Source organism: Leuresthes tenuis, unplaced genomic scaffold, assembly GCF_036924035.1.
Source record: "Leuresthes tenuis unplaced genomic scaffold, fLeuTen1.0.hap1 SCAF_14, whole genome shotgun sequence".
Lineage (NCBI taxonomy): Eukaryota > Metazoa > Chordata > Actinopteri > Atheriniformes > Atherinopsidae > Leuresthes > Leuresthes tenuis.
This window is the reverse complement of record NW_027325368.1, coordinates 5,817,501-5,935,506: the sequence shown is the minus strand read 5'-3', so window position 1 is coordinate 5,935,506 and position 118,006 is coordinate 5,817,501. Positions and strand designations below refer to the sequence as shown.

The following is a 118,006-nucleotide window of genomic DNA, read 5'->3' as shown; positions in this document are numbered from 1 at the left end:
AATAAAAAAAAGTTCAGGAAAATGACATGCATGCTATTCACACTCCTAAACAGAAGGTGGCGAGGGTACCCTGTAATGCTAATCGACTCCCACTATTTCACAGATAGAAGAAAAGCTACGGTTTGTTTTCATATGAGAGTGACCATGGCTAAATGCAGGTACGACATTGACTACATAAAATATGGATTTTCTTATATTGAGGACAAAAGGGGGGAACGACCTCGGTGCACTTTTTGATTTTGATTAAAATGCAGCCACTTGAGTGTTAAAGGGAATTTTTCCTCTCTACCGTCACACTCTTTTGTTTGCTTTTGTTTATCGTTAAAGTTGAATTTTGTGTCTGTTGACACACTGTGATATTTTATTTTATGTCAGGTTCAAACTGCAACATGTTTCCATTAAAGAAATTTGAGATGTTAAACATTTTTCTGGGTCGCAGCTCGTCTATAACAAATGATGGTGGGTCCTGAAACCAGACCAGTTGGGAAACACTGCTTTAAAGACACTGAATCTCAAGATGCTCCCACTGGCAAGCGAACACCTTGTATGGCACATCTGTGGCTACTGGTGTGTGAATGGGTAAAGCTTTCAAGATCTGGTTTATTTCTTTAAATCATAATTAATTTCCACTGACCATTTTTGTTATAGATGTGGCTTGCTTGGAGGTGTATTTTCAGCATCAAAGATCCTTTGGAAGATCACAAAAATATTAAAAGAAAATCAAAAGGATTAGTGTGTTCCAACTAACCTTATTTGTTTGAAACTACATACTGCTGCCTGTCCCTCTGATATTACTGTGTAGAGTTTATAGGTAATGATGATTATTTTTTAGTATACAGTTGAAAACATGCCATTGATCTAAATTATGATGAAGGATGAGAAAAAGAAAGACGAGACTGACCAAGAAAAGACGGTGCAATCCCACATGTGTGCCCTACGTCAGTAACACCAACAGCATCGCATGTTTCTCAGTGATATTCCAGAGCCATGGTCTGGACTAGACTAACTTCTCCAGCACAAAAAGGATCAATGAGTGATGCAGACTTCTGAATACAAACACCTGCAGCTGTCACACCTTTCTGTCCCTGCACTTTCTGGTATTTGGGGAACACAGAAGCGAAATGGCAGGTTAAAAAAGAGGATCATATTGCCTGATGATTATAAGTCAATGTTAGCAGTTTCTTATTTACACATTGAGTGGTTACGTAGCAAGCGTATCGATGTTATCATTTATAAGTTGCGTGTTGACCTGACAAATGTGACTCCCGAACCCCTGCAACCCCTCTTTGCTTTAGAGAAATATCCGCCTCTTTAGCTGCCTCCAACATTGTCAATCATTTGATCTTAAGTAAGCAGCTTTGATGCTGCTTTTTCTTTTTCTTTAAAAAGTTCATTTCAATTCAATTTTATTTATATAGCGCCAGATTACAACAATTGTCATCTCAAGGCACTTAAATAATATAGTCCAATTCAAGCCAATTGGAATTCAATTAATTGTAATCATAATCCAATTAATTCATATAGAGCCAATTCAAAAAATAATATCCTAGCTAAGGAAACCAACAGATTGCACCGAAACTTGTCTTCAGTCCAATCTCCCGTCCTGAGCCTGAGGTGACTGTGGAAAGGAATGACTCCCTTCCTTGAATTCACTTCAAGTTCATCATACTTTCATACATTCTTAATGTAAAAATACACAAGATTAGTTGACGTTTTCTGCTAATTGGCAATCAAAATAAAAACACTCTCATTACTTAAGAGTTTCTTTAACTCTTGTCAGGAATCTTCACAGATTCAAACAGCTAACACTGTGAGCCACAAATTGCAGTACTTGAAGATAAACACTGCTGAACATGTTCAGCGTGCCGTCACCCTGAATGTCCAGAATTACTGTGACCGCGAAGAGAGCAAGAAACAGAAAAACTGAGAAGGTTTATGAGCTGCGATTAATTATCCTCAATTACGATGTTAATGGGCTCATTTTATTGTAGCTTGCCTACAGCTGGAGTGGCAGCTTTGATCCAATCAGCCTTTACTCAGCCTCAACCAGGTCAACTGTTAATAGCCACTCTAAGCTGTATTATAGAGAGCGTTTTGTCAGTCCTTTGAAACGACTCATTGACTTTTCAAGCTGGGAAGTTTCAAAGCAGCGCTTTGTGAGGCCTGAATTACACACATTATATTTTTGTGGAGTTATTCCTGCATAAAATGAAGTTAAAGGTCCACAGCGCAGGCAGTGCAGAAAACAACACACTTAAAATTGCTCATATAGTGCCAATGCAACAACAGAAAAGGCATAATACAGAGCAGCAAACAATTACCTACTCTTGTTTTTCAACAGAACACTGATCATTTAACGTAGCGCTCTTTCACTGCCTGAGGTGACATTTTGGTTGCCTGGCTGTGCCTCATTTTAGATTTTAAATCCCTTTCATTTGTATTTTAAAATGCCCTATGTTCCATTTCCTTTCTAGAGTCACATTATGTTAATCATATTAAGCTGCTTTAGGGCATTAAATATATGATGCACTACACTTTATTCTTTTCTTCACTGTCTTTCAGTGAGCTGCATCACCTTTAAATACAGTGAGGTAAATCCTCTAAGATCATATTTCTGAAGATTTTACTTCTTCGTGTCATTATCCCCCTCAATTCCTCCATAACTCTACTTTTGCTCCTGTGAGGTAATTATAGATATTCACTCTGAAAGGCTTGAAGCTACCAAGTCATCACGCCGCTCCATCCCCTGTACAACGCCTCAGTTACTTTATTTATAGAGGAGGATTTCCCTTTAAAACCACTGATTAATGCATGTTGGATTAAAAATGACTGCCAGTTTAAAGAGCTGAAGAGGAGATTGAGAGGATGTCTTGGTTCAGTGTTCACAGCAAATTAAATGCTGATTAATTAACATTTTAATGATCAATTATTTTCAGTTTGTTTGCAGTTGATGAACTCATTAAGATTCAAGTAAACAGATAAAGACAGCGGCTGTATAATTTGTGCTTAAATCAAGGAAGAGTGAGATCCTGAAATCTCTCCACCTTAAATAGTCTTAGATGCCGTTTCATTGTGCTGTTTTGGCTTTTTTAAGTGTGCTACGTTTTCATGTCTTTAAGACTGATTGGAAGTGTGCCGTGAGTTCATCTTTAGTATTCTGCTGAAAATGCGGTGGATACGAGAGCAGCCGGAGCGAACCAACAGTGAACCTGCAGAGTCTAAAATCAGCGATCTTAAAGATGCCAAAACAGTCTGTGGAGCTGAGGCAAACTGAAAAGTCAGGCGATTATAATATGCAGTCATTACACAAGGCTCACAAAGATATCAGAGATCAACAGATTTCAAAACTCTTTGCCTCCCCTGATCCTCTCAGCTTAAATGCAGGGAAAACTATTGGGAAAGTTTGTGATGTGGCCACAAACAGCAGAGAAACAGAAGTCCTGTGAAGCTCAGCGAGCAAAAGGAGCAGCTCCACTGTCAGTGGTTTCGTTTCCACCGGGACCATCTAAACTCGCAGCCTTTTCACTCTCAGCACTGCGAGCTCCTGCAGATAAGAACGTCAAGCATGCTGCGTGTACGTATGAGGACAACTGGAGTGTTGATATCTGCCTCTGTCGTCTCTTCACATGCTGAGTCCTCTTGTTGCTTCAGAGACAAAGACGACCAACTGCTGCTGCTAAAGAAAAACAACTCCTGGCTGCCTGGTTGAGCCAACGCTGTCAATCTGACGGCGTCCTGATAGAATCCAGAGGAGACCGGACTCTTCCAAATGTTTATCAGCAGCAAGCAGCAGCAGCACAATTACACCACAAACTACAATAGAAACCATTACTGGAAACAGCTTATGGAAATTTACATAACTCAGAGTGAAAGCCTGTCCTTTTAGGTCCTGCAGCATCCCAGCATTACTCTCAGCTCTTCTGGGAAACCTGTGAACTTAAATTACACGAATTAAAAGGATTTCCTCAGTCATTCGTGCTGTTGTGATTTCCAGAAGTGTTGCTCTCTGGCAGGTTTCAGTTAAACAGAGATTAGTGATGGAAACATGGAGAAAACACTGGCTTTAACTTCCAGATCAGCTCAACACACACACACCTCCTCCATCTTCACAGGCAGTATGACCAGCTTTATCTCATCTGTCTTCTGCTACCTTCATTGTTCCTGGACATGTACAGGAGAGGGAAAATCCCGCCCTGTGCTTTTGTGAAACATTCATTGCATGTTTTAGGTTGAACTTACAGAGAAAAGAGAAAAAGAAGGCAGCGTTTATGCAAATGAGTCCAGAAATCAAAGCGTGAGATGGTTTTCTGTTGGAACTTGTCGACGCCAAACAGCTAAAGAGGTGGAACTTGTTGGAGGTAATCATGCAAGACAACAGAGCTCAAAGCCGACACGGTGGACACATTTAACAGAGCATGTGAAATCACAACGTTTGTCCGACAGTCTCCCAGTGGAGCGGGAAGCTCACTGATCCAGCCCGAGCGAGCTGTGTTAGCAGATGCTGCGCCATGCGCAGGAATAAAATTTAAATGGAGGTTCAGCTGCTGCCAACGAGTTGAAAAACAAAAAGCTAAACAACTATTCAGCTTTGAACTGAGATTAGGAAGACCTGTTTCATCTTGTATTACTACATGCCGTCAATAATGTACCAAGTTAGAGAGTAGGAGCATGGAGACAAATCCCTGAGCTGATTCTTGACACTTTATGCTAATCTGCTCTAATATTTGCTGCCATTTGCCCTTGATGGGGACAGCTGCACCCTCAGGCATGTTGGAGAAATGTTAGCACTGATCAGATATTGTGCCTTCCAGTGCAGATCTGTATCACCACTGCATTCAGCAGACATTTATGAGCTCTGTATTTAAAAACAATAGAAGTACACAGTGCTGCAGGTGCTCTCACTGCTGGGCCAGCAGCGTTTAAGCTGAAAAACATTTTTCTGTGTTCTAAGTTGTACAGAAAAGGTGTCGAGTGTAGCTGAGTGTGAGCGATCCAGATGTTTTACTCAAAAGATCTTCTGGTGTAATGTTAGCAGAAAATATGACAAGTTTTTGAAGCCTATTTATTAAATAATTTGTTTCCCAGACAACAGTTACATATTATCCTCTTTTGATATTAGCGTGATGTTCGTGGCCGGCTGGCGAATGTGAAATATTCTCTTTAGTCTGAAACAAGTCACTCAGAAACAGCACAACAAAGCACTGAGAATGAACCCAACCCAACACAGCAAAGCAAAGCAAAACCCAAACTTGCAATAGAATAATAACCAGTTTGCTAGTTCACTCATGCACCAGACAGCAGGATATTCACAGCATGAGAAGTCTTCTCACGACTTGAAATATTCCAGATGGGCGTCTGAGCCTCAGCAGGCAGAACATCCCAAAAAAAGTTTGCAGTGCATGTAAAGGTACTTTTACAGCTCATGGATGATGGCAGATGATGCTCCCCACTTATCCATGTCAGCAATCGGCTCGGTAATGATTATTTACTGCATGTTAAGGTCTGCAGTATTGTTGAACAAGTGAAAAGAAGCAACACACACACGCTGTGAATTTATATGCGATATGTGTCATATCCAGGCTAAACAAGCTATAAACGAGCAGTTTTTTTAATTTTTACAAGCAAGCTTTTGAGTTTGATAAAAAGTAGAAATTATATTTATGACTTTTAAACTTTTGCTGGTTATTTAGAGAATTGTTTTGTGGAACTAAATTCTTCATAGCTTCACCAGACATGGAGAACTAAAAGTTCAGTGAGATTTAAAAACACTCATCAGTCCGACTTTACCAGCAACCAAACCGTGCTGGAAACCATCTTGCAGTGATATTACACCAGCCTCAGCTCCCGTCACCTTTTGACATTCTGACACGTCAGTGACGAGCCTTTATTTTGATCTCCACTCAGAAAATCTGCAATCATCCTCAAAGGCAGATACATAAGCACCTGACAGCAACACCAGGCACATAATACCACCTTTATGGCGTTCCTGAAAAAGCAGGCGTCTCCCGGATGACATTTTGCTGTCGCACACAAACGCATACAGTACATATTCACCAGAGGAAAACAACACAAGCCATGCAAGTAATAAATCACAGTCTCAAGTGAAAGGACAGCTCTTCTGTGTCCGTGCATCCATCCTCCTCCTCTGTCATTCTCAGACTGTCTCTTGTTGTCATTTAGTCATATGATGGCCAACAGAAAAGGGGATCTGAGAAGAGTCTTTTCTTATTTAAGCGGGTCTTTGAGCATTATTTTGGGTGTGATTAGCTTAGAACAAAATGGACGAAAACCTTTTTTTAATTAAACTGTCAAAACTATGTAATAGCAATAACTACATATCAGCAAGTAAAAGAGTTTAATTGAAAATGATCTGAGACAGTTTTTTAAAAATGGCTTCTCTCGCTAACACAAGCCAATCAAAGCCTTTCCCATTGGTGGGCTGAAGCTTACTGGATCAGTACACCTTTGTGTCCAACAGAAGACGGGCTAGGACAGCGTGAAAAGGTAACAGACGAGAAAGAAAAGACGAGAACTCTGCCAAGTGTTGCTGTCAGTTTCAGATTCTCTACGTGAGACGTTATGATCGATAAATGTGTTTCTGTTAAAAAAAAAAAAAGAGTGAGTTGAGCCCATTTTTTGCCCTTACCGCGTGATCCTCAATGAAAAGGATGGTGTATTCCCATTGATGCTGATTAATACCTATATCTACAAGTCCAGCTGAGTCATGTGACGTGGGCCTGAATGCCACTTGTTAGCCAGATGTTAGCAAGTGTTTTATGAAACCTTAGAAATGTGCATTTATATGGCAGCGTTATGTGCTTCTGCAGCTTTATTTGAGCAACAACACTGAGCACCCTTTCCTGCTCAGACGCACTTTAAAGGTATTTGAAGATTTTAATTTGATATATGTGAGGATTCATAGCTGAAGATGAATAAATGACACAGCAGAGAAAATATTCTATCTCACTTTAAAAGGCATTCCAGAGAAGCATTCAAGGTTAAGAAGTTCACTATTCTCCTCTATCTCTCTGCGAGAACTGCTCAAAGCCCATCATTTCTGGAGGCAGAGCTGGAAAATGTTACAACCGAGAGCAGCAAGGAGGTCACTGGATTTCACGGTAAAGCAAGTTCAGCCATGAAAGATGGGAGAGAGGCGCTACGCTGAGCATTAAATTTCCATTCATTAAAGAGTGAATTGAGACCAGGCATGTCAAAGACTCTGGGCCAGTTTAGTCAGGCTCAATTTAGCTTTTATTAATCCTTTCACAAAATGAATATGCACTCTGGCATGCCACATTCAAGTAATATGCATGTAATATCGAGTGCTTTTGGAAAGCAATCGAAGCACCGCAGACATGCCAAACCAGCAGAAGATGCAGAATATTAGATTTTACAGCGTTGTGTATAACAGCAGCTACATGCTGCAGGATTTAAACCGCGATGCCGGCGCAGATGAATTCATTGGGTTGACCCTCTCTCCGGGTTGTTTCAGTTTGCCCAAATTCTGCTCATGTAGGTGTTTTCAGTTACTTTCAGTAAGGTCGTGATGAGTTTAACATTTGGTGAGAAAGGATCATCCCCTCAGTGCTGCCACTCTAGTCTGTTACAGTAAGCAACGGATGCCTTCTTGCACCTTGTAATTGGACATATGACATGTAGGGCACCTCAAAGCTTAAGCCAAAAACAAACTGACAGCTGTGGCATGTCATGAACTATGACTCAGAGCACCAGTGGGAAGCATTGCATTCAAATCACAGTAGGCTGCCATATGCAAGGGCAAGAACCAACAAAAGAAACCCAAACCAGAGAGGCCTACACATATTGTAAGCGATGCCCCTTTTTCCAGGCTCAAGCTATAAGATTCTGCATTTTATATCTTACTACAGTGTTCCTGAGCTGTGGTGTTCATGGGCCCACTATCCTGCAGATGTTTTCCTGCTCCTGCACAGCGTATTCTGGTGAAATGGTTCCCCTCAACAGCTTCTTCTTAAGGTCTACGTTAAAACCTCGTTAATCCGGGCCGAGCCGACATGGCTAATTTTTCATCAAATCTGGCAAGATCTGTATTGATTCACTTGTGTTTATTTGAGCTAACAATAATAAAAAAAAAACCTCCACTGATATCTCAAGAAGTCAAAGAGCCAAACAAGCCCTGTCATCTCGTTCAACCTTCCCTTGTCTGCTCTTTGGCGGGTGTGCTGGCTCAGTTTTGTGCTCTGCCGTGACAGATCGCTAAGACGGGAAACCTCTCTACCTCTTTTCCCTCCACCCTAAGTGATGCTTGAATATTGAAGCAGCAACTGTGTGCAAAGGTCATAGCTTCAGCTAGATTATTTTGGACTAGCCCTCAGCCTGCTTCTTGTTTAGAGAGGGTCACTGGAATGAGCCTTAAGCTAAGTCACAAACACCCAAACCTTGGATCTGTGCAAACTCGCACCAAGCCCTGGAATTTAGGAGCATCACTTACCTGCTCGTTGTTTGCACAGTAAATGAATTCCCCAAAACCGTCCTCCGGTGTCTGAGTCTGCCTTTGGCTGCAAAGACCCTGAACACATGTGGTCTGTGTTTACCATCAAGGGGGCAGGACTTAATCCAGCAAACCAGGAAAAAGATATTCTGAGGTGTAAGATAATGTCTGGTTTACCATGAGACGTGATGTTTTCTTAACGTTAACCGTGATGTATTAAAGTCTTACTTTAACCAAGTAATTCTGAATGTTTGATCTTAACCAAGAAGTTTTAAATGCATAAATTGAAGCATAAACAACAACTGAAGCCCAAAGAATGACATTTGTCACTCTAAAATAGTTTTTTTCCTATTTTGTGGCCATTAAATGTAATTTGCTGGTCTTTTCGTGTGCATTTGAAGAAATCTACTCATTTTGTTGTGAGACTGGGTTGATATCACACAGTAAAAGAGTCCAGGTGGGTGCTAAACTGGTCTGCCTGCAATCTAAACCTCGAGAAAACATTTGTTGCATTATGAAACAAAGCATACAACGAAGGAGTTATTTGACAGCAAGAACATGTACAATGAGAACGATGTGAATCTCTACATCATTAGCTCTCATCTCACAGATGTAAACGCCACATAAGAGCTCGTTACAGAGAGAGCAGAACACAGATGGGTGGTTAATGTGCAGCCTCCCACAGTGCAGCATGAGGTAACCACACCGAGCCGTATGCAGGCTGATCTGAGGATCAAAATCTCCCCCTGGCTTTTGATGAGCCTCTGGATGAGTGAGCTTCATGCAGGCTCGCAGAGGATTGACATGCGGCTCACTGTTAGGAGAATAATCATCATGCAGATGTAGTAGCGGGAGTAAGCACAGAAGCCTGTTGGGCTCTAAGTGTGTGTTTCTAATGATTAAGGGGAGTATGATTACCATGCAGACCTGGTAGCAAGAGTCAGAGCGAGGTCTTCTGGCTATGTGTGGGAGCTCCTGTGTGGTCGGGGACACACATACAGCCCGAGGAAGTGTGTGTTTTTCCTGCCCACTATACAGATTATATGTGCTCTCACCTTTCTAAGGATGTTCTTAATAAAATCTAAACAAATTTGGAAACGTTACATTACAGACAAGCAGCAAACGGCCACCTTTCTGAGAAAAACTGTTAGCATTCCTGTGGAAATGATGTTGATAATAACCCTGTGAGACTCACTGGAGCTGGAGAGTAAAACGACACGGTTGGACGAACGAGAGGTCACGACATGAAGGAAGCAACTGTCAGATCTACGAGTGATGAGGGGTTTTTTAAATAAATTATTGAGGCCAATCAATCATTTCTCACAAATATGAAAACATCTAATCAGTCTGTTCCAGTGATTCCAGACGTATGGAAATTATCAATATTATTTCTCTTTAAAGTCAAGACCACATAAATAATTCCCTGTTCAATAAATAAACCTGTTTTTCAAGGTGGATTCAGAAAATAAGAAGACTTTTACCTGACATGACCAAATGCTTTATCCATTTTTTGTGTTGATTTGACTTTGAGAATGTTGGCAAATATACTTAAGGTACCTCTGTTTTATGGTATCAGAGGATTTAACGATGACTCCCTGCAGTAAGTTTAGTTTTACCAAAATATTATTATTTTTAGAATCCATTGCATTGATCATTCTTCTTGTTAAATGACTGTTTCATGCTCGCAGGTTATTTTGAATAAGATAATCTGCTAAATGACTAAACATAAACGTAGATTACACAGTCCAAAAGCCATTTAAAGTGAATACAACATTATTTCCTCACCAAGGCTGGAGTTGAGGACAAGAATTGTTGTCTTTGCCCTTTCCTTATTTGTCTGTTTGGCAGTATTATTATGCAGAAATTTAAAAAGCTGAATGTTGTGGAACGCAGAGAAGGAACAGCATGTTCAATTTTAGATTCACTTTTCCTGAAAATAGCAAAAATACTGACTGGGCTTTGACTTGGTGTTTGTGTTTAACTTCTGTTAAGCATCTAATGCGGTTGCAGTCTGATTTGATACAGAAAATGCTCATTAAAACTCGTTAAAAAGGACTTATTTTGAAAAAAAAAAAAGAATCAAAGTTATAACACATCTTTGTGTCCTTATTTAGGGCCACCTATAGGTCTGAAACTGCCTCAGTCAGTGAGCTGTGATGTCAGACTGTGATGTCTCTGTGGGAGCTCAAAAAGAGCTCTCAATTCAGATGGCGACATGGGCAGTCAGCCATCCTCGGGGCAAACACTGATACCTGCTAACCCTGATGTGATGCCCCACGTTGTGACTGAAAAAATTGGCTTATACAGCTAGTGAATTTTTTACAATCAGCTGCAGGTGATGCATGAGATTAAAATGGAACAAAGGTAGCACAGAGCAGGGGATATTGCTTAAATTAGTACCATCCTTGGCTGAATAAATTACACTATAAGAGTATTATAATTGTTTTCTCCATACATGGATCAATTACATGGTTAAAACCACCAGCCTAATGTTGTCAGTCCCCCTCAAGCTGCTGAAACAGCCCTGAGCACTCAGGGAATAATTATGGGGCCTCTGTGGACGGTGTGGTGTGTGGTACGAGTAATCTGGCTTGTTTCAAGGCATCCTGCTCACAATGATGTGATGAGATGGCTCTGATACGGTTTGGGTTCAACTGTCCTCTTAAAAGAAAGCGCCACTGCAAACCAGCACAAAGTTTTTCTAAGCGATCACAGCTTATGTTGAAGCATTTTTCTTCTTTTGGGAGCAGAACTGCAAAGATATCAGATTTTCACTGTGCAATTATTGTGAAACTTGTAACTGCAAAGTCTACCTGCTGCCCATATGCAGCCTCGTGCTTTGTTTTAAGCACCTGGCCAGGATTTGTGCAGTACATGCACCATCCTGTGTTTTAGAATAACAATAGCCCCGTGGCTAGATTCCAGTTTCTATTGTCCTGATGGAGCGGGCAGCAGCTCAGCCTGTGTTTATCATTTCCAATGCAGTCGGTGACTGAGCAGATATTAGCTCGGCCTTATCAGCGGGCGCCACAAAGAGCTGAGGGTGAAGCGGAGCGGATGCTGAGAAGCGAACCGATCCTCAGGGAGGCAGCTAATGATCATCCCCGTTGACTGAGCCTGACACTGGGCCCGAGGCGCAGCCACGGCAGCCCCTCTGTGGTGGACCAACACCACCAGCGACCATGTAATTTCTATAAAAATCATTATATGAAGCCCGCGTACACAGAGTCAGAGACTTCAAATTGTTTCATTATAATTCAGGGTGGAAGAAGCGAAGTGGCTGGAAAATGAGACAGATGACTGCAAGGTCATTGGCTCAAACTAGCAGAAAGACATGAGACTTTCAGATGTAAATTATTCCTGCTGTCGGCCACCGATTACTCCTCCAGCACATTAGTTACTGGAATCACTGAAGTAACTCTTTCTTAACTCTAGCTTGCAATATATTTATACTCCTTCTTTTAAACCTGTTCTTCTACTTTTAAAGTCTGGTTCTGGGTGAGAAACTTGCACATAGATGTTTTTAATCACCCACAGACTAACGACACAGAGTAATGTAGCGCTGGAGCTTTCTGACCAAAGTTGAGTCACGAAAAGGCCACAAATATCTGTTTAAATTACATTTATTAAGAAGAAATCCAATCCATTATAGGACACTCAGTCCCAATCTGAATAGATCCAAACATGATTAAACCTGATTCAGCGTATCATCGATCCAAATACCGACACCTGCAGCAGGATGTCAAATCCACAAATCACACACTCATTTTTCCTCAATAAAAACTAATTAGTCTCCTCAATTATTGTGACAGAATCAGATAAGATAAGGTACCAAAGGGAATGGATCTGAGATTCAGACTTTTACCATAAAATAAAAGTTAGACACCCAGAAACCTTCATACTTGCTCCAAGTGAAGACTTGAACCATTTCTAGAAGTTAATAAGTTCAGCTGAGGCATTTTGTTATCTGCATTTTCCCAATGAAGGCTCCAAAGTTGGACGATTACCGCATTTTTATTCGTCCATTCCCAGCACAGATACTTCTTCTGACATGTGGCTTTATCTCTGATTCATCGCCGCGTTGCTGTCCTGCATCTTCATACCAGCTCCAACATGATGTCCTCCACCTGCAATGTGTGGCACTAACTCACAGACCTTTTTAGATCCATTTTTTAGATATTTTTGTGATTTTAGATATTCAATCGACGCATTTAGACGTGCTCGCAGTCTCTTTAAAAACCTAATAGCGCATTGGCCTTGAAGATGACACTGTAAGCACATTTAATGCTCATTTCTCATTATTTTAACGTAAAGTGACCTGATTTCTGAAATGAAAATTGGGGAAATTTTCATTGCAGTGGTGAAAAATCTTCAAATATCATCATTATGAAATAAAAAACAGGGACAAGTACTTTTTCATGTATCTTAACCAGCTTTTATTACACAAAAGATGGCAATCAAAAATTGGTGACATCACAGTTATCTCCTCATTCATCCACCTCAGGAGCCTGAGTAGAATAAGAGCAGAACATGAGAAAAACATGTCATCACCTGGTAATTTCATGCTAATGTTAACGTCACAGCTTCACTAATAACAGCTATGAAAACAGTGTCATAATGTTACATCACTTCACACACACACACACACACACACACACACACACACACACATTCACAGCCAAGTCACACAAAATAAACAAGTTAAAACACAACATACCACTTAGTACATATTCACCAGACGCTGGTCTCTTTTTCTTTCCTTTTTGCCGCCTCTAGATTGTTGTTGTTGACACTGCTGCGTCTCTACGTCAGACAACGTCTTCTCTGGCGATGCGTTAAATGACTACCGTAATAACTGTTGTTACTTTGAGTCTGTGCGCATTTTCCCCCATTCAGTCTCAAAATCGGGGGCATTTTCGGGGACAGCTTTGACCGGGGACAGGTCACCCAGAACGGGGACTGTGTAATACAGAGATGCTTCAGAACCATGTTTGAATCAAATATATGGTTTGGGTTAGAATTAATCTTTGTGGTTACATTAGTTATCACAAGTATTTTGCTAAACAACTTACATGGTTGTGGTATTTATAGTCATATGTCAACAGCCCAAGGATAAGTTGTCATCTCACAATTCCTCATCATTACTTTCGAACAAACCGGGCAAGAACTAACATATATCCAATTTGCTAACGCTAATAAGCTAAAGAAATGGAGCAAAGATAGTCACGTGTTTCAACTGGCTGGTGCCATCACTGCTGCTAGAGAAGCTGAACTTTTCTCCACTTTTATACCTCAACAATTCTGATAAAGCAGAGCAGCAGATCTTCGGTTCAGTTCGGTAACAGAGAACTTAACCGAAAGTGAAGTAAAAGCATGGATGTTAAACCCAGAAACAAGTACAAGCTGTCAGAAAGCACTGAACCAAGTGAGTGGAGGTTCGCTGATGTGTAGTCGCATATCAGAGAGCTGGAGCTCATTCATAGACGGTAACATAAATACAGTGTTGAATAAAACTAGCTGTTAGTTTTCACACAGTTCATTTTCAAAGCTATGTTTAGTGAGTTATCATTTCAATTTTATCATGTCATTTTAAACAGTCTTTCTTTAGGAATGAGGTAAGAAAGTGTAAAAAGCACAAAACTCCAGTTTACAGAGCAGCTGCAGGTAAATATATACATTTTATTTATATATATATATACAAATGTACACAAACAAACTGTCGCTGTATGAATGTTGAGCTGTAGAGGTTTGAAATGTGACAATCTGGACCTCTCCCTTTTTTTTCATCTGATTGCCCTCAGATGGAGTGTTGAGTCTTTGTCATTTTGACCTTTTTGATGTTAGAAAGAGTCCATTAGTGCTTATAACCTTAGAAAAACCCCAATTTTGTAGATCTCTTCTGTGCTTTTCCCTCGCAGCATATCACAGTTGCTTTTTTGGGTTTATTTGGGGAGTTTTCAGCCACAGCAGGATGCCTTACTGAATCCAGACTTACTGTAAGTATAGCTGAAGTCAGTGGTTTAGCTTCTCAGAGGCTCAGAGGTGTGTTCATGTAACTCAGCACCACCGAAAACTACCCCATCAGGTGCAAGTCGAAAAAATAATGAGCAAAAAATAAATACACTTTACTCTTGGTAGAGCTGGAAAACAGGATATCAATCGATACCAAAGGAAGCATACATCTGCTTATCTGAGGTCCAGTAGCTGAGGCAACAGGTTCAGGAGAGAAATCCAGACATTTCTCTCGCCAGTGACACTCTCCAGCGCCTCCCGGGGGATCCCGAAGGGTCCCAAGGCCAGATGGGGCATATAATCCCACCAGCGAGTTCTGGGTCTACGCCCGGGGCCTCCTCCCTGTGGGACATGCCTGGAAAACTGCTCCTCCTGAATCTGAGGTTCGACAATCAGTCGGAGCCTCCTCTCAGACACCCTGGAGTGAACTTTCCTGGGGAGGCTGAGCAGTGTGATCCTCCTGTAGTTGAAACATACTCTCCGGTCCCGGCCAAAGGAAGCACATTATGAGAATTCATCATGACAGGCGTAAAATCTGATTCTATTGAATCTAACAAGACAAAAAGCAGCAAACTAAAACATCAGATCTGTGTGGAATGACGAGTTCTTCCTCACATTAATCCATGTACAAGCTTGTACTTGTTTCTACATCATTTACCTCCATTTGAATTGGAGCTGCTCTCTCAAATATGTCGTATTATTTGACTGGATTTTTTTGTCAAACTACCAATGTTGATTTCTTTTTAAGCCACTCAAAATTTGTCTAAACTTCAATGGACACCCAATTATTGTGACCTAGACAAAACTACCAGCATGTTGAGATAACAAAAGAAAAGTCAGAGAGAAAATATTCTTTGTTTTTTTTGCATGAAGCTCCCTTTGAAGTGGACGTCTGATGTCCACAGTGAGTCACCCATAAGAGGCATCTTCACAGGCTCCAGTTGATCTTATTATTATGAAGCTCCAAAGCAGCCTGCTGAGAGAATATATAAAACATGTTTTGGTGATAAGTTTCTTCACTCCCACTGTTACAGTATCTCCCCACCTGCAGTGTAGGCGATTCAGATCTAACGTCACGTCTAATGACAGCAACGCTCTCAACTGGTGTTTGTGAGGGAAACTTATTATCAAATGTTCATCTGTTCTCTGAAGTGCATCATCGTGGGGTTCCTGACATGAAAAAGAGTCAGAGCTTTTGAACCAAACACCCGCAGGAGGTTGCAGAGAGTATTGTTTGTTTGCTGCGTTTCTGCATGGATCTATCTGATCTCTACATCTCATTTCACACGTGTCTGCTTCCCCGGGTGCTTCAAGGGGAGATACGACTGCTGTCAAACATTTTAGGAAGCTGGATTTAAGCAGATAGCTTCACCTCTGAGCTATGTGCATTTGACATTTTAAATCAGAAAACCAATCAAGATTCTGTGTTGAGGTTATCCCAAAGTCTGTTGGTGAGGAAATGAATCTGAAATGAGATGGCTTGAAGGATATCTAACACATTCATGATGCATTTATCTGAGAATAGACATCTTCTGCACATCTGCAGCATCAGAGCCGTCAAAATGTGTCATCAGTGGGCATGAATACAGGATCCAAAAACGTCCAAAAGAGTCGGTATGTTTACAGCTAAATCAAAAATGCCTTGTTCCTGTGCCAGATGCTTTGTATTGGCCCTCTTAGACCAGAATTTGCACCAACATAAGACTCGATTACCATGGCTTAACCCAGACCAGACATCAAAGATCTCATCACATTCATTTCTGTTGCAGCCTTTTAAATTTTCCACATAACAAAAACTGACTTTGTGTTTTGACTAATATCATCTTGACATTATCGTGTGGATACACCGGATATGGTGAATAAGCTCTTTGAACACACATGCAATTGCAACATTTTAGACCAGTAACATAGGCACAAATTCAAACTCACTGTAATATGCAGAGGAGCATGCATTGCACATTTGTTTTGTTGCACTCTGCATGACTCAATCAGTCATGCGTTTCAATTTGGGAGGTTCTTTGATGTTTTCTTTTGTGGGGCGAGACTTCCATCCATCCATCCAGTTTCTATACCTGCTTAATCCAACTGTAGGGTCGCTGGCGCGTATCCCAGCCGTCACTGGGCGAGAGGCGGGGTACACCCTGGACAGGCTGCCATCCATCACAGAGACGAATGACAACACTCAATTTAGAGACACCAATTAACCCAACATGCAACATGCAGGAAGCCGGAGTACCAGGAGAGAACCCACGTATACACGGGGTCTTCCCCACAGAAAGACCCCAGCTGGGAATTGAACCTCTTGCTGTGAGGCCATGGTGCTAACCACCACACCACCGTGCAGCCGGGGCATGACTTGTCACCATATATTCCAGAAAAAGCGGATTTTAAACATGCACAGGACATCTATTCTTAGGCAAACCATGTTTTTGTTCTAAACATTATTATCATTATTCTTTTAAAGCAATACTGGGTCAGACATTTGTCACTAATAAGGACGTTTTGGCCTGTGAAACACTAAATGAGAGACTGTACTTCCATTTCAAATAAATCAAGTGTACGGAATAAAAAGAGAAAGTCGTGTACAAGAGCTCAAATCAATAGATTGTGTTTCGTGAAAGGTCCTCGAACTACCATGAGACTATGTTGATCTGTGTATGATCAATACATCGTGTTGTCAGCTTTGAAGAACCCTGCTAATATAACTGTCAGCAAGATTACATACTGATATGGCTCATTTCTTCGGTGTGTCTCTTAGGCTGCAAAACAATTAACAAACTAGAGGGTATGGACTAAATAAAGAGAAAAAACAGGAATCCACCCAGCACATTTCATTATTGATTTCATGTCATTATTTTACAACATCAACATGTTGTAAAAACATGAAATGGTAAATCTTTTCCATAATTTTCTCAAGCTTTGTATGAATATGAGACAATACTGACAAGTGCTAATATAGTTCTTCAAATGCGGTCTCAAAAACATGCAATTTTACTATTTTCACAGGAAATGTCATAGATGCATGGGAAGAGAAAGCTTGGGACAGAGAGATTCTAATAGGCAAGTAGTACTGGGACGTAGTTTGAGACTATTGTTACTGGGACTTCAAAAAGATCATCACAAAACACATTTCATATATTTCACACTAACAATTAGACAACAAATGAGACCTGTGGCTTAATGTCGACTCTTTTTTAGAGGTTTTATGGGAATTACAAGGAATATCTGATCATCCGTGACAATAAAAATGATGTGATAAACACAGAAATATATGATGTGCGTACAGCCAGCAGCAGACATTCAGGACGTCGTAATGAGGGAAAAAAGGAAACAAGTACTTTACATGAAGCCTCGAGCACTCTGAAAGCAGAGTCCTCAGAACAGCAACATGGGGTTTGCATTGAAATAGTTCACTTTTCACCTGTGGGCATAGCCAGTTATCAAACTTCTTTAGATTAAAAACTGCTCACTGGGTGTTGAAAGTGAACTCCAGCAAAGTGGCATGAAACTATGCCCTGTAGAGGCAGATTTATGGCGGAATAATCACGTCTGTGCGTAGCTCTAATCTAACGCAGAGTGAAGGATTGGAGGAATTCAACCAACAAAAATGATATGGAGATCTGCAGAGGCCTCCAAAAGACTTGGCAAAGACACCGTGGTGTCGCCCTTTGACTGAAAGTTGAGAGAAGACGATCACAGAGAGTTCACAAGGAAACATTACTGAACTAGCTTGATCAGTGTCACTTCCCCACAGCGCTCTTCTTCGTTCCTTAAGACTTCTGTCTTTGCTGCACAGAACAAAGCCAAGCAGGAAAAAGTCCAGACCAGAATTCAAGTTTTTTCTTCCCATGTTAGACTCTGTTCTCACATGGTAGCAGAAAACTACAACAGGCAGATGTGTCTGCAGATGTGTGTGAAGCAGAATACAGAGCAGAGGCAAAATGAACAATACTGAAGCAGAAATGCTCTGTTTCTCAGGTCAGACCACAATAACTGTTGCATTTACTGACTAACGCGTAAAAACTGATCTTCTTTGTCAAAATTATACTGAATTATACTGAAAAACATTCATCCAATCACTGCTGTTCTCATCTGTCTCGTTGTGTCCTTTAATTTCTTTCCTTGAGTAGATGCCTGTATGCAGAAATGGAAAGTGACTTCTGAATAAAACAACTGGTATGTTATAGAAAGTATTCGTTAGACATTGCAATGCAAAATTTAAATACCCTGAAGGGGAAATCTCCTTCATTCTGGCTGTGGTCGCAGCACAGTCTGAGTATATCCCTGTTTGACATCTGCAGGCACATCTTTACGTTCCTGCATAGCAACACGTTAATTACAGCCCGGTTGTTGTGAGCTTCCCAACGAGATTGCATCCGTAATTTAAAACTTTAGGCTGAGTTTCTTATCGAGGCTGACAAGTCCAATATTGTGTGTTTGTTTTGAGTATGAAATAAAACCTATTATAAACTCCCCAGATCAACACACATGCACGGGCTGTCACAGTGGTGATGTAATCAGGGAATTAGCTGTGCAAAACACCTCTGCTCAATGAACAGTGGAGATAAGCCAAATATAGTCTTTCAGGTTCAGCGGCAGAAGCGATGAGGCAGCACCTCTTCCACATTCAGGGTTGGATTACAGAAGTTTGCTTTGCACCCATTAGTTCACACTGGAGGGGCATTTGAGCCCACCAGAGGGGGTATCGGGGCACTCCAGTGTCACATATGCATTGATCCCAGTTCACTCAATTTGTTTACAGCACAGGCAACATCCACAGACGTCTTCTTCAAAGCTCCAACAAGTCGTATCTTCAGCTCCCAAATTATCACAATGTGTCAATGTTTTTGCATGTTCTGTTCTGATGTCTGCACATGGTTTTAAACTCCAAGCTAATAAATGTGCAAATGCAAAACTGAGAAGAAAAGGTCTCATTGGGTCTCACATTATTCTGACAGCTGGGTAATTTGACTTGGCATGAAGGTTCCTGTGCACTGATTTACAAGCAAACAGTATCTCTCTGAAGAAAAACACTTCACAGGAGCTCAGTATGACGTTCACTCTGCACTTCAGCTGCAGATCCACCTCTGATCTTGTATTTCTCTCACTGAGTTCAGTGTCCGTACATCCAGACACAGAGTGCCCATATGTGGTGACAACTCTGGAGCTGAAAAGGCAAAGAAAAAGAGCTCAGTGACTTACAGTCAGAGGGAGATACTGGTTATTCATTTTTGTGTATTTTGTGGGGAAGTATCTCACACAGAGTCATATGTTTGAATGGGTTAAACATGCGCCACCTGCAACAGTAATGACGAGACATCAAACTTTTTAAGATTGGATAAATGAATGAATGAATGTATGGAAGTAAATCTGTTTCTGATTTCTCGCACTGAATATTTATGCATCGAAATTATGTATCTGAATGTTTTTCAACGGTAAAATATTCAACCGCATCATCCGGGATCCCAAGGGAGAGCAATCGATTCTAGATTCAAGATCGGGAGCAAAAGGAGCGAGCACGAGTCACCCCAGTACAACTTCGGCTTATCGGTTACCATGGTGACCGATTTTAGCCATGTCCAATAATAATGGGGCTTCGGTGAGTGTTTTAATTCTTCTTTATGCCATCAGCGTGGTTTGTGTCTGTAAGATTCAGTAATAAACAGCTGATGTTTGTACATTAACAGACTGTATTGGACACAAACTAAGCGGAAGTTTAGTTAATTTCATCTCGTTTAACTTCCACTTAGTTCATGTCCAGTACAGTCTTTTTTGCGGTTGAATATCTTAACGTTGAAAAACATTCAGATACATAATTTCTTCCATATGAATAAAGAAATACTCATCAAGTGCAAATAGCCTTGCAAATGTGACAAAGTTGAGCTTGTGAGAGGATCACGATCTAAAGCTACTCTGATCCGTGTCGTCAGGTTCAGACCATTATCTCTGTACCTCATCGTCATTAGATGAATATTTTACCTGCCCCCCGCTGCGCATCGCTGTCCTTCTGTTTGATATTTCTTTCAGAAGCCGTCACAAAGGTCACAGTGAGCGAAAGCCTAAGGTCTGCTTCGCTCTGACTGCGGCGTCACATCGACAGAGCACAGAAACAGCGAGTTCATCACAGAATGAGCAGCTGCATGTCATATTAACACCAGCTGAGGAGACAAACATCAGTCTGATTGATGCTGTTTGTTACTATAGTAACCATACTGCTCCTTATTCAGTGAGCATCGATAATGTTTGTCTTGTTAGAGGTTAAGTTGGTTTCAGGTCTGACAGAATGACGTGTGACACTTAGCTTGCTTACAGGCTCCACGGGAGACTCGTCTTTGTGTTCAAACCAGTCACCAGAGTGAAGTGTTGACATTTCGCTTTTCAACAAGCCGTGTAGATGCGTGACCCCGAGTCGACATTTTGAATTCTCCACTGGTGCTCGCAGGTTATGTCACTGAATCTTCGGCCAGGGCCTCAGAACGATAGAAGTGTCACTAAAAAGAATGAATAAGGAAACAACTACTTTATTTTATCCAGGACGAGTGTTTAATCCCTGTTCATATGAATTATTTTCATTCCTTTGTCAAGGTTTCGTTAGCATGGCCGTAACAATCCGAAGGTTAAAAACACAGGACCTGGAAAGTGCGCTTAGACAGAATTTTCATAAATAAACCAATATCAATTCATTGAATAAATGCCATATAATGAATAATAAAACATGTTTGTGCCATTATTTGTTCTTTATTTATTTCCCTTCCGCTTTCTTTCTTATTTCTCTCATGAATTCCTCTTTATAGTTCCTCATTCGCTGTCTTATTCTTATTCTTTCACAGATCTACTTCAGTGTTCTCTTGTCACAAAAGTTATGGAAAGATCTATAATCAAATACAACCTTTTAAAACTATAATCATTCATGATGAATCGCTCTGTAATTAGGTGGGAGTCACAGGCGAGTCAGAAACATTCAGATTATTCATAATCATGGCCTCTAGAAACATAAAATTGGAACATTTTACTCTGGCATTTGTGCTCTTGTGTTAAAGCTGCATGCTTAATCCAATGTACGGGGATTTATTTAGCTTGAGTGTCAGGTTTGGTCATTGTGAAACTTTCATTGTTTTGGGTTGTTTTTGCAGGGTTTAAAAATATAAATGAACAGAAATTAAAAAGCTATGCTTTTTATGTTAACAATGGTGCTGCTTCTTCTCCCTTTATTACTTTTTAACCTAACTTCGTAGACCTAAAAACTAGGTCCACTTTGACTGCTGCAGAGGTAAATTAGCTTGTGGTGTCACAGAAAAACTCATCTTAAGAACTTGTTGTTTCCTTAGACTTGGGAAAGGACATCCTACGGCCGTTAACACAAACTAATGATACTGGGTTGGATATAATTGTGCTTTAATGAATGGATGAAGCACAGCATTCAGCTGCTGTCCCATATAAGTGAAAAACTAAATCTTTGCAACTCAACTGAACCAAATCAAACGGAACACATTGTGCAGGACTCATTACGACCCAAACAGTGTCCTAAAGTGCAGAAGATATATTCAAATGTTGCTTTATTCAGCTTTATTTCGAAACAACAATCTCAAAAAAAATAGGTGCAATGGGCTCTGTGGCGCAATGGACAGCGCATTGGACTTCTAGCAAGATGAGGTGTAATTCAAAGGTTGTGGGTTCGAGTCCCACCAGAGTCATAGTTTATGTTTGAGGGTTGAATCTTGATTAACCGCATTAGCTTATGTTGGGATATTGGTAACTCAGGTGGTCCTGATCAAGTACATTCACCAAAAAGGAAACAGACTTTGTTCTATTTCCATCCACTTCAGGCAAAACTGAAGGACTGTTAGCCATATCTAAATCTCCAGAGACGAGAGTTCAAGTTTCCATAGATTTGTTTGGAGAGTAACTTTGTAACGTTGTCAGAATATGCCAGAAAAGCTCCCTTAAGAAACAGATTGGTGGTCACTCAGTGAGTTCCTAAAAGTGCACACCTGGTCAGCAGAACACAACAGGTGAGCTGAACAGAAAGTAAGACACAAGAATGGCATGAAAAATGTGGTCAGTTATCAAAAAGAAACACCACTCACACTCTACATGTACGGCAGATACTCAGGACTGCATCACATCGTTACAAACATTAAAGACTTTGAGTTCTTACACTTAAACAATGGCACTCAGCCTCGTAATACCTTCTGGGGTGCACTAACTAGTAAGAAATTTATCTGCATCTTCCCTCTATAACAGGGATCTCCAACTCCAGTCCTCGAGGGCCGCTGTCCTGCAGGTTTTAGATGTTTCCCTGCTTAAACACACCTGAGTCAGATGAAATTGATCTCTTCAAAAGATTGTGAAGTTCTGCACAAGTCTGCTAATGAGGCATCGATCTGAATCAGGTGTGTTGGAGCAGGGAAACATCTAAAACCTCCAGGACAGCGGTCCTCGAGGACCGGAGTTGGAGGTCGCTGCTCTATAATGAAGCATCGCATCAAACTGATCTCCACAGATATATCTGACATGATCATAAAGGAGCAACTTTGGTGGGAGTTGAACCCAAAACCTTTGAATCCCTTCTCTCCTGGGTAACTAGAAGTCCAACACGCTGTCCATTGCGCCACAGAGCCTGTGACCTCCTGCCACTGTGCTGCTTTTTTGTTTGATGACGCCCCTTTTGAAAAAAATAGCATTTTCTTCAAATTCAATTTGCAAATCCCAGAGTCAAAAGGTTATTCCAGGTAATACATCTGCGGTAGTAAGCCGCATTTATTTTGGCTCATGTTCTGCAAGTTTGTAATATCGTACTCTTACCTTTTAAGAATTCATATCATCTGCGTTTGAGCCTTTCACCCTTTTCTCCTTTTTTCATGGAAACTGGGTGGAGAAATCAGCTTCTGAGCGATCAGCTCAGAGGGAGGACATGACAGCCTTTTTTAGAATTCTGCTTTCATGTAACAGGGGTTGTATTATTGCAGAAATGGCATGCAAGCCCCCCAGGTGGAAGTCATGAACTTCACCACAGAGCCTTCAAAGGGCTGTTGTTATCATTCCACTGTGAGATGATGGAGGTTTAAAAGGTAAGTTTCATGCATTCAATCTCAGTCATATAACGGTTCTCTGACATTTGAAAGCAACACACATTTTTTACCATCCTACATGTTGGTTTTATGGGCACATCGTTGGATTAAATCAAGCACACAAGTATCTCATCAACGTGTCTTAACTCCAGTGAAAAAGATTAATCCTGGATCATTAAGATTCCAAAGGTTTGTCAACTTTTTGGTGCTGCTGATCTCCTGCTGATCCTTCAGAGATCTGTCTCTGCGAATTGTAACTCAGCCAATTTTCTCCGTGCCTGTTGGATTTCTCCTTTTATAGTAAATAATAAGCAGCGCTTGTTATCCAACAGCCATTCTATAATCTTTTATTCACATGGTTGAAATCATAGAGAGTATTTTCTCTCAACTTGTGATGAAGTGTACAGTAAAAGTGATTGTGACATTGCCTTCAAAGAAGTGGAAAGACACAGAAAACTCCATCACCATGAGTTTCTTTTGTTAGTTTTAGCAACTTTTGGAGGTTAGATGTGGTCAAGCTTATATTTGAACATTTTTAGATTAGATTTACTTCCTTACTTGCAGGTACAGGACATTGCAGGTACATTTTAAATGTTTGTATTGGTATCTGAGATTCAGCTTAGTAAACATACTCACTGTATTTAAAGAAAACATTAATATGCATGTCAAGTTAACTGATTATTAATAAAATGATTGCACACAGTAGAGGAATAATCAAAAATGTGTCAGAGATAGACTTATAGAAAAGGAGTTTGTGGGATGTGAGAGTTTTTGTTCAATATCCACAAATGTTGTATTTCCCTTGTATTCATATCTGTAATGTATTAATTTAGATGTCAAGACATGTAATGCACTGAAGTACTAAAGTAATTTTGTATTAAAATATCCGAATCACTCTGTCATTATGTACTAGGAGCTCCGTATGACCGACTGCGCTCTCCCTATAAAGATGTGAAGAAAAGTAATAAAAAGAGAGTGTTTGATTCAACTCATGTAGAGCACTGGATTGGTTGGTTAGTATAAAACAGTTTTTTATTTTGAATTAATAACTTTCCATCTCTGGTTTCAGGCATGTTTTTAAAAGGGTGTCAGTCGTAGCTCGTATTAGCCTGTAGAGGGCAGCATGCCGCTTGTTATTCACCGGAAAACAGGCAAGCACGTGACACTAAACCGGAAGTAAATAAACTGCCTTCCCGCGCAGTTGAATTTGTTCAATAAGACGTTTACGTTGGAAGAAAACTGTAGAAAATGGACGAGCTTTACTTGGATAATATTGACGAATTTGTTAACGACCACAACAAGATAGTAAGCGCGCTTTTGATTCACTCTGTGTCCTCTCGCGCTTACGTTTTCCTGTTAATAGCAGTTTAAAACGTTGGAACGCAGGCTAGCTTCGGCATGATTAGTCGTTGAATTGCGTTAAAAAAACGTCTGTTTAATGTATCTTTGCTTTCCCTAAGATGTTAAAATATAGACATGTTTGCATATTGATTTCTAATTTTTTGGGGGGGTCTTTTGGGTAATTCGGCACATGAATTATGTTGTAGATATAACTAAATGCTGGACTATTGCCGCTTTTCCACAGTTGAGTAGTTTTATTTACTGTATGTTACAATTAAGGTAGGTCAATATTGTAAGATTCAGAGTAGCACTGGTACAGTAACCAGAGTTGAAGGTTCCTCTGTGTAGTGGCAAAGATTTACGTTGCTTGATGGAAATCAAAAGTGACAAATAAGCGCACATCTACTTAACAAACGTAGAGTTCACCGTCTTTATTCGAGCATCCAAATCCTCGCATATGTAAACACAAACATTGTCTTTTTACCAGGTTACCTATAAATGGCTGAGTCTCACTCTCGGAGTCCATGTTAATACAGCAAAACAGTAAGTGTCCAACTTTACTTTTGTGCATGACGTGACCTGGCAGCCATGCTGTGACCCAGGATTTAAAATTCAACTTGAAATGTGTTGCATTTTCTCTGAGTATAAAATCAGAATTAGCTCTCACCCTTCTGACAGGATATAGACCATATCCAAGTCTATTCTCGGTTAAATGCGTGTTCGATGTTTTCTCAGAATGCTTTACCATTACCTGGACCACAAGAGGAAGGAGAGCTCACCTCAGCTCCACGCCACTTATCTTGTGTCGGGGAAGTTTGTGGGTAATGGTCAAACAGTGAGTAACAAAAACTGCTCTGGCTCTGAGTGCATTCTTCTAATCACACCAGGCTTCATTTTGATTTGACTTTGTTTGATGTTGTGTTTGCTTTTCAGTGTCACAAGGTGTCAGTTGTCAGAGAAGAGCAGTTAGAAGGTGTGTAAATGTTATTCCCTCAGCACAGCGTGGTAGTTACTGTTCAGCACTGCCTGCTGGTCTTTCACTTCCTCTGTTGCGCAGTTTATAGTAAAGATGTTTTATTTGTATTGTTGCTTTAGACAGCAGGTAACCTCTGCTGTTTCTTCTGCAGATTTCAAAGCAAAGATGAGCTTGATAGTCAGTGTTCACGTCTACAGTGTCCAGAAAGCTTTACTGAAAGACAGCGGCCCCCTTTACAGTGTCGACTACGATGCTGTGAAAGACAACCTGAAGAACTGCAGCAGGTATGAAGGGACTTACTGCAGGAGAGGATTTGTCTGGAGAATAGTTTTTTAAAAAGGTTTTGCTCATCCTGCAGGTACAGTGCGATCCAGTGTGCCAGTGCTGTGCCCATGTCTTCTGTGGAGCAGCAGCAGGTGCGGGATATGCAACGGGCTCCTCCCTCTGAGCCTGAAACCAAAAAGCCTGGAATGAATGGACACGCCAGTGTTGCTTCCAAGCCATCCGCAAAGCCACAAAAAGGCATCATGGGAATGTTTTCAAATAAATCTACTCCTAAGAATCAGGATGACAGAAAAGAAATCAAGTCTGAAGTGAAAGAAAGTGCACCTGCGGTATGTCTTTGTGTCTTCTCGTTGTAGTTAACTGAGAAACGGAGGGTTTGCTGTAGCTTCTTATTATTACGGTTTGTGTTTTAGGAGGACGTCCCCAAAAATAAACCTGCTGCGAAAGTCAATCCAATGATGAACTTCTTTGGGACTCAAACAACAAGTGAGTCACACGATCAGTGATTTCCATGGAGAGGTTGTTAAAGACAGACTCTGGCTGGTTATCAGAAGTTTGTTCAGGAGTTTCATACTTTTTATAAGCCTGTCAGTCCAGATCCGGTCTATTAAACCCCATTACGGTACTTCCAAGGTGCTGTCGCACAAAAAGAACGTGACTTCTTTACGAGTCGCATTGAGGTGTGAAACAAGAAAATGACTCACAGTTTGGATATATGTTCAACATTGTTTGTTATTTTTCCAAATGCTTCTTCTTCTTCACTTCCACAGAAAAACCTGCGAGGGAGGAGGCAGCAGCGCAGTCATCCTCCACAGCCGAGCAACAGCGCCACAGTTCACAACCCGAGGAAGAGCGTGAAGCTGCGGCTGGGCCGCCGCAAAAGGGCGCCGAGAAAGACTCCAGGAGGTGTGTGTTTGTGTTAACGAAGGAGGGGGAATGTTTCTGTCACGTGATCAAACAAAATTTAGGATCATCAACATGGTCGTTTTCTTTTCTTTCTTTTTTAAGCAAAACTAAGCGAAAAGAAGATTCCGACAGCGAGGAGGAGAAGATGGAGAAGAAAAAGAGGCGAAGGATCAAGAGACCAGAGCCAGACAGCAGTGATGAAGACGGTTAGCTTTGTGTTTTTACTTTGCTTTGAAAGTATTCTTAGAACTTTACTGAAGAGTTTAAGTTGAAAAAAGCAGCCTGAAAATGATGAAACCTGGAGAAAATGTGTTTTAGTTTTTGCCTTTCAGCCTGGATGCAACATGTTTGTTTGCTCCTCGAACCCAATGCAACACAGTACGTTTAGACCTGTTTAATTCAGTTTATTTATATATTGACAGATTCATCTTAAGGTACTTTAATGAGAGTTAACAAACTTCATGCAGTCCAATTACAATGCAAAGCTTCTGTTTTTAATGCTGGTTTATTGGTTGTATTCAGAAAATAGTTGAAGAGTGATGGAAACCAACAGTTGGCATCAAATCTGCACTTTCCCCATAAGGATGTCCAGATTTAGATTTTTTTGTCCCTGATATGATCTGAATTATCTTAAGATTGTGTGTCAATACTGAGTCTCAATCCAGTTTCGCCTACAAATTACACATCATAAATATGTTAAAGTTTTTAAAGCCATGTGTTAACTTTGGTAGCTTTATCCATAAAAAAAATCTTCATTCTGCTTAAACTGAAATTTAGTTTCATATAGTTTTAACACTGCAGAAGTGGAACTAGGATATCCAAAACAGAAAACCCTGAAGTAAGCATGTGGCACCAAATGCTAATTGTTCCGGGTTGGCATTGAACGCAACGTTTTGTTCCCCATTGGTGTTGAACTCAGCCTGTAGAACACGCTTCTATATGTGACCGTCTCCCACTAATTCAGTGATTAAAACTGTTTTATTCATAAATAAATGCTGTGTTCATGTTCTGTATGACATGTTCCAGCTTTAGTAATGCACTTCTGTTCTGGTGTACTAATTAGTTATGTGCTAATTACCTTATATTAAATGTTGCTTCATGTCAGCCGTACCGGCAGCAGAGGCTGATACCAATCAAACGACTCAATTGGACCAATCTGATCCCCTGGTTTTGTAGGATAAATATGGATGAATATGAAAACAAAGTTAATTTGTAGTGGAAGCCAAATGTTTAACCTTTTTTCCTGTTTATAGTATCATCCGAGGTTGAGAAATGAAGGTTTTATTGACAATATTCAGGAAACTGTCGATGGTCTGAGTGGGTTCGTTAAAGAGGGTAAATTCCCAAACCCAAGAGAGTAATTATACATCTCTTGTGTTTTTCTTTTCCAGTTATTCCAGATTCCCCAAAGCAGATGGAAACAAGAGAACCGAGTCCTAAAAAGGAGGTTCAGACCATTCAACTATCAGATGTAAGTTGAAATCTAAACTTTCTGCTGCAGCTATAGAACGCATCTAATTCCTGGTTATTACATTTTTATGATTCACAGAGAAGTTCTGAAGCTAAGATAAGGAAGAGGAGGCGAGTCCTGAAGTCCCGCACCTTTGTGGACGAAGACGGATGCATGGGTATGAGAAACAAATGAGTGCAAAGGCTCAAACTTTGATGCACATGATAATCAGTCTGTTCGAGTATGTTTAAACATTTACTCCCTTTAAGAAACCCTCTTAGTATTGAGTTTAGGGCTGAAACCTTAGCCTGCTGCTGCCTGTTGATTTCAGCTCTGTTACCCTGCAAAGCAAGTGTTTCTCAGTAATTGTTTCCAAATCAGCTGCTTGTGTCCACAAAGGCAACAAAACAAAGAATCTGTTAACACTCGGTTACCTGAAACAGTGATTAAACCGAGTAATCGTGACACATTCCTGTCTTTGTTTTGCTGTACTTTCTTTCTTACACATTTTTTAACCCTTTAATGTCCGACCTGAGAAAAAAAGCAGAGGAAAAACGTTTGTTTCCTTTGAGCAAAACTCTCTCTTCACTCTGGTCCACAGTTGGTTATTAGTTAGGTTCCCAGTTGACAATCTGCATTAATTGTATCTCCGTTTTTCTGTCTTTTCCACAGTTACAGAAAAAGGCTACGAGAGCGAGTCTTACTCTGAGACGGAAGATGATTTTCAGCCCACCAAGCAACCTCCAAGAGACCCCATTAAAGCGAAGCCGTCAGCAAGTAGCAAAGAGGACAGTAAGAAAAGTCAGAAGAAGGGTTCTGTGAGCTCAAATAAAGGAACTAAACAAGCTTCCATTATGGGATTTTTCCAGAAGAAGTAACAGAAGACGACGTCAGACATTTCTATTGGCTCTGATGAACAAGCCTCCAACATCTTAGAACGACCTTTAGATTGAGCTGCCTCAGCTCTAACACGCCACACGTGGACGGTTGAATGAAAGCAGTACACCTCTCAGAAAGACTTTCAACATGGACGTGTCCAGTTCAGGATTATTAACATTTTACTTTAGATTTTTTTTACCATCATCAGCTCTGAATACATGTGTTCAATAAAGATTAAAAACTAAATCTGAGCATGTGTTTTTCCTGTGAAAATAAAGCACCTTTAAACAGCATTTCCATATTCAGTCTTCATTTGTTGTACTGTAACAGGTAAGAAGTGGACTCCAACACAAGTGCACCTAATTTCAGATTGCAGTCCTGAATTTTACATATTTGGTTTCATTTCTTATCTGAAGTGCAGTTCAATGGATTTTTGTGCAGATCTAAAAAAGTCTGTCGCCTCAGTTCCTTCAGGAAGTAAAAACACTCCTTCTAATACTTACAAACTGCTCTCAATAGTCAGTGAAAACACATTCTTAGAAATGTAAATGTGTTCAAATTTAGGTGAGTTTCTTCCACAGGTTTTCAAAGTGTCAGACAGCAGGGCTCCCATCACACAAAGCCTGGAAACAGACCCACCCCACCCACTCTCCCTGAGTTTACTTCAGTTCCTGGATGGCCGTGGTGTGATTATTTGATTTCATAGAATCCCAGCAACTGAGTAGAGACAGACAAATATAGCTGTTAGACATGAAACCACCGAATCCAAAGTAAAGTTCCAGATCTTTGTGGTCTGAGAAGTGAGGAAACTGGTAAAAGTCTTTAACATTAGTGTCGCTCAAAACAGTTTGTCTGTGGGTTTGAAATCTGGGCTTTATGGACGAGCTGTTCACGACTGTAAGCGCCACCAGGGCTGAGTGGAAAAATAACCATCTGGGTTGTCATCAAAAGTTAATCACTTCTAAGTTGGGCTGAACTCCACATCTGGTAAAACTTTAATGCAAATTTGTTCCCTAACTGTTTATAGTAAGCGAACGGGGTCCAAATATTTAGTGAAATGTGCACTATAAAGTTTTGGGTACACACAAACAATTTTACTTATTTAAAAGCTCAGCAGTATTCTCTGAAGTTTGCTGATTAGAAGAAGGAATAAAAATTTTTTTTATCCATCTATACATTTTACATGTAAACTCAGGACACATTGGAGAGACTATGTCTCTCGGCTGGCCTGGGAACACCTCGGGGTCGCCCCAGAAGAGCTGGAGGAAGTGGCCGGGGACATCTGGGCTTCTCTGCTCAAGCTGCTGCCCCCGCGACCCGATCCCCGGAGAAGCGGTAGATGATGGATGGATATACATTTTACATTTTCTGTGATCCAATTCAGTGGATGCTATTAGGCTAAAGGAGAGCTATACCCTGGGGGATAATCTATTTCTTTAATTTATTCTTTAATTGATTCACCACTTGCTTTTTTGAATGTAAATGCATCAATCGATACAGCTAACAAGTGTGTGAAATAGAACGTTATATCTTGAGAGAGAAAAATTTCATGGTTAACCTTTTTTCTTCAGTAGTTGAGTAAAAAAAAAATCTCTATGGAGGACCTACCTCACAACTTAAAGTATTTAAAAGATCTGCTGCTGATGGGTTGATGTCAGATACCACAGCATTCCTTTCAGGTTTAGTGGAAGCCTTGCCTTAACAGGTCAGGGCCGGATCGGTGGAAAAGGGGTATATATATTAAGCAAGCATGTGGACATAATGTTTTGGCTGGACAGGGTATGTCTGTTTGCAGCTGTGCTTTTGGTGACAAATCACTGTCCATTAAAACCTGTGAATAATTTATTTGCAGGAACTTAATGTGCTCAACGACAAGCAGCCACTGTTTGGCAAAGGTGGATACCTGACAGTGAACTCAGTTTATGATCCTATTTCTTTTGCAAATAGCTGCTGGGAGGGGCTAACTGAGCACTATGTGCACTAACCCAACACTCAAATAATAAAAAACTTGTGTTATTTATTTGAATGAATATGTATATATGTATATCAGATTCTCTTTTAGGTAGCTGTGAGGGTTTTTTTGTAAACTGGGATCTATGCCAGGAGAAAAGTGACTTTTCATGAGCTCATTTTACAAATCAAAAATCAGCAGCATCAGCAGTTCTTAACACTGACAGATTAACTCTGTGTATAATCTGGTCCTCAGATGTGAGCAGATGTAGTTAAACTAAGAAAAGACATGTCGTAAAAGGAGCAAAGGTTCGCTTTTAGAACTTGGATTTAACAGAGGATCATCATAGATTAAGTTTTGAAACGGAACAAGAAAGAAGAAAAAGGAAACTCACATGATGGTTGAACGAGAGCGGGCCAGTAAAACAGAGCACGCTCTGGTCTGGGCAATGTGCAGAGAGTTCAAGTGCATATTTTCAACTTTGAGATCCAAAGAAAACTCTCAAAGTTGAACTATGACTTGGCCAAGTATATCACCCGATTTTTGACCATCTAAGTATCTCTGTGTTTTTTTTAACCCTTTTCTTAACCCTTCCAGCTAATACCAGCTTGGAAATGTCCCTTAAAAAGATCTTAAAGGTCCAAATCCCACCCTTGAGCTTTTTCCTTCACATCCCTTCTCACAGTGCCAAACAAAATCTTAAGAAAAACATTTGAATTTGAGCAATGAAAGATGTTCTACCTTCTGTTGTGCTGCTTTCTTACTGTGAGACCAATATTTTAAACATAATAAATAAGTATTACTTCACAAAGAGCAAACGCCCCGACTGTCAAAGTGAGTAATAATGCAAGGATTGAGGTCGAAGCAATTTGAAATCTTTTGACATTTGAATAACATCAAACAGGCCTGTTCTAATCTCTGTTATATATTGTATTTTGGATTAACTCAGTTAATGTGTTTGTGGTGAGAAAAGAAAATGTCACCGGGAGCTTTCGTGTGGCTGAATGTGGGTCTTAAATAGAAACAATAGAACTCTGTGGCACATGGAAATAAAATGCTTGGCTCATGTTAAACAAAGCTCTTAAAAGAGATGTTTTCATTGCTGGTTTATGTAATTTCTTGGACTTTTCTAATAATTAGTGTACATAGACTCCCTTATATTCATTAACTTTTGATCTATTTTGTGCCAACTGAAAAACACGACCAACATTTTCAGAAATTCCTTACATGTGAACAGCGTTAGTGATCAAATTTATTTATGGTAGTTATTTTAGTCCCGCTGAACCAGGTAAATCTTAAAGGAGCTCAGGTGCTTCCCACTTCTTTAGTTTCCTTTAAACTGTGCTGGAAGTATATCCTTCCTCTGCTGTCACCACAGAATCAGACAGGTTTTACAGTTTATATTCATAACTTTTACATAAATTCATTTACTTTGGTAGATACTGAGTTTAACTTAAGAGATCTGGAGCCTTCAGACAGGTCAGAGTTCAGGGGAAACTTTTCAGTTTTAAACATCAAAGAGGTGAGGGATGTGCTGGGAATACTGGTGAAACTTGATTATTTATATGGATCGTAGCATTTGTCCACTCTTTCTCATCCTGCTGGAGATCCATCCTGACAGAGGACAGAGAAAAGGGAACCAGGCTGGAAATGAAGACATCTGCAGTAGCAACTTAACCTGCAAAAGCCAATTAACCAGAGATTTTAGCCATAATGGATGATTGAATTATTTTCCTCCAAACTCTTAATGATTAATGTGAGTCGTGTGATTGATGGAGTCCCATTTGGCTCTGGGAGCCTGTGCTATGGCTGGAGTCTCTCAATATCGTTTGACATTTTATAAATGGTCAGTGAAGCAAATGAATTAAACAAGAGTCCTCGACAATGAAAATAATGGCTGCGTGTCTGCCTTTAACACGGTGAGGCAACCCTTTAGTTTTCCCTCCACATTTTAATATGTGGGTTATTCACATCAAAACACTGTTTAACTTGCAACCTTTCAGGTTTTCGAGAACTATTTTCCAAAGCAGTGAAGTCAGTGAAATAATTGGTCCAAAATCCCTCATTTTATGGTACTTTGAGGCCGTATTTGTGCTTAAATTGAGAAATTATTATTCTACTTTCTCAAAAAATCCTGCTCTACTGCTATTTTATTACTCATAAGTCATTTTCCTGTTTGATGTCAAATTTAATTTATTTTCACAAAACTTTCTGTGTATTACTTGGCTGTAACAGAGCATTTCTAAACTTTTTAGATAAACCATTACTTAAGTAAAACATCTACGAGCTCCTCATCATCCACTGACTCTAGTTTTCAGCTTTAACCCTCCTACAGGATTTTCCATATGAATGAAATCTTCTTTTTAGACTATAATGCAATGATAGCACATGAAGAATCTGTTGTTATTCCCCCCATTTGTACCGTACCACTTTATTTATAAAGCACAGGGTTGGCCGAGGTGCTATAAATAAAACCAGGACGAACATATAACTAAAGAACTCTAAAGAAGACATTTGTCTGCAGACATGCTTTCACAGTGAGAGTAAATCTACAAGTATGCTGTTGACTGTAATGAATGAGACACAGCTGTCACCTAATAGGCTTTGCAGGATGCTGAGTCCTTTGATACAGAGTTGAGACGGTGGGGGTGAGGTGGAGGGGGCTCAAATTAATATGTTACTCAGTTTTATGAATTAACACTTTAAATTTCTTTCAAAATGAAAGCCTTATCATTCTACCACATCATTCCCAGAGACGAGGACCAGCACACAGCGGGGTCTCTGGGGACTTGTTGCTAAGTGATATCCAGACTACGCTGTTAGCTCAGGCAGCAGCACCACACCCTTTTCTCTCTGTGAAAGCACAAGTGGGCAGTAGAACTGGTATTTGGATTAGCTGAGCACTCTAACATGAAAAGGATATCCTTCAGTATTTCAGGGAGTGGCCTGGAAATGTGTTCAGCCACTCGTGGTTTGCCATGGCTTTTGCTCCATTGTGGCAACTGTTGAATGAGGTCAGACATGATGCATTTTTATATAGGAGGAGGTGCCACAGCTGCAGCTTCCACAGCATACAGTCCTGAGGACAGCTGAGTCACAGGCTACAGTTACTGTATGACCTCCATTGGGTGTAACAATAACACCACTGTTCCTAATATTTCCCTTAAAACAAATTAGAACCACATTTCCGAATATTTCCCTTGAAACAAATTAGATAATGCCTCCCACAACGTGTGAAACATTCATGGAGCCCTTTCACTTACTGTATATCCAGCAAAACATTCAGATCAAGAAACAGTTTCTGTGACTGATTCATTTCTATGTAACATATATAACATATTACAGGTATCCTCAAATACCCTGTACACTATGTGTCTAAGTATGTGTAAGTTCATTTAGGCTTGTGTAAGAAATTAAAAGGAAGCCAGTGAGAAAGCAACAGAGTTTTAACATCCTTTTTGCAGAATACAATGCAATGTGTTGTCAAATCTTTCATTTGCTGGTATGTATTTGTATCTAACGTTTATTTAGAAATATAAAAACAAAGAAAACCCACAAAAACAAAAATATTAACAAAGAAAAAGATTCCATTATGGGATATAAGAAGCTTTTTGGTGTTTTTTTGGTATGTTGGGAGCTGGTTGTAAAGTCTGACAGTTGCTGGAGGGAAGGACCTGCGATGACGCTCCAAATTTTCTGGGGGCAGCAGCCTGTAACTGATGTAGTGCCGTCATGAGTCACGAATGGTGTGAACGACATTATCCAGGAATGATAGCTTGCTTAGAGTCCTTCTGCGTGCCACAACCCGCACTGGATCGAGGACGCACCCCAGGACTTTATCAGTTTATGGGGTGTCTTCCTGCACCAGCAGACCTCTCCACAAAAATGCCTAAATGCCACAAAAGAGTCGACAAAAGTCTTCAGTAAAGTCTTCTGCGCTCTAAAAGGTCTGACTCTGGTCTACTCTGTTTTGCACAAGATACACCTGCAATTTAACCAAAATATCACAACATAAATTACATACAGGCTACCTGGGATGGAGAGGTTTTCTATCTGCCACATTACTACAGGTGTCTATATCTATGAAGTGTTTATATTTCAGAGGGAAATAATGCATTATACATCACATTTCACAATTTCCACAAAGAAGTGTTACGATTACTGGTCCTGTAGAAGTTTTAAAGACTGTATTAGTTCAGGATTAAGTTCGCTAAGAGTTTAAATTTGCCTGTGAAGAAGTGAGAAAGCACTAGCTGTTATTCTCAGCTTGAAAGGACTCGGAAGATTGAAATATAATGACTAATATACCAACAACAGGACAATACACCCAGTGATGGATTGTTTCTTGTAGTATGACTGAAAGCTATGTTGATTTTATACCCACTGAATTTAATCAGCTGTTACAATTTTAACCTGTGGCAAGACATAGAAATGTCCCTTGATTATTGATTAAACTCTCCAGCTGTATAATAATTTGTTAGAATTGCCCTCACTAAATAGATTTTTCATGCTGCTCTTTTGTTTCAAACTATTACAGATGCATCAGTCTCTGAACATGTCATGTTGTTAGTTATTCTTATCGATGTGCAGCAGTAAATCAACCCCGAATAGGTCCTCCCAGGTTTTGCATTTAAAACCTTCAACTTGGAGGAGGAGAGCAGATAAATGTGATGGGATTCTATAGTGCAAATGCATGTGCCCTAAATATGAACCTGTCCCAGTTTTACTCGAGATACTGCTTTGTGTTTTTGTTGGTGAATATTGAGGGAGCGCCCGACGGGGTGACGTCATTGTGATCCACATCCACAGCAGCAGGCGGGGTGAGGCGGACAGTCGCTGATCCACCGGTATCATGGCTTCCTAATCGGAGAGTGAAGTGAATGAGAGGAAAACAAGGGTTTTTGTTTGAATGCCCGACTGATTATTGCCCTCTCCAGAATCTGAGATTGGGACAGAGGGGCTCGGCCTCCCTTTTCGCCCCCAACGGCCGCCCCTGGGATCCAGGACACACTTTAATTTTTATCGGTGAATTTCCATTCGTAAACCGTGGAAGATGGCCGACCCGGCGGAGTGCACCATCAAAGTGATGTGCCGTTTCAGGCCCCTGAACAGCTCTGAGGTCACCAGAGGCGACAGATACATTCCCAAGTTTCAAGGGGAAGAAACCGTTGTCATTGCGGTGAGTTATTTTGAGTTGAGGAGTTGCGGTTACCTATTTGACATAGCCCTCTGGCACAGTCAGCTGTACGCCATTTTTGATTGTCTTGTAGCTACGGCAGTTAGCTCCTCGGCTAACGTTAGCAGGGCTGACCTGTTCACCGCTGCGTTGTTGCGATGGCCCTCAGCTGCTGCCAACTTCTGGCCTAACCAAACACCCCATCCCATCTAACGTGAAACAATTTCGGTTTTAAAGTTGTTAAAAGTTGTCGTGGGAGTAAATGTAACATTTCTGAAGGCCATTCCACATGCCGTCGCCGTAAAATGTCACTATTCGCAGTTGCCCTGTCATGGCTAGCGAGCTGTCATTCAACAAAGCCACAGTCAGACTGCCACAGGTTAAAATGTCGCCAGTGTCAGCATGCCAATACTGCACGTTACTCACTCGCATTATTATCATGGCATCAGTTATTAAGTAGCTGTACATCTGTAACTGTAAACCTATCAATTATGAACGGTTTGCGTCAGCATAAAGCGTAAGCCAGCTTTGATTTGTGGCTAACTCACTGATGGCTAGGCCAGCTGGTACATGACAGATTAGCCGGCCTTGGCTAGCTGGCTAGATTTAATACTTTAGCTTAATTGAAGCTAACATGAGCTATCTGACCGCCTGAATATGTAACCAACCTTCCTGTGGATAATGATGATAGTCAGGTGTGGTTATTGTATGTAAAGGAAAGAAAGTTTTCATCAAAGAGCTGAGGTAGCATTAAAGATTTCATAACTGGGAGTTAAATTAAAGGGGGCACTTTTACTCCGTAAATAGACACTTTGCAGTTTACCAAAACGTGTACTGGTTTAAGGGGTGGGGTGATTTATTTGCACGACTGTGCTCCTTTTAGGAACATTCAGAAGTTTGTCATCAGTGTAATTAGCTCTCCAATAACACTGACCCCCTTTGATAAGGGTGAAAAGCATGGGCACCATTTCAGCTTTGACAAAAGGAGGAAATGCTTATCAGTGTTTTGTTCATGACACTTTAGTTGAAGAAAAAAACCCTTAGACATGTTTGCAAATTAGGTGCACTTGATGCTTTGCCATCAAAGGCCTTTGCATAATGTTTTTAAAAGGCCCCTTTTACACAAATCCCTCTACACTATATTTGTGTTGAATAACTTAAAATCACACATTACAGGCAGTGGTTTTAGTTATGTTCAAAAGCCAGAGGCATGTAGAAGAACTTGGTTAAACATTAGTTTGCCACAGAAACAAATAGTGTATGTTGTTGTGGACTTTGCCATCGAAGTAATATGCTCACTCATGGAAAGACAGCTTCAAAGAATTTACAAGGCAATAAGATGCTTTATTATTTCCCCGATTTTGCTGAATGGATGTTAATCCTGTTCATCTTTGAGTTCAACTTTTACTTTAGGTGGTGAATGTGTAGAGGACAACGGGGCTATTCATTTGTGTCACGCAGAACAGAGAAGACCGTTGTAGTTGTGGTTATTTCTTCAATAGCTTTGCTGACACTGTCTTCAGTCCTTAAGCCAATAGCAAACGCACTGTCTGTGCCCCGAAGGCGTGGTGTGGCCCTGCCCAGTCCAGAGTGCCAGTCATGGTGCCAAAATACCAGTGAACACTGTGAGAGACACCAAGTGTTGCAAGCCAGCAGCGTGTCCGCTCTGTTGTTGCATCTGCTTTGAGAAGTATAGCAATAAGCAGCAGCAGCATGGGCCTCCTGAGTAATCCCCTTGTTGTCTCTCCTGGTTACCAGCGGTTCCACCAATCGGAGCAGGCTGTTGGCAGGGCACTGGGCTATCTCTTCGGGTGGGGAGGGCACTTATTTTGATGAAGCACTTTGTTTTGCTGATGCTCTTAGCAAGGAAGGCCAACTCACTTACCTTGTATATTTTTATCCATTTTTGGAGAATCTGGGGTGTGGTCTTTATACTGGGACTGAAGCCTCAGCACCAGTGCTTCAACCATCACACAAGCAGTCGCTGGAGTCCAGACCAAAGCGATGATGCTTTGTTTACATGAGGGTGCTCCACATAGATACTGTTTGTCTCTGAGAGAGTTTGTGCAGTAAACCTTTACTCAGCTGTGGTTCACTTTAAGATCCTTCAAGTCTTTTGCCACAAAAGGAGAGCGATGAAGTTTCCAGATGAATTGGTTTGGGTGTAACAAGGTCAATTTACCAGGCTAGCTTTGCCAGTGAAGTGTGAGTGTGCAGCAGGTGCATTATTTATGCAGTTGTACACAAAAGGATCAGATCATTTCCCCTTGTTTTCTTAGGGTTAGGCTCATGTTTTCCATTTTCATGCAGTAGCCAGGGATGCCCGACAAGAACAGCAATGAGCTACTTTTAGAATAAATATTTGTGGAAGAGCCTAAGATATACAAAGAAAGGAAAAGATTCAAGCATTATGGCATTTAAACAAAGTAGTCAACACCTGCTTTCTTTTATCTTGCCACACGAGTGCCAAAAAGCAATGGTTAGAAAAACAAATGGATGAATAATGAGACCTGTCGCAGCATTAATCCTTATTCAAAGGATTGTGTGAAGGTTTGAAATAACCTTGGAGTGAGACTCTCCTGAATACCCTATCCTGGCAGTATTATAGCAGAGCCATCAGGAGGGGGGGAGTATAACACAGCACTTACGAGCACACCAACAATACATTTCACTGTAATTGCAATTTCAGCCTTTAATCTCATTAGACAGAAGTGTAAGTAAGGAAGACAGCAGCAGCAGTAACGATGAGGACTTTAAAGTATTGTTTGCCGATGGCATCTGACAGCTGTGATAGCAGGTTGGCCCTCGTGTTCTGGACAGGGTTCGTCACCTGGATTTGGCTATCTGGAGTGAATTACAAATGTCTTAAGATGCTGCTGGTTGTTCTTGCACAGAGCAGCTCTTCATCTGACCGTCTGTGGGGAGGGATTGTGAGCAGGTGTGCCGTTTGAGGACATGTCATTTCTGCTACTCTGAAATATTCCAGCACTGGTAAACATGCTGGAAGTTTTTTACGTCAGATTGTGACAAATGTGTGGTTTCACCTTGAGTTAGGAATGTGTTGACATGTATTACTGACCCCGAAGCAGTAATCCCAAATCAGTGAGGCCTTCAAGGTTATGACAGCTGCTTTCAACATTGTGAGCTCAGTCTTGCCTGTGCAGGTGTTTAACACTGAATCGTAATGTAAAATATGCCATTTATGAACCTTGGGTATGATAAATGGCATTGTGTTGGTGTTACTGGGGTTCATTTCATCTGGAGCTCCATCCATAAGGCTGGAGATGAGATGGCTGGAGTCAACTGAGATGCCAAAACCCTCAAAGGCAGCTTACGATCTCAGCTGAACCTCAAAGCTGAACCTCAAAAATGCATGTAGCATCAGTGTTTCTGTCCCTGCATTTTCCATCTTAAATCCAGCTGTCGTTTTCTGTCTCGCTGGAATTGTGCTCTGAAGTTTTGACGCACCCATAGGATATCACAGTCAGCTATATTGAAGTAAAATTGCTCCTAAAATGGTTAGAAAAGGGGTAGTTAAGTTAATTTTAGGCGCTGAGCAGAAGTTGATTTCATCCAAAACGTAAGCATAATAAGGTGTGATGTGACTGTGGCGAGACTGATTATTTAATGCTACACCCGTGAGTCTCAGTCTGGCAGCGGTGCCTCTTGTGTGTAATCCCTCATATACACCCTCATTTCCTCTTTTCTTTACCGTCTGTCATCAAATAAGAAAAAAAAGCTGTAAAAATCCATCAGTGTAAGGGAGCGTTAGAACGACACAGGCAGAAGCAGACACACTAATGTACGTGATCCTGTAATCCATGACGGCTGTCAGCGTTCATCGTATTGTGATTTTCTAAATGACAACTGCTGGAAATGCTGAATGCATAACTTAGTCTGCGTTGACAGGTCTGCGTTGAACTCGCTTATTTCTGGAGTTGTTTGATGAATAAAAAGATGCCACATGTGACTGGAAATGACTGATCTTGTTTTTATTCCAGGGCAAACCGTACATGTTTGACAGAGTGTTTCAGTCAAATACAACACAAGAACAAGTGTACAACGCCTGTGCCCAAAAGATCGTAAAAGGTGAGTTTTTTTTGTTTCATATGAGCTTGAACTGGGTTTTAATCTTGAAACGTACACAAAGTCATTTGAATCACGTCGTCACAAAGTTCTTTTTAATGTCTCCTAGATGTTCTTGAGGGATACAATGGAACAATTTTTGCTTATGGGCAGACATCATCTGGTAAAACACACACCATGGAGGTAAGGATGGCTTCTAAGGCCTGTTTTAAACTGTAGAGTGTCTCCTTCGGTGTGATTCTGCTCTTTTACCTCATGCATGTATTTGCTCTGTGATTTCAGGGTAATCTTCATGACACAGATGCAATGGGAATCATCCCCAGGATAGTGCAAGACATCTTCAACTACATCTATTCCATGGACGAAAACCTGGAGTTTCATATCAAAGTAAGCAGAAGGGTCGTGGTGTTCGGCTGCCACACCACTGCTCCTGCTGCAGTGGTCTGAGAGGCACTAAACACTTAAAATAAGTTCAATATTTCATACCTAAGAGTCAAATGATGTGCGTTTGGTATGCAGTTTTCATTATAGATGAAACAAGCTTCTTACTTCCTTCTTTTAAGTGAGGGAGGAGGCTGATATTTGACTTGTTGCCTCATACTTCTGCGTCTTGTTTCCTGTGTGGCTCATGTTGCTGCTAACAGCAGTAAATAAAAACAAAGAGTAGAAACCACACAAAAATCGTCCTGTCTCGTTAAGTTGATAGTTTTTATAGTGGTGATGTATCCATCTGCTGCTGCTGTTCGCTGAAGGATCACATACTGATGTGCTTTCTCTGTCCATAGGTTTCATATTTTGAAATCTACTTAGACAAGATCCGGGATCTGTTGGATGGTAAGTGGCCATGATGGTGCAGTCAGCACTGAATCCCTTTTCCTTCCCCACGTGCACCAGCCTGTGCACACAGATGTGATGGAATGATCTGCCGGGTGAACTGGGAAATGTAGATAAAATGAACCAGCACTCGTGTCTTCAGCGTGATGATGCAATTAATGCGCTCACAATAGTTGGTCATTTCATAGGTACAACAACGCATAAAAAGGATGATAAAACCCTGAAAATTAAAGGTTTTTAAACCTAAAATACAATGGACAGCTCATTTTATAGCAGTCGTTCTGTCCACTAAGACCACAAAATGAAAAAACTTTATTTATACAGTAAAATGGAAACAAAGAATAAGGATTGAATGCACAAAGATGACAAATTAGAACTTGTTTTTGCTTTGCTTTGGGTGTTAAATATTACGTTTCTCTTGTGCGGTTTTCCCTCTTTAATTCCAGTGTCAAAGACCAATTTATCGGTGCACGAAGACAAAAACAGAGTACCTTATGTCAAGGTGAGATCTGCCCTCCTGTCACTTGTGGAAAATCTTGTAAAACCTGCTGTGAGATTAACAAACTTGTCTCGTGTTCCACTTTTGTGTTGTTTTAAAGGGCTGCACTGAAAGATTTGTCTGCAGCCCCGAGGAAGTCATGGATACAATTGATGAAGGCAAATCCAACAGACATGTAGCAGTCACAAGTGAGTTCCAGTCCTGCCGCTTTGCAGGAGGCTGCAGCATTAATGTCATGAGACTTTTGCATCTCTGAGGCAGATGGCGCCTGACCAAGTGTCTGTTTTCCCTCAGACATGAATGAGCACAGCTCCAGGAGTCACAGTATCTTCCTGATAAATGTCAAACAGGAGAACACTCAGACAGAGCAGAAGCTCAGCGGAAAACTATATTTGGTGGATCTGGCTGGTAGTGAAAAGGTACACGGAAACATCTCATACATGCACTGAGGAGTTGTTGTGCCAAACCTGTCGTCTCCACTTTACCCGACTTGTCAGGTTAAAGTTCATCCTCTGTTCTAACCATTGAGGGTCGATAATGAGCTTTGGTTGTCCTTGGTTGTGATCTGCAGGTCAGTAAAACGGGTGCGGAGGGATCTGTGCTGGATGAGGCCAAGAACATCAACAAGTCCCTGTCATCTCTGGGAAACGTCATCTCTGCGTTGGCTGAGGGGACGGTCAGTCGCTCAACTTCCCCTTGCTTCATTATTCTGTCCACTTGAGTCATTTGTGATTTATTTTACAGTCAGAGGGATGTCTAATGAGCTCCATGTGTTTTCATACTAATTGAGGTTGCTGTGGGGAAAGTTGACAAGCGTTTGTTAAGCTTTACCACTGAAATGCAAGATCATGAACTTAAATCTCTTCTTTGCCATAATTATCTTGCTTAAATCTTTCACAGCCCTGGGCAGTGACTTAATTTTTCTAGACGTAGCATCTTGAAATGACAAACGGAGCTGTTGATTCAGCGGGCAGAAGGGGAGCCCAGCTGCACAGCCCCGAGCTTCGTTAGCATGATGAAAACCAGCATTTTCGTTCAGGGAAAGTTCCCTCTTAAGACATCCACGAGTCCTTTGTGCTGCAGAAACAACTTTGGCAGATAAAAACTTTCCTCCAAGCAATGTTTTGCTTCAGCTTATCACACTAATTTCAGCCTTTTCACCTTCATCAAGTATTGGTTTGTTTTACGGTTTGTTCACGACCTGCGGCGGGCAGCTGCTCATATGTTTGAGATGTCCTGAAACAAATGAGCTCTTGTGTAGCGGTGACTCACTGAGCATAATGGCTTGTGAAGGATAATGTTTAGCCTGCCTCAGCTTAGCTGTCTGTATCCATACTACCCATATATCAAGTTATCATTTAGCTTGTGAGAAGTGCAACATGAGCCGTTACTTCCTGTTGGTCAGTCCCAATGAAACCAAACCATTTCAGAGTGAAAGACTCACCTTAGGAAACACCAGACTGGTTTTGGTTCTTTTTCCTCTTTTTAACTGTGGTGTCTGTCATGTGTAATTTAGCAAAAGGTCAACTGTTCAGGAGACGATATGATGCAGCTCATCTCATAGTAGCAACAAGTAACTTAGATGTTAACCTGATCAGTGCATTTACCATGTTTACCTGTGCGGGTACTGTTTGTGAACATCTGTATTTAATCATCTTCCAGGCCTACATCCCTTACAGAGACAGCAAGATGACCCGTATCCTTCAGGACTCACTGGGTGGTAACTGCCGAACCACCATTGTCATCTGCTGCTCGCCTTCCTCCTTCAACGAGGCCGAGACTAAGTCCACTCTAATGTTCGGACAGAGGTTAGCGAGAGCTTTGATGTTTTTATGGATTTGAAAAGTTTCTTAGACATTAAAAGTTTTAGAAATACATTTTTGAAATTGTATTTACTTTCATAAAGACAGAGTTGGTTTAGTCACTGTATCTACCCTCTTATTTATGAGTTAAATTCCATTAGATTTGATGAAATAGTTTTTTATTTGTCTGCTTTTCCTGCATCCAGAGCAAAGACCATCAAGAACACTGTAACAGTGAATATCGAGCTGACAGCAGAGCAGTGGAAGCAGAAGTACGAAAGAGAGAAGGAGAAGAATAAGACGCTCAGGAACACCGTCACATGGTTGGAGAATGAGCTCAACCGCTGGAGGAATGGTAAGGCGGTGCAGTGGAGAAACATCTGTCTGGAAACGGCCTGAGCTGCATCCTCAATGAGTCCCTTCTGCCGTCCCACTTTAGGGGAGAGTGTGCCAGTCGAGGAGCAGTTTGACAAGGAGAAGGCCAACGCTGAGGTGCTGGCCCTGGACAACATACTCAACGAGAAGCCGGCCTCCACCCCCAACGTGCCCGGCGTTCGCCTCACAGACGTGGAGAAGGACAAGTGCGAGGCTGAGCTTGTGAAGCTCTACAAACAGATGGATGATAAGGTGAGGAGCAGAAGTTAGCAGCAAGGATGCATGGATGTGGGTTTGTGCTTTTACATAAAACTCTGAACCAAGAGGAAAGTTTTGTGTATTTAACGCCTTGCTAACTTAAAAAGTCAGACTCTCTTCCTCCTCCTCAGGCTTCCCAGTGACTGATTAGAGGTTCCCCTTACTGTAGACTTTAAAATGAGAATAGAGAGAAACTGATATCTGATCCACTTTCCTGCTGGTTGTTACATCTTAAGCCACCAGATGTAGAGATTATCTTCTTCATATCTGTCAGTAAATCCTTGGACATTGCTCACTGTTCCAGATGGAAGCTCTGCTAAGCACTGCTGCAGCACGAATGATGGGAACAACTGGAGAAAATCCACTCTGTTGTTCATGGGTGTCTTTGGGAAATCTATCACATCTCGTCTCAGCTCTTAAAATGGAATCAGGACAAAACCGTATAAATACTATGACAAAGGTCCTGCAATGTGAGGGTTTATCAGTCATCTTTAAATGTAATTCTGCTTTTTTTTGACAATTTCAGCCAGCAAATAAGACTCGGGTGAATTTTTCTGGTGCTTTTGTGATCGCGTGCTGTGAGCTTGTGGCTACGGGCTGCAGTGATGCCTCTGATGCATTGTGTGAATATTTATGTTGCTGGGTTTCTTTTTGTTTTACAGGATGAGGAAATCAACCAACAGAGCCAGCTGGCAGAGAAGCTGAAGCAGCAGATGCTGGATCAGGAGGAGGTAAGTACCGGAGGTCTAACAAGTGGATGAGAGGCACAGGTGCAGAGTGAAGTCATGATCTTTGTGGCTTCACAGGTGTGAAGAAACACACGAAGCCATAAAAGCTCTTAAGTCCTGCTGTTATTCTACTTGCTTTGGTGTAATTGTATCAAACGACTCTAAAATCTGTAATTATCATGACCTCAAACTATTTTCCATGATCATTCCGTCTAAAAGTCAAGTTTGCACAATGGAACAAACCACTTTATGTCTCTCTCCCCTCGTGCAGCTCCTTGCTTCTTCCCGACGTGACCACGAGAACCTCCAGGCCGAGCTGAACCGCCTGCAGACTGAGAACGACGCCTCCAAGGAGGAGGTGAAGGAGGTGCTGCAGGCTCTGGAGGAGCTGGCTGTCAACTACGATCAGAAGAGCCAGGAGGTGGAGGATAAAACCAAGGAATTTGAGGCCATCAGCGAGGAGCTAAACCAAAAATCAGTGAGTCAGGAACAGATATGAGCATGCCGGACACTTTAATGTTGGTAGGGTGTCTTTTTTTTGCCCTTTGTTCTGATCATATTAAAATGCAGCACACAGACACAACTATATTATATTCAGACCATATTAAAAGCAATAAGAAGAACCTCTACCGCTGCATATCCTTTATTTTTCTCACTATTAAAAAAAACCAAGGGGAAAAAGACTTTAACTAAACTCCATCATTTATGGGCCTGAAGTTTTATCCCTGAAGCAGTAATTTTAAAGGACATTACACCCTTAAATTCAGCCTGTGTCTGTCCACGGGGGAATAAGAGTGATGCAGCAGAGGAGAGAGGGAACTTCACGAGTCATAGCTTTAGATCATGATGGTTGTGCTATTTTATTACGATTCGGTTCTTAATTGCGAAGTCACTCAACATCTACTTCCAATTAAAACTATATCTGTATAAGATGTGTGATAATTCTCATGCTTAGTTCCTCCTGGCAGTGCTGACAGCCTGTTTAAATTTCAAATTGACCAGATTTTTTATGCTCTTGCGTCGTCTGACTTCCTGTCTGGCTCATCTGCTCTGTGCAGCCTAATCCAGCTTCAGTACATGAACGCGCACATCTTTGGGAAGCTCTCTGCTTTAGAACTGTCAGAAAATGCCACTACACACCCTATATTTAAAGGCCCAAACCAGAAAGTTTTTGAATGTTGGTTCTTCTCATGTCAGACGTAGGCAGGGAGCAGGCAAACCTCTGAATGAATGAAGGCATCGTGTTCATCTGTTCTAAAACCTCCTCTTTCTTTGCAGTCCATTTTGTCCTCTGTGGACTCTGAGCTCCAGAAGCTCAAAGAGACGTCCAACCACCAGAAGAAGAGAGTGACCGAGATGATGTCATCCTTGCTCAAAGACCTCGCTGAGATTGGCATCGCTGTAGGCAGCAATGACATTAAGGTACCTGGAAGGTTTTTACATTTTCTCATTGATTTCCCTCTGCTTTGTCTGAACTTTCCTCCTTTGTCTTTTCAGCAACACGAGGGTGGCAGCGGTCTGATAGACGAGGAGTTCACAGTGGCCCGTCTGTACATCAGCAAGATGAAGTCAGAGGTTAAGACGATGGTGAAGCGCTGCAAGCAGCTGGAGAGCGTCCAGTCGGAGAGCAACAAGAAGATGGATGAGAACGAGAAGGAGTTGGCTGCCTGCCAGCTCCGCATCTCACAGGTATGGAAATAGCGCCCTGAATCCTGTCTGTACATCTTATTTTTCCCCTGAATCCTGTCTGTACATCTTATTTATCTTTTTTTTTTCCCTGAATCCTGTCTGTACATCTTATTTATCTTTTTTTTTCCCTGAATCCTGTCTGTACATCTTATTTTTCCTTTTTTTCCCCTGAAATCCTGTCTGTACATCTTATTTTTCCTTTTTTTTTTCCCTGAATCCTGTCTGTACATCTTATTTTTCCCCTGAATCCTGTCTGTACATCTTATTTTTCTGAAGATTTTGTGAACATATTTTCCTTTGTCTACAGCATGAGGCAAAAATCAAGTCCTTGACAGAGTACCTGCAGAATGTGGAGCATAAGAAGAGGCAGCTGGAGGAAAACGTGGACTCTCTCAATGAGGAGCTTGTGAAGCTCAGTGCTCAGGGTATGTTCCGGGTATCTTTCATGTTCATTCCTGCTGTGAGCGCAGCACCGGGGCTCTGACCGGTCCTGGACGTTGCCTTTTAATGGGCCCACCTTGAATGTTTGGAGCCCGAGCTGCACATAGTTGATTCATCCCATCAGAGAGAGAGGATGCACCCTGAACTGAACATCAGAGCTGATGTTTTAATAGAACATGGCAGAACATGGTGTGGAGCATTGGAGTGAGAGAAAAGTGTTGAACATTATGTGCTCACAGCCAGTAGATGTATTACAGGGAGAAAAGGTGCTGTTTGTTGCTCTTTTCCTTCAAGAACTGCAGTGAACTTCAGTTTAGATCAGCAGGGTGACTCAGTCAGTTCCAGACATTAACCACATTAATGAACAGGGCTTCATCCCTTTCCTACCTGTTCAACACACTGAAACATGTAGAAACGGGATATTTCCAGGTCATCCCATCTATAAATGATGTTTTACATAAACGCAGCTTTCTTGTTAGACTATTATGAACCTTAATGTCAACAAGATGCATTCTAGAGAGAAAACTCTGTGTTTATGTCTGAATGAAGCAGAGCGTTAATGTCGACTTAACTAACATCATAATGAAAGCATGAATGTAACATTTGTGTTTGAAAAGCATTCAGGAACCTCACAACATGATGAAAGTCAGTGGAATTCTATGTAAAATAGATGTTTTTAGTGTAAATATCTCTCCTAAAGCTACTTGCAGCAGTTTCTAACTGCGTTTTGGTAACTTGGTGTAAACACTGATGGAACTGGTTCAATAAGATTGTTTTTACTTTACAGAGAAAGTTCATGCTATGGAGAAAGAAAACGAGATCCAGACTGCTAATGAAGTCAAGGTACGTTTGTTTGTTCCTGGTTTAAACAAGTGCAAATAACAGCCCTGCAGCTTGTTTCCATCCCAAAGAAATCTAGTCGAATATAATCATTAAATACAAGCTCAGCTGTGATTGCTGTGATTGATCCTGTATTGTTTTATCTCTATCTATCTTCTCTCTCTATCTCTGTCTATATGTCTTAACTGATTTGATTCAGTGGTATGTTGGCTGCCCTCGCCTATATTTTAATGTAGTCTTTTGTCACAAATGACCATTTAAAATGGTTAATATTCTGTTTTATTTGTGTTCAGGAAGCAGTGGAGAAGCAGATTCACTCCCATCGGGAAGCTCACCAGAAGCAGATCAGCAGCCTGAGAGACGAGCTGGACAACAAGAAGAAACTCATCACCGAGCTGCAGGAGTAAGTGTGCCACTGCTGGTGCTGCTTCACTAAAGAGACCGTGGGAACACGAGTAAATGTAGAAGTGGGCTCATAATTACTCTGCCTGGAACTAAATGTTCGGGCACAACACGACAGTGAAGAGCTGTGACAGCTTAGCTAAAATAAAACCGGCCAAAACACAGCTGAGCCTTAAAATGAGTGCAGGATTTAGTTGACTCGAGAGATAAATTGTTAAAGATTGTGTTTTGTGTTTTTCAGTTTGAACCAGAAGATCATGCTGGAGCAGGAGAGGCTCAAAGTGGAGCATGAGAAACTCAAATCCACCGACCAGGAGAAGAGCCGCAAGCTGCACGAGCTTACGTACGGTCCACTGATGCACCGCTTTCTGCTGGCCGCTGCGTTTACCTTCACATGCTGACTGCTTCTGATGATATTCATTGTTTTCTTCAGGGTGATGCAGGACAGAAGGGAGCAGGCCAGACAGGACCTGAAGGGTCTTGAGGAGACAGTGGTGAGTTGAAGTCACTCGTGCATCGCTCATAACGGTGGGGTAACAGTGCTTTGCTGCCAGATTTGTTTGTCTGCGGGTATTAAAAGTCAGTTTTTGCCCTCCAGGCCAAGGAGCTGCAGACTCTTCACAACCTGAGGAAACTGTTTGTTCAGGATCTGGCAACCAGAGTAAAAAAGGTGAGTTGTGTTGTCCTTCGTCAGGTTACACTGTTCGTAAAGCAGGACTACTGGGGGGGGGGTTTATAGCTGAAACCCTGCATTTGAATGGGGCGGGGGGGGTTTGTACGTTCTGAGGCGCTCCTATGTCATGCTTGTGTGTTCACGTGTGTGTGCAGAGCGCTGAGATGGACTCTGACGACACCGGGGGCAGCGCCGCACAGAAACAGAAAATTTCCTTTCTTGAGAACAATCTTGAGCAACTCACCAAGGTTCACAAACAGGTGGGAGTCAAACAGGTTTCCATAGTAACTACTCCTTGCTGCCCTCTATTTTGGGCCCTGTTTTTGTGTGATTTCGTGTTGTTGGTTTGCTTTTGCTCCATCCGTCCTCCCCGCTGATAATCAGAACGAATAATTCAGACCCGCGCACACTGTTCCACAGCTGGTTCGTGATAATGCAGACCTTCGCTGCGAGCTGCCTAAACTGGAAAAGCGTCTTCGAGCTACGGCTGAGCGGGTCAAGGCCCTGGAATCTGCACTGAAGGAAGCCAAGGAGAACGCTGCCCGCGACCGCAAGCGCTACCAGCAGGAGGTGGACCGGATCAAGGAGGCCGTCCGGGCCAAGAACATGGCCAGGAGGGGACATTCTGCTCAGATCGGTGAGTAGAGCCCGAGGAGCCGGTAGTGCCTCTGTACGTTTCATTCAACATCTTAACGTAAACTTACGTGTTTAGTCTACCACACCTGAATACATTTCAGATAAATGTGTTTTTTGTTCATTAAGATGCCCTGCGGCACCTCCCTTTAAAACCATGAACTTAGTTTGTTTTTATTGGAACTGGGTTCAACAGGTGGGGAGTGAACCACTCCTCTCTTCCATTGAGGGGTTTTAACTGAGCTTTGGCCGCAGATTAGTCCGTTATCTTTGAAGGACATTATTATTATAAATGGAGCATACATTAAATGGCCTGAGAGCTCCAATATTTCCTTCATCCTCAGTGGGGCCGTGGACTTGGTACTGATCCCTCTGAGGCGCCGTCTTGTCAGTGTTTATGTTGTTATGTTGCCCTCATTTACGAAAACTCCTCTCATCATCAGCCAAACCCATCCGGCCCGGGCAGCAACCGGTGGCGTCTCCCACCCACCCCAACATCAACCGCAGCGGAGGTAGCTTCTACCAGAACAGCCAGACGGTGTCTATCAGGGGAGGAGGCAGCACCAAGCCCGACAAGAAGTGAGTGGGAAGAAAGCTTCTGCTTCCAAGGAAATTAAGAGCGATGCAGCTGTGGTGCAGGTTGAAGGAGGAGGCGGTCTTTGAGTTTTCTCAGCACATGGCTTCACTTCTTTCAGAAGAAGTCACAGTTTACGCTGCAGTATTTCCTCCTCCTCATGCAGGGAGGCAGCGGCTTGTAACCTGCTGGATTCACAGTCCTGGTCGCTTTGAATGTGACGTTTCCTTCTCTTGTTTAAATCTGCAGCTGAAGAGGAGCGGGACTGAAGAATGACACCACAGAAGAAGCCAATATCACCTACCCGCCTACCCAGACAACCTGTCATTCCATTACAGCAAATGGGCTCCTCGTCGCAACTTTGGGGCCTCAAAGGAGTTTATAAATATATATATATAAATATTCCCGGCCTGTACAGCTCCAGCCCCCGAACCCCCACGCCCTCAACCCACCCCTCCCCCAGTTCTCATTATAAATTATCTCATTTTTTTCTCTCGCGGGATATTATAAGAAAAAAAAAAGCAAATTTTAATTTACAAATGGCAGAATAATATTCTTATTCACTGAACCAAACGCAGTCTTGAGCGCAGCCTTGGCGAGCGAAACCGCGCGCGATTCGAATGTGTAGCTTCGGTTTCGTGTTTGTTTTGCACAGTCTGTCGTCATCCGTCGTCTTCGTGCGAGTAGTTCTGCACTGTGCCAAGCTGAATGTAACGGTAGCAAGATCCGAAAAAGTCTAAAAATGCAGAAAAAGACCAAAAAAAAGGCTAAATAAAGAAGATGAGACCCTACCTGGAGAAATAGCTCGACCCCGTAGGCTAACCTCTGTACATTTCATTATTATTGGTTGTTAACCACACTTTTCTCTGGATAGATTTTACATGCTTCGTAAAGAAAAAAAACTACAAAAAAAAAAGGATTTGAATTGACTAGATGGCGTCGAGCACTACTGTTCTGTCCGGTGTCGTTGTACAGACCTAAAGGTGGCACCGCTGCACGCGTTTCCCAGGAGAGGAAACGGCGAAAAGAAGGATTACACGAGAAGCCAAGACGTGCAACGGTGTCCTGTAGATGTATTTAACTTAATACCTGTGGAGGCCAATTGTTTTTATCACTAAGTTAAGATAAAACCTATACTCGTTATCGGTGGCTTCGAGAGAAGGATGTGAAGAATGTAGAAGGATGGAAGGAAAGAGGAGAATGATCCGGTTAACACGGCAAACTTCCACCTTTTAGACTATGCGAAGTAGCTAAATGTACTGTTTTTACTTCTCTCAGCGGAAACTAAAGCCGTGTTAATGAATACTATTTATATCTCTGCACATCGGAGCACATAGACTGCAGGTGTTTAGACTGAGATAGCACACACAATCCTTGTCCTGTCCTAGCTGGGTCCCCGTCACTCACTCGTCTCGCCTCACTCGCACTTCCAGGACCTTTTTTGAAGTTGTAAACCCGACCTGTCGGGTACGGTTTAGTCGTGATTTCTTTTCATGGGTGCCTCGCTTCTTCTTCTTCTGTCCCCTGCCCTCACCCGTTTGCTTGTCTCTTGTAGGTTTAAGACCTTGGGTTTTATGCTGGGTTTTAATGTACTGTATCTCTTGTTGTTCCATAGGTGATGTAGATTTTTGACGGGTGGGGGGTGTCAGTCAATGGATCAGACCCTTGCTGCTGATCAGCCAGTCAGGGAGCGCAGGGTCTAAAATTGCACATTAATCTTCTGTCATCATGTGGAGGAAGGGTTTATTTAACTAAATCTATCCAGGAATCTTTTTTTGTGTTTTGTTGTATTTGTTATATATTTTTTCCATTTTAATTCACACCAAATCCTTTTTTCTTACCCTGTGAAGCCCCGGTGCATTGACAAAACGCTCATTGTGATTGTAACCCCAGCATGAGAACACTAACATCTTGTGCAAGTGCAATATACTGTAAACTACACTGTACATGAGTCGATTGGCCGGAGTGATCGGGGTGAGTCTGCAGCGGTCGTCCTGCCGCACCTCCTCTCCGTTAGCGTTTGCTACACTGGCTTCTGTTTCTGTGTACTTTCTCACGGGAGGTTTCTCAGCTGAAACATCTCCACGTAAATCTTCTTCAGTGGACGGGATGAGGTTTTTAGGGGGAAAACGGACTTGAGAATCCTCTGTTGACGAGATGCACAACCAGTGGAGCAAATCTAGCTTAAAAAGATGGATGGGATTTCTCCAAAAGGTGTCATATTAAAACCTGTGCGCTCAGAACAGGAAAAACAGGGTTTAATAGCACTTCCTTACAGTATCTGCACTCTGAAAAACAACAAAAAAACACTCCATATGTGGCTGTTTTTGACAGGTGGTTAAATTAAGTTGCTTCCGAAGCCCTGTGATAGAAGTGGTTGTCAAGGGCAACTCACTACAAGCTGCAAGGAGCAGCAGCTCCCCCTGCATCTATGACAGGACAGCGTTTGGTGTCTATCTAGAGTGTCTTACCTGTGTAACCTTCCAGGTTAGATGAGACTTTGCAGCATGGACCTCAAAATGTTTATCCTTTGATCTTTCACCAAAACTGGATATCAAATGCGGGGAAAATAGTAAACAAATACAGCAAAGAATACTCGTGTTTACCTAAATTTAATCGTGCATTCATTCTAAATTAAAACAAACAAAAGTGTAGCCACTTTTTTATTACTGTGTAATAGTTGGTCAATTTTTAAAGGACAGTTTTGGGGATCCATCGGTGGACACGGTACTGGATCATTCCTGGAGAACTGGGGCACAAGTAGCAGGGCTCTGAAATGGACGGAGACGGGAAGCTAACGAGATCACAGTTTTGGATTGACTGCATGATGTAAATGTATGTGTGATTAAATAATTATGAGAAACTCATCTCTTTCCGCCTGGTCATTTGAGTCTTTTAATGGTGTTTTTTTTTCAGAGATGTTTCAGACAGGAAATAGGAACCATTTAATCATAAAAACAGAGTTTGTGCAGTTCTAAGCAGCTTTAAGGTGAATATCTGGTCTGAGCTCCTTTATTCTCCAACTCAGCCTGAACCCTCTGAGACCAGCTTTCTGTCATTTCTTTAAGGAGTCTTCAGGAATAGTTCTCCAGGCTTCTTGAAGGACATCCCAAAGCTCTTCTTTGGATGTGGGCTGCCTTTTGTTCCGTTCTCTGTCAGATGATCCCACACTGCTTCAATAATGTTGAGGTCCGGGCTCTGGGGAGGATTCATCCCTCCATAAGACCTGTTGCCACTGATTTTCAGTCCACTTCTTGTGTCATTTGGCATAGCTCAGCCTTTTCTCCCTGTTTCCCTTCCTTAAGAATGGCTTCTTGACAGCCACCCTTCCATGGAGACCATTTCTGATGAGGCTTGGGCCAACAGTAGATGGATCAGCTGAAGGTCCAGATGCATCTCTCAGGTCCTGTCAGGTCACAGCTGGATTTTTTCCTCTTTCTTAAGGACATCACTTTCAGATCCTGTTCATCTGCTGTAGATAGTTTTATAGGCCTGACACTTCTTCTTTTGTCCTCCACTTGTCCAGTTTTCTCAGATGTTTTAAGGACACACTGCACACCATGCTGAGATATGCCAAGTTTTCAGCTAATAGCTCTTTGGGAATCAGCTTGTTGCTGCAGAAATCCTATTTTATTCCTTTATATAACTTATTGTCATTAATGCGAATGCTACTAAAGAAATTACAACAATAGATGTTTCTACGACAGGCTGCCAGTAAAAAATCCTTTCTGTTTTGTGTCGACACAACACTGGTTCATCCCTTGAGTTTGGAGCCTTTTTTTATATGTGAATGAGTCTCAGTTGAGTTTGAAGCGGCTTAATGAACAAAAAACACATTTATCTGAAAATGAAGTGCTGTTCTGCACAGGAACTGGGCCACATAGGGAAAAAGCAAAGAAGAAATCCTGGAGAACGACTGATCAAGATTACAAGAAAGTTTGACTGCTTGGAAGATAAATATATTATTTCACAGTCTTGTACAAATGGATTCTCTGGTGTTTGATGCTGATTATCATGTCAAATGTGTCTAATTCGTACTGTATATGACCTTTTATTTCAACTCAGTGTACTTCCAAGCAAAGAAAAGTATCTTCCAGCTCCTCAAGTCCATCCAACTGTTGTGGGGGGACTGAAGTTTTTATACTGACCCTGGTCTTATATTCACTCTTGGCAGCAAATATTCAGATTGAAGAACGTGGCAGAGCCAGTCCAGCATAATATGATGTTATCAGATTCTCGTCCAATTGATTTGATTCTGTGAAACCAGATTAGTAGCTGTTCCAGGCGATTAAATAAAGGGAAAATAATTAGAAGTGAAACTGTGATCAGCGTGAGGTTGATGTGTTAAATTATCCCAGCATTCCCCGAGGCGTTGGATGAATTTGTTCTGCAATGATTTCCACAAAGTTCTGAGTCGTTATCGGTGACATTCGTAGATTCCCATTGACACACTCCCATCCCGTTCAGTGTGAGTAAATTCACCAGAACAGATCCCAAAGTAACCATTTGACCACAGCTGTGACCTTCCACTTCCTGTTTTCACCAATTCACTGCCCTAAAACTTGCATTAATGAGGTTGAACAGGCTATAAAGTCGGTCTTATTTTGGAGTCAGGTGGACTTTTTGAGTGCTTCTCAAAGCCAGCAATGCTTCCTTGGCAGGAAAGTAATCTAAGAAACAGTCCTCAGTTGCATTTTGAAGACATCTGCCAAAGGAAGGGGGGCATCTATCACTAATGCTGCTAATTTATTGATGGTTTGATATATTTTTCACCATTTCTCTGCTCTGTTTGCACCATCTCAAAGGATTATGAGTGCTTTAAGAATCCTGAAAATGTCCCCAAACAAAGGGATAAATCCATCAAAGGAGCCTTGACATCTGCACAGTTCTTGTGAGATAATATGACGTGGAAACAGGGCCATAAAGAGTCTTTTTTTTTTTACTTTGAGAAGCGCCTTAAATCATCAGGAGGTCACACTGGAAGTTTAAGCCTTTTTTTCAGAAGTAGCATCAAAGATCGGGCGGTTCCACTCACGTCTGTCTCACGTTTCTTCGACTGTGACTCAGGCCCCTGTTCAGACTTTTTGGAGCTAACAAGCTTCCTGATCGCGAGGATTTGGCTAAATATAGAGGTGTAAACACACTCAGGACAGATTCAGAGGAGAGCTGGGACACTTGTGGCCACATTTGGGGCCATGCTGAAGAGCCAACCTCTCGCCTGAGGTGAATCCGCACCAGAAGCAGAAGTTTCCTCTGGGATGCTTCCTCACACAGCCGGTCTTCTGAAAATTTGAATTTTTTTTCATTTCTGGCAGCAGCAGGCTGTTTATATTGTCACAATCTAACAGATGTTTGCTGGTTGACAAAAGAGCTGAAACTTCCCTGAATAAAACTAGTGTCAACATTGTTCTGTCTCTGCTGGTTTGTTGCCTAGCAACTTGTCCTGGCCAAGACTGGTTCAATCCTACTTTATCATCATGATATGATACTAGAAAAATAAACTGTGCTTTTGGGTATTATTACAGTAATGGGGAAAGCCGGGGTGTGTCTTTGATATGAAAGTATGGACACTGTAACAGGTTTGGGTAGGTTTTGTGCCTTTACTTGTTTTTTCGCAGTTAAAGGCAACACATATTTATCATAAAAGAGCGAAAGATTGAATTTATTTAAAAAAATATCAGAGTTTTGAACTCGTGTCTCTGAATTCGGGTTAAATACTTTGCAGATCGTGTTCAAATGATGTAATATCGATAAAATAATGTTATCCTGGGAAACGGTTGGTGAATTACAGTGGGCTTGTAGTTTCTGATTGCCACCGCTAGGTTGCGCTAATTCCCCGTTTGCATCCCGAACACCTGAGGGCCTGGACTGTAGTGCACAAATTGTGAACAGGAGTTCTTACTCTATCGGTATTTCCGATATGAATAATTAAATAAGTCCTTGGATACGGAATTTCCTGTCATTTAGATGGCACTCCCTCCTTACATGAAGAATCTTATTCATTCATTACATATCAGCTTTAAAAGTGTGCGCGCACCCGAGTGGTCGTGACTCACGAGAGCCGAAAGCGAGTAATCTTAGTTTCTGAAAAAGCTTATTAGTGATACATCGTCTGCGTAAGCGATCTTTGGCTGGAGGTAGTTGGCGGAGTTGTCAGGGCAGGCGAGAGTCCACGGGAACGGGAACTGCTGTGGATTACACCGGCTAGGGTAGGACAGTAGAGACGGGGACGCCGATATCTTATAAGACAAGTAGACAGCAGTTTTACTCGGTGGTCGGCCGGGAAGAAAGTTTTCAGGATCTGAAGTTCGCCGAAGGAGAACCGGGGCGAGTTTTCTAGTCTCCGAGGACCAGAAGCGAAGGTACGTTTAAGGTGCGGATCTTTGATTGTTTGGGACACTCAGGAATGTTGTAGCCAGAAAGCTAATTAGCTGGCTAACGTTAGCGAAAGATTAAAGCAGAGCAACAGGATCTGCCAGCTTAAAGTCCGTGTTTTTTATTTAAAACACGATTTAAAGTAAAAGTTTAGACCGTAACACCCTTAACGGCAGTGCACAAAAGTCTCCCACAAAGTTAATTAAGTTAGAGGAAAACAGTTAAAACGGTAGGAAGGGTTGTTTCGGGAATACTTTCTGAATATGTGGCGTGAAATGACGCAAAATCAGTTGATTTCGTTCACAGATTTATTTTCTGTACCTGCAGAAAGTTTGAGTCCTTTAAAATGTAACAAATGGGGGTCATTTTAGGGATAATTAGGGATAACTGTCTGTAGTCAAATGAACCTGTCGTGGTGCAGAAATCCTGCTAAATCAGATTTAAGTGACGACACGAGACGTTTTGAAGGTCTTTTAAGCAAGAAAATATGTCTGTGGGTCGTAAATTTCTGCAGAGATCACAATAAACCAAATTTATGTGCTCTTAATGCTAACCACTGCGCTCATTTGTCTTTATTCAAGACACAACAGGTCCCACTATGACATATTCCTCTCATATGCTTTATTGAAAGCTGTCTCAGAAATGTTACCTTCTCAGACATTTTATCATATAAACTGGAGGTCAGCGTTTATTTCCAAAGATGAAGCTCATGCTTGCCTTATAACAGCCATGATACACCTATTAGATATAAATGATGCCAGTTAATCAGCCATTTGAGCAGCCAGATGTCAGAAGACACTAGATTTGTTGCTATAAATGGTGGATTTGCTGAAGTATTTTGAGCCATCCAGGCCACAGGACTCTGATGCAGTGTAATATATAACCCGATATGTGAAATACATCAGCGTAATGTGTCCCCTTTATGCTGTGTTCTGATTTAAGTGAGCTGCAGCTGGCTGTGGTTCGCTGAAGTGTGACAGATTGTGGTTAAAGCAGTCGCAGGGAACCTGGGGGAGTTGGGTCTCGAGGAAAGTCGTGGTGAGACGCGCCTAACTGGGGCAGCCTGTGCTGAATCCAAGCTGTTTGGGGCAACGTGGGCCTATATTTGGCGGGGCTGCATGTGAAGGTCACAGTGTACCGCTCGACTCATTCCCGATGCCACACATTATTCATCAGGTTTCCACACGAAGAGGCTCTTTTTTTCTCACTTATCGCTTCAGTTGTGAACAACGCTGACGTTGTTTGGCAGCTCTAATTCGGTGGGTGTTGGAAACTAAATTTCTTTGCTCACAGGGGAACAATGAAAACGTCTAGCGTCTGTCCGTGTGGTGATTGAGGCTCTTTGTTCACCTGCTAACGACACTGAAGCCGGCACTAAAGCTGACACACAAACACTAATTGACTGCTAATTAGCCACCAGGAGCTGGAAGCTGTGTTGATTAAGCATACTTGAAACACATTTAGACGTCTTCTCGCCCTGTTTTTGGTCTCAACAAACTCGTGAGGCAGATGTTTGGTTCTAAAGCCACTTGTTACTCCGCTACGAGACATTTGCCAGCTGGCTGCTTGTGAGCTTTGAGCTCTCTTCAGTCCTGAACTGACACTAGGAGGCCGAGGCCCAGTTTCATTTGAATAAGGTGATCTGGATGCACACCCATGAAAAAATGTCTTCTTTTGCCCATGTTCACCCTCTATGCCTCGTTTGGCCGAGCAGCGTTTGCATGATGTTGCCAACAGACGAGCAGGGAAACGCGCTCGCCTTCGGTGGAGGAGCTGCTGCAGCTTTAAAGTCCTCCAAAGCAACCATTTTATTGTAGATCCATCACTGCAAGTGACCCTTTGACGCTGTCACATTGGCTGGTTTTCCAACGAAGCGAGCATCTCAGACCTGAATAAACCACACTGCTTAGTTGCTCGTGGCTGCAGGTAACAGAGAAGTCGTCGCCAACTGGAGGCAAAACGTGGAGGAAGACGGCACAAACAAAACCCCAGTCGTCTTGGCTGTATAGGGGTGAAACATATTTATTCAGTCATGTGAGTGGCTGAATGTTTGGTGTCAGAACTGACGAACATTGGGTGTGTTCATCTCCCCAAATGGACAACAACTCCTGGTTGTTTCTGTTCGCTTCAGACATGGACATCAGAAAGCTTTTAAGGACACGCAGTCACTGTTTTCACTGTTTTGGCATCATCGTTTGATGAAGATGCAAAAAACCCCGAACAAGACGAAGCAGGTATAGAGATGGATGGACGGATGGACGGTTGAATGTCCATTTTAAAGCAGCTTTCCACAAGCCGCTGCTTCTCATAACCCACAGTTGTTAGAGGGGTTGAAGAAGGCAGATGATAGAAATGTAGCTGAGCAGAAACTAAACAAAAACACACAACGGATCTTTGTTTGCTCACATTCCCGCAGTAATCACGGCTGCTCAGGCTAATAATCATTTCTCTGGTGTGTGATTCGCTGTCTCGGGCGAAGATAACTGAATCAAAGCCGTCTGATTTCAGCTAAGAGGAATCATGTGAGTGAGCAGCTTCAGAAGGAGAAACCTCTGCTCTGCTGAGGCTGTGTTTTCCCTTCCTGTGCTGCCGGGTGATCTTTTTCAACACATCTCACTTTAAACATTCCCATCACTCGCGGCGGTTCGTTTCAGGCCCCTGCTTTCGTTTCTTGCACCTCGAGCCCCCTCCCCCCTTATGTCCCACTGTAAATCTTATTACCATCACTCTAAATTACAGTGCTTCCTCTGATTTTGCTGATTGGACTGTGAGAAGATTTGTGTTGCCTGCTAAATAGCAGCCGCTGAAGCTGGAGCTTAGTCTGGGCAGGGATAAGTGAAAGAGACAGTGACCCCGGCATACTTCACCATAAAGAATGAGGGCAAAACTTCTTTAATAATGAGCGTTTTAATGCCACACAGCATACTTTTCATTAGGTTGTAATAGTTGCTTTAATTGTTTTCTTTTGGGAAACAAGATTGCTTGATTAAATATTAATTTTACCATCTTTTTATCTGCTTATTATTTCCTGAACTTCAGTATTTATTTATAGATATTCATTTTATCACCTTTAACAGCCCAATTAAAGCAGACCGCCTCATATTTTAGATGTTTGATCCAGATTATGTGAAAATGAAAATGACTTACTTATGTTTAAGATACATTTTCTGCCATTTGGCTGCCATTTGATTTAATTAGGGATAAAAAAAGAAAGATATATTTATATCTCCTTACAGAGAGGCTTTCAAATCTAAATGTTTTCATAGGTTTGAATAGAAGTGTCACTATCTTTTATGATCCTGCTGCTTTTGGAGGATGTTTTAATCTGAGTGTTTATTTCTAACGTCAGTCGTCACTCTGGTTTGGTGTTTTTACCTTTAAACTGTGGCACAGTGTCAGAGCTGAGGAGAAGAATGACAAGAAAACAACCGTGGGAAACGAGGAGAGCAGGAAATCTGGTGACTGGAAGCCCAAAATGTCCCGTCTGCTTTAGCCCGTTGTCTATAAGACTGCGAGCTCCTGATCGCAGTCCATTTATCTCTGTGTTTATGGCGCATTTCCACGAATAAATCATCACCATATATATCTGTTATATATAACAGATTAAATCTTCAGGAACTGGATCCTGAATCCTGCTGGAGGCCTGAGTGGTGACATGAGAACCAGAGCCATGAGAGATTGATCTGATCGTGGTGAGAAGTCGGAACCAAAGCCGACATCGTGGCGTTCATGTGTGCGATTTATTTTTAATTTTTTTTTTCCAAACGTCGTGTTTTGAACATCCGGGATTGTCTTTAGTAAATATTACTCGCTGCAGTCGACATGTTTCCAGCTCCAGGATTAGATAAAAATAGAGGAAGCGCGGTGAGTTCATCCGTCTGAATTAGGAGGTCACGGGTTAACGAGGAAAGCTGCGTCGTCTCGTCCTGATGTCCCCGGTTAACGCCTCACCGCCCGCCGCACTCTGTTGTTTCCGTGAGTTGTGAATTGGCACAGTGTGTTTTTTCATTTGGCTAATGGACTTTCTGTTCAGCGATTTCCTTTCAGTGCCTGAACCAGCGACTTAATCTGTGATATTATCCGTGCTGTCAGTGCATCAGGAGTAATCCTGGGGCTGTGGGCCTAATCGCACCTAATCACAGATCTTTATTAGGCTAATGCACAACTGAGGGGAGACGCTCCAGAAATGATGGGTAATAACATCCGAACTGTTCATCTGCAGCTTTTATGGTGACATCACTTCACAGAAAGACTTTATGACTGATCAGGTGGTTGCAGGAGGACGTGGCTGATGTTCTGGGATGTTTCTCTGGAGACGCATCACAGTTTTTTATGGTCTGAAGCAGGATAATAATACTTAATACTTAAGAAGATAATACTGTGACTTTGAAAAAGTGAATCATCCTGGGATGTGTGCCTGCGTGTGCCAGGCATATAGATTCTGAAATATGGATGGAGTATCCATCAGAGGCATCTAAGCCTTTGTTTCAGATGGCGGGGGACATTAGAGTACTCATAGAAAGAATAAAGTATGCCCTTTAAGGCCTGTGCCATGTCTCGTTTCTTTATAGATCTGGTAGTATTGTTGAGGTCACCCTTCTTGCTGAATATCCCTCCCCTCAAATTATTGAGTTTTTGTCTATAAAAAGTCTAACTGCTAAGTGTTCCCGAATGACATTGAACGCAGCATATCTGGTGCCTGCCTCCCATTATCCCCCAATGGCAGCAGGAGTGGAGGTGTATCCACTGACCCAGATACTGATCAATTGAAAATATGCTCCAGATCAGATCAGGACGTCCGTACTTCATGTGCCTCTTAAAAAAAAAACTGCAAAAATATCCATAAAAATCAGTCTATCAAGATGAGAATTTCACTTATTCGTTGCTTTTCATGCTTCTTCTGGTCACTGTCAGTCGGGTGGTGGATATATTTGAAGTTGCCATGACAAAGACTTGCATGAATGCCCTGGTTGGTCAAGGCGTGCTGCAATCTGCCCCGTGTTGTAAGCGCGGGGCAGTGTGTGTTTACTCATGTGACCTCAGCAGGAAACTATGCGAGTGATTCGACTGATTTCACCGCTGAGCAGCGGCTGTCATCAACAGGGAGAATAAAACAGAAAGTATGGGGTAGGTGGAAGAAGCTGGTGGGACCGTCTGCCCCCCCTTCAGGCTAATCTCTGAGCCGGGCTGAGCATTCAGCCTCTGAAGGGGATTAAATCTCCTCGGTTTGTCTCTCAGTCGTTTGTTTTGAATGGGTCAGCGCAGAATTAGGCTTTAAAAGGCGCCGTTGTTTTTGTTTTAGTGTGTGTTGCGTAAGAGATGCGAAAAACAAGGAGGAATAATCAAGATTTCATGTCTTCTCCTGCTGCATGTCATGTTGTTGTCCTCTGATCAGTTCGACGGCCCTTTGGTTAATGTGGATGTCTGGGAAACAGACTTTCTTCAGGTCAGAGGCCCTTTGTCACCAACCGCTTCGGCTTGTTATTTCACACGCTGGACTTTTCCAAGTATTCGTTTTCCTCGAAGAACTCTGTTGTTTTTAGATGGAAAGTAGCTGTTTTATTAGATAACAACAAAGCCAGCACAGCAGCGATTTAAAGTCTAATAAATGTACTGTATTTCCTCAAGAGGCGTATTACTCGCAAATAACTGTTAGACCAGCAACAAATAAGGGGTAAAACTATCCCTTCTGTGTCTTTAATGAGCACAGTGAGTATTCTTTCACAGTCCAGGCTGGGAAAAAGTGCACGAATCTCATAAAATAGAATCAAACTTGGAAGTGGTGCCCCCCCACGTTGGATGAGGATAACACGAACTGTGGTTACTCACAAAGGCTGCTCTTATCAGGTAAATTTGACCGGTCCTGAGGTGGAAAAAGGCTACAAAACGGTTTGTAAAGACATGTTTCACACGTGGAGTTTGTGACTGATGCTGCTTTTTATGCAGGAAGGGAGAAAGAAAAGAAATCTGTGGATGTTTGTCCACTTTAGGGGAAAAAAGCCGACCGTTCAACCTGCAGAAGGACGTTTAATGTTGTTCCTTTTAAAGAAAGTTTAGCAGGAAGTTAAAGGATACTTGAGCTTTTTTTCCATCTTAATTGTTCCATAAAACCATGAAAAGTTCCTGTGTTTACGTGTTGTCCGTGAATGTGACTTAGATGAAGATCTTGAGTGATTATCAGCGTAGAAATGATTAAATGAACTCCTGTACATACATTTAATTTGAAATGTCAGATTTACTGAGAGATCTTTTTGTCCCCCCCAGTTCTGCTGATGAAGCCGTGGTAATGAGTGTTTCCTTCCTGTGCTGAGCTGCCTTGTGGACAGTCGGAGGCATCATGGCGGAGTTGCCTATTGCCCCAGGCCAGATCTACATCGAGGTGGAGTACGACTATGAGTACAAGTCCAAGGACCGCCTCATTAGCATCCGACAGGGAGAATGCTACATGTTGGTCAAGAAAACCAATGACGACTGGTGGCAGGTGAGGAAAGAGGAGGGGATGAAAGCCTTTTATGTACCCGCTCAGTATGTCCGAGAAGTCCGCAAAGCCCTGATGCCACCGTCTAAATCGGCCCCGCATCCTCCGGCCGCCACAGGAGATCCGCCTCCACAGGGTGGGGCTTCTCTCTGGGTGAGACCAGCCAACCTGGATTTGGGGTCGACCCACGATCGACCCGCTGAAAGCCTTCACAGAAATGAATCCAGAAACAGGCGCTCTCCTTCGGCTCAAACCGCCTCCTCTGGCCACTTCAGCCCCCCCAACACCCCCACTGACCATGACCGAGCTCTGGCGGGAATCCTCGTCAGTGGCGTCGGGCCCCAGGCCTCTCAAAAGGGCCGGTCCAGCACTCTGCCCCGCTCTCGAGCCCGATCCCCAGAGCTGTTCCGGGCGCCGCTGGACGTGGACAGCAGCCAACACTGCGATTCTGCCGGAGAAGAGAGGCGCACCAACGACTCCGAGTCTGGAGATGAGCTGAGCAGCTCTTCCACTGAGCACCTGCAGGTACAGCTGGCTTCAGACCTCTGTGGGACGCCACCCTCACAGTTGTCTTGTTTGTCGGTCCCATTCTTTTCTCCTTCTTCTTCTTCTGTATTTGATAACTGATCTCACCCCTTGACCCGCTTAGAAATAGCCAAATCTAAAAGTATTCTTGGAGAAGAAGCTTTTAATTAGTCATTATTCACAGAGTTGGGTTGTCAGGGTGCTCCAGAAGTGATTCGCTCTGCCTGCTGCGGAACAAAAGGGGTCAGAAAGACGAAACCAGGTCTGAGCGCAGCTGCTGCTGGCTGTGGATCCTGCAGCTTTAAGCCGCATCTCCTGTTAAAACTGCAGAATCCTGCTGCTTTTCACAGTTGTGGAACTGTTCCCTGAACTTATCTGAGAGAGTCTTTTCTCTGCTGTGGCATTAAGATGATGCAGCACGGGTCCACCTGCGTCCTACCTGTCTGAGAGGGTTAAAAAGCCACGTCCATGTTCATGACCCTCTGAGAACTAACCACATGTGAGGTCACTTTGTGAGAATACTCCCTTAATGTAGCTTTTCTTGTCGCTGATCTATTTAAAAACACTTATTTCTGACATTTCCTGTTTTCTGGCGCGGTCTGACGGCCTCTCGGTGAAACTGTCGACATCACTTTATCATCATGCATCACACACCGACGTAACCACCGTGTTTTGTGTGAAAGGTTATCAGAAAATGAACATATACGATTTCAAAGTCCATGAAGCAGCCCCGTAAACAATGGAGCTCCTTCCTTTCTCAGCCTTTCTTTTGTTCCATTTAAATGTCAGACAAAGGTCAAAGCAGTCGAGCTTGTTTTCCTTATGCATATAACCCCGTCTGGCCTTCTGTGTCAGCAGCTTTTCCTTAATTTTCTGCGGGTGCTACATTTATTCCTCTAGTTCTTTGCCTCGGTTTGACCTCTTTGAGTCGGATTCTTGGGTTACTTTAAACAGTTTCCTGTAGGTTTTGAATGCAGCTGTCCACACAGACACCAGGTGCTCTTTTTCACCTGATGCACATCTGACAGAACGGACACCACCACGACTCCTCCGGTGGAGGACGAGCTGTGTTTTTGTTCAGTCCTGCAGCACTCATTGTGTATCTGACTCTAAACGGAGGTTGATCTCACCGGGTAGTTATGCTGCTGCGTAACTTTCTGTGAAAACTAACTTGTTAGAGTACTTTTGCACTTCCTTGTGCACTTATAAAGTCAAACATACACTATCCGCTGCTTTGAAGGCTAATAACAGGATTCACGGGTGCATTTTTCCCCTTTTAGAAAAGAAAATAAACATAAAATATAGGTTAAGTTGTAAGGATTTGATCAATGCTCTCACATAAAGATGAGGGACTCTACAGTTCTTTTATTTCACCACATAACCAGCAACTTGTTCACTGATTTCCATCAGAGCTGCAGCGTTATCCAAGCTGAAAGCTGGCCATTGTTGCTGTGGGGGCTGAAGCACGGACAGAGTCGCTGGTGTTCGCCCACAGAGGCTTCTTCAACAGGATATATTTCACCGTGTCTGCTCTTGTCCTTTTCACTCACAGAATCTAAATAATGTGAGAACTGACGACGTAAAAACGCCGTCCCGCCAGCTCCAGATGTGCACTGATGTGTGCAGGATTGACACCGAGTTTTCATTTTCCCCAAGAATCTGATGACAAAGTAACGGATTACTTGAGTTTTCATCAGAAAAACCTCAGACAGGAGGTTACTGATGTCACTTTAATCGCATAACGACCCAGAACAAAATGGTTTAAAGTTTGAAAAGTGCCGACAGATCAAAGCTGGTGACATTTCTGACATTTATTTTCCTGTTACCACTGTGTGCTTCTGCATATCCAGATGTGAAGCCAGCATCTCTGTTCACACACTGATTTGAAGGGTGTGGGTTTCAGATTAGAGTAGGATGAGGTCCTTATGAAGCGGTACGTTCGGTCGAAGCGTTTTCTGTAGCCGTAAGTGACGCATTCAGGAAACGCAGAACACAAGCTGACCTTTGGTATCCTGCCATCTTTGATCTGGAGTCTGAATTCATCTTGTTTGGATGATCGGTGCCTGTGCTTTACAGTCCTCTGTAATACTGCCATCAACAAGCTTTCTAAAGGGTAAACATTCTGCTGTTCCTTCAGTTGGACCGACAGTCCTGCTAAGTTCATGTAAGCCAGAAGCAGGGTCTTTCCCACACTGGTGGAACTGCTTGTGTTTCAGCTTGTTTGTTTCTCCAATACTTCTCCACAGCCTGCTGCTGGTGATACCAGCTCAGGTGTTGGTCTGGACTTCCTAAAATAAGCAGAGCACATCTCTCCCCGTATTATTTCCCCCTTTCATGTGATACATCGCCCTCTTTGCTTTCCTGCGGTGTTTGTTTTTCAAGGATAAGAAAATAAATGCTGACAGGGAGAGCAGGAGAAGAATGAATGAATGTTGAACCAGAGCAGCAGTGTAAATGCCAGGAAGCAGAGCCGTGTTTGTGTATCCAGCTGCCAGGCTTCTTCCTTTTTTTTGCCAACTCACCCACCTCCCTCTAACAAGTGGGATGTGATGAGTGGCTAATCTCTTATCTGCTACGCTGGACCACAAGCCTACTTTGTAGCCACCCACTTTTGTGACTTATCCTCTTGTAAACAGCTACCTCTGTTGCTTTTCCAGAATATTTCTACATTAGAAAATGAGCAGCCGTTTGTGGTCCCTCAGACTCAACCCAATGACCTCATTTCAGTTATTGTTTTTAAGCTAAAGGCTCTGAATTCTGTGTGAAGAAGGGCTCTCCGGTGTAATATAATTAAAGGTGTTAAGTAGTGTTTATCATGCACAAACTTAAATCGGCATTTTATCTGCTTTTCAGATTAATTTGGCCTATCATGTTGGTACAGAAATAAATCACGCTGTAGAGGATAATTACATCGCTCAGCCATTAAAAGTGATGAGCAGATGAACATTACTGTGCTGCTTCTCTGTTATTACCAGGCCCAAAATCTAACTGAGGCCACTTGCCTTTTGTCTGTTTAATTTAACCTTTTGAAAGGCACCACAATGTTAAATCCTGTAGATAAGTATGCAGATTAAATCGCTTTATGTCCAGAATAAGCCCCATCAGCTTCTGACCTGTAGTGGGAAAATGTTGGCGTTACCAGCTGAGAAACCGCCCGTACTTCCACTCGTACTGTACACCGAAAAGCCTCTGGCCACATTGGATTGGACACTATATTAACCGAAGCAGATGCTTCCCTGGAGCCAGTGAATATAATGGCTGCCAAGGTCTCAGTGTGTTTTAATTTGCTGCTTGACTGCACTGTCTCGTCCGCTGCTTTTCATCATCTCTCTGCCCTGTGGATTATAACAATCCGTCATCGTTTACTGTACACTGTTTGTTGGAGAAATTAACACTGCGTATCGGTTAAAAGAGGCATTGTTTAACCTGCCTGGCTGTTGGACTTTGACCTCTTCTGCTGCCATGTGACAGCTCGAGTTATTTGTTATCCTCAGATGATAATACACAATTTACTTGGCAGTACCTTTTAGTTTGTATGACCCCATAAATTAAGATACTGATGTTAATGGACGGTGTCTTGATAGCCTAAATAAGCATTACAAATGGAGCGTTTTATGTCTGGGAATCACTTGTTATAACGTGGCACTTTGTGAGTTTTACTATCTCACTTCTTTACTTTCTCCCTTGATTGTCACAGTTAAAAACACGACTCAGCCTTGAAGTCTCCCATCATTCTGTATGACGGCTGTAATCAACTAAAAACCTACCCTCAGAGGGTTTGATTGATTGCAGGAACCACTTCCTCATCTCTTTGATTACCCAGTGCGGCAGGAACATGAGTTGGCATCTGTGTGCCGCACCTTGTTATGCACTAAGTGGCTGAAGTCACTCTTCAGCTGATGAAATAAGTGATATCTACATTTTAGTTATCGTCCACACACACAAAAGGTTTACTTGATCTCGTTAGCACATGGACACATGTTTCTGTTCAGTTGTATGAAGGTTATTTGCATATTTGTCAATCCGTGCTTGCACACACAGTGAGGGATCTGTTAATGGGAGCCAGGCCATCTGCACTGCTGTCAATTCTCTTACTCTGCTTAGTAAACAGCCTTATTATCTCTCACATGGTGACGGGAGGATCTGAACTCCTTGGAGGAGTCACAAATGTTCTTTTGCTGCAGACCCACGGATGGAAACGCAGAAAACAGCAGGCCACCGAATTGTAAAGAATTTAAATAAAGCATGAGTCCATTCCTGTGGAGCTCTTTTCCATTAACGGGGTTTCTGCATGTTATCCCTGCTGTTCCATCCTTTGCTCAAAGGCACAGTCAGAGTAGAGCCCTTTTCTTATGTGCCTTTCAAGCAGGGACTGATGCACCTTTAGTTGGGCATCTGGGTCATGTGTGGAAGTACAGAGGCAGCTTTGGAGGGGGGGGGCTGGCTTTGTGTAACCAACAGTGCTGTCGTTTTCCTCAGCTGATTCTGCGATGCTGGATAGACGAGTGTAAACACACACTGATGCAGAACTGATGTGTGTGTGTAACAGCAGCAGGTTAGAAGAGGCTGATAAGAAGGAACCAACATGTGATGAGGCCTTAACTGTTAACCAAAGAGGAGTGTGGGATTTCCCCAGACTTTGAACGTCCCGTTCGCTGCATTGGGATCTTTCTGATCAGTTTTATGCTTCGTGCTTTTTCTCCTGATGGTTTCCTCACAAACCTGCTTCTCTAATGTCTGCGTCCTGGCCCTAAACCGTGTTGATTTGGGCTGTGAGAAATCAGCATTTTCACATTTCCTGGAGTCCAGGCTGCTTACTTTCAGATTTAAAACGCATCGGCACCGTTCACTGAGGGTAACAGCCGTAGATGTTCTTGTGTTTAAGGATTTGTGCCCCAGTGACATCCTCTTTCATGGAAATCGAACAGCGAGCAAACAGCAGTTTGCTGAAGGAGGAAGAAGTTCTGCAGGCAGTGGTGATGTCAGTTTTGTGCCCTGAGAGATTAATAGTTCTGTAATGCTCTCCACCTGGGATGCAGATAAACACTGACGGCTTCAGGCAGTCCGGCAGCTGATCCGTGTCTCGCTGTGCGTTGGGCTCTTGTGTAACAGAGCAGCAGTCAGGCCGGGTCGGCACCCTCACTTCGTCTTTTATGTGTGTTCGTTCCCTTTTCTTCTGCCTCTCTTTGGATTTCACATCTTCCTCCTCTAACTCAAAGTCAACGGTTCCATCCATCGTCTTTAAGTTGATGCTCTGCAGATTTATCCACCACAAAAGACCAATGAAAATGATGTCTTTACCCATCTAGCAGTGGGGTGACCGATCTTTCTCTGATCCACCGACCTCAGTTCTTACATACTCATTTAAACTGGCTTTTCACTGAAGCTGTGGCCCACCTTTTTGTTGTTGTCTTGTGTTTATATGTAATCTATTTTTAAATCTATTTCTGGAAATGTGAAGCACTTTGGTTAATCTCTGGCTGTTGTAAGGTGCTATATGAATAAATGTTGATTGAGTGACTGATTGATCTTGCAAATTCTAAGCTTTGGTCACCTTTTTCTTCCATTTTCATGCCAAAATTTAAAAAAAAAAAGCTGTATATAAATAAGACAAATATTTTACTAAGAGCTCAGCAGAGGATGCATTGGGTCCAGCTGATGAACATTAATGCATCTCTATCTGTGCAGCCTGTGGTCTGAAGCACACAGAAGTGATTACTGAGGATCATGAAAGTTTCACTGTGTTTGATGGAAGTCACATAAAAGTGTAACATTGATACTGATTATGAGGGATAATCCAGCATGAAGCCCTACTCTGGAGAACCGGTGCGTGTGTTGGCACAGGGGGGGCACCGTGTTCCTCACTTTGTGGAGATTTTCTTAATCCTTCAGTCGGACATTGCGTGTGTGTGAGTGTGCACGTGCCGGTTATTAAGTCAGCCGCAGCGTTGTGCAGGGGCAGCGTTATGAAAGGACAGGTCAAGCAGTGTTGGCTGCGGCTGCTCGGCCAGACCGAGCATCATTGAGCTCCATCTCTCTCCCTCTCTGTTTATGTAAGAATGAGTGAATTAGAGTCGGTGTATTGGAGGGTGTGTAGGGTCCCGGAGTGGCATCATCCGGCTTGCCACGGTGACACGTCAGTCAGAGAGCGTGCATGTGCATAGGCGAGGGCTGCTGTGTTTCTCTGCATCATCGTTGTCCTCCTCAGCGCCGCCGGCTACAAGACTTATTATTCCTGTGCAGCGGTAACTCGGCGACAGGACAGCATGTACCCAGATGAGAATGAGACGGTAAGGCAGCGTCTTTATCTCTGCGTGTACCGACAGCTGGAAAATGGTCGCGCCGCAAGTTTATCTGTTTTTGTGCAGCTGCACGTTTTGCCAAGTCAGCACAACCTTCAGCCTGTTGAGCCGTATCGTGTCAAAGCAACCTAACGGTAACTGTTACTTAGAGATGTTCCAGACACAATGCAACTTAGAGAGCATCGAGCTTTTTGGGTCGCAGGGAGAATACAGGCGGGAGCTGGCACACAGATGCACTTCTGTCTGCTTTGTCGTCCCATTCATGCAGGCGATCCTGAAAGTTATCAATAGAAGCTTTCAGTCATGCACACCCTCAGAGCTTATGGCACGACTCTGCCTCTGCCCTGTGCTTCTGTCTGCTGCCCAAAGCAGCTGCTCCTGCAGCTTTATTCACAGGCTTTAGGCACACTTGCATTCATTATCCATCCGCTCAGCACGAGCTTTCACAGCGATCCATAACATTGATTGTCAAAAAGTCAGCCCCCCTCCTTTCCTTTTTAAACAATCTTATCAAATCTGAAGCCAGAGGGAGCAGACGGGAGATTCTTCAGACGTATCTTGAGATGTTTGAGCTGATGATCCTGTGAGCCGGGGTAACCAAGAGGACGGGCTCGCCTGGCTTCATTACATAAGCACCAGCTACGTAACGTTTGTTTGGACAGCTGCCTGCTGAGAATGATGGCACAGCAGGGAAGGAGGAGCTGCATCTATTGGGATTTTAAATCAACTCTGCTGTTTTGATCCATTTTCCTGAACCGTGCTTCATCAGAACCGGGAGCTAACTTCCCTCGGTTTTATTTTACTGGTGCAGTTTCCATGTTATTGATCCTGTTCTTGTCAGAATTATTGGTACCCACTGAATGACCCAGTTTTCTACTATGAAATAGTACAAACAAAGTAAATAAAGAGATGCAACTGGCATAATAGTGAAAAAATATATAACTAATATTTGTTTTTTCGGCCTGTGTTGCACTTTCCAGCCGGTAGTTTCTGCCACTCCACTGCTTAAAGTTGAGAACAGTGGTTTCATCTCCCCCAGAGATGTCCAATCCACTGCTTTCTTTTCAGCCGTCCTGGTTGCATCGTCGTCCAACTTACAAACCACGACCTTTCACCTCAGACCCAGTTTTCTGGCATTATGTGACACTTTCACTCTGAAATGTCTTGGTAATCTTCTGGTTTAAAGATACAATCAGCGTCTGCAGGATCAGAGGCAGCTGAGCAGACCCACAGCACGAGGGAACCTCCACCATCTGAGGTGTCAGAGTTTCATTATAAACACTCTGCGGAGAGGCTGTGGCAGATCTGTGAAGGCTTTTAAGATATTAGCCCACCTCTCTGTGCCCTTCTTTAAATAATGGTGCCCACGTTGTTCTTTGCCCTGACTGACCTTTATTAAGCAGTTCCAGCTGTCACACTGACAAATCTCTCTTGTTGTTAATGTTAAACTACGACATAAGTAACACTCTGTGAGTGAATTACCGTTTAACCACATTCTGCTGAACTTCCTGGGCAGCAGGCTGCAACTAACGACTAAGTACTCGACTAGTCATCGATTATTGAACGATTAATCGACTAATCGGTTAATCACCAATTAAAACAATTCATTAATAATTAAAACAAACTAGTTAAAACCGAAAAAGGATTCATTCAAGCCATATTTTATCTTGACTTTTAACATTAACATTAGCTGAAAATGCTAATAAGAGTGCGGCTGTAATGCACCAACAGTCAAATAAATACCAAAAAGTGAAAAAGAACAGCCTGGTTGTAACTGTGGACTGTGAAGCTTGATGATACACTTTTAATGTTGCACTTTAATGTTAAAATCCAAGACAACTCCGCTTATTTATAGCTAGCAGGCTACGCTAACAAGCTAAATATGTTACTAAACCTGCTTAATTTTCACATGTTCATGACAGACGTGCTCCTGTGATACGTGAGGTCGGCTTTACAAAACTTGCAGGTAATCTATTTTTTCTGGGTTTTGAGGGTGAAATGCTCCCAGACCCTGGACACTTTTGGACGAGAGGACTATAATTCAGCCGCAGCCATTTCACCGTTTCTACAGGTCATCTCCCGCTATTATTTACCTTTAACGGCATGCATCTCGAAGCAGAGATAGGTAGGAAGTGAGATGACTCACTCCGTACCAAAAATGATGTTCAGCTCGACAGCGTGAAAAAGACGTGCGATGACGTAACCGACAATTATCGACAATTAAATACGTCGGCGACTAATTATGTTATCGATTTTTGTCGATAACGTCGACTAATCGTTGCACCCTTACTGGCAGACCATAGTATCTTCAACATGCTTGTAATGGGTTTTGTCCTTCATTGGGTTCCACCCTGTCCCAGAACATCATTTTAACGTGAAAGAACAACATGACTCCTCATGTTGGGCCATTTCTTTCAAACTCTAAACTCGTTGTATACAATGTGAAAACTGGGCTTAAAATCTTGTTGAAAACAGATTTATAATTCTGAAGCTTCTGATAACATTATGATGTTAAAAGAGGGATTTTAAGCCTTTTGAGTTTTAAGTTTTGTTAATAATACCAGTCAAAGACTGAAAATGGAGCTTAGGAGTCTTATTTTTTTTGTTATTTTCATTCAACAACTCTGGACGCTTTATCAAGTTATATCTAAATGGATATATTTTTGGATATTTGATGAGGATATTCTTTATTCTGTGCTTACGATTCAGTGGTGCCAACAATTCTGATCAGAGCTGCCATTGAAGTCCATGCGTGAGATCATCATGCTAACGTGCACAGTGCAGCACTTTAAAGACTGCTTTTCCTTAAGTGATGAGATGAATTCCCTCCAAACCATCGTGTATATGAGTGCAGCCACTAAATGATGATTAACCGTTGCACTATATAATCTTGGAGTCAAAAGTAAATAAAGGTTTGCTTTCCGCCCCGCCCCTCTGCACTCAAGTTTGTGAAGCTTGTGCACTTTGCTCTCTGTTCAAAATGGCAGATGATTATCTTGAGTTTTCTTCTGATTCCTCTTTAAGAAGGTATAGTTGTTTTCTGCTGTGTTGTATTCTTCCTGGAGAAGTTGAGGGAAGTTAAGTGACCGTTTACAGACTTTATTACACTTAAACACAAACTGATCCGAGTGGTACAGGCATGAATGTTCAAATCCTCTTGGGAGGAAATAGGCCACTCGATTTGCCTCCTTTCATTGAATTATTCAGTCTGTCACTGTGCTCTAACTTCTCTGTAGGAGAGGAGAGATTTTCCTATTTTTGCCCAACTTAGTTGTTGCCATTGTCATTTTCAGAAGCTGTGTGAACATTTCGGTGGGAAAAAAAGCAACTATAGTTGGAATATGTCGATTTAAGAATTATTAGTACTTACAAAGAACTGTTTTTGTTGCTCTTTATTGCCTTGGTTGTTCGTTTTGTGGCTCAGGCATCTTTGTCAGCTCTGTTGGTTTTTGAAGGGAGACGTTCATACGTCTGGCATGAGTCATTAGTCATCATCAGCCTCGCATTGAACAACAATCTTCCTCTAAAGAGAGTCTCTGTTCATTTTTAGATATTTTTGCTTGTCTATAAAGCGCTGTAAGCACACCTCACCAATTTATTTATTTGGAAGGTTAACTTTTGCTCATAGAGCAGCCATACGTGACCCCGTCCCAGAGCGTATGGTGGGGGTAAAGCTCCACATGTGTTGTGTGGTTCAGCAGCTAAAGCTTAAATCAGGACAATTCAATCAGCCTGGTTTGAATTTAAATTACAAAGCTTACAGTGAAGTTGTGACAGGGCTGGAGCAGAGGTCATAGGGCACAGAAACAGTGGATCAGTGACGGCATAAGCTTTGCTCCAGCAAGCCGTAAGGCTGATGCAAGCTTGTGGGACTTTTTCTCAATTTGGTATGATAAATAAACCTGTGATTACGTCCAAAAACGACACAAGCTCGGACACAGACCTGCTCACTGGGTTTGTCAATGCAGGGTTACTGAAGTAAAGCTTTGCCACGCCTTGCACAGGCTGCACCGAGCTGCTTCAGGTGGAGTTTCTCTCTACACCAAAGATGAACACGTGCCTGCATGTGAGTGCGGTGCTTGATGATTGCCACATGATGCCACAAGATGTGAGGAGCTCGAGATGAAACAGGTTCTAACATTTCCTCATAGCTCAAGGCCTCTTTATTTGAGGCTGAATCATAAATTACCTTCGACATGCTAAGACAAGCATTCCTCAGCTTAATCACAGCAGCTTGCAGTCGGGTGTAATAGTTGGCTGCTTCATTATGTCGCCACAAACCTGAACCCAGAATGCTGCTTTTCAAGTGTAGCTTGGTTCATTCTGGCTGTTCTCATGAACTAATATCAGTTTGTGAACATATTGCGATAAATTAAAGAGGTGGAACCAATGTTCAACATTCATGTGACTGAAACACTGGTGTGTTGGGAACTCTCCCAGCATGCACTGGGGCAACAGATTCACGGACACTCTTCCAGCATAGTTTTGCTCTAGCAGCCTTTTCTGAGGGCCCAACAAACTTGAGGGTCCCACCTCGGCGCGGTTTTGATCTCGCTGTTCGTTGTAATCTTCTGGTTCAATTTAAAGAAAGGTTTTGTGCCAAATGGTACGGGGAGCTTTATTATCACAGTCCATTGTAGATCAAGGTGAGCTGACAACAAGGAGAACATAATATTTCAATCCTGATAACACGTAAAACTGGAATACAGTTGGGCATGTAAACACATTCTATAATACTGCTCTAAAAATCTTAAAAATCAGCTTTAATCTCCATTTTTACATTTAATTTCATGTTTTCTGGCTGCATTCATCATCTAATAATCTGAATATACAGTATACTGTATTTTGATAATCATACCAATAATGATTCTTTAACAAACTGTGTGTTTTCATGTGAAATGGTAATTATATCAACACTCTTTCTTTAGAGAAAAAGACATTTATGGCTGCATGGATGGGATGTATAAAGTCTTACTCCTGAACCAGCTGTCAGAAAGTGCAGCAAACCTACTTTGAAGAACCAAAAAGACTGAGATTCGTGTCGTATAGTCCATACTCTGAGCTGGAATATCTCAGTTATTCATGTGCACAGTCCCTGCTTTGCAGCTTTTATTTGTCAAACTGACACCAGCTGTGCAACCTTGAACGTTCCTGCTCCCGTCTTCATCTGAGTTTGCACATTTCAAAGCGATTTGTAAAGAAACTCTCTCCCAGTGGGCGGTGAAGATTGAATTGCGTGGGTGAAACATGTATAATGGACATTACAGAATGAATAAGCAGAGCTGCAGAGTCATTATGCAGAATTAACTGCTGCATAGAAGGTCCTTAACTTCCTGTTTATGTTTTGCCATCACTGCATTTCAGATTAGATTAGTAGATTATTCCAGGAGACCTGCCTCCCTCTTCCTTTACTCTTGCCTGTAATAATAAATGCTGATTGAATACGTGTGTATTGAAGTTGTAAATACCCAGTGACCCCCCCGCTCCCCGCGTCTTGTTTAACTGGTTTGACATTTGTCGGTTTTTGTACCTGAGAAGTCAGATACATGATGCACAGTTCTGCCAATTTGCAAGACTTGAAATACAAGTTCAGGCTTGGTGAATAGCTGATATCCTAAAAAGGAACAAGCAAAGCTTTTTTCCACGGACAGTTGGAGTCTAATACAAAACGTCAAACCACACAACGTTTGCCGTTATCTGCCACCTGCTCTGTGCTGAGTCGTCTGATCACCGTATTCAGGCGATTAATTATAATCCAGGCTCAGCCTGATGCGTGGAGTTGCCGCTACGCTTCGTACTGTAACAGAGTAACTTTATAGAGGACGCAGTGACGGAGAAGCTGAATCTGAGCAGCACGCACACATCAGCGTGTTCAGCTATCAGTTTGGTTGGAGATAAAAGCAAAACAACGTCTGCACATAGAGAACAAAAACACCCAATGTGGTGGCTGAGAGGCAAGTCACAACCAAGATGTTTTATATTTTACATCTTCCTGACCAATATGGCTGCTTCATCCTGATGGTGGTTTGTATCATGCAAAATTGTCTCAATAAAGGGTGAAGTGGTCCCAGTAGAGTGCCTGTGTAGAACTCCCTCCGTTAGCTCTCCTATAGCCGCAAGTAGCCACATAACAGCAGCTATAAGCTAACAGAGCTATAGTACGTGTTCGTTCATCCTTCTTAAAATATTGGTGAAATAAAGACAGATAATGCCTTATTTAGAGGCTGCATTGTTCCATATATGGATATACGCCGATTGCGAGTTCTAAATAGCTTCTGATGGACACCGACTTTCACCAAACTGTTCTCGGTGAGTAAATAAACGTATTTCATGCCAGAAATAAGGTCCAGGTTTAAAAATACCGGCGTTCCCCTTTAAATCACAGATGGATCTTTCTATAAATGCCCTTTTCTCTGGATGTTTGAAGCTTTTTTTTTCATTGGTTTGGTCCTGCAGGCCTTTGGCTCCTCCCCGTTATAGCTAATCAATATTGACTTAGTAACCGAAGTATCCATAGAATAATCAGCGTTAGGGATACACTGATTGATCAGACAGTGATTGGAAGTCTATTGATCAGGATTTTCTTCCACCTGCCTTCAGATAGTTGGTGACACAACCATAGACACGGGCTAAAGTAGAAGCAAAGGGGAAAATATAAAGATTAGCTTGGTTGTAGCCTGAGATGCTTTTGCTTGGCTACAGATATTTAAATCAGTGCATCTCTAATCATCTTTGATTTGAAATGAACTGGAAATCAAATCGAGTTGGGACCATTTGAATCAAAGCTGAATTGATTTGGGGAATCTGTCGGTTAAAAGTTAAACGCCATTATATGCGGCCTTTTTCGGATCACAGAAGCTAGCCTTCAGTGTTAAACCTGCTGGTTAAATGAAGCTTTTTAGCGTAAACCCGACCATGACGACAGTGGGAGAAACAGAAGCTGAGATGTGTTAAAGTGGTGAGGGCAGCAGTCAGGACCCTCCATGCCAAAAACACCTCGTTCATATGTGAGAAACTCTTTGATAAAACTTAAGGCTCAGGCTCGGGACCGCGACCGATTTCATGAATCCATTCAGCTCTTATTTAAAAGTTTGTAAAGCAATTCGACTCCCGACTCGGTTCAATACCATCTGAAGTATTTCAGTTTCAGTACATTACCTCACAGATGGTCCACATTCTTCCAGAGAGCAGTCATTTGAAACCGGTCGTGCAAGAACAAAACTGCAGTAATTCACAGGCTGTAAATGAGGTTTATCAGGGATTATCAGGGAAGATGCCCATTCTATCAACTAGAGTTGGCTAATAATACATGAAAGAAGAGTTTCTGTTTTTTCACAAAACTTTGGTTTTAGATGGATAGATGGATACTTTATTGATCCCGAAGGAAATTGTGGACTCAGCAGCATTTGGATCAACAAAGCAAACATCGACCAAGAGCAAACGTAGTGTCAGGTGACTTGAATTAAAGAAGGTGGTCCTTCACATTGTCCACATCACTAGTATTGACTTGTGGGGATGTAGCGAATGGTTCTTAAAGTAGGTTCTGAACCACACTGTTGGCTGCTGTGTGGTTTTCCTGATGTGTTACAGGGTTCCCAGAGTTTAGCAGTCGACCTCATATTTGTGCAGCCAGTGGTGAACACTATGAACGAGACCTGGTTACCTTGGTTACCTTGGTTACCTTGGCCTTTCTTCCAGGTGAAACGACAGACATAAAGTCTTCTACTGTTGTGTTTTGTGGTAGTTTTGACTTACTTTTAGTGAAGTCACTAAACCACACAACTCATTGCTACTTCTCTTTTCGGTTTACAACATGTTCCTTTCACCGTCTCCTTCCTTTTACCCCTCTTCCTCCGGTTAGGATGACCTTGCAGGCCTTGCATGGTCACTGAAGCTATTCTATCTCGCGCTACTCTTCTCGCCACATTGCTTCACCCTCTGATTGGAGGCCCTGGGATGGAAAACTGCCTGGAGTCATTTTGAAGATGAGCTACACCTGTGTGGTGCACTTTTTCTTTCTATTTCTCCATTTTTTCGACCAGCATTCCTTTCATACCTGCATGTTTATTTGGCAGTGCAGCTCTCTCTGAAGCCAGATGTTCTTTTATCTGTACCATGGTGTGCATCTGGTGGATTTGGCTACTGGGTCTTAATGCCATGCTACACCTTTTTGGTAGCCTGTTTGAAGCAGTTATATGCTGCATCATTTTTCACATTGATCATTCCTTCACTGACACGAGACTCGTGCATTAAGTCCGAATAATACCTTAATTCTTTACCTACAGTCTGAATTTCCTTTAATTGTTTGTCTTAACTTAATCCCTCAAAGTCACTTCTAAAAGGGAGTAAAGGCACGCTACAGGCTGATGTAAGCTCACCCTGAGCCAGAGGCGTCTTTCTTCTTCACACCTCCCCTTTAACTCTCCTCCTCCTCCATAAAAAGGTGCGCTGTTGAGGCTTGTGGCTGTGACGAAGCAGAACTTGTAGCCTCTTCCCAGTAGCTGGAGGAGAGGCTACTTCTTCACCACATTCTACGAGGTGTGCAGAAACAGGTCGGAACACGATTGGGCTGTGAGTAAGAAGTGAGTGTGCATAATCAGCAGTGAGATGCAGAAAAACGGGAGAATAAGTGAAGGGCAGGACTGACGACATTACCCAGCAGCAGCTTCTCTGAATTATTACTGAAACACATGAAAGGAAGTGGAAATCTTAAGTTTTAGCCTTCTTTCTGGGGCCAGCTCTGAGTATTTAGTGGTTAAATTGGAATACGCGATGATGATGATTTTCATGATAAATGAGCAACTGGTGGAAAGCACAGCAGGCTGACCACATGGTGGGAGAGTGATTTATTTCAGGAGTCTTCAGGAATAGTTCTCCAGGCTTCTTGAAGGACATCCCAAAGCTCTTCTTTGGATGTCGGCTGCCTTTTGTTCCGTTCTCTGTCAGATGATCCCACACTGCTTCAATAATGTTGAGGTCCGGGCTCTGGGGAGGATTCATCCCTCCATAAGACCTGTTGCCACTGATTTTCAGTCCACTTCTTGTGTCATTTGGCATAGCTCAGCCTTTTCTCCCTGTTTCCCTTCCTTAAGAATGGCTTCTTGACAGCCAGCCTTCCATGGAGACCATTTCTGATGAGGCTTGGGCCAACAGTAGATGGATCAGCTGAAGGTCCAGATGCATCTCTCAGGTCCTGTCAGGTCTTTGCTGGATTTTTTCCTCTTTCTTAAGGACATCACTTTCAGATCCTGTTCATCTGCTGTAGATAGTTTTTTAGGCCTGACACTTCTTCTTTTGTCCTCCACTTGTCCAGTTTCCTCAAATGTTTTAAGGACACACTGCACACCATGCTGAGATATGCCAAGTTTTCAGCTAATAGCTCTTTGGGAATCACCTTGTTGCTGCAGAAATCCTATTTTCTGTCTGTCAAACTGTGTTTTCTTCATAGATGCAACTAAAGAAATGGGAACAAGCTTTAAGTTTTCTGTTATGTGTAGACGCAGCACTGGTCCATCCCTTGAGATAGTTGCCTTTTTAATGCTTGGGTCATTCATAGGTCACGATTGTTTGTCTTGTTTGTCTCTTTGTGGTCCTGTGATGGACGAGCAACCCGTCCAGGGTGTGCTCTGCCTTTTGTGCAGTGGCAGCTGGGCTGGGCTCCAGCCCCCCTACGGCCCTGAATTGGAAAAAGACGGTGTAGAAATTGAATGGATGGATGATTTGGGTCAGAGTTAAGTGTCTTTACAAATGAACAAACCAAAGAAACGTTTTGAAAAGGGTCCGATACGAGAACCAGGTTGAAAATAAGTGAAACCCAGCCAGTGTTAAAGAGAAAAACTTTAAAATAAACATCAGAAAGTCTGAAGAACTATTGCTCAAGACCACTTTAAAAGATTACAAGAAGGTCTGGCAGCTTGGAAGCAACATGTATAAATAAATTTTGCAGAGTGTTTTACCTCAGCAGAAAACAAAAAGGCATGCAGCGTTTAAGTATCTGTCCCTGAGTCCTCAGAAAAGTTAAATTCCATTAACTGTGTCTGTTCATCAGATCCTGAAAGGTGCTGCAGCTCTGCAGTTTCTCTCTTTCTCTCCACCAGCCTTTCTGCACAGTTGTTGACTTTTGAGGCAATGTTTTGGTGCCGAGTTCAGCCTAATTACCCTTTAAGCTCTCCTAATTGCTCTGTACTTTCGTGTCTGCATGCTTCTTCTGCTCAGCGTTGCCGCCTCATAATTACCGGCCTCTTCACTTGCTGTTTTGCACTGTTTAACTGGCTGTTTTGCACTGTTTAACTGGCTTTCTGCTCCATCCCATCTACTCTGGTTGTTTTCATTTGACACCCAAGGAGTCAAAATATTTTTCATTGCTGTATTGTTTGTCTTTGATTGGGATGTTTTCCCTCCTTTTGGCTTATTGACCGTGTGAAACACGAGCATTTCCTTTTTATTATGATATCCTGTAAAGCCATTCCAGTGGCGTATTCAGACTTTTAATTATACTTGAGCCTTTAATACCACCTCAGAGTGCTGAAAGCCAAACTGTGTCCACATGAAAAGTACATCAAGAGTCTGCGCTGTCTCTTTTTGTGCAGTTCAAGTACAAGAGAAACGTTTCTCTGACTGTTGGCTCCCTAAATACAGCTGAACTGGGTCCATCTGTAAGAATGTCCCACATACAGTCCAGTAGCCCAGTTAACCCAATCAGGCCAGCACGGCACCAGCTTTTTCTTATCACTTCCCCCTGAAGATCGATCTATTTTTTTAGTTTCCCCTTGTACTGTTCGGCCATCTGTCTACAGATTTAACAGCTGAGTCCAGTCTGCTCACCAACATTTGTGCTGTTCTTTGAGGTTTTTGAGCAACCCAGCGGCCCCCAGTGTTGGTGGTGCCGTTTCCCTCCTCTCCCGCACACTCTTCTCACTTCCAGTAATTTGTGTTGTGACATTTTTCTTTCTTTCTTTCTTACTTCAGCGGCTGTGACTCATCTTTTCCCAGTGCCCACTCATTTCTGTGCTCCACTGTTGTGTCTGAGCCTTGAACTCCCGACACTCGGGGTTTCCGTTGCTTCCACAGATTGTTTCTCGTCGTCGTTTCTCTTTTCTTTTTTTCCTTCATCTCATCTTCCTTGTCGTAACTTTCACTCTTTATCCTCAGATTTTTGTCTTGACTTGTGGTGAGACGTGTTCTTCTTCTTCTATGTTCGTCTTTTTGTCATTTTAACCCGGTATGGAGGCGGTCTGATGCACCTCAGGCCCCCTCCTTCATGAGCTCTGCTGGCATTCGACTTCTCACCCACATGTTTGACCCCACAGCTCTTATGGAGGCATCAGGGAAGAAGGAGGCTTTTTATGTGTCTGAAGTAGAAAGAAATCGTTATTAACGACCTACGTATATGAGGCTGCTGTTGGGATGTGTTTGTGGTTATTACTGACAGCGCTGACACCCAAAGGTTCTGTGATATTTTCCAAAGGTCTGTAGGATGATCAGCTTTTCACTTAGCAAGAGTGACTTCTCTGATTATAGCTTTGCTGTCTCCTTTCATCTCATCATTGTCTATAACACTTCAACATTAAGTCTTAGTGGGTCTAAGGTGGCTGTTTTCATCATAGACTACTTAGCTTGTTATTGTTGTGATTTCTCACCTATTATTTAGTTTATAAATGGTCAGAAATGAGTGAGCGGGTGGTCAAAAATCAGGAGATAATTAGTTAATTGACATCCTCTAACTTGATTAACTGTCAGATCAGTTGCAGATCGATTTCTTTTCAGTTGATTAATGGACACAAGTGTCCTAAAATGTTATAAAGTTATAACATTTGATTGAAATATGTGTTGAAGGCTGTTAACAGAGACGCTGAGGATGCTCTGAAGTCACGTTTGGATCTTTTTCTGTGTATGATAAGTGCTGCTTGTCCATTAATTTGCAGCTGGAGCTCCTGAGCGATGTTTGGGGAACCTGTTTTTATGGTAACTGGGGTGATTCACGCAGACATTATGTCATTTTGTTGGAGGCCTGGCTCAGAGAGCAGCACTGAAACAAGCATTTCTGTTTCAGCTTCACTCAAGACAAACATTTAGCTCTGAATGAATTAAGTCTGCTTGGATGATTCCCTCTGAGCCTCTTTTATCTTGCCATTTATACTGCGCTGATCTCACTGCATCATGACTGTGTTGTGTGCCTGTTCTCCGGTTAATGGACGCAGAGCCTCATTCATGTCCATGAATGGTCATGCAGCACATTTGGACCGATGACCCCAACGGACCTACGTCTGCATTTGAAGAAATAATGACCAGTCCTGTTCCTGCCTGCTGGATTTGGAACATCTGGGTCCGGCTGTGTCTGTCTTTATGTGATCTGACAAGCTGAGCAGGGCGGGAAATGAACATGTTTGGCGCCTTAAACACTGTTTCATGATTTATTAAATCCACCAACCACCTTTCTGTCAGTAAAATAACTGCTGGTCGTAGATTGATTTAACATCGTCATGGTTACTAACCTGGCGTGCGCAGCGACCGATTCGCCTAAATGATTTTGTATTGAAAGAAGCTGCTAAGACTAAATTAACTTGTGTTTGCAGACTGAAAACTCACCTGACAAGTTGTATTTTCTTTAAAAATAGAGGCTACGTTTCTACCTGCGTTTTGCTTCATGTGGATCTGACCCAGAGACACGAGTTTCTGTTCAATCTGTGCAAAGTTTCGACTCATTTCCAGAAATTCAACGACAGAAAAGGAATATTTTTCCATCAGCCGTGAATATTGTGAGCAAGTGCAGTTCTTCAGAGAGGAGGAACCCTTCTTAAGAATAAAGAAAGTTCTTTTAGAAGGTGTAAAAAGAAAGAAATCGATCTGGAAAGTGTGACACATCCGGTTTTTAATCTCAGTCAAACACAAACATGTTTTATATGACTTCAGGCTCGGTTTCATTAGGTGTCAAAACCTCAAATGTGTGCATATAAAAAGCCCATTGAGCTAAACAGATTGGATCATTACAACAAGATCTCACCAAATTCTTTCGTTAGAATGTTTTAAAAGAAGCTGGAAGAGTCACAAGCTATTTATTGATTTAATTCATCCAAACGCAAAGGACCTGGGCTGGACCCTCATTCACAGTGACGTCAAGCAACATAATTAAATCACAATCCAAAATATCAAAACATTCCACAGGAATTCGACATGGTCCATCAGAAAAGATAAGAAGCAGTGATACAAAACGGTACATAAATACATCCTGCAAATGGACGAGATGTCACACAAGCAGAAAAGATTCACATTAAACGGGTAAAAAAAAGTTTAAACTGATCAATGATTACTAAGTAACTGATTATTCACCATCCCTTGAAAGGGCTGAAAACTCAGGGATCTGACAGATTTGGAATAGAAGCTCAACCAAAGCCCACAGAAAGCTGTGTGCTGTACATAGTGTCTCCTTTTACTTTATATTAGTGGTAAACCTGAAATTTGACTGTTTTGGAACTTGTTCAGTGGAAGCCGGGCTGCGTCTCACTTGTTTTTAATATGTTGCATCATAGAAAACGCACAATGCAGCCATCTGCTTCTTTCAAATCAAATCAAATCAAGGGTCCGGTGTCTTAAGTTGGGCACGTAAAGGCTAAACGATACTTTTAAATACTTTTATCTGTCCGTACGGCAGATATTTAGATGTTAAACCTGACGGGGAAATTGTGTTTGAGAGGTCCGTGGCGTAGCTGTTCTGCTCCCACTCTGGGATTGGCTCAGAGTAACAATTCAAAACAGCTTTGGAAGTTTTTGGCACTGCAAGTCACCGGATCCAACAGCTATTCCAGCACCAATGTTGGTGTTTGTTTTACCACAGAAGAAGAAAAATGCCTCGGCAGGTGCATGAAGCTGCAGGTGTTCTCCATCACCATTTACTCAGCCTTTCTTTTTTCACTTCCAGTTCTCTGAGAATGTTTGGCATGCTGCACGAGCTGCTTTGTTTGCATCCCTGTGTGCCTCTTAAACCACCTGCGCCTGTTTCGGCCTTTTGAACTTGTTGCCTAAAGTGCTCGGCGTGGCTCACTGAAACCTCCTCGTCACCGGTTGGAAACACATAAGAAGGGAGTTTTTTTCACTTTATATTCCAGTCCTGCTGGAGTCTAGTCTGATATTTCCCATAAAAGGTTGAATTTAACTGATAATAGCTTTCTTTTGCACCAACAGGAGATTTCCTCTTTGTGTCTGCTTGCATAGATTCTTTTAGTTTTCTAGGTCAGCTCGCTGGCTCAAACTCAGATTCTGGAGAGCAGCTGTACGTTCCTGAGCTTCTGATTCGAAGGACTGGGGTTCAGATCAGTCAACTAGCTGGAGTTGAAGATGAATCAAACAGCTCTCCCTCCTTGTTTTTGCTCTAAAATCAACCCATGAGCAAGACATTCGATGCCCAGCTGTGATAATAAACTGCAAAGCGTAAGAAAATGCAGCTCCCTCATTCCTGAGGCCCTGTTCAGACCTGTTTCGAACACATGTCCCGGCTGATTGGATCGTTTAGTGGACAGGGGATAAATGCAGGTGTGAAAACACTCTGGAGGCATTCGGATCCAATCAGCCGGGCCACATTCATTGCTGGTCTGGGACAGTAGTAGCCACATTATGACCTCACATGACCCCTCAACAACAATGCGGTTTTCCTCTCGGGTCTTTCGTTTGGTCGTCTGTTTTCCGGTTAAAAAAATAATTTATTCTGTAAAAAAGGAGCATCCAAATCACAGGAAGTGTTATTTCCATTCATACTGAGATGGTGACCATCTCTGGGCTTTGTTCACCATCCTTAACGGGCTTTACCCCACATGTTTGGAGCTGATTTCGGTGTATTTCTGCTCCTTCAAACTAACAGCTGTGCTGGTTTTCCTTTAACCTTGCTGATCACATATGCTAAACATACCACCTGCCCTGGAGCGGTTTATGGAGCGCCTTGGCTTCACAGAGGCCTTTTCTTATGATATCCCAGACGACAAAGTCAGGTTTAAACATTTAGATGATGTCAGGTAGAGCAGTTGAATCTGTAACTTTCCCTCAGCTTGTTGTTGTGTTGTCAGACATAAAACCAGGCGTCAGCTTAAAGATTAGTCTGATCGGTGGGATCAGATATTGGCTGGTGTTCATTTCTACAGCGACAGCAAACGACCTGTTGATCCTGACTGCCTTTGAATGGATTCAGCCTGAATATATTGAGCAAAACTGGGCTTATTTCTGCTCTTCAGAACCGGACTTCTAATGTGACCAAGCACATCTGAACGTGAAGCATTAAGAAATAAAAACAGAAGGCAAAGCAGACACAGCCACGGATGCATCAAAGTTTCTGCTCAGAAAATCTGCTCCAGATTCATTATGGGTTTAAAACGGTGTAAACGGGTTTGGTGATAAAGGCTCGTAAGCCAGCAGCTAGCTTTAACTGCTTATCTGAACGGCGCAGATGGGGAGAAACTCCATATCTCTGCTTCGTATCTTTATCCTCATCTGCTGTGTTTGCCTGGGATGAGATAACAGGCATCAGGATGCAGGCATCCCTCTGTGATGATTCAGATCGTCTGTGGTCGACCGTTTATTACTGTAAGACACAGGAAAACCAGCAGATAGACTAAGCCCCTCCGTTGTGACAATTAAAGCTTTATCTGTCTAGTTTGGATGATTTTGTTAAAGATTTCAATCCTTTAGTTAAAACTGGTTAAAAACTCATTTCCTTATCTCATAAAACACTTTATTCCTTAAAAATGATCATGTCCTTTTGCGCTTTGGTGTCTGTGTGTTAGATAACTCCATTAAATCCTCCACAGAGCCAGAACCTGGAGTGAAAGTCACATCCCATTTCATTATGTGTCCCAAACAGTGACCTCACCTGCCCCCCCTCCCTGCCAGCCTCTTACATAACTACCTGCACACACTTCCACTTACACACACTTGACTTTCATACATTCGCTGTAAACTTTGATACATGTCAGCTGTCCTCAGTGGACGCCGCCAACCTGCAGCCATTTACAGCCACAGCAGAATTAGCGCCATTAGTTGTGTCCGGTCAGGTAGATGGAATTAGAGGATTAATCATCCAGTCAAGGCTGCCGGCTGCCTCGCTGCTCTGTGATACTTACAGTTGGCCGACCGTGGCCTTGAAAAATGACGCTACTGCAGCACAAACTTGGATTTAACGCAGAGTCAGTCCTGAGAACGCAGTGGTTTCTACCTCCTGCCACTAAACTCCTGTGATCCCAAGCATCTCCAAGCGTTATTTTCAGAGCGTTGCAGAGATGTTGACGGTGTTCAGGCAACACGTCCCAGCCGGCGGGGAACTCGTTTTTATGCCCCGTGGACAGCAAAGAGCAGCGTCCATGTCCACGTACACATCTGGAGACTTTTCCTTGCACACACACATCTGGAGACTTTTCCTTGCACACACACATCTGGAGACTTTTCCTTGCACTCACACATCTGGAGACTTTTCCTTGCACTCACACATGTGGTGCCAGCTCTTCATGGTTTTTGCTTCCTCTGTGGTGCGTTCATCATGCTGTCAGCTGCCTGGATGCAGGCTACAGGTTCTGGTTTGCATAAATGTCAGATATTCTGTGTCCTCAGCTCTCACGATGGTCCGAAAACACAAATTATCATGGGAATATTTCCTCAGTTTTTCTAAATCGGACGATAAGTTGCTCCATAAGGACATGAATCCAATAAAAAGCCACTTTGGGATCATCCTGGAGGATGTTCGTTGTACTTCTAAATGAGTAGCTTCATCATTTCTAAGATACAGATATAAATGGAGCTGCAAATCTTTAAGCATGAAATATTGTTTTTTTAATTGTTGGTGCCCACATTCCCTTGTAGTTTAATACAAATAATCACAACTGCAGATGGAAGAGTTAGAATACATTTCCAGTAAATCAGGCTCATCTTAATGTACGTCTGCTTATTCTGGAAAGGTTAGAAATCTAGGAACTCCTCCTGCTTTGCTTTCCGTGCTTCTCTCACTCCCTCCCTGCCGTTTTCTCCTCATTTGACCCATTTCTGCAGCCCCACAGACACTCCAATCACTCAGAATTAGATTCAGAACAAGATCAGGACTCCTGTGTGGATCTGCTTCTCTAGAAGACTTTGGCAGATGATCTGTGAGAGAGAACTACGACCCTTTTCTTCCCCAAAATAAACCACACACAGATCTTACTGCCAGTGTGGGTCACCCTGTCACAGATGAGCACTGAGCTTAGATCATGCTTTATTGGAGAACATGTGAACATCTGTGCTGTTTGTCGGGGTAAAAATGTTCACTGGAATAAATATGAATACTTATATCTAGTCTTTGTTCATTTTGATAGTAAATTAAGTGTTTTATTCTTTAAATTCCAGGACGAGTGTTTGGATCTAAACCTTTTGTTATGCATCACGTTTTCATGCCAAACACTGAGTGAAAATCAAAGTCGTTACGATGCGCACGCACTGGTTATTAGTTGTCAGAAAGGAAAAGTGGCCGCGTGGCGCACTGTTGAAGAACCAGACCTAAATGGGAAATTGATCTGTGGAGGGATTTTGCCGTTATTTTCACTGTTATCACATGTTAGCTGATCTAAATGTGGCCACATGTGGCTTCCTGGCTTCAGCTTCGTGAGGTCACTCAGAGCTCCAACTCCCCGCAGGCTCCTCACACGGCATTTTCTGCTCTTTCCTCCCGTTAAATGTCCTTTCTGCAGCTGTATGTAAGCAGCCCAGATGGTGTCAGTGTCAGGGCCTCTTCTTTCCAGTCCACATATACAGCCGTACCCGTTTTATCTTGTTCTTTTTCCCTTTTACACCTGCTCTATCGCACTGTTTTAACACATATTTATGTACAGCCAGGACTATAAAGGCGGGTGTTTGTGCTTGGTTCACTTTGCACGTGTAACTGAGAGGCAATCTTATCAGAAAAAAGACATTTTCATACCTCTGATACTAATCTCTGATACGACTTCCTGTTTCGATCAGGTGCTGTGACACTTCCACGCTGGTTTCGCTGGTCATTTGTCAGCTCCAAAGCACCGTTTCACTCTGTGAATCTTACACATTTAAGGATGAAACTCGTGTCCCACACGTGACGGAAAAAGTCTGGATCTTTGCTTCCATCTGTGAAATATTAAGAAACATTCCCTCCACGTGTTACGCAACAGGGAACCGACCGCATTCATGGCAGACGCGTAAAGAGCTCCAGTGACGAAACTAAAAACCGAATGAACAGGAAGTAGAGCAGAGGTGTTCTGTTACCTGTGCCAACCTGCATTTGAAGCACACACACACACACCTGGGCGGCAGCATTAAAGCGCTGTGTGCGTGTTTACTTGTGTGTCTCTGTGTGTTTGTGTTTGCTCGGCCCAGCTCCCTGTGGTATGCAGCAGAGCAGGTTCATCTGTGTCGAACAGAAAACAGGAGTTGGATGAGGAGAAGAGCCCCGCCTCCTCCTCATCTGAATCACATTCCCTTTAAGACTGAGATGAACTTTGTTGTCAGGCTGCCACCTAAAGGACGCTGCAGCGTTTATCATGCTCGGTTATACTGGTATTCATTCATTGTTTTAAATATTCCATTCGTTTAGCGGTATGTAGCTTATTCCTGGAGCGTTGGCATCACCTGTCATCCGTATTGATCTCTTTCAGAGCCATTACTTTCCAAAGCAGTTAACTAGTTAAATGTACATTGAACAAAATGCTTCCAAACACTTCCCGCGCCCCCAAATCAAATTTTCATTCATACCACACAGATTCCATTTAGATCACAGACTATAACAGGAGTATAGCATTGTGTTTAACCTCTGCTAAACAGAATAAGCAACCTGGCGACAAACATAGAAACCAGATGAACAAACACGACTAAAAGAACCACCGAAACCACAGCTGAAACGAGTACTGAAAGGAACCGGCTGCTTTCAAAAGATGGGTGACCTCACTGAGTGAGTCGGGACAGCAGCTTTGTGTAAAACGAACACGGTGTTCTCTCGTCAGACCAGCCAAAATATAACCTTTGTGATCTCAAAGACTCTGCAGCCGTTGCTGTCTAATATTAGCACCGATGCATTCGGTGCCTGAAGCAGTCTGCTCCCGTTTCTCTCTCTCTCCTTTTCCCCTCTTAGTTCTGATGATCTTTATCTCCAGCTGAAGAACACTGGACCGGCTGATTATTATACAGAGCTGCAGGCAGCACTGATAAGACTATTGTCCTCATTTTAGAGCTGGCAGAGTTTCCATCTGCTCCTTTCTCTTCCCATTAAGCGCTCCCGTGGAATGAAATGGTAAATTGGGAGTCAGAACTGTTGATTGGCTGTTGCTGTATAATGAGCCCTCCGGCTCGGTGCAGTTTCTTCATGTGGTCAGTGGGTCATTTGTGGGTCAGACTCTGACCCATCTGAGTTCTTTAACTTCTCACCAACTTGTTAACCCACCACCGGAAAGCAGTGATGATTACTAAAGAACAGGAGCATCTTTTTTGTGCTCTTTGCTTTCTAACAATCAGTTGGATCAGTTGGAAAATGTGTTAACTGCTGAGTAACCAGCAGGACTTAACCTTTCGCAGATCCATGCACTCAATCACTCGCTGAAGCAGCATTTTACTGGAAGAACACAGAACAGCGGCGCCAATAATGATCAGAATGAAACGAAACCACATGAGGTTGAGAAAGTTGTCCCTGGACAGGATTAAGGATGAGTAACCAGCTTCTATGTGCAATTAAAGCAATTTGAAACCATCAAAAATGAGTATTTTGGTACAAATGACTTTGGTGAGACAACAAGCCAGTGTCCACTCAAATGACAAAGTTCCTTTTGTGAGATTAACAGTGACCACAGAGAAGCCATTCCCCATTAAAAGGCACGTGACGGCCCACTTGGAATTTGCTGGAAGCAACTAAAAACCTCTGGTGTGATAACAAAAAGACTGAACTAGTGTGTGGAGTAAACCGGACCCTGAGTAGCATCATTCTCTGGGAATGTTCTGCAAAAGAAAGACAGATGCAGGAAACAGATCTCAGTCTGGAGTGAGGGATGAAGTCAAATCTCTATGAAGCCCAGCCATAGCCTGGGCCTGAACCCACCATCACTGCCTCCAGAGCAGCGCTCAGATGGTGAGAGGTCGATCTTTTAATGTCCATCTGCAGCACAGAGCTTTGTATTGATCAGGAGGTCAGTCTGTTCACAGCAGATGTCGTGCACCTGCTGCTCTAATGGAGGTAATGGAGTGTCACTTTATGTTGCTGCTGCTCTAATAAACCAGAGATGAGTGAGATTCTTTTACTCAAACACTGATGCTAATGTTTTCCACGTCAGTTCGTGCACGTGTTGTTCTTATTAAGTGCCATTTGTTGTGCCTAAAACCCTCCTTAAATTGCTCTTCTGCAGCCTCTGCAGACAGCAATACTGACAGGTCAGTTTATGTAGTTTAGTAGCCACTGAGAAGTTTGCTGAATAAGGAAAAAAAAGAGCAACTTATTGATGCACTTATTGCAGACGTTTATGTTCCTGCTACCACTCAGCTGAAGTTGAATTTCTGCACAGTATCGGGTGGAAAATCAGTTTTTTGTGGCCGTGGTTTCCCACTTCTGTGGCTTTGCAACAGTTGAACACCCACCAGGACTTCCTCTTTGACGGGTCCATGCACTAAATCACATGTTCGAGCAGCATTTTAAGGGAAGACAACAGAGCGTTGCTCGCAGTGGAGCAATGGCACTGATACGATTAAGAAGTTTTTTGCGATCTATCTCGGTACAGGAAGAGGACGATGTGTTTATTAGCTGCTCCCCACCGGAGGTAATATCTTGAACATTTTTAATTAATGGCTCTCTGTGACTGCTAGAATGGAGAAGCTTTAATGATATAATGTCTGTAGAGTGTGCATATCGTGAGGCTTTGATACTGTGTTGAACAGGACACCTCTCAGGCATCCTCTGGTCCAGCGACTATCCGATTCTCCTGGGTGCCTCCAGCTGTTTGTTTGGCTCCTGCATATTTCATCCCCATTGATCCCCATGCAATAAAAGCTTTGCAGGGGCAGTGTTGGAAGGCCTCGGGGCTCCGGCATTATTTATGACTCTCCACCCAGTGGCTCTGCAGCCAGGCAGCCTCCATGTAATGTCAACATGAAATAATCATGAGGAGTAGCTCATTGACTGGATTGGTTGATGATCGGGGGTTTTGAGTGACGCTGGCTGCATTTGTTTGTTTGCGAGTCGGTGGCGGCTGACAGATGAGGGTTTTTCATGGTCAGTTAGCTGATGTATTTGTTATTAATTTGTTCTGAAGCTAAACGAACATATGAAAGACTAACTTAGCCTGCGTTTTTCTTAATTTACATCAAGAAATGTGCAAAATAATTAAAGATTCATATGTAATCGACAATGTTGACGCGTTAATGTTGTGAGACGATTCCCAGCCTGTCAGTATCTGAATTCTGCAGCTTCTCAGCTTTTATTAAGCTGTAATTTAGATTTAATATCACTGGCTTATTAAAAACACATTTGATTTGTATCTGCTCCAGTCCCTTGGTTGTTTAACAGGAACATTTCTTGGGTATATTAGAAACTTCTCAGAGGTTTCCTCAAATTAATTTGTGTTGTGTCTTCCTGGCTGTAAAAGGATGTCAGCGAGCTCTCACTTTGGAGAACTACTCAAACCTAACTGCTATATTGTTGGTATTTATGCTGTCAAACCTTGCTGTGCAACACATTGTACATGGACAGAGACAGAGTTTAGACATCCACAGCATAGCATTCGCTCAAACTGCTCAGAAAGTTTAAGGTTTGAGTGGTCTTCGATGATGACATGATGAGCTTTCAGCTTAGCTCGACTGTCAGTCTCTGTATCTCCAAACTGAGAGCTCTGTTACCGCTGGCAACCGCAGGTAGTAGTGAGTACTTCACTCACCCCAAATTAAAACCAGACCTGAAACATGAATCATACCTTTTTTCTTTATCCTGAGAGGGCGGACAGTTTGGTCTTTGACTTGTCTGCAGAAATATTCTGACAAAAGTACAAGATATGATATATATATATATATATATATATTCTGTGAGGAAAGTTTTAATGGCTTTCTCCTTGTGCAGCTGCAGGGTTTAGACTGATCTAACTGTCATCTGAATGTTCTGCATGTTGGTTTTACTTCCCCATTTCTTCTTGACATGGGGACAAGCTACTCTTTGTGATATAACAGCAACTTCCTTCCCCTCTCCTCCTCCTCCCGTGAGTTCATTCAGTAATCTTCTCCTGTGTGGCCAACAGTTGCTTTGTCAGCTTGAAATGCAGCTAATTATTTCCCCCCTGAAGTGTCGCTCCTTTACTTTTGGCCCCCGACCTGCTGATTGTGTAGAATAAGCCGCTACACATCATAAAGATGCAGTTATTGGCTCCGTGTGCAGCTCAGCAGGAACATCCACAGTGTGGGGCTGAGATTTTGATGGATCCATAAGTTTGCATCTGCAGCTGGTGATTTGCATCATGAGCTAAAGATTTCTTCCATCCAGGAACGCTGCTGTAACGACTTAAATCCACTCACAGCCGGCTCTCTTTTCCTCACAGACGGTATCTTCATCAGGCCATGGCCGCCCTGACTCGCCAGTCTACACCAACCTCCAGGAACTGAAAATCACCCAGACGAACCTGCCCCCTCTGCCCTCGGGCTCCCCCCTACACATCCTGGGAGACTGGGAGACCTACAAGGACCAGAACGGCAGGCATTACTACTACAACCGCTCCACCCAGGAAAGGACCTGGAAGCCACCTCGATTCAGAGACACCAGCATCGGGAACTCCAGAGGAGAGACCCACAGCGCTGGAGAGAGCTCAGAGGTAAGTCTTTGCATCTGTCTCACTGAGGAAAGCTTCGAAATGTTGGGCTAATGTTGTGTTTCAACATTAAATGTGGCAGTTTCACATTCTGGTGTGAGGTTGCGTCATCAAAGTCACTTTTTTTTCCCAACTTCACCCCATCACACTGCTTTAAGCCACTTGGAAAACAGTTAGCAGTCTTTACAAGCGTGGTTTGCTAAATTACGGTTCCCATGGTGGGGCAGGACTGTGTGGGACACAGCAGGGAGTGCTTCCCATCTGAAAACACCCTAAATATGGGCATGAAGATGCCAATCAAGGCTGGCAGTTCTGAGGGAAACAAAAAGATTGTTGTAGAATTGAAATAAATGCACAGATCACCAAATCTTATCCGTTTCAAATCTGCAGTGTGATTCAGTTTTCTTTTTTTATCTCTGAACCACAACATGGATAATTCGCTCATGAGTACAGACAAGCAAACCCAAAGCTGTTTTTCAATTATAAATGTGTCATCAACACATGAATAGAACCGCAGCAACTCACCGATGTCATTGAGTGGCCCTGAGCTGATCCCACAGAGGGAAACTTGAGTCATTGTCTCCCCTTTGCACCCTCAATCCTCACCGTTCCAGTGAGGAAATGTGTGACTGCAGACAATGCTGCGTTCAATGTCATGAGGAATAATTGAATTTCGGAGTTCTGGTTGTTTTTCTTTATAAGACCCTTGATTTAAAAAGGCCACAGAAATGGAAAGTATGACTCTAAAAACAGACGTTTGACAGGAACCAAATAAATATATGACTTTGCAATAATGTCATCACACAGTGAAAGTGGTGCTCATGAGCACTGAATTACAAGAACACGGATAAATGGATAAGTGTGTGAGTGCAGATGAAGGAGATTTCATCACATATTGCGACTGCCTTCAGCTCCCAGTCCTGTGCACAGGCAGAATCAGGCAGCTGCAGAAGTGCTCCCGTCAGCCCTGACAGATTGTTATGGGAGATTTGAATTATCAGAGAAACATCTCAGAGAGAATGAAGGTTTTGTTTTCTTTCCGACACCCACACCAGGATAATTTGTTGTTAAAAAAAACAAGCGACACGCACCTTTTGCCAGCTTGGAAATTTGACTAGTTTTTGGCTCGATTCTGATGAGAAGACGACAGCATCTCAGGGAATTACTGTGATTGGGATCAGTTCTTGTACAAACACACGCTCGGCTGTCATAGCACATTGGGCTGCATCTTTGGGGGTCATCTCTGATTCAGTCAGCCTCTGTTTCATTAAATGGCTGCACCACACTGCCACCTACAGACCAAGAGCTGTCACTCCAGCTGTTCTGTGTCACTGTGCAGGAGTCTGCCTCAGGTTTACGGCCCTCTGTCCAAAATCAGTCAGGGACATGAATGTTTTCAGCTCTGTGGTGGCTCCTCTGGGTCTGTGCTGGTGATGGGGAGTTTCTGATGATTTATTGGTTTTGGGTGCATGACTGTCTCCTCTCCTCTGTGTCTCCATGGTGAAATATGCCCTCTGTTTTCTCTCCCTTTACACTAATGTCAGACCACTCCTCTTTCGCTCTCGCCGTCTTTCCTTCCCTTCCTGTCGCTCTCCATCGGTCGACTGCAGCCTCTGTCTTCGGAGGACACCTGCTTCAGTACCTACTCTAGCCAGTCAGACAGTCAGTATGGCTCGCCGCCACGTGGCTGGTCAGAGGAGATGGATGAGTTCGGCCACACGCTGTACGTCAGCGACTATACTAACGAGAAGGTACCAGCTGCACAGAGCTGATCTGCTGTGTCTTCTTTACTGTGGTGGTTTCTGGGGCTGCATGGGGGGGCAGGTTTTTGGTTGATTTATGGGTCATTTCTCTCTCACCAGCTTTCTTTTCACTGGGTTGGCAGTACTGTGCCTCCCCTGGATGAGAGTTATTACTTTTCTCACTTTCTGTAATGAATCTTAATCGCTTCTCTGTGTTTAAACAAAACAAATGTTTTACATGTATTTGAATAGAAGTGAAAGAACTGTGTTACTGTTGAAGCCACTGACAGACGTGGGCATGATTTCACCCTGTCTCAAGCACAAATAGATGGAAACAAATGATTATCAGGACTCGCACCTCTGATGACTCTCTGGTGCGCCTGTCTTTGTACCGTTAGTGGTTAAAACATGTCGACGACCAGGGAAGACCTTATTACTACAGTGCTGACGGCTCCAGGTCAGAATGGGAGCTGCCAAAGGTAAGAAACTGACTCAATCCTCACATTTCATCCAGAAAAAGAAGTAAAAAGTAATCCTGCTCGCAGTGTGTGGTTAAAAATCTGTTTAGTGAGAATAATTTAAGATAAAAACTGCAGTTTTTCTTCTTTTAAACTAAATATTCAAACTCTTCTTCTCCTCCAACATGAGCCGGAGAAGCTGCTTGGGTCACACACCAACAGTGAATCAAATAACAATACCTCATTTACCACCCCCCCACATCACAGGGCAGTAAACACACCCACACATTCCTGCAGCTCTGAGCAGCTTCTCCTGTAGAAAGCACACCAACACACTGGGTCTGTACAGTACTTTCCAAAAGTCTTGAGACGCCCCTCGTTTCTTTACATTTTCCCTCCAAGCAGCCACACATTCTTAAAGTCTTGAATAGTTCTCCAGGACTGCTTTTTCACTCATTTTTAGTCTATTTCTTGTTTTTTTTGTAAAGCAGAACTGACTGACGAATCATTCAAGAAAAAAGCCACAAAACTCAAGGGATGAACCGGTGTTGTAGCTTTAGACACTTTGTTACCAGCAGCCTGTCACAAAGACATTTGTTCCCATTTATTTAGTTGCATCTATGAAAAACAGCAAAGATAACATAGTTTGACAGAAAATAGGATTTCTGCAGCAACAAGCTGATTCCCAAAGAGCTATTAGCTAAAAACTTGGCATATCTCAGCATGGTGTGCAGTGTGTCCTTAAAACATTTGAGGAAACTGGACCAGAGGAGGACAAAAGAAGAAGTGTCAGGCCTAAAAAACTATCTACAGCAGATGAACAGGATCTGAAAGTGATGTCCTTAAGAAAGAGGAAAAAATCCAGCTGTGACCTGACAGGACCTGAGAGATGCATCTGGACCTTCAGCTGATCCATCTACTGTTGGCCCAAGCCTCATCAGAAATGGTCTCCATGGAAGGGTGGCTGTCAAGAAGCCGTTCTTAAGGAAGGGAAACAGGGAGAAAAGGCTGAGCTGTGCCAAATGACACAAGAAGTGGACTGAAAATCAGTGGCAGCAGGTCTTATGGAGGGATGAATCCTCCCCAGAGCCCGGACCTCAACATTATTGAAGCAGTGTGGGATCATCTGACAGAGAACGGAACAAAAGGCAGCCCACATCCAAAGAAGAGCTTTGGGATGTCCTTCAAGAAGCCTGGAGAACTGTTCCTGAAGACTCCTTAAAGAAATGACAGAAAGCTCGTCTCAGAGGGTTCAGGCTGAGTTGGAGAATAAAGGAGCTCAGACCAGATATTCACCTTAAAGCTGCTTAAAACTCTGTTTTTGCCTCAGATTCTGTGTCACCACATGATCAGCAAATCACTGCAGCTATTTCCCATCTTCTTTGTAATATGTAAAGAAATGAGAGTTGGCTCAAGACTTTTGACTCTTTCTGTCAGTAATCTCCTTCCTTTAAAGGGATTCTGTTGTGTTTTGTCAGTGTGTCTGATCGGTTCTGGCATCACTTCTTCCCATAGAAGCTCACAGCTCACCCATCTCACGATGTGATGATAGTCATGTTGTAGCAGCATTAAACGTTTTGTACCTGGCTGTATTTGTCATATTTAAGGGGAAAGACATTTGATTCTTTCTGCCCTTCCTGCAGTACAACCTCTCCCCGCCTCAGCTGTCCGGAGACGCTCCGAAAAGTCGCAGTCTGGACCGGAAAAATGTGGAGTCCATCGTCTTGACAAAGTGGAGACACAGCACCTACACACAGGAGCCCAGCGAGAAGGTCTGACACCCCTGATCTGAACTCATGTCTTTATCTGGAAAAAGAGTTTTAAATGATCTTTTTGTTGTGCAGCTGCCTTTTACACTTCACTTAAAGAAGAATAAAGTGCAGCTGCTACCTGTAGCGTTAAGCAGTACGATGTGTGACGAGTCACCATTCTCAGTTGTAGACTGATTGTTTTGCAGCGGCTGTTAAAAACCAGACGTTTCCGCTCAGGCTCCGCCCGCCCTCACCCGTACAAACACCAAGTCAGTAGTCCGTCAAACGGAAGAGTCAAACGTACAATCACTTTGCATGAAGATGATAAGACGAGGAAGGATTTTCAGCTGATTCAACTTGATTTGGAGAAAAGCAAAACATCCAATCAGAAACAACAATCTTCATCCACACAGACTCACTCATGTTAACAGATGATAATCACTCCAAACACAGCAGAATTTGTAGCTGCATGGATGTTCCACAGCTTGATTGTGCTTTCTGGACGGCACCTGACACACTTTGCAGCATCGTAATCTCTCTGCTAATTACCCTCACACTCTGTCAGCTGTCTCTGTCTCCTTAACCTTGCATCATCTTCTCGTTAACCTTCTCTTTGTTGGCCTGTGTGACCATATGTGTTTTTTTTCCCACCCCCATCCCTGTCTCCTTACTAGGAAGCCACTCAGAGCCCAAACCCCCACTCTCCCGACTCCGACTCCTGCTCCTCGTCTCCCAAGCCCCCCGCCTCTGTTAGTACTCACCACTAACTCACGTGCTGCAGGGCTTTAACGCGGTCCAGGGTTGTAAGGCGATGACACAAGTTATAGCTTACTGCAGGCTTCCTACACAGGTCTGAGAATCCCAGAACACGAAAAGAACATTTCCAAAGCTAAACTGCAGAATTACTTGATCCTGTGTAGGAAACCTGCGAATGGGAAGTGTAGCGAGGAATAAAAAGGCTTGCTTGTTTGCTTTTTTGTCTTTTTTGATGAAGCACATTGGTAAAATCTTTGTTTCTTGGTGCTGATCATCCTGAAATGTCCTTGTGTATCTGAATCAGCTTTTAAATACAGCACAAACATTACTTTTACCTTGATCTCATTCGTTAGAATCTCTGTCTGCTTCCAAGAGTTTGATAACCTTTCTGGAGTGGGATCAATGGTTCAGGGGTGGTTGTTTTCCTCTTAGCAGCGGTGGCGGGATGTGTGTTGGTGCTGCTTCATAGGGACAGACTTACCTTGTTTATAAAGGTTTGAAATCATCTTTCTGTGACGTGATCCAGCTGCTGTTGCTGTGCCAAATGTGACTTTTTCTTGCTCGAACACGTGTAATCCTGCTTGTTTCCCTCTGCAGCCGACGGAAAAGTGCGGCGTCCTGAATGTGACGAAGATCACTGAGAATGGCAGGAGAGTCCGGTGAGTAGAGCGGACTCTGAAGGCAGATCTTTGTTTGGTTTAAAGCTGTGACTCTGTATCAGAATGAGAGATTCATCCGTATCAGTGGGAGTTTCTTCAGTGGTTGTTGTACTTATGTGAGAGACATTTCCTGTCACTTTTTTTTCTTTTGATATTAAAAAAAGCAAGAAAATACGTCGAGATTTCAGCATGTTATATGCTTATAATTCTGCATATTTCGCAGGAAGAACTGGACCTCCTCCTGGACGGTCCTCCAAGGCTCAACGCTGCTGTTTGCCAAAGGACAAGGAGGCGGAACCAGCTGGGTGAGAAACAAGCTCCTAAAATGTTTATTTGAACAAAAGAAGCCCTTTTGCCCTGGTGGTTACAGCTGGTTCAGCTTTAAAACCTTCTAATAACCTGTTTGGGTTTTTCACAGCCAGAGAGACGCCATTTTGTCCTTCTGTGTTCTGAATTTCTGTTGAGGACCGCAGCGTAGGGCGCCAGCTGATGTATACAGACCCTGTAGAGTCATCCTAGTTCACGCTGTTTTAAACAACAGTCGGTCTAATTGGCCTCCATAACCCCGGGCTCGGAGCCCCCGTTGAGCTGATGCTGCTGTAGCACCAGTTCTGTGGCTGGATCCAGTCAAAACAGAAAGATCAGACTCTACCTTCGGCTCCGTCTCCAAACCAGCTCTCCAACAGAGGCAGAGTAACGTCTATATTGTCCTCATTCAAGTCTCCAAAAAGGCTTTGACAGACTGACTCTCATCCTGAGACATACAGCGGTACATTATTCGGTCTACGTAGCTTGTTTTTCACACCCACTGTGATGATAAAGTTCATAACTTCATATTCTGTTTGTCAGGCCCCTGAAAAGCCCGACTCAGTCACCAGTTTGAGGTGAAGATCTCAGACAATATCCCAGTGTCGTAATTGGCTTAATTGTTGTAACATTGTGACTCGACTTGTTGCTCAACAGTCAGTGACACACAGGCTTTAATTAGACAGTTCATTGATTGGAGGTCTGTAGGAGTGAAATGCTTTCAGACACTCAATTTAACAGAAATCCAATTCAGTTGCATGCATGAAGGCTGTGTGCTGTTTATCAGCTTTATAACCAAAAAACAGATGGTATTAAAGTGAGATTTTTGCATGCAAAGACAAAGGTTTGCCTTCACTTTCTGCATTTTCCCAAATATGACAGCAAAAGACATCACAGTTGTGGTCAGTTAGAGCTTCAAACCAACGTCCAGCTGTCATAAATTACCAACAAAGAGTGATGGCATTTACTGTCTTACCATAATTGGTTTATTGGTGAAGGTGCTTCTGTTAGGATTGTCGGTATGTAACACCGTAGCACCTCCTGCTTTTGTTTTCCTGTTAGAATCTAAAAGGATTTACCCCCAGCCAGTCGTCTCACAGGAAACGAGCAGTATATATATGTTTATATGAACCTATCAGCTGGATAACAGGTCAAACCGCAATGCTCGCAATAAAGAAAGAAAAGAAGACTCGTGGGAGCAAGTCGGCCGCACACCAAGTGTTGTTGTTGGTATTATCGACAATGTGATGATGGCAAAGCTGAAACAAACGATTAATTTACGGGTTAATCGTCTTCCTAAATGTTGCTCTGCAGCTGCCAACGCTCTGAAATGAGTCCTTCATGTTATGCCTTGTTTCACCTAAAATAGACCCTGGAACAGTTCTATTTGAGGAAGTGCTCTGCTGGTGCTTTACGATCTGGCACATGTCCTGAATCTGAATGTCATATGCACCATTATCACATCATCCTTTCCCCAGCTGCCGCGTTGTAACTTGAGTGTTTATATGCGATTCTTTTCTCATCCACGTCCAGTTTGGAGGTGGTCAGTCCAAACCCGAGTTCACTGTGGATATAAGGGGCGGGTCGGTGGAGTGGGCCTCCAAAGACAAGTCCAGCAAAAAGCACGTTTTGGAGGTAAGAATGAGCTCAAATTTGTTTGTTTTTCCTTTTTGAGTCATTACGTATGAAATCCTCTGGAAGTTCTGGTCGTATTGACCCAGATGCTAAACCTGTACTCTGTACCTTAAAGGCTCGAGCCTTAAAACATACCAGCCATCAGTTTGCTCGCTTTTGCACTGAAAATGAGACGGTGGGTCTGTGTAAAACCCCAAATCAAAGCAGGTTAAACCAGAAGTTACAGCTGAAGTTGTGAATTCTGCACTCGCATGTACTGCTGCAGCGGAGTAGCTCAGGGGGGGCGTGGCCAGATGTTCTGGGAAGGTCTCACAGGCAGCTGCTTGTAGTGAAAAAGTAACAGACACACAGAAAATCGGACCACTGTAAGCATGAAAAGTGACCCGAGCCAGAGGAGCCGGTGTCTGCATGGTACCGCGGTGTTTCCAGCAAGCTGAGCGTTCACTTCTTCTGTGGGGGGGGGGGACTTAGACCCAGAGATTCTTGGACTCATTGGTGACAGTGTCATAACCACATAATGATGTCATCTGCAGCTGAAGACCCGGCAGGGCATGGAGCTGCTGATCCAGTCCGAAAATGAAACCGTCATCAACGAGTGGTTGAGAGCGCTGCAGGACACCATCAGCACGCACGTAAGGACCGCCGCCGCCGCCGCCACTCTGTGGCGGTCGACCCCGAGCCGAGACTGGAGTAAAAACTTTGTTGTTTTTAAGAGGGACTGTTAACCTCTCTGCTGTGAAGTAAACCCCACCCCAGAGGTTAATGTCTTTAAATGAATCATTTCTCCATGAAAACTAAGACGAATAATGTTAATGTGTGAAAAAGCTCAAAGTGCCGACAGGAAACTGGACCAACTTAAAGAAAGCACTTAAAATGAAGGTGTCATTTGCTTTAAGAGGGACAGATTTGGTTTTATTGTTGCCCCTCCTGCGAGGACAAAGGGCGAGGCTTTTACAGCCACTTGTATCTTATTTGTGTTTGTTTTTGTACGTCAGCCCTGGGACTCTGATGAGGCCATAGAGGAGGACATGCCCGAGTCGCCTGGTGTGGAGAAGCACGACAAGGAGAAGGAACACAGAGACTCCAAGAAAAACAGAGGTCTGTGTGGTGCTAAACGGTGTTAAACACAGCCAGCCGTACACCCACACCAAGCTGGAAGCAAAATACTTCATAAAAGATCGAGAGAAAAGGATATTCAGGAGATTCTTGATGAGTGAAAAAAGCAAATATCTGAGCATTATTCCTTTAACACGGACTGGACTGCAAGCACAGTTTAAATGAGCCTGAAAATGAAAGGACAAAGTCCAAAAAGAGCTCACGTGTCACACTGGCTCTATATAAACATCTGTTTATCAGTTCCAGTCCTTCAGAGCATTGAGCTGCCATCCATTTCATTTCTCCTCCGCAGCCATGAAGCCGGCAGCCAGCCTGGACACCTCTGACAACAAGAAGACCCGACACAAGCTGAAGAAGTTCCTCACCCGCCGTCCGACCCTGCAGGCCGTCCGAGACAAAGGATACATCAAAGGTTTCACACGTCATGCTCTCTGTAGACGACAAATGCTGTAATATTTTAATTATTTTAGCTCTTTTAAGGCATTCTGCTGATCAGATGTCCCTGTTTGGGTACATTTGTGATGCTTTTTAGGTTGTTTAAACCCTGATGTTGAGTAAAAAGACTGACTGCTATCATTCTCTTGTGTGCTACATTTAATTTTTATTGTACACGTCATATTTATAGCTTCTGTTTAGCACACATCCCTTTTCACTTAAAGAAGAAGAAAGTTTGGGTCTTATAGAAGCTGAAGTAAGACTAAAAGGTGCTGAGACGTATTCTAACAAAGTGAGGCGTTGTGTTTCTGTCTTCAGATCAGGTGTTTGGCTGCAGTTTGTCCAGTTTGTGTCACAGAGAAAACAGCGCCGTGCCGGACTTTGTCAAGATGTGCATTGACCACGTGGAGAACAGCGGTGGGTGAAGTACTGATAACACGGCGGTTTATTGTCTCTTTATGACACAGGAAGTGGCTGAACAGATGTGTTTTTATGTGCTGTTGATCCCCTGCAGGTCTGTGTGTGGACGGGCTGTACAGAGTCAGCGGGAACCTGGCCGTCATACAGAAACTACGCTTTGCTGTCAATCACGGTGAGCCGCTGCCCTCTGAAAGCGTTTCTCTTCATCACCTCAGAGGAAAGCAACAAAGGCGATGCGCTGACGAAACATTTGTGTGTGTCCAGATGAGAGGGTGAACCTGTCGGACGGGAAGTGGGAGGACATCCATGTGACCACCGGGGCTTTGAAAATGTTCTTCAGAGAGCTGCCGGAGCCCCTCTTCACCTACGCTCTGTTCCACGACTTTGTCGGCGCCATCAGTACGTGCGGCACAGAGCCGAGCCGCTGTTTATTCATGCGCTCACTCTCACTGCGAGGGGCTCGTCGCACTCACCAGCAACATAAAGCATCATTTCTGTTTCCTGTTATGTGGGCAGATGGTCAGACACGTCTAACGCTTACTCACACGTTGGGTAACCAGGCGGAGAGGCTCAGGACAGATGTTAAAGTTTCTCCTGGGTTCTGCAAACTGCAGCTTGTAAACATGTCCGTCTCACAGCTGATGCTGCTGGGAGCTGATTTACTCCTTCATGTGCTGCTCAACTGGACTGAAACCGCTTCTTTTTATAGGAATACAACAGAATTCCCAACGTAGCCGCTCTCATTCACATGTTTTTCTTTTTCTTTCTTTCTTTGACTTAAATCAGCCCATTAAGCTCATGATCGTGTAAAAGGTTTCCAGACTGTGGCTCTGCTCTCTAATAAAACCATGAAGCACCATTCAAGTAACGTAAAGACGGCGTTTGTGCAGTGAATTCAGCTGCACTAACATGACGTTCGGAGGACTTCTGTCAGTGGACCGATCCCCTCCCGTTTATATGAGCCGGTACAAAGGAGACTTTGTACTGTTTGGAGTCGAGATCCGCTCCACACTTAGAACAACATTCAGTATTTCTACATGTGTCCCTGTGCAGCATCATCTGTCTTCTGCTCCTGGATTCTGTTTTATCCTGAATGTTTGCAGTGTGCAGCTTCAGCGGGCCTCAAACGCATCGAATGTACAGTTGTTTCTGACTTTTTTGTGCACATTATTCACAGACTTCTGACGCCGGTTGCATCAGTGTAAGATGCCGGGTGTGCTGGAGCCAGATTTAAGCGGTTGAAACTCTGATGGATGAAGACTTTGATACGTTTGGTTTTCTCCTTCTTCTGCAGAAATACCCGACTACAAGCAGCGAGTGCAGTCGATCAAAGAGCTGGTCAGACAGCTGCCCAAGCCCAACCACGACACCATGCAGGCTCTGTTCAAACACCTCAGAAAGTGAGAAAAACTGTTTCATCAGCAGCATTTTCTTTTCTCTCCCTTTCAACTAAAGTTCAGCTTCAGTAATGTTCACATTTAAGCGTGGACGTGTGTCTTCTGCCTCTGAGGAACTCGTGGCTGATAAAGACCTGCAGTGAGACACGGCTGATTACTTTAGATTGGCCCCAAGTCATGAGATGTGTTCAGTTTACCAAACAACAAACTTCCGATTCTAAATCAATGGCTGTGATTTCTCACCCAATGCATGAGGGGTTTAGTCTGTTGTCAGTGGTTTCCTTTATTGATCAGTCTGGATCTGTGACCACTTTACAAATGCTCTCTCTTCACCCCTTCAGACTCCATTTTGACTGTTTTTGTTTGTCTTTGCTGTTCTTCCTGATTCCTCCAGAGTGATCGACCACGGCGAGGAAAACCGTATGACCACCCAGAGCGTGGCCATCGTGTTCGGGCCCACGCTGCTCCGGCCGGAAACGGAGACCTGGAACATGGCGGTCCACATGGTCTATCAGAACCAGATAGTGGAGCTTATATTGCTGGAGTATGAGAACATTTTTGGCAGGTAGACGCCAGAGTATGTCTTTATTCCACTCCCAATGCAGAGCTCTTCCTGACCCAGCTCGGCCTGGCGCGGCTCAGCTTCTCTTCATCTCAAACCAACCTGGCTTCACAAAGCCGATGCAAACATGTCTCATGAGCCAAAACATAGCTGTTCCTCTAACTAGCGACCAAAACTTAGTCTCTTTGCACTTTTCAGTATCTTATTTCCTCCTGCAGCTGCATTTGTGCCACTTTACTGCAAAGGTGACGCGCTCCTGTCCTGACACTGGATTCCTATGAATATGTGGGCCAAGCAACTACTGCACAGACCGAGACCAAAGGAGCGTGAGAGGAACCAGCCTCAGCGGGCTGCCGGACAGGCGAGGCGTCAGTGTTTGATGCTGCCCGTGCCGTACTGTAAATTCACCGCTTATAGCCGCTGCAGTATAAACCAGAATAAAACTGCTGAACTTTTCATGGCACCCAGCTTCGCTTTAGATATTTATACACTTAGATGAGATAAAGCTACAACAAGGCAGAGAGGGGAGACGTTTTTTGGCTCTTTTTACTTTATTTTTACTTTTTCTCATCTCGGTTTTGTTCCTGAAAAAATCGGGACCAAGGTCCTCTGAACACATGACAGGTTATTAACACTCTGTATTATATCTGCACGCCACCTTCTCAGTTTGACGTATAGAACAAATCATCTCACAGCATCAACTTGAAAAATAAGAGCAAACAACGGTACTAAGCTGCTTCTGTAGGACTAACGGATGGTAAAATATCGAGGCGAGCGGCCTTTGAGCTCATCTCCTGTACAGTGTTTCTGTGTGTGCATGTGAACGGGGGCGGGTGGATGGAGCTGTGTATGAATGAATTTAATGATGTAGTGTACAAATAGTAAATATAAGTTTGTATGCCTGGAGTGTTCAAAAATGTGACACGAGGGAGAAATCACTATTTTGTAATCATTGTGTAACCAACAGATATGAGGAATAAAATTGTGAACTGGGGATGTGGAGGTTTACCTGTGAGTCGGGTACTGTTGGCTTTATCAAACTGGAATAAATACCTCTAATAAGAAAGTCCAGTCTGTGTTTTATATACTTTTCTTGTATATTTTAGATGTGTAGATAGATGGACATGGACATAGATTTAACTCACCCATCCAAATGATTAACTCCAGGTGTGTTCCGATCCCCTCGGTAAATCCAAGCACCTCGGCACGCAGCCTGCTTCTGCAAACATCTGTGAAAGAGCAGGTCGCTCTCAGGAGCTCAGTGGTGTTATAACAAAGTGGAAGCGAGTGGGAACGACAGCAACTCGGCCACGAAGTGGTCGACCACGAAAAATGGCAGAGTCAGCGGATGCTGAGGCGCAGAGGTCACCAACTTTTTGCAGAGTCGACCGCTGCAGAGCTCCAAACTTCACGTGGCCTTCAGATTAGCTCAAGAACAGTGCGTAGAGAGCTTCATGGCATGGGTTTCCATGGTAACTGCATCCAAACCACACGTCACCAAGTGCAATGCAAAGGGTCGGATGCAGCGGTTTAAAGCGCCGCCACTGGACTCTAGAGCAGTGGAGGCGCGTTCTCTGGAGGGAAGAATCACGCTTCTCCATCTGGCAATCTGATGGAGGAGTCTGGGTTTGGCGGTTGCCAGGGGAACGGTGCTTGTCTGACTACATTGTGCCGAGTGTAAAGTTTGGTGGAGGGGGGATGATGGTGTGGGGTTGTTCTTCAGGAGCTGGGCTTGGCCCCTTAGTTCCAGTGAAAGGAGCTCTGAATGCTTCAGATTTTGGACAATTTCGTGCTCCCAACTTAGTGGAAACAGTTTGGGGACGGCCCCTTCATGTTCCAACAGGACTGTGCACCAGAGCACAAAGTGAGGTCCATACAGACATGGATGAGCAAAATGTTGAACAACCAATCTGCCGTCACTGACATTTTGATTTACAAAACACGATATTATCAGCACAGGATCAATATTTAATTCAGTAAATATCATGATCATAGTCAGTGTTGGTATATCACGGCATCCCATCCAGCCTTTATGTGCAGCTTGTTATAGTACAGAGCTGCAGAGACCTTAAGGGTGAAAGCAGTGAGCTTCTTCCAGTGGAAAGGCTGAATAATTATACCTGTAAATGTGAAACTTGCTCCATTCTAGTCTTTACCCCTGAGCTGCCCTTCACCCAGCAGAATGTGGCTGTAGTGGGAAGACTCCAGCTGTGATTGAGTTGACATTTTCTCCATCTCTTAGCTGCAGTCTCATTGCAGACGACTCAGGAGCTGGGTCTGAAAGCAGTGCTGTCCCAAAGAGAAGCTTCCGGATATGAAGTGGGATTGTACAAATAAAAACTCACCAGCTGCTCTTTTCTGGAGAAACTGTCGTGTTGGTTTTGCTTTGACAGATGTTATGAATGACTGTTGGCTGGAGATCTGACACAGATCAGTGCAGAAAGTCCGAGTGAGAGCAACATTTAGGGGTTTGTTTTGTGTGCATTAGGCATTAATCCAGAACCTTTCTCCAAAATGCCTGAGGGCGTCTTCATGAAGGACAAATGGAGGAAAATGGTGACAGATTAGCATAAAGTGTCAGGAATCGGCACAGAGATTTGTCCCCGTTCAGTTCTCCACTCTGTGTGCATAAAGAAACACAAAACAGATCAAGTTCTACTGCTTTTTGTTTCTGAACACCTCGGGCTGCAGCTGAAACCTGCAGCGTAAAGCTCCGAATCATCCTGCGCATGGCGCAGCATCTGCTAACACAGCTCGCTCGGGCTGGATCAGTGAGCTTCCCGCTCCACTGGGAGACTGTCGGACAAACGTTGTGATTTCACATGCTCTGTTAAGTTTGTCCACCGTGTCGGCTTTGAGCTCTGTTGTCTTGCATGATTACCTCCAACAAGTTCCACCTCTTTAGCTGTTTGGCGTCGACAAGTTCCAACAGAAAACCATCTCACGCTTTGATTTCTGGACTCATTTGCATAAACGCTGCCTTCTTTTTCTCTTTTTCTCTGTAAGTTCAACCTAAAACATGCGATGAATGTTTCACAAAAGCACAGGGTGGGATTTTCCCTCTCCTGTACATGTCCAGGAACAATGAAGGTAGCAGAAGACAGATGAGATAAAGCTGGTCATACTGCCTGTGAAGATGGAGGAGGTGTGTGTGTGTTGAGCTGATCTGGAAGTTAAAGCCAGTGTTTTCTCCATGTTTCCATCACTAATCTCTGTTTAACTGAAACCTGCCAGAGAGCAACACTTCTGGAAATCACAACAGCACGAATGACTGAGGAAATCCTTTTAATTCGTGTAATTTAAGTTCACAGGTTTCCCAGAAGAGCTGAGAGTAATGCTGGGATGCTGCAGGACCTAAAAGGACAGGCTTTCACTCTGAGTTATGTAAATTTCCATAAGCTGTTTCCAGTTTCTATTGTAGTTTGTGGTGTAATTGTGCTGCTGCTGCTTGCTGCTGATAAACATTTGGAAGAGTCCGGTCTCCTCTGGATTCTATCAGGACGCCGTCAGATTGACAGCGTTGGCTCAGCCAGGCAGCCAGGAGTTGTTTTTCTTTAGCAGCAGCAGTTGGGCGTCTTTGTCTCTGAAGCAACAAGACGACTCAGCATGTGAAGAGACGACAGAGGCAGATATCAACACTCCAGTTGTCCTCATACGTACACGCAGCATGCCTTCTTATCTGCAGGAGCTCGCAGTGCTGAGAGTGAAAAGGCTGCGAGTTCAGATGGTCCCGGTGGAAATGAAACCACTGACAGTGGAGCTGCTCCTTCACTCGCTGAGCCTCACAGGACTTCTGTTTCTCTGCTGTTTGTGGCCACATCACAAAGCTTTCCAACACTTTGCCCTGCGACCACCCAAAGTTTTTGGACAGGGTTCACTATCAGTTGGACTATTCTTCATACTTGTGGAGTGGCTCTCACTTCTTGTGAGGTTCAGACTGCAGCTCCCCCTCTTGAAAAGGCAGCTTGCTCATAAGATTAACTGGAAGATTAATTCACTCAATGACCAAGATTTGGACTTCTTTCTTTTCTTTCTTTTATTTTTAAAATTGTCCAGGTGAAAAACCGGCTCCTTCTTCAGTCTTTGCCAGCTTTAGTCCTGCAGTCTCCTTTTTCCAAGCTCAGACTCTTCCTTTGACACACTGCTCGCTCCACACTGTCCTCTGAGCGAGTGCCTCCAAACCACCCTGCTCTCCAGATCATCTCCACCTGGTGCATTCAATCCTCTGCCTCCAGCCTGGGAGACGCACCCAAACCTGATGCTCTCAGCCAGAGAGGGGCTCGGCCTGCAGCTCAACTCAACAATACTATATGTTTGACTGTCCATGGAGGCCATTCTCATTCAGATTGACGCTGTGTGACCTTGGTCTGAGTCTGAGTGGCTGTACTGAAATGCAGCCGTGAGGAGAGACGCTCTCTTTATAGACAAACAGCTCCTGAAGTGTTCCTGGTGAAGTGAATTCACCGTGTTATCTGTGTCACTGACAGGATTATCATCTTTATTACCTTCCTGCTGAATGAAAGCAGTGTAATTTGCAACCTGCGGAGACTGAAATAGTAAGCACTTAGATTGAATTTTTCTCGTGTTTGAACAACAAAGCATAAACTCTCAGCTTAATATCATGTATTACTCATCTTTGAAACTAAACGTACGACACGTTTCGAATGGAGTGATTCGTCATTTTCACCTCCACTGAGAATCTGAGTCCTAAATTAAACAAGCAAGTGTAAGAAACCCTTAAATTAGAATAAGATCCACTGTAGCTGCACATCTGGGTGATCACAAGCTGCAGGTTTCTACTGGTAACAGTCACCAAAGATTCCACAACATCTTTGTCAGACTGATGATTGAATGTCTTGTTGGTTGGTAGAATTTAAGCTGCTTGTTCTGCCACTGATGGAAAATATTCAGGCGCTGAATAAGTCATGAAATCACACAGTATTTCAGGGCAAGAATGAGGAAACAACGTTTGTTTTTTTTAAAAGTCGAGACACTTCATCAGATGTTTAAAGTGAAACTGCCCAATCATTTACGACCCCTTTGAAAGGAATCACTGGAATGAATTGATCAATAACACATGAAACTGTTTGATCTGATTCTTTGTTTAAAGGGCAGCAAAGAACAGAGAAAGTAGAGTTAAATTAAAACGTAACGTATCAATAAAATGTACTAAAATGTGCAAATTAAGGGCTCATCTGAAAGGGAAGTCACTGGGAAGGCTCCTGGTCCTGGTATACTTTTATAAGTACCTTTGCTACAGCGCTCCACTGGAGATATAAGGAGCAGCAATAGTAATATTAAGAATGGAAATTCACATAATTGTGCAACTGGATTCTTTAAAAACAAATTATACAAGTATTCAGTAATTATCCAAATAAAACTAATGATAGATAATAAATCACAATAAGAAGAAGAATAGACGAGCTAAGGAGTAAAACAGTCATTTAGAAAATAAATATATATATATAAAGGGATTATACTCAAAATGAGAACTTTTTGTAGTCTGACATCTGTTTGGTGTCTCAGTAGTTTCAGGATTTAATTGTAATATTTTTAAATGAATATCGCGTTTCAGTTATTTCCCAGTCACTGCTTTTCTGTTAAGTAGGTTTTACCCCCCGAAACTTTAGGAAACAAATAAATACTGTGATGTATTTCCTTCTGAAGCGATCTTTACGAGTAAAACAAAGCCTGGAATAAAACATCCTCTCAGCCTCTGAAGGAAAATCCTGCCACTGAGGGACTTTTGCTCGGTTTGATGACTTTAAGCCACTTACAGATATGATTCATAATTCCTCCTCAGCAGAAGAAGAACTTTCACACATGAACAGTCTCAGACTCCCCTTTAATGTTGAAAATGAAGACTGTCGTTGACATTTTAATACTTTAATACAAACTAAACTTCTACAAACTTCCACTATAACACATGCAAGGTGATGTCACAGCTAATAAAGACGCGCGCTCATTACTTATTAACCTGATAACTATGATGAAGGAAACTCATCAGCGTCTAATGAGGCGCTGAGGCATCTGCTGGTGGAAAGAGAAGCTCCAGACTGTGACTTTGGAAGACTCTCCGTGGACTTTTCTCTGCAGCTGAACTCAAAACAACAAAGGTTTGATTTGAATTTACCAGCACAGGATTTCCAAGGTCACGGTAAAACAGGAGCAACAACAGGAGGCGCCTCCGTCCACCGGGACGGGGATCTGCTCGGTGACTGGAGCTCGTTGAGGTGGACGGGTGTCCTTGGCTAAAGTCCAGATTTCACTGTTTGAGCAGGAGGAACAGTGAGCTCAGCTGTTAAAACTCTGACTGGATTTAAAGTCTCTGGAGACGTTTAGGATTTAAAAGTGCCGCGTGCTGCTGTAACCGTGGATTATAAGAAAATATCCTGCGCTGGAGATTGTTTTAATCTACATTCAGTGCGTTTTCGGAACAGCACAAATCGGACTTTTACTTTTTAGCTGCGGCTGACTGAAACAGACTCAATAAGTTATCATCCCTTATTGAGAGCTGCTGTTCGTCTGATGGACACATGCCCCTGTGTACCGAGGGGATTATTGCATAATGTGGACAGCATCCTGTGCATTTTTCATTACACCACAGAACCAGGAGTCCATTTCTAACCAGCAGAATTTGAATTCTGTACAGCCAAGTTAATTTAGGATCCACAGAAAATGCTCCACATAATCCAAACACCTGTGCAATAATGAGTTATTGTGAGGATAAAATTCTGTTGCCCACATCTGATATGAACGAACACATCAAGTTGAATGACCTAAACCCAAGTTTCTATGTGTTTTGTGCATATTGTGCAACTATTGTATTAAATATAGAATAAATGGTGTTCTTCCAGATGTGGTGTGTGTGTGTTTGAATCCCCTCTGATCTGCAGATTTATCTCTTTCATCTCTCTTTAGAATACTTTGGTATCCAGAGGAGTTCATGGTGGACTCAATGACTGCAAGGTGCCCAGGTCCTGTGGCTGCAGAACCAGCCCAGATCATCAGCCCTCCACCACCGTGCCTGACAGCTGGTATGAGGTGTTTGTGCTGATCTGCTGTGTTTGGTTTCCTCCAAACGTGCTGCTGTGCATTAGGACCAAACATCTCCACTTTGCTCTGGTCTGTCCAAAGGACATTGTTCCAGAAGTCTTGTGCTTTGTTCAGATGCAGCTTTGCAAACCTAAGCTGTGCTGCCATGTTCTTTTTAGAGAGAAGAGGCTTTCTCCTGCAGCCCTTCCAAACAAGCCATCCTTGTTCAGTCTTTTTCTAACTGTGCTGTCATGACCTTTAACCTTTAACATGCTAACTGAGGCCTGTAGAGTCTGAGATGTAGCTCTGGGCTTTTTCACCTTGGGGTGACCTTGCTGGGACGTCCACTCCTGGGAAGACTGACAGCTGTCCTGAATGTTTTCCACTTGTGAATAATCTTTCTCTCTGTAGAATGATGGACTCCAGATAGTTTGGAAATGGCCTTATAACCCTTCCCAGATTGATGTGTTGCATCGGTTGCTTCTCTAAGATTATTGCTGATGTCATTCCTTTCAAAGAGGTGCTCACAGAGTATTTGAGCTGGAACACCTGGATGGTACTCACCCTCTTAATTCCTATAAAAGCAGTAAGGATGGACTTCATTTTTCACACTCTGCTGTGTTTCTGTGCAAAGTGTCATGTTGTTGCTCATCTGAGGTCATATTTACCTCATTTTACGATCTGTTGGGGAGCAGATTTTATTTATTTTTCATCGTGTCCTGAAAAAGAGAGTGACGTCTCAGGTTATAAATAAGTAATAATAGGTGACCCACATCCCTCTTAACATGAGTTTTAAGCTAAAGTTAAGCAGCATTACTGCGGCCGGATGTAAATCATTCAGATAAATGTTTGTTGTGTTGAGATACTTGACGTTGTGCACTAATATCAATTAATGTGCAGTTTATTTTAAGCCGAATGTCCTCTACAAATGAACGTTACCAAACTGCCTTTATAGCTTTGCATTGGCTTGTGCTGCATATTTTAAACCACAGAAGAAGTGAGCGGCAGACTGAGATCATGGTCCAGACCCATTAACGATTACTGGTTCCTGCAGTGAAAAATATACGCCTCCGCGTTAGTCAGTGCAAAAAAAAAAGTTTGAAATATAATTACCTGTTACAGTTTGAAGCTACAATGCACACAGGCTCACAGGAGCTTAGTGGGCTGAGGCGGTTCTCAGTGGGGTTTCGCTTCCTGTTGGGAACAAGTGTTCCATAAAATGTATAAAAACTTAGGCTGAAAGAATGAAAAGCAGCTTCTTTTCTCTCTTGCTCTCTCTCAGAATTTCCACCGGCAGGCGAAAAGAGAAGAGGGGGGTTGGGGTAGGAAGTCGATTAGAAATAAGGACAAAGAACGGCACCGAAGGGTAACAGCAGGAGGTGAGAGGAAGGTAAATGCAGCATATTGAGAGCACTTCTCTAAAGACCATTGGTGCTTCTCTCCACCAGTCACTGACTGATATTATTTCTCTGCTGATACCTCTGAGTTCTAGTTATATAATAAGGTCATCAGTGCTACTTTATGCTGAGCACTGAACTTTCTGCAGTTAGATAAAAACACTCAGAAGTCTGGATTAATCTTTACTGAAGTCGTTAGCTTAGCGGGAGCCTTTGCAACAGTCAGAAAACCAGTTGTTCTGATGTGAGATCAAACAGCTCTAAACTGTGGTTTAATTTGCACTTTTATCTGTAATCTCTCAATTCCGCTTCCTTATTATTCAGAATATCCAAACTTTTCCTCGTGTCCTTTGTCTGATTCTTACACCTGGCTGTGTTTAAATCGAATTTTCCCCTCTCTGCATCATTCATTATGTGCGTTTTTGTCCTGCTTCTGTAATGGACTGACTTTGCCTGCAGCCCAGCGAGCAGAACAGAGCTGCGGCCGGGTTGTTAATGACGGCTCAGAGCCGGACCGACGGCTCAGAGCCGGACCGACGGCTCAGGAGACTCTCTTTGTCACGATCCTGGTTGTTTTATATTTTTCTGGTTTTCTAGTTTCTGGTCTGTTTAGTTTCCTTCGAGTTTTCTCTTGTCATTTCCTGTTTCCCTCAGTTCCCTGTCAGTCGCCATCTCCACTCCCATCGGTGCTAATTGTGTTTATGTTTCTGTATTTAACAGACGTTTTTAATCCAAAGCGACTTACAAATGAAGATATAACTAGCTATACAAAAAGCTAACAATAAACTACATAGAAGGAACCCAGGAGTCCGACTCTGTCAGAGGTGACAGAGTAGAGGAGTAGGAGATGCTCTCTGAAAAGCTGGATTTTCAGGAGCTTCTTGAAGATAGACAGGGACGCCCCTGTTCTGGTGGCGCTCGGTAGGTCATTCCACCATCGTTGGACGACACAGGTTCAGGAGACTCTCTTTGTCACGATCCTGGTTGTTTTATATTTTTCAACTGGTTTAGTTTTGGATTCTGGTTTTCTAGTTTCTGGTCTGTTTAAGTTCCTTTGAGTTTTCTCTTGTCATTTCCTGTTTCCCTTCAGTCTGTCAGTCGCCACTTCCACTCCCATCGCCCGTGCTAATTCTCCTCAGGTGTTGCATGTCACTCATCATCCTCTCCACAGTATTTAGTCTCCAGGCTTCTTCTTCTCAGTCTTGGTCAGATCCTCGCCGTCTTCCTCGCCGTCTTCATCTCCACGGTTTTCCTCACGAGTTTTGTACAGTTGAGTTTTCCAGTTCTTTAGTTCCGTGTTTTCCAGCTTTGCTGTGATTTTTATTTTCTACGATAAACCCTTCAGGTTCACTTCTGGCTCCTGTATCTGGGTCCTGCTGCTTCGCCTCCACCTCCTGAAACCGTGACTCTCTTACGAACTATCAGCTGTTGCTGTTCTTGGTTCACACATGGAAGATCATTTGTTCCAACTATCAGCCTCTTTCCCGCTGTGCGAGGTGTTGTTTTGGTTTCATCTGCTTCCACATAGGCTCCTTCGGTTCAAACGCTCCACAGTGTTTAAACCTGCAGATTTCAGCTCTTGGTTTGACTTGTGTGCACGAACGTTAAGTCTCAAACGGCACGAGTCCTGCAGCAGTGAAGGACTTCTTTTATTCTTTAAGACTGGAGTTATTTGATTAATATGTAATCGATCTGCTGAATGCTTTTCTTGGAGATGGTCCTGAGCTCAAAGTGTCGCTTAAACAGGAGTCAAAGCTGTAATAAGCAGACTAAGAGTCAGTTTTTGTTTTAGAGTTAAAGTTAAATCTGGTTCTTCCTGCTCCTTAATAAGCTTCCGTTAAGGTCCTCAGATTTTGTTGGGTGGGTAAAGTTCCTCCTTTTCTGTATTTGTCTTGTTTCCTCTCCTTGTTGCTCACCGGGTCTCACTCTGTTGGCTGCTAACTGTCTTCGTTTCTTTTTCTCAGCTCGGTTTTTCCTGCTCTGGGCTTCCTGACCTGCAGAGTCTCCTGTTAGTAAGTTTATCAGAAACTCTCCCAGCTTCTGGTGTCTGGCAGCCTTTGGGCTCTAACTGTAACTTATCATCACATTTCAAACGGATCTAACTTCTGTACCTGTTGCTTTCTCAGTTGTTTGCTCTCTAAGATATTATTTCTCTCATCTTTTTATTCGTGTGCTTTCATCGGTGAATGTGTCGAGCAGCAAGAGTTGTTGAAGAATTGTTGCCATCGTTTATGAATCTAAACCAGGTGTTTGCTCTCTTTTAACTTCTGGCTCGGCTTATGAGGGAAATAAAGCCGAATAATTCTGCACATATTCACCAGGCTGTTGTTTGAAATGATCGTGCTCGGCAGGCAGCGCACCGTTAGCATATCAGACGTCAGCGATGCCTTTTAGTTTACTTTCCACAACTTTAACTCCCAAACCCTTAAAAACAGTCACCTGCTATCAGCTCTCTGAAAAGTTGAAGCTGGACCTGCCTCTCTGAAATTACACGGAGAGTTTTTCTTTGAAGTTTTACACTCATTTCATTAGGAGCCTGACTCCATGCAGGAGAAAGGAACGCTGCTGGTTTTCAGCGAAGCAGCAGCCCCAGAGTCTGCAGAGAGGAGCTCTCATCCTCCACTTTAACCGTCCCAGCAGCAGCAGCATGCTGCGGCCGACCCGCTGAGCCAGAGATCAAGGCGGGGAGGGAGGAGGGCGCTGGAATGAATGAGAGAGACGGATTCAGACAGCGGAGAGCCGTGTGTTTCAGCAAATGGAGAGAAGCCCTTCACATTATATTAGCAGATCAGCACTGCTTTCACTTCTCATGTGGGATCCTCTCGCCAGCGCTCAGTTTAACGCTTCAGCAATCACATCATTAATTAAATCTACCCCCACAGAGCCCCTTCGCTTTGTGTGCGTTACCTTCCCACATTACAAATACAAAAGTCATGATGTCATCAGCGTTGTTAACGTCTGGTTGTAATAACCTGTGGAGAATAAAGCTTCTGGATGTGGACATCCAATTATAAATCTTGGTATATGTTCCTCTTCTTTCTTTTTAAGTTATTTAATTGTACAACTTCTACAATCTTAAGTATCAGTTCCAGAAATTTCTTAAACGTACATGTGGAGGTCGCCTCCTCTAGTGGCCCAATTGTTGAAAAACACATGCTAAAGTGCCCTCAAGTGTCCTCTCGGGAGCAGTTTAGTACGTGTTTTGGCTCCCAAGAGGGCAGTTGAGGGCAGTTTAGTACGTGTTTTGGCTCCCAAGAGGGCACTTTAGCATGTGTTTTGGCTCCCGAGAGGGCAGTTGAGGGCAGTTTAGTACGTGTTTTGGCTCCCAAGAGGGCACTTTAGCATGTGTTTTGGCTCCCGAGAGGGCAGTTGAGGGCAGTTTAGTACGTGTGTGGCTCCCAAGAGGGCACTTTAGCATGTGTTTTGGCTCCCAAGAGGGCAGTTAAGGGCAGTTTAGTACGCGTTTTGGCTCCCAAGAGGGCACTTTAGCATGTGTTTTGGCTCCCTAGAGGGCAGTTGAGGGCAGTTCAGTATGCGTTTTGGCTCCCAAGAGGGCACTTTAGCATGTGTTTTGGCTCCCGAGAGGGCAGTTGAGGGCAGTTTAGTACGTGTTTTGGCTCCCAAGAGGGCACTTTAGCATGTGTTTTGGCTCCCGAGAGGGCAGTTGAGGGCAGTTTAGTACGTGTTTTGGCTCCCAAGAGGGCAGTTGAGGCAGTTTAGTACACGTTTTGGCTCCCAAGAGGGCAGTTTAGCATGTGTTTTGGCTCCCTAGAGGGCAGTTGAGGGCAGTTTAGTACGCGTTTTGGCTCCCAAGAGGGCACTTTAGCATGTGTTTTGGCTCCCAAGAGGGCAGTTGAGGGCAGTTTAGTACGCGTTTTGGCTCCCAAGAGGGCACTTTAGCATGTGTTTTGGCTCCCAAGAGGGCAGTTGAGGTCAGTTTAGTACGTGTTTTGGCTCCCAAGAGGGCACTTTAGCATGTGTTTTGGCTCCCAAGAGGGCAGTTGAGGGCAGTTTAGTACGTGTTTTGGCTCCCAAGAGGGCAGTTGAGGCAGTTTAGTACACGTTTTGGCTCCCAAGAGGGCAGTTTAGCATGTGTTTTGGCTCCCTAGAGGGCAGTTGAGGGCAGTTTAGTACGCGTTTTGGCTCCCAAGAGGGCACTTTAGCATGTGTTTTGGCTCCCAAGAGGGCAGTTGAGGCAGTTTAGTACGCGTTTTGGCTCCCAAGAGGGCACTTTAGCATGTGTTTTGGCTCCCAAGAGGGCAGTTGAGGTCAGTTTAGTACGTGTTTTGGCTCCCAAGAGGGCACTTTAGCATGTGTTTTGGCTCACGAGAGGGCAGTTGAGGGCACTTTAGCATGCATTTTTCAACAATTGGGCCACAAAGGGGGGGCGTTTGCGGTACCCTTCACACCGACTGTGTTGAGTGAAAACGGTTCTCAAAGATACCCCTGAGAAGCTGTGGCTGCACTGCACTGACTGTGGTGGTGTGATGGTTTCTGATGCAGTGAAGACTCAAAGCAGCGCATCCAGCAGCGGATCTGGCCCTGATCTTTACACAGTCAGTGTTTGCTTAGCAAAGACAATGAAAATAATTTCATTAGTACTTGTGTCTGTTAAATAAGAGCAGACACAACACTGCTCTGGATTTCCCAAAGAGAAGCCTAAGAGTTGACTTTGATTTCAGTATTTGGTCCTTTTCTTATTGTCTGACATCCAGCGGGATGTATTTTAAGGATGCTCTCTCTGATAATTGTATGCAAGTCGGTGTAATGTCCTCTGAAGTCGTAGATGCAAGGCTGAGTGTTTTCATCCCCTGGAAGATGATGATGAGATCAAATTTTCTAATCACCACTCATCCTTGGAAAAGAATCTTAAGCATCTCCTCTGTGAGTCACACGAGCTGAAGGTTGTTGTTTCTAAAGTGTAATCAGAGCTGCTGTTGAAGAGCCCTGATTGGCTGAGCACCAAAACTGCCAAAGAGCCTCTTCTTTTTCGGAGGACAGGCGCCGAATGTTAAACTGGTAATCATACTTTTAAGAGGAGGATGGAAAGAGAAAGAAACGACTGGGAACAAGTCCATTAAACCACATTTTAGTTTCATGGTCAATGATCTGATCTGCAAGAAAACAATGTTTAAGAAGACAAAAGGTGTCACGAAACAGAAGTTACTTTCATAGTTTGTAACTAAACGAAGTATAGTTATGATAGACATAAAGTTAACAAAACTGTGAATAAAAGAAGTAATTTAAAAGCTCACCCTAACATAAGGGCTGCCTTGCTCATGAGCAGCTCATCAGAGGACAGACTGTAAGTAAATGACTGTAAGTTACTGAGGTTTTACCATGAAAAGTGTTGAAGAAAGTGTGTTTGTGTAAAGTGTCCAAGTGTCTTTCATCCCAACACAAACACCTCTTTTATTCGCTCGTACAATGAAAGCTGGCAGAATATCAAACTCTTTGTTCCTTTACTCTGTCATCTCCCTTTCTCATTTTACAATGTACTC

The 118,006-nt window shown here is 42.9% G+C and overlaps 3 protein-coding genes and 1 non-coding gene across 11 annotated transcripts; all 4 read left to right on the top strand.

The window, feature by feature from the left end:
* The first annotated feature begins 22,085 nt into the window (after positions 1–22,085).
* On the top strand, positions 22,086–22,173 carry trnar-ucu (transfer RNA arginine (anticodon UCU)). The gene is given in 2 exon segments: positions 22,086–22,122; positions 22,138–22,173. It is a non-coding gene; the product is annotated as a tRNA-Arg (tRNA).
* Positions 22,174–24,707: 2,534 nt separating this feature from the next.
* Positions 24,708–29,680, top strand: pold3 (polymerase (DNA-directed), delta 3, accessory subunit). Its single transcript, XM_072364248.1, has 12 exons — positions 24,708–24,855; positions 25,379–25,434; positions 25,627–25,726; positions 25,825–25,864; positions 26,019–26,151; positions 26,226–26,481; positions 26,566–26,638; positions 26,923–27,058; positions 27,161–27,264; positions 28,450–28,529; positions 28,608–28,686; positions 29,181–29,680. Exons 1-12 carry the CDS (start codon positions 24,799–24,801, stop codon positions 29,384–29,386), a joined length of 1,320 nt encoding a protein of 439 aa, XP_072220349.1. The 5' UTR covers positions 24,708–24,798; the 3' UTR covers positions 29,387–29,680.
* Positions 29,681–36,150: 6,470 nt separating this feature from the next.
* Positions 36,151–53,212, top strand: LOC140268688 (kinesin-1 heavy chain). The gene is made up of 26 exons (XM_072363643.1): positions 36,151–36,517; positions 40,516–40,603; positions 40,710–40,783; positions 40,883–40,987; positions 41,386–41,434; positions 41,881–41,936; positions 42,034–42,121; positions 42,228–42,352; positions 42,505–42,609; positions 43,596–43,741; positions 43,942–44,090; positions 44,175–44,362; positions 45,031–45,099; positions 45,368–45,574; positions 46,375–46,518; positions 46,594–46,785; positions 47,093–47,210; positions 48,014–48,069; positions 48,360–48,469; positions 48,710–48,811; positions 48,902–48,962; positions 49,067–49,138; positions 49,297–49,401; positions 49,562–49,778; positions 50,218–50,353; positions 50,598–53,212. The coding sequence occupies exons 1-26, from the start codon at positions 36,392–36,394 to the stop codon at positions 50,599–50,601; spliced, it is 2,892 nt and encodes a 963-aa protein (XP_072219744.1). The 5' UTR covers positions 36,151–36,391; the 3' UTR covers positions 50,602–53,212.
* A 3,272-nt stretch (positions 53,213–56,484) lies between these two features.
* On the top strand, positions 56,485–105,139 carry LOC140268689 (rho GTPase-activating protein 12-like). Of its 8 annotated transcripts, none has more exons than XM_072363644.1 (19): positions 56,485–56,710; positions 62,988–63,726; positions 92,570–92,839; positions 94,381–94,587; positions 94,977–95,057; positions 96,680–96,808; positions 96,994–97,056; positions 97,462–97,536; positions 98,141–98,202; positions 98,426–98,507; positions 100,042–100,143; positions 100,677–100,775; positions 101,139–101,241; positions 101,552–101,671; positions 102,013–102,111; positions 102,209–102,286; positions 102,379–102,513; positions 103,409–103,514; positions 103,906–105,139. In XM_072363644.1, exons 2-19 carry the CDS (start codon positions 63,061–63,063, stop codon positions 104,078–104,080), a joined length of 2,652 nt encoding a protein of 883 aa, XP_072219745.1. In that variant the 5' UTR covers positions 56,485–56,710; positions 62,988–63,060; the 3' UTR covers positions 104,081–105,139. The 8 variants fall into 8 exon arrangements, with proteins under 8 accessions (XP_072219745.1, XP_072219746.1, XP_072219749.1 ...); XM_072363645.1 differs by having other exon boundaries at positions 56,485–56,721; XM_072363648.1 differs by lacking the exon at positions 94,381–94,587.
* The last annotated feature ends 12,867 nt before the right edge of the window (positions 105,140–118,006 follow it).

Bases quoted from the DNA above. Each gene is read 5' to 3' on its own strand.
- pold3 (XM_072364248.1), top strand. From the start codon at position 24,799: ATGGACGAGCTTTACTTGGATAATATTGACGAATTTGTTAACGACCAC. The intron at 24,856-25,378 runs GTAAGCGCGCTT...TCTTTTTACCAG, and splicing joins TTAACGACCACAACAAGATA to GTTACCTATAAATGGCTGAG. The intron at 25,727-25,824 runs GTGAGTAACAAA...TTTGCTTTTCAG, and splicing joins TTGTGGGTAATGGTCAAACA to TGTCACAAGGTGTCAGTTGT.
- LOC140268688 (XM_072363643.1), top strand. From the start codon at position 36,392: ATGGCCGACCCGGCGGAGTGCACCATCAAAGTGATGTGCCGTTTCAGG. The intron at 40,784-40,882 runs GTAAGGATGGCT...CTGTGATTTCAG, and splicing joins GTAAAACACACACCATGGAG to GGTAATCTTCATGACACAGA. The intron at 41,435-41,880 runs GTAAGTGGCCAT...CTTTAATTCCAG, and splicing joins GATCCGGGATCTGTTGGATG to TGTCAAAGACCAATTTATCG.
- LOC140268689 (XM_072363644.1), top strand. From the start codon at position 63,061: ATGGCGGAGTTGCCTATTGCCCCAGGCCAGATCTACATCGAGGTGGAG. The intron at 97,057-97,461 runs GTCAGTAGTCCG...TCTCCTTACTAG, and splicing joins CTCACCCGTACAAACACCAA to GAAGCCACTCAGAGCCCAAA. The intron at 102,514-103,408 runs GTACGTGCGGCA...CTTCTTCTGCAG, and splicing joins CGACTTTGTCGGCGCCATCA to AAATACCCGACTACAAGCAG.